Source organism: Phytophthora cinnamomi, assembly GCF_018691715.1.
Source record: "Phytophthora cinnamomi strain GKB4 chromosome Unknown Contig102, whole genome shotgun sequence".
NCBI classification, from domain to species: Eukaryota; Oomycota; class Peronosporomycetes; order Peronosporales; family Peronosporaceae; genus Phytophthora; species Phytophthora cinnamomi.
This window is the reverse complement of record NW_027151035.1, coordinates 1,074,545-1,216,490: the sequence shown is the minus strand read 5'-3', so window position 1 is coordinate 1,216,490 and position 141,946 is coordinate 1,074,545. Positions and strand designations below refer to the sequence as shown.

The window sequence follows — 141,946 nt, the reverse complement described above, 5'->3', positions numbered from 1 at the left end:
AGATACACTTCTTCAGGTTCGCGTAGAGCTTATGCTTTCGCATAAGCTCAAGTAGCTGCCGGAGATGCACCCTGTGCATCTCTACGTTGGTCTTCCCGTCCATAGCCCGGCTGTGGATGAACACATCATCGAAGTAGCTCGGTGCGAAGTCGCGCACCGAGCGCAACAAGTGCGTCACGCACCTGTTGAAGGTCGCAGGGGCGTTCGTAATCCCCTGTGGTATTGCTAGCCACTCCCACAACATGCCACTTGGCGTGCTCACTGCCGTGAGAGGGATATCGCTCTCACGCATTAGGATCTGATAGAATCCATCTCGCAAGTCGAGAGCACTGTAAACGGTGCTCCCGGCCATCGAATCGATGATAACATCTTTTCGTGGTAGTGGCGTCTGCGCCGGTACCGTCGCATCGTTCAGCTTGTTATACGCATGAACGATGCGCCATCCGCCCTGTGGCTTTTTGACACAGAACGTCGGAGCACTGTGCGGGGACTTCGACTCCCACACTTGTCCTGCTTTGCGACGACTTTCAAAGAAGTCGTCGATCGCCTCCACTTGATCTCGCGGCAGTGGCCACTGCCGCGTAACACAATACTTCGTGCCCGGCACGAGATCAATCTCGTGCTGAATGCCCTTATCCTGCGGAAGCTCCGCAGGAATCTCTTCCGGGAGTACGTCTTTGTACTCCCTCAACAATTCGTAATAGGGACTCGACTTCAGCGAGTCCCAGCCTTGTTCCTCGAAGCGCTCTCGCTTCGTCTTCGCACTGATATTGTCCTCACGCTCAGTGGAACTTCCCATGAAGAGCTGCCTCAGCTCTTCGCTCTCGTTCTTTCGCTGTCCGAAAGAACGCAGACTTGCTCGATGCGTCCATCGTGCAAGTCGTGCGTGAAGCGTTTCCAACTCATGACTGGAAGCGAAGTCAACTCCGACGCCCTCGTCGGAGGATTAGCGAGTTCCATTTCCTGATACTGGAATCCAGTATCGGTGCGCGTCAAGACGCTTAGCGTCTCAACGCCCGGCGTCACCGCCTTTGTCTGCTCAGCCGACCGCTCTTGTTGCATCTCGGTCCCGGACCGAGACTCGCGCAGCGTTCTCCGCTTGCGCCGTCTTCTTGTTGTGCGGAGCCCGGCTCCGCACGGTGGTTCTTCTGGTCCAGGCCCGGCCATGGACGGTTGTTCGCCGGCAGACCCTGTCCGCGGGCGCGCGGTATCAAGCCCGGCTTGACCGCATTTTCCTTCGTGCAGCCCGGCTGCACGGCAATGTGTCCCTTCGCCGGCAGACCCTGTCTGCGGGCGCGCGATATCAAGCCCGGCTTGATCGCATGGCGCTTCGTCGTGCAGCCCGGCTGCACGATAGTATGCAAATTGCGTCAGTACGGGACGTTTGCAACCGTCCGTACTGTTTGCAGCGTCAACTCCCGGAGTTGACACGCCTTTGTCACCTCGACGCCAGTTATTGGCGGAGCCCCTCATCACCGGGGGTGCGTCGACTCCCGGAGTCGACGTGTCGTCGTCTGTAGTGGGCCTACTTTGGCTCACTACTTTAGCTTACACGTCGCGCTTCGTGTATGAGGAAGCGTAGGAGTTTATTAATAATTTGAATTAATTATACTTGAGTCCACAAGTATAATATAAATCAAATAAAACACCAAATAGGTTGTTTAAGGTAAAATGAGAACTGTATTGTTTGTGAATTGATCTTCCTCTAAAATCTGCTAAAAACTGTTTATCATCTATGAAAGGGTTGGCAGCGGCTGGCTGTCAGAGCCCCGCTAATATGCATGTCTCTGATTGGTAGAAAGATGCTGCTTTCTACCAATAGGATCTTTGGGTATGTGTGGACCACTCACTGTGGTGGTCCACTTCAATGTATACATTGGTGTGTCTTACACCAATGTGAGGAAGTATCTAAAACCTTTAACAGATATTTATCTGTTAAACCATAAGTGACAAATGTCATGCACAAGTGACAGTTGTCACTTGTGACCGTTATCGTGCACAAGTGATTGTTGTCACTTGTGTGTGTAACCCCGTTACATCGTCGACCTCATCTCTTCGGGTCAGGGACTGTCCCATGCGTACTTGAACGCGAGTGTTGGTTCCCGGAACCAACACATCTTTTTCTTCCGACGTCGGCAGCATTGCCGACGTGGATCCCACTTGTGCGCATGCTCGCGCACTTCCTGGGTACTCCAGGACAGCGGCATTAAGCGCTGTCTCGACTGGCGAGTCACGCGCACCTGCTGGTGCGTGCGCTGCGGTAACAGGGTCATCGCTCTCTGTTCCGCAGTCGCGGCCGAAGCGCGCGAGCGTGCGCTTCTTCCAGTCTATCACCGGATCATGCCGTGTAAGCCACGGCATGCCCATTACCATGTCGAACTTATCGTCCAGGTCCAGGACGATAAAGTGTTTGACAAACACCCGTTGTTTGTACGAGAAGCGCACGTTCACGACGCGCTTCTCGGTCTTTACGATGGCACCTGTTGCCAGTCGTACCTCCAGAAGACTTTGAGGTACCTTTACGTCCTCGAAGTCAAGACTGGGTAAACTCCGCAGTCGAACAAAATTGTCCGACGCGCCCAAATCTATCAGAGCGCGAAGAGAGTCGCTCGCTCTCTTCGACGTTACCTTCAAGATGACCACGTTCGGCCTGTCATCTTGCTGCTTGCAGCGAGATCTGGTCTCACTGGGGGCGGCCGTCCTCAGTGTTGCGTGCCCGATGTCGACACGCGCGACTGCATTACCAGTAGGGCGCCCCGCGCCTACTGGATGTTCACGTTTTTTGTTTGTTCGCGGCGATGCCCAGCATCGCCACGACGGCCACTATTGTAGTGCACGGGAGCCGTGCACTCTCTGGCAAAGTGACCGATCCTTCCGCAGCGGAAGCATCGCACATTATTTCCGTGCTGCTGGTGACCAGCAGCCGTTGCATTCGAGAGGTCCATTGGTTCCGGACCTCCCGTGCTCACTACCGGGCGCGGTTGCGACCTCGGCACGCTCGCATGCAGTTTAGCCTGCCACAGGCTAAACTCTTCTTGCATTGCGAGAGTAATCGCAGCTTCGAGAGTACTCGGGTACTCTCGGAAGAGATAGGTCTTCACGGGCCCATCTCTCAGTCCCTTCATGAACGTGACGACTTTAGTCGCCTCGTCTATCGGGTTGGTCACGATGTTCGAGACCAAGTACCGTGCACGCTGCGCGTAAGCATGGACGTCATGCTTACCCTGCTGCAGGTCGAGGAATTCCGTCCTCGACCGGAATTCATTTGCGGGGGCTCAAACGCTTGTCTGGGCTCCTCTTTGAATATTCCGTACGTGCTAAAACATGGAGGATCTGAGAGTCGGCGTCCGTACGCCCAACCCCTCGCTCATCCGACAAGACATGACATGGCGAACGCAACCTTTGACAACGGGTCGACGATACGTCGAGCCGCAATGGCTGTGTCGAGTTCGACAAGCCATCGGAGGAGAGGCTCGCCCTCTCTTCCTACATAATTACTCACGCTCAATTTTAATGATTGAGCACGCGGTGTCGTCCCCGACGACGTCGTCGCTGAGGAAGCAGCATCGCGCTGCCCCTTCATGATGAACCCCAGAGTAACACCATGTTGCTTTGTCGGCGATAGCGTACGCAGCATCGTAGCTATCGCCGCCTCCCCAATGACTGTTGACAGTCGTTGGAGGGCCTCCCACTATGGATCCGACAGGTGGGGGCAGTCCGCGCGTGCAACATGAGTTGCAGGCGTATTGGAGCTCTCCATGGGCACCTCCGTGCTCATGTGGTTCTCGGCTCCGCGTTCGTACACCTCGTACGAACGTCAAGTAGTCGGTCGTTGGACGGACTACAAAGTGCTACCAGGTGTAGTGGGCCTACTTTGGCTCACTACTTTAGCTTACACGTCGCGCTACGTGTATGAGGAAGCGTAGGAGTTTATTAATAATTTGAATTAATTATACTTGAGTCCACAAGTATAATATAAATCAAATAAAACACCAAATAGGTTGTTTAAGGTAAAATGATAACTGTATTGTTTGTGAATTGATCTTCCTCTAAAATCTGCTAAAAACTGTTTATCATCTATGAAAGGGTTGGCAGCGGCTGGCTGTCAGAGCCCCGCTAATACGCATGTCTCTGATTGGTAGAAAGATGCTGCTTTCTACCAGTAGGATCTTTTGGGTATGTGTGGACCACTCACTGTGGTGGTCCACTTCAATGTATCCATTGGTGTGTCTTACACCAAGGTGAGGAAGTATCTAAAACCTTTAACAGATATTTTTCTGTTAAACAATAAGTGACAAATGTCATGCACAAGTGACAGTTGTCACTTGTGACCGTTATCGTGCACAAGTGATTGTTGTCACTTGTGTGTGTAACCCCGTTACATCGTCGACCTCATCTCTTCGGGTCAGGGACTGTCCCATGCGTACTTGAACGCGAGTGTTGGTTCCCGGAACCAACACATCTTTTTCTTCCGACGTCGGCAGCATTGCCGACGTGGATCCCACTTGTGCGCATGCTCGCGCACTTCCTGGGTACTCCAGGACAGCGGCATTAAGCGCTGTCTCGACTGGCGAGTCACGCGCACCTGCTGGTGCGTGCGCTGCGGTAACAGGGTCATCGCTCTCTGTTCCGCAGTCGCGGCCGAAGCGCGCGAGCGTGCGCTTCTTCCAGTCAATTACCGGATCATGCCGTTCAAGCCACAGCATGCTCATAACAACGTCGAACTTATCGTCCAGGTCCAGGACGATAAAGTGTTTGACAAACACACGTTGTTTGAACGAGAAGCGCACGTTCACGACGCGCTTCTCGGTCTTCCCGATGGCACCTGTTGCCAATCGAACTTCCAGAAGACTTTGAGGTACCTTTACGTCCTCGAAGTCAAGACTGGGTAAACTCCGCAGTCGAACAAAATTGTCCGACGCGCCCAAATCTACCAGAGCGCGAAGAGAGTCGCTCGCTCTCTTCGACGTTACCTTCAAGATGACCACGTTCGGCCTGTCATCTTGCTGCTTGCAGCGAGATCTGGTCTCACTGGGGGCGGCCGTCCTCAGTGTTGCGTGCCCGATGTCGACACGCGTGACTGCATTACCAGTAGGGCGCCCCGCGCCTACTGGATGTTCACGTTTTTTGTTTGTTTGCGGCGATGCCCGGTATCGCCACGACGGCCACCATTGTAGTGCACGGGAGCTGTGCACTCTCTGGCAAAGTGACCGATCCTTCCGCAACAGAAGCATCGCACATTACTTCCGTGTGTGACGAGGTCCCAGCCAATTCTTGGCCAGGACCCATCAGTCAGAGGCCCAAACCCTACCACGTACCGGCCACATGTCACTTGAAACGTGGATATTTCTTGACCCAAGTCTGGTTTTTGTACATACTTCAAGTTGTGCTGGCTACATCTGGAAACTGAGCTCTGCGAACGTCGAGTTGCGGCGACCCCAGAATCCCCAGGTCTGAGATTTGAATTCGGGATGGAGTCTGAGGTCTGAGAATTGCTCTAGAGACCACAGATCTGAGGTTCCAGGCCTTGAATCGGACTCTGGGCGAAGACCTGAGCCCTGGCCTTCTGGGTTTGTGATTTGAAGTCCCATGGTTGCTTAAGGCTCAGACCCCAGGTCTCCGATTGGTGACCTCACAGTTTGGAATGCCCGGAGTTCTGAGACCTGAGAATGATGGCAAAAGTCTGAGACTTGGTGATTTGGAGTTCGGTCTGAGGTTTGCCTGTGGACCAGACCCTGAGATGTGCAGTCTGGGGTCTGGGAAGAGAGCGTGGCGTGCGGCGTCTGATTTCATCTCGGCTCTGGGGTGCCATAGCTGAGATATGGAGTCAACATCGTAATTTTGCCCCCAGCTCAAATTCCCAGCCTCAGAGTCCCAGGATTCGAGCCAGAATTGAGACATGTCAAATCGGTTGGACAGCCGGGATATAGAATCAACATCGTATTTTTGCTCCCAGCTCAGGTTTTCAGCCAGGCAGTCCCTCAACTTGTGCCAAAACTGAGACACGGTGATTGTGGGCGCAAGCTGGTGTCTGGATGCACGATGTTCGTGAGGTTAAGTGGAAACTGGTGAAAGACAGCTGACGCTCCCAGCCTAAGACGTGATTAAAAGCCTACGGCGTGCCTGCAGGGCCTGAAGTGCGAATTCGTGGTCTCGCATATGAAGTGGGTACACAGCGATGGCTACATTGCCGGTCAGGGAGCTGCAGTAGTTGCTCTTTGAAGTTGGCGGTTGCTGCTTGGAAGGTCACTCTGAAGGGTCGCCCCGATGTAGCTTTTCGGCCACTGGTGTCAGGCACACAAGATTCGGCCTGACCAGTCGCCTATGGATCTGGGCCAACGGGGGCCACAGGATCTTGACGTCATCCGGATTACACCTGATTTGTACCCAGAGTAATCAGTGTAATCAGGTGATGACAGACCAAGTCCGCCCAATCCCGGCCACAAGATCCTGGCGTAATCAGGATATCACTGATTTGCACCCAAGCGTAATCAGTGTAATCAAGTGACGACTGACCCAGACAGGCCAATGGAAGGGCGCCAAGGCAGCGACGCGCATTCACGGGCGCCGCCAAGCCAGTATCTTAGTGGGTGTCTCACCCTTGTTCAAGGTGTGCCCAAGAGATGTTTGAACCCTTACTTGATAGGCCCTTTGTATGTACATGTGCATGATAATAATCAGAGTTTGTTTTGCCCCGAAGACCGCAAGCTGCGGCATTCGTTTTGCGCCGACGGGCGTGTTGCTTCACAGGGACCAAGGCCCTGTCCCCGGCGACGCGCGCAAGGTCAAGTGGAGTCGCTACGAGTGTTCTACGGTCAAGATCAGCTAACTCCAAATAAATTCAAGTTCAACAACCAAGCCTTTTCGTGTTTCGGCCCGGTTTGCCTTCGCTGTTGTATAATCCACACGCGGGTCATTGGTTTGCTGGTTTTGCTTGCTGGTTGGCTGGTTTCCTGGTGGTACTTCATATTTTCGGGCGGAAGGTGCTCCGCTTTGAGGTTTCTGCACGGCAACACCTGGGGTAGTGATTTCTGGGGTTGCTAGTGGTATACGTGTGGCGCGTATAATCTGGAATAGTGGTTCCCAGCTTCGCTTTGTCGCCTACATCATGGCGTGGTGCGCGGAAGTCCCAGGGTGCAGAGCGAGAACCCTGGATCAAGGCAGGCTCAGACCAAGCCAACTCTCGGGGCCACTCTGGCCTGAGGGGCGAGGGAAGACCATTGTGCGGCTCTCAGTCTGAGCCGCCGGAGGAAGTGTCGTGACTGGAAGCGACTCGAAGTCGGAGTCGCTGAGCAAGGAGGAGGCTGTTAAGGCCCAGCGTCCAAGGGCCTGAGAAGAGAAGTGGACTAAGTGTGTGTGGAGTGAACGTGTTTATATTCAAGAAAACGGGCATAGCGGACTCAGCACGTGCGTACAAGGGCCTTCCCAGCAAGGAGGAAGCTTCGTCTGGGGGCATCTGGGAACTGTCGAGTTCGGAAGCAGCTGGTGTGGCCGACGCAAGTCTGGGCCCACAGCGTAGCCTTAGGAAGAACCAAGTCAAGTGATTGCAAGAGTGAGGAACACGCGCCTCACCCAGCTTGGGATCTGAGATCTAACCTCAGATTCCGAGTTGAGTGGTCTGAGATCGAGGTCTAGCCGTGAGGCTATTCCCTGATTTTGGAGCCCGCTTCGCCACATGTGCTGCTGGTGACCAGCACTCGTTGCATTCGAGAGGTCCATTGGTTCCGGACCTCCCGTGCTCACTACCGGGCGCGGTTGCGACCTCGGCACGCTCGCATGCAGTTTAGCCTGCCACAGGCTAAACTCTTCTTGCATTGCGAGAGTAATCGCAGCTTCGAGAGTACTCGGGTACTCTCGGAAGAGATAGGTCTTCACGGGCCCATCTCTCAGTCCCTTCATGAACGTGACGACTTTAGTCGCCTCGTCTATCGGGTTGGTCACGATGTTCGAGACCAAGTACCGTGCACGCTGCGCGTAAGCATGGACGTCATGCTTACCCTGCTGCAGGTCGAGGAATTCCGTCCTCGACCGGAATTCATTTTGCGGGGGCTCAAACGCTTGTCTGGGCTCCTCTTTGAATATTCCGTACGTGCTAAAACATGGAGGATCTGAGAGTCGGCGTCCGTACGCCCAACCCCTCGCTCATCCGACAAGACATGACATGGCGAACGCAACCTTTGACAACGGGTCGACGATACGTCGAGCCGCAATGGCTGTGTCGAGTTCGACAAGCCATCGGAGGAGAGGCTCGCCCTCTCTTCCTACATAATTACTCACGCTCAATTTTAATGATTGAGCACGCGGTGTCGTCCCCGACGACGTCGTCGCTGAGGAAGCAGCATCGCGCTGCCCCTTCATGATGAACCCCAGAGTAACACCATGTTGCTTTGTCGGCGATAGCGTACGCAGCATCGTAGCTATCGCCGCCTCCCCAATGACTGTTGACAGTCGTTGGAGGGCCTCCCACTATGGATCCGACAGGTGGGGGCAGTCCGCGCGTGCAACATGAGTTGCAGGCGTATTGGAGCTCTCCATGGGCACCTCCGTGCTCATGTGGTTCTCGGCTCCGCGTTCGTACACCCTGTACGAACGTCACGTAGTCGGTCGATGGACGGACTACAAAGTGCTACCAGGTGTAGTGGGCCTACTTTGGCTCACTACTTTAGTTTACACGTCGTGCTACGTGTATGAGGAAGCGTAGGAGTTTATTAATAATTTGAATTAATTATACTTGAGTCCACAAGTATAATATAAATCAAATAAAACACCAAGTAGCTAGTTTAAGGTAAAATGATAACTGTATTGTTTGTAAATTGATCTTCCTCCTAAATCTGCTAAAATCGTTTACCATCTATGAAAGGGGTTGACTGCGGATGGCTGTCAGAGCCCCGCCAATATGCACGTCTCTAATTGGTAGAAAGATGCTGCTTTCTACCAATAGGAGCTTTGGGTAGGTGTGGACCACTCATTGTGGTGGCCCACTTCAATGTATCCATTGGTGTGACTTACACCAAGGTGAGGAAGTATCAACAACCTTTAACTGCTATTATCTGTTAAACCATAAGTGACAATTGTCATGCACAAGTGACAGTTGTCTCTTGTGACCGTTGTCATGCACAAGCGACTGTTGTCACTTGTGTGTGTAACCCCATTACAGTACGCGTAGTTTACGTTATGGTTATCTGGGTTGGGAATATCCACGCATCCATAGACTGTCTGTTAGGGATGGACTTCATGATTGCTGCCGGTGTCCAACTTTGGCCTCGCGATGGTGTCGTCGTACTCCCAGATGAAGAGGCTTTGTACTTGGTTGGTGGCCCTAAGCTCGATCACGTTGGGCTTGAGGTCGGAGTGTCTTTAGCTGAGACTGTACGACTTCGGCCAGGACGGTATGGTTATTCTGGCCAAATACCACCAAGCCGAGCCCGACAACGTTACTGAGTGGGTGGGGCGACGTGACTAATGGCTAACTCAGTTCCTCTATGGCGCTGGTAGAAGACCCAAGGCTGTTAAGGTGGTGAACATCTCAGACCAAGTGGCACGCATTACGCAACACACTGGGGTTGTATGTCTGGTTGAGAAGGGCATTTACCTCGGGGAGATCGTTTTGTTCGGCCCAAGTCTCAGACGTACCGTAATGGAGTGAATTAATTTACGAAGCCGAGCCCTCCCTGGAATATCGGAGGCTGGACGAGATGGTTGCGAGGCAGGCTGAACTTGTGGGATTTCTTGCCGTCGAAAACCCAACTTACCAAAAGCCAAAGAAACTACCCCCGAGAGAGAAGCCCTTAGATCATAGCAATGTCTGTACCGCTAGGTCTGAGCCTAATGCTGAAGTAGTGTTCATGGTCGCCAGTTCAGTCGAGGCAGGAACGTATGTTCCCAAAGCCACCACGACCGCCCTCGAGTGACCCGTCACCGGTGTCGCCCAGTCTGCCAGTAATAGCCGAGGAAGCTGAAGACTCTCAATCCGGAGTCGGTGGTGCTGAAGGTGTCTCAGTTGGAGAGGTTTCTAAACCCGATATGGAGGTGACCGGAGGTGAAAAAACGTCTCAGCTGGCTCAGCAGGAATTGGATGCGATATTTCAAGATCAACCGGTGAACTTTGCTTCAGATCCGACGTTGCGACTACATGATGTTTTGGCTCAGTGTACGCAGTTGGAGATCGATTTCTCGGATGTAGAAGGAGCGACTGTGTTTTGATGAAGATACTGAGATCTTAAGTGATTTGAGGAATCAACTGCTGCTCTTCCTGAACCCGGAGATCACAGCCCCAAGGCGGATCTGAGCACAACGAATATTGGAGAACCGAAATAACGACTGCGGGGATGGAATCCCAAGTCAGAACTATCTTGGAAAGACACTACTCAAGTTTTCTAGGGGACAGAAACGCAGTGCCGACTCCTGCCAGGGGCGTAATCTGTGACTTGGATGTGGGCTGCTCAGCGGTCCAGACCGATTCGGCCGGAACACCTTCAGAACGTGCATGACTTGCTCAAGAAGCTCTTGGAAACTAAGCTGATCGAGTATTCGGACTCAGAGTGGGCATTGCCAATTGTCATCGTGATGAAAAAGAACGGAGTCGATATCAGACTCTGTATAGATTATTGTCTGGCGAACCAGCTAATCAAGCTCATGCGTTACCCTCTACCTTTGATCGACGATCTGTTGATTGAGTTCGAGAGTGCAGTGAGGTTCCTGAGCTAGGATATGGCTAGCGGTTTCTGGGCGGTACCGATGACTTTCAGGGCGAATCACATCTCAGCTTTCATCTGTCCGCTGGGACACTTCCAGTGGACGAGGATGCCGTTTGGCCTGAAAAAAGATCCGCTGATATACCCGTAGATGCTAGACAATTGTCTGTGGGGGTTCGTACGTCTTCCAGCCTCAGAAGAGTCTCTGGTGGACACTGAAGTCTTGGTGTTTCTTGGAATTGGTGTTGAAGGTTCAGCTGAGCGTGACTTAAACGCTATGGCTGAGAATATGTCTGCGTTATATCCCAGCACCACCTCAGCTGAACCCTGCATTGGGCCGAAGTTCATATATTGACGACATCGCCTATGGAGCTCAGACCTGGGAGCAGACGTATGTTGACCTGGACCGATGGCTGTACCGGTTGAGGTATTGGGGGATCTCAGTAAGCCTACCCAAGAGCGAATTTGGCAAGAGGACGATTTTGTGTTCGCCTCATGAAAGGGGTGCCGAAGGGATTCCATCAAAGCCGAAGATCTCCAAAGGTGTGGTGGATCTCCCGTTCCCGTCGACTCTGAAAGGTGTTCAGATTTTTCTAGGAAGTCTCAATTACTACAACAAGTTTATTGAAGATCTTCCGGTTATAGCATCTGTATGTTAGGAGCTGACGGGCGAGCAGATCTAAGCTGGCCGAGACCTCAGCCGAGCCAGAGAGGCTTTCAAGGTTCTGAAACGTAAGATTGTGTCAAGACCTCTCCTCACGCATCCGGACACTCAGAAAGCTGTGCTGGGCCAAGAGTATGATGGAGTTATATATCCAGTTCGTTTCACTGAACGTGTCCTGCGTGACCAAGAGCTCAAATATCCCCCGCTGAGATGGAGGTGGTGGTACTGATCAGAGTTCTCAGTTTTCTATACCGTGTTGGCTGGGACGAATCTGGTAAAAGTCTATATTCAACATTCGGTGCTGAAATGTGTATTCACGTCACGCTCACTTGCGGGATGCTACGAGCAATGAGCGACACGCCTAGCACCTTGACTTTTGGAAATTCACAAGATCCAACGAGATGAGGACGGCTTGGCAGTGATTATGGGATGGACCAAATAGCTGATAATCTTATCCCAGCCAAGGGACGTGTCATCCGAGCTCCTCCCATTAGCCTTGAGATGGTCGAAGCAGATTATGAAGGTTGGCTGCTCAGATTTGATGGAGTGACCAAGCTATCAGATTACCGAGACTCAGCGGGGTGTATCCTCTGGAAGTTACCGTCTTGGGATGTGGTGGAAGCTTCTGGTTTTCCTTTCGAGGACGCTACGGTGAACGAAGCTGAGTTCCATGGGCGTGAAGACGGCCTTGGCAAGAGGGATTTCAGATTTAATAATTGCTGGCGACTCTCGGATTGCAATACAACAGGCTCAGGGTCTCATCCAGTGCTTGAATCCGAATCCTCAGATATTACTCAGTGATTTGAGAATCTGCGTCCGAACTTCCGATCAGTCAAGTTGGTTCATCTTAATCACGAGGTCGACGCGGCAGCCGACTACCTGACGTCGAAGACTTTAGCTGCTCAACATTCTGTAACAATTGATGCCTCGGTCGAATTGGCTCAGCTGAAACAGCTGAATCGTGTTCCTGAGAAGTTGGTCAAAGAGCGGAAGTCTGCGGATGAACAGCTTGAGCCGGAGCTCACACAAAGGTCCGGAGTCAAGTTGGATATTGTGGCCGAGCCTACGACGCTGGCTGAAGCAGCCGAACCTTTGTCGCCTGAAGCTAGGATATTTGTTGTCACAAGAAACCGTGCCCGGGCTGAGGAATCTTCAGCTGAAGCCAAAAGGGATGATCCGAACTCAAATGCCGAAGGCAATTCTTGGATGGGGGCCGAGGAATCTTCTAACCGCTTCTCGCCTGAGGCTACGACACCAACTTTAGCGATTGCCGAGAGGTGGCGGCGAATATTAGCTCGGCGGGAAGCTGAGCCGTGGGTCAACAGGCTCCGAAACTACTTGAGTGGGGATCTGACGGAACTGTCCTCCGCTGAAGCTGAAAATGTGGCCAAAATTGCCGATCAGTTTGTACTGGACTCTCGGGGAGCCTTGTATTACCTGAGCAGAACTACACCAAGACGCCCTCGAAATGCGGCCAAAAGGCTGAGACTAGTGGTGCCAAGTTCGTTCCAGACTGACCTGCTACACCTGAGTCATGAAGACTTTCAGGGCGCTCATCAGGGAATCACCCGGACGTTTGAGCGGTTGCACCAAGAGTATTACTGGCCTGGAATGTGCGCCGATGTAGAGCGCTTCGTCAAAGAATGTGTGGATTGCGTCACGGTCAAAGGAGCTCCGCCCAACCCTGGGCCGTCACCAGGAAATATCCTGGCGACTCAGCCGTTTGAGGTGGTCTCCATGGACTTTGTTCTAGATCTACCAGCGTCTGATCGCGGCAATACGTTCTTATTGCAATTCCGGTGTCTGTTCTCGGGTTATGTGGTCTGTAAGCCCATGGGCTCTACCACAGCTCAAGAAGTAGCTGAGGCCCACATGGATCGGGTGTTTCAGCGTTTTGGTGCAAGTGAGATGATAGCCATGACCGAGACCCTAGATTCATGGGCGAGGCTTTTGCGAGGTTCAGCGAAATATTGGGAAGGCGACAGAGAGCTACGCTTGCGTACAGACCTCAGGCTACGGTCCGTTCAGACTGTGATCCGAGCTGTCCGAGCTTACGTGGCTGAGCCACATCAGAGTGACTGGGACGACCAAGTTGAGAAGTTGATGTGGGCTTTGAATACATCATTTGATGCTACTCATCTGGACACTCCGTTCTATTTGGCACATGGCTGGGACCCTCGGAGTACAGTATCTGCCATGCTTGGACTTCAGCCAGTCGGACTTTACCAGAAAACTGCTTACGAGTGGCGTTGAGGTGTTCAGAGGCAGTACGAGTACGCTCAGACTTGGGCTAAGGATCTACAAGCTCAGGCTAAGGCGAAACGCTCAGAAGCTCAGACGAAAGTTTGGCGGGAATTGTCCGAGAGGCTCAAGAAAGGGTTTGAGGTCGGGGACGCGGTTTGGTTATACCTGGCCCGAGTCCAACCCGGATTGACGAAGAAATTCGCTCATCTGTGGCATGGTCCGTTCAGAATCATGGAGACCTCGGACGACTTCCGTTGCAAGCTTACGATCGAGGGCTCAGGCTACAAGCTGTACCCCTGGGTTCATATAAGCCGGTTAAAGCCTAGAGCACTGTTCCCCGATCGTCCGACCGAAGATGTGGAAGTCGCTGAAGAAGATGACTTTGACGCTGCAATCCTACCTGAAGATGTGGATGGTCCAGATGAAGCTCAGAATGAATACGAAGTTGAGAGCATCCGAGATGTTCGCTGGGTGAAACGAACCCGGACCTCTAAACGGGTCCGGGAGTACCTGGTGGAGTGGAAGGGCTACTCTGAGCTAGAATGGCTGCCCGTGTCTCAGTTGAATTGTGAGGTGCTTCTTTATGAGTTTAACAAGGGCGCTAACGCACAAGCCCGGTTCAGAGCTATGCAAGCCAGAGACGGGCTTTCTGAGCCCGAGGCTCCATAGGCTAGTCTCGGCTGAATAGTGCATGTGCGTGACGTTTTTGTATGGATACTCAAGCTTTGATTTGTTATACGATTTGACTATGGATAGTGAAGAATGATGTTTCGGAATGGTGTGAGGCCGTCGACCCGGGAAGGAATTTGGAATATGCGGTGGAGGCTTATAAGATGAAAACATAAGGCTCTGAGCAAGTGGTGAAAAAACATGGAGTTGTAAACAATTAACGACTTCGAAACTCACTAATCACATGCAAAGAAACTTGGCCACAAGCTCAGCGGATGGCCGCGAGCACATCTTCGAGCCTGTCGTGGTTGAAAGCTGGATCCGGCTTGATGGGGTTCTCGGAGCGCTCCTCGTCGCTGAGGAGTTGATTCACTAGCTCGTCCGGCGCCAGATTCATGAAGGCGTTGTCAGAACGACGCGTTGCCCACTGGGTCCGAGCGCACTCGAGGTCATCGACCGTGTCCAGCTGAGAGGAGAGCGAAAAGCCGAGCTTGGAATCTCGCGTGATCCAGTAGCAGGGGTCTCGAGGAACCACCCAGAGACCCGGCTCGTACCAGATCTTCTCGTCGTAACCGCCGATCTTCTCCAGGCTGGTCATCAACTCCTTCCGCTTGGCGTCGAACCGGAACCCCGCTCCTTGCGAACTCGGTACATCTCGGCCAGGCCAGGGATGCCACGCATATCAGCTGAAGCCTGGTAGTCGTGACTGGGATCCATCGTAACCCAGTGGGGCCGCTCCCAATATTCGCGTCTCCAACGACTCATGAAATTGGCGATGACCGTCAGCGCTTGGACCATGCCGGGCTGCATGTCGCCATACTGGAAGAAGACAAGCGAGCGAACCCGGCCCTTCCACATCTCGTCCCAGGGAGAAGTCAGCAGGAGCCGCCAGTAGTCGAGCGCCCTCCAGCGGAGGTGCAGGTGCTTTATCATGGACTTGACGGGCATGTACCGCGGAAAGCCGAAGGTTTGCTGGAGCAGCTCTTGGACCTTGATCCCGTAGTGAAACCAGCTACCGCGCCGAGGCCGCTCAATGACTCCGTCGTCCTCAGCGGGCTCGGGGATGTTTAACTTAGCTCGGCTGGTTTGCCCGGCTGAGCTCTGAGCCGAAGCCTTGGCTGCCTTGCCTGAACCGCTGCTGGACCCTGCTGAGCAGCGAGAACGCTTGCCACCAGACGAAGGCTGCTGCCCGCGAGTCTGTACTGCGCTGGGACCCCTAGCGGCCTTGCCCTGGGAAGTCTTGTCGGTCTTGGGATCGTCCTCAGAGTCCGAGGAGAGGAACTCGAAGATGGAGTCGTCTTGGCTGGGCGGAGACCCAGGACTTGGGTGCACAGGCAGGGAGCCCCAGCTTTCAGGGACGCGGTCCAGCGCGGGATCCAGGATCTGCTTCAACGCCGCCTCGTAGTAGCTGCCTGGGACGTACGAAGTCCACGGTGTCCGGTCCAGGCCCTCCCAGTAGATGGCCGAGACCAACATGCCCACCAGAGCACGCTTGCCGAACTGGTCGTGGAGCATTTGGCGCTTGCGGACCTCAGCGACGGCGTCCCAGAACGTGAGCCCGTTGAGCATCAGCTCTCGAGCGTCGGCACGCAAGTCCCCCCATTGGTACGGCTTGGGAACGCGGCTGAGGGCCTTGGCCTCAGTGACCCGCGACGGAGACTTCTTCAGCGCCCGAACCTTCTGAGGCTCGAACGTCTTCGGCCGCTGGTCCAGCTTGACCCGGTCGACGTACAGCATCACTCGAGTAGAGCTTGGAGTGCTTGGCGCTGAGTGGGTCAGGTCAATGGTTGAGCAGCCCGCTGAGCCAGCCCCTTGGCCCGCCGAAGTGTCGGCTTTCTGAGACCCCGGTGGAGATGGGGCCCCAGACAACGGCAACCTTGGTAGCTTGCGACTTGCGTTGCCGGACGAGGTCGTCGCTGGATGAGACTTGCCGAGAGGTGTCCGCTAGGATCCAGCTTTGGCTTGCGGAGGCGATGTACTGCTTGGCTGAGCCGACTTGGGCACCGCTGCCTTGCCTTCTTGAGGCACGTAGGGGCCACAGTCGTCGGAGTCTTCGTCACGAGCTGATACCTGGAGCAACGTCCGGTACTGAACTGGGACAGTGTGTCCTCGCTGGTAAATACGAAGCAACTCGAGCAACCGCTTCCAGTGGCCACTGAGGTTGGTGGTGTCAGCCAAGAAATCCATCAAGCCGTCAGCTGAGAATGGCTTCGCAGCCGCGAGCCGGGTTTCAAGCTCAGCAATCTGCTTGCCACGGAGGTCTTGCACACGTTGGAGCTCGGCCACCTCGGAAGTTGACGCCACGAGCCGATCCTGCAAGTCAGACTTCTCGGTATTGAGGCGTCCAGCGACAGCTCGGAGCGCGTCGATCTCAGCTTGGAACTTGTCCGACGTAGAAGAGCCCGTTGGCGAGTCTGGGAGGTTCAGGATTTGCTCAGCATGAGCAGCTTCCAAAGCCGCCACACTGGCAGCATGATCGGCCTTCTGCTTAGCGAGCTTCGCAGTCAAGCGGTCGCACTCAGCCCTCAGACGGGCGGTCTGAGCCGAGGCGCGCGGCGCTGAGCTCTCCTGCTCCACGGTCAGCAAGCGCTGGACCACGGCCTGCAAGTGCCGAGTCGTGTTCACTGTCCGAGCCGCAAGTTCTTCAACCCCGTAGGCCTCAGCGAGCGCGAAAGCTTCCCGCTGCAATGCCACCTGGACGCTGAAGTCCGTGAGATTCGCCGGACGTCTTGGTTCGGGGCGCAGCACTTCAGCGACCGCGTCACTGCCGAGCAGAGAACACAGCCGCACGAGCTCCGTGTCCGTAAGCCGAGGGAGCGGGACCACTCGCGAAAGACCATCGACGGTGCCCGCGAGGACACTACCGCGATTTATGTCTTGTATCGACGCGGGCACCGTCGTCGTTGTGGCTACTGGGATGGAAACTGCGGTACTGCTGGCGACGGAGGGATCTGGCCGGATGAATGACGGCCTGGTGCGCGCGTAGCCGCTTGCTGCCGCCGTCGTGAACTGCATAACGAGAGCAGACGCCGCACTCAATGCGTCGGACGGTGGGAGCGACGCTCGCGACTCTCCACCGCCCGATCCTGGCCGCGTCCCCGTCGAAGAAGCGCCTGCAGGCGCATGGGGCTCCCCAAGAGCCGCCAGTGGCGTACTGCTGGCCTCCAGCAGCTCGTGGGACGCCGCAGAGGCACCTGCAGGTGCCGCCGTCGCGCTGGTTGTCGTCGCGAGGCTTGCAGTTGTCGTCGCGGTGGTCGGGAGCGCGGTGGAGCTGCTGCCGGGCGTCCCGGAGGCGCCGTCGGGCGCGAGAATGCTTCTGCCGTGGCTGCCACCCGTTGTAATACTGCCGGATGTCGCTTGTGTGGTTGTGGAGGTTGCCGGAAGGTGCGCGGTGGTCGCAGGAGCCGCAGGAGTGCCCTGCTTCCCCCGCACAGTCTCCCCCCGTGCTTGAAGACGGTGCCAGAGGCGAGTGACCCCCTGTAATACTGCCCGGCATCTGCGGTTGTGCAAAGCGGAGGCGGCAGAGGCGTCGCGCTCGCTCGATGTTGGAATTTGCTAAATGGACTGGTAAGACAGACCACAGGTTCGGCAGGATCCGACGAGGGCGGGACGAGGCGATTGACGGCATGCTTGGTTATGAGGGCTGAGCCCAAAATCGTGATTGAGCTCTTTGGACTCGGTCCTCATAAAGGACGGTTGTGACGAGGCTCGCTCGAACCTTTCCGGCGAACCCGTCATGAACCTGTCGATAACGCAATATATGTCCCACGCACAACCATTGGTGGATGGGGGAGCAGGTGGCTTGAATGAACCGTCGCTTCAACCAGAACTGGCTCGGAAGACATGGACACACTCTCGGCTGAAGTCCCAGGTCTCAGCGGGGAGTATCAGCCAGTTCGCTGAGACTGCTGTGACTTTGAAGCCACGATGACTGACGTTGACTATGGATTGGCTTAATCCCTGCGAAGGCTGGGTTGCGGTCACCCCGCTGAGTTCAGATTTCCCGGGTAGACGTCATTGAATGTCTGGATGTGCGATAAGCTGAGCCAACCTGGTCTCGGTTGAACTCGCTGCGGCTTGGCCGAGATTTGGTCAGCTTTGGCGATGACGACGCTGAAGCCCCCGGGTCTCAGCTTGGATCACTGAGACTAGCTGGTCTCAGCCGAAGTCAACTGGGTTCAGATCTCACTATTCTGAGCTTGGGGGGTCTTAGCCGGAGCAGCTGGAATCTGCATGTCTTGGCTCAGATGTTTCAGCGGGATGTGCTTGGGGACCCAGCGGAGGCACCGAATCTCAGTTTGGCGATCTGGGTCTCAGATGATGTGGACACTGGCGCACAGATCTTAGTTGGATTCTCGCCTGAGACTATGGGGTCTCAGTATTCCCGATGGGTACACGGTGAATGAGCGCTGCTGGAGGGCCGCGTCATCAATGATGACGGCACATATATCAGTTGGGATGGGACCAGCTGCACCCAGATTACGACACACTTTTGGCCAAAGAGTAACCTCGGATCAGCCACTCATCACTGGAACTTCTTTGAAGCTTTGCTGAGCCTGCGCCTGACCGCGCTGGATTTTGCTGAGCTCGGCAATTCATTGGCTAAAACTCAGGCGAAAGCACCGATTGCCTTAGGCATCCTGACAGCTCGCAGGATGGTCTTAGCACCCTTTGTGGGTGCTCTCCGAAAGGCGCTGTGCGCCCCCACATGATAGGTCTTTGGTTGCATGTGTAATAATTGAATCAGAATCAAAGTGGTCCCGAAGGACGCAAGTGGGAGTGTTTGCTTGTGTAGAAGGGTGCCGAGGACCGGTTCCATCAAAACTCAAGTGCCATAGTCTTTTTTTGGTGTGCCTCGGTGTGAGAAGGAGCCTAATTAACTATTTCATATTTTTACGTGTTCTGGACGACATTTCCGACACGTACTTCATATTTGTGGGGAGTAAGTCACTCTCCTGGGGTTTCGGCGGACGACTGCGCGGGGCTGAGATTCGCTCGAGGCTTCGGTATGGTTGCTGGATTTCGCTCATATTTGAGCGTGGTGCGCGGGCGTCTCTGGGCGCAGAGCGAGAATCCAGACTACGGACAGGCTCAAACCGAGCCAATTTTCTCGGGGCCACTCTAGGTCTAAGGGGCGAGCGAAGACCTGTGGAAGCGGCTCTCAACCGCCGGAGGAAGTGAAGTAGATACGGAGACCAGGTCCAACGTCTCGGAAGAGGTGGACAAGTTACGTGTGGAGCGTCGTGTGTGTATTGAAGAAAACCGGGGTAGATTGGGTCAAGACACGTGTAAGCTGAGACCTGTTTGGTGGGGAGCAGGAGAGTACTGGAAACATCTGAAGTGGAGACAAGGTTGCTGTGGCTGGCTGATATCTGGACCCAAAGCGTAGCTCTAGGATGAACTGTCAAGGGGATCGGAAGGGAGGTGCGCACATCGCGCCTGACCAAGGATCGGAGCGGGAAAGTCTCAGTGGAGTCGTAATTGATTTCAGTTGCGATATTTCAGCTGAGACCCGAGACGCTGAGCCTTCTGAGATCTAGTCCGACGTTTGGCGGTCTACGTTTGCGCAAGGTTCGATCTGGAAGCTAGGTATTTGCCCGCATCTCACCACGCTTATAAATGTTTGATGAGACTCCTTGGTAAAGCAGGATAGCGTTGGGGAATATTCGGTTTGCTTAGTATCAGTCCATCCACCAAGAACATTTGCAACGTTTTGATCACTCGTGAACGTGGGGGATGTGTACTCCAGCAGTGTTGCAAACCAGTCCATCGACCAGAGGCCGCGATGCGTTAAGTCGGATAAATTCACGGTGGATTGGAGCTCGCGTACGTAACCCCTCCGCGTCGAGCTGAGTATGACTGTACATTTTTCGTGAGGCTAGCACGAGCATCACAATCATACAAAGACTTCAGTAAGCGGTTGATATATGCTGCAACATGAGCATCCGTATCGGTTTCTGTAACTTGTGACAACACTCTGAGTGAGGCATCATAGGGATCTACGATTAATTGGGCCGCTATAACAGGATCAATTCTCCAACAGATTGGAGAGCAGAAAATCGAGATGTTCTGTTGTTGTCGAACTTTACCAGGAGTTTCTGTAAGAACTGGGCTGAAACCGCTGATTTTGGGGAAAAGCCAAATCTCATTAATTCCGGGGAAAACATTATACAGGTGTCCCCGCTGAATCTGCAACTGCCATCGGCTATCTACCGCGAACACAGAGTGTGCGGGAGTCTGCCAGTGCAGAAGATTTGCCACAGCTGTCTGGTGAGACGTACTGAATTAGTAAGTTCATTGCGGGAAAATGTCTCTGCGGGAAACATCGAGTTGCTAGATCACGGTAGAAAATGAAAGGCCCACAGTGAACATTACTAGTATATCTTAGATCAGGGCATCATCGCATGCATCAAGAGTCACTTTACGCGCATTAAGGTCGAGGATAGCATTGATCGGTATATAGTAGGGCTGCCACAGGAGAAGATCTCAATCTACACAGCCTTAACTTGGGCATCACAGGCTTGGAATGCTGTAACTCCGGCCACTATCAGGAACTGCTGGATGCATTCTGGCATCGTATCTAGCGCAAACTCAGCTATGTCGATCCGTAACATTCTTCATTAAAATGCAGTACATTAGCGTCTATAAAAGCAGTACATTAGCGTCTATGCGCAACCTGTGCAGAAATTGTAACCTCGCAGGTTTTTTTGGTCCCACCTTTGCAGATTCAGCGGGGACACCTGTAGCAGTCAAATCGGTACATATGCCTTATTTGGCATTTATAATGACCTAACGTGTAGGTTGCATTCTCGCGCGACAACTAGCCTTCACGCAGCAGCAGCAGCAAAATCACTTGTCGACTCCAGATTGAGCGTCAGGGCATAATAGAGTTCGATCTAAAAATAGTTCTAGTGCGTAATAGTTAGAAAAACGTCAACAAGAAGGCAAGGACGAATAGAAGAGAGACATATTATGTAAGTGCACAGCAATGTCTGGTGTAGGATACGTTTGTGCGAGTAGCGAGCGATATACAACTGATAACAGCAACACAGTTGTTGTCCAACATGTAAGATATAAACAAAGTGCAACAATGCTCACGACCCATTCCAAATGAACAACAGTAGTGTGAATTTCAATAACTTGTAGTTGGTTCATCTAAACAGGTTGACGTAGCCAAACCACAATCAGTCATTATAATCCCATTGAGCTCCACAATGTGAGATTAGCCATGAGCGTTGTTTCTCAAACCGCATCTGCGCTTTAGAGCACTTTTCAATGCAGAAAATTTCTTGCGAATTTGCAGGTTGGTTACCTCCTCGTCAGTACCAGGAAATTCACTGCGAAAAGTTGCTACTGCAGAAGCAGGTTTTATCGTGGGATCGGCTTTCACTAGACTTGTAAGAAACCTTGAGTAGCTTGAATCCATTTGACTGCGGCGCCGCTTTCGGGTCGAAACGAAGCCTGACATGTTACTTCCAACAGCCATCTCAGTATTCACATCGTCGGCGATATTATCTGTAGATGTATCGTGCCGAGACGACTTCTGTAACTTCATTTGATCAATACTGGGCATGTTGAATCGATCAGGATACCTTATTTGAAGCTCCTCAAGCATTTTTCCAGGGCCATACTTCATTAAACTGTCGGTGACACCCCTTTGGAACAATTCATCAATATCGTGCTTGTAAGCAGAGGTATAGTTAGCCCCATACATGCTCCCTTTTGGCGGTCGTTTAGCCCAACCCGGGTTTAGTTCTAAAGGTAGCAGTGGAACATTGTTTCCTTGGCTGAATCCAAGCTCAATCATTTTCATCGGCACAGCTGAAGCTTCGATAACAGCCAGATCCCCAGCAAGCTTCATACCAAGGAGGCTACGTTTTGCATGTGCTATTAGATTCTTTTCGGATGTTGAATCATTCGTACTGCGAGACGTAGGAATCAAATTTTCTCTGCATACCGTGTTTTGCCACCGCCTAGTTCGCATTCGTATTTGTGCAGCTGTTATAAGTCTGACTTGTGACGATTCCATTTATATATGTGGGGGGAACAATCTCGTCATCTATCTCGTTTTCAGCATCAACAAAGGGTTCGTCACTATTTAGAACATCTAGGAGCTCGGTCTCATCATCATCGTCAGAATACTCACCAAAGTCATCTGAGTCACGTCTCGAAATGTCCGCACACATTTCCTCATTTTCATTCTTGTCCACAACGGAACATTCGGTTGATGCGAGTGTACACGTTTGCAACTGAGGATTAACTAAGACACTGACGCCCTCCCCGATACCAGAATATGCATACGCACGGATCCCAAAACAGGGCAAAGTATTCATTGAAAAAGTTGAATCTCCATTGGGTTGGGTACAATTGTTTGCCAAAACGACACCAGAGTGGTCACAATGGGTACTATAACCGTCGCAGCAATCGTATATCATCTCATTTACCCTTCCTGTTAGTTGACTGAAGGACTTTTCCATCTTAGTCAAATGTCTGCGCAGATTCGATGTAGAGTCTCGACCATATTCAACTAGTGCTGCTATACAGTTGAGCAGCCCATTGTCAGCAGTCAGTGCGGCGACGAGTTGACGGGGCGTGTAGCAATCATTCCCTTGTTGTACATGGGCTGTTGCTTTTCGCATACCCTGCGCAAAATGGGCATCAAGCATCGATTTTCCATCTTGGGTCTCAGTGTGCACAAATCCAGATATGTTTATACAATGAACAATCGCGATGATAGGAAGTACTAATGCCACAAAAGCATTTTGATAGCTGGATGCGTTGTCAAGTTGAACAATAATATTCGTAACGGTTGGTAGATCACGTTTCACAGCTAGAATCGCAGCTTCTACAAATGCTACCACAGCTTCCTTGTCTTGTTTGTTGTCATAAGCCGAGATATGGTCGAAATACACTTTGCTTTCAACCGGAACTTTTGTAAGACCATCTTCGCTAGACTCTAAAGTTCAAAACCGTGCCACCGCTCCATGCCAAGCCATACCCCTCTTTCCAAAAGCTGCACTGTAGTTTCTCTGTAATACATTGGCTCCACTTTCATTTTGAAATCAATTACCAGGATAATTTCTTTAACATCGCTACTATCGTCCTCGATGCAACGTGGCTTCATGCTGTCAAATAACTGGCAAAGGCGGAGTTGCTGGTTCACCACTCTAACACGATGACCTAAGAAAAGGCCAAATTTATGGTAACAATCTCTTACCACGGATAGTGTTTCTGTGCTAGCGTTGACAGCTTCTAGTCGCTGATAAATGCCATCAGTAAGGGATTGCATGCCCAAGCATGCACTGCAACATACCTTTTGCTTGCAAAGTACTCCAGAAGTAGGATCAGATAGGCCAAATGTCATTTGATGACGAGGGCAGCTGGAGTTTGGTACGTACGAATCATCCCCTAGCAAGGCATTCACGTCGTTAAAGCTGCTGTACTTCATCCATCCCTTCAGCACGAGCAAACTTTCACATAGCCTAGTGACTGACTCTGGAAGTAGACTACGGATTATCCGCGTTAGAATGTCAATCACGGCATTTACTTAGGCTGCCGTGACGTAGTCAATGGCTCTTCGAGGATTAGCTACCCCATGCGTTAAAATAGAGCAAAACCGATACAACGAAGACCTTGACAATCCCGTATCATAGCCCAATGAAACTTAGTACTGGTCAAACAGCAGTGCCACCGTCTTCTTACGCAAAATTGACGGTACTTCGTAGAAAAGACCTTCTAATTTTATTCTCTTTGAACCCCACGAGAGATAATTCACATTTTCAGCAGCAAGGATGAATTTGATTGCTCGATCAGCCTTCGTCAACGGCACATTCATCCGCGTTTTTGGTGAGAGCAGTAAGGTGCCTTCTGCTAAAATACGGCTATAATCCTTGACGGCTTGTGAATATGTTCCTCGACTTAGCCCGAATTGAGGTAAATTACAAGTTAAACTGAGTAAACATTTCGAGGAACGGCTGCGCAAAGAACCGCTCGAATTGGTCGGCGCTCAATCGAGTTCTTTTTCGTTGGGATCGTCGCACGAGCAGCCGGTTCAACTAGTTGGATTTGTGGAACTTCACCTAACGGATTGCGTCGCTCAATCCAGTGAGAAAACATTTGTATTGGTGCAACGGCAGCATCAGCGCCTCGGCAAAGCAAGTGAGTAACCGCATGTATAAATTCATAGTCACGCGCCGTTGATCTTCTTCGTATGGCGTCAACTGCGCATTTGTATTCCACAATTCCTCACTTATTCGTGCACTCTTTCGCAATATCTTTTTCCCTACGAAATTGATGGTGTCGTCTGTTTCTCCAAAGAATCGCATGACCTGTTTCCATGATGGTAGTTTCCGTTTTGTGGGTGTGGGGACAAGCGGTGGTGGACTTAGCAACGTAGCAAAAAAACCTTGATGGTACTTCAGGTGCTCGTTTGCGTGTCGTGTCATCACCTCCATGAGAATTCACAGGCAGCTCAACGCCATCATATTCATACGAGAAGCCTTCGCCACGTAAGGTTGCTGCCGGACTCAACTCGGCTCCATCGTTTTCTTCTTCATCCAAAAGGAATTCATTTCCTTCAGGTGTCTTGCTCTTAGTTTTCGTCATAACTTTGACTGGGTTAAATTGGAGTATTTTTTCGCGCTGGACGACCTCGACGAGCACTCAATTTATGTTCGATAGATTTACCATCGTGTTCGCAACCGCATCGGCTGCACGAAGTACAGAGAATACAGCGAGGTGCCTGACATTTACAAGTTATAACGTGCATCTCACCAATGGTACCCAAAACGTTTCTCCTAGATACAGCGCACACAAACACCGTAATGTTGTTACCAATATGATCACAACCAAACTATCCAACGATCTTACCGTGTATTGCAACTTCTACCACTCTACCCTTTTCCGTCGCACCGTCGAAGTTGTCGAAGGCGCCACAGCCGTCTTCGCGACCAATACCGAGGCCGGAGACGCCGGCATAGTCTCCACCGGCTTCTCATCAGCACCACCGGACGGCGCATTCGTTTCCGGCTCCCCCGTCAGCACCGTCGAGGTTAGTGGTGCATTGGGTGATACCACGACACTTGCTTTTGTTGCTGCTCGTTGCCGCCTTGTTGGGATTACTAATTCGCGAAAACTGGGATCCTTGCCGATGAATCGACGTAGCCACTTGCTATTGGGAAATGCTGCTGGAATGGATTTACCACGGCTAATTGCAGTCGATCTAATTAGCCGTGCGAGCTCGTCTACGTTGACATTTTCATGTCTGGCAGCACGCTCCATCACCAAAGCCTTATCCAACTGTTCGTCTTCTCCGCTGATATATATTTCATGAGCTGAGGAGGATCGGTTGGTCATGATGCTCGCGTCGAATTGTTCATATAAGCAACGAGGTCCCTCTTGTTACGTGTGCTGATTTCGATCTTTCGAGGGCCCAATCTTGCGTGCCACTCCAAATAAACACCAATTTGGACATTGCCATATTCTACCACACGAACGATACACCAATTTGGACATGACCTTAGGAATCGCCGCGTTTAATATGGAAAACACTATAGTTTATGTGGAAGGCGATATGACGATGAACAAAACATATTTGGGAGAACTTCTTTTGCGAAGATGCTTAAAACGTACGAAAGAGTGTGTGGTGAAGGTTTGGTATCGATTGAGCATTTTCCGGATTTTCTCATTTTGCAAAGCCCCCAAGGCGTGCCCAGTACTTAGAGAGACTCCCTGTTAATGCTGTAGATAAACAGCGTCACTCAGTACTTCGCATTACAATCAAGGAGGTAACTAAGCGCACACACTTACCGAGTTACAGCAATGAGGAAAAAGTTGCCGTGCCGGTGCAAGTCAGAAAAATGAATCATACTAACATCAGAATTCCGGCAAATTGTTAGCCATTGTTTGTTCAGCAGCGTTCGGTCCACGAGGCCTTTCTTGTCGTGTTGTAGAAAGAGTATGGTTGAAATAAAGCGCAAGTCATCCATGTCATTGATGGTGCTTGGTCTTTGAGTTTTTGTCAGTTGAAATTGCGACCATGAGATACTGTTTCTGCAGGTGTCGTCTGCATCGCCGGTGTCACTCGGGGTCTGAGCGAAATAAGCCTGTTCCTGTGATCGCTTCGAGCTATCGCTTAATGGAGCTCAGGTAGTTCATGGTTGTCTGTGGCGAGGCGGGTGAGCGCCTTTTACCACCCAGGTGTATAGCACGTAGCCACGGAGCTGCCCTTCCGGAGAAATACTCCTCCTTCCGGATTTTCCCAATGGGGTCAGACCTCGGAAGCAGCACTAGGTGCCGCAAAAGAACGAGGTTGGCGTGTGACCTTGTGAATCCCTCTAGGTGTCGTTTACCTTCGGTGGGACGGAATTCACCGGTTGAGTTGTTTTCACTATGAAAAGGCCTTGAGTGTAGAGCGCTTACGTTACTTCAAACAGTAAGTCTCCACGACTGGGGGGGGGGGGCGAAATCACTGGTAAGCCTTCCTAGATAACCAAAAATACAGAGAGTTAATATGCAAATATACAGCCGCTACTTATTCTTTTGGGTCCTTGAGCGAGGAGTCCGTACACCAGTCTACTTGGGTTTCTTTCGAACCACTGGTCAAATCCGGAAGCACCCTTCACTCACGCGCACCAGCTCCCACAAGGAGATAATTAACTCCAAGCAGAAGACTTTGAGAAAGCTCAAATCCAAAAGGAGGCCAACCTTCAGTCAAACAATATACAGTCCTATCACAATGTAGTCAATCGATTGGATCCAGGAGGTGACTAAACACAACCTCCTAAAAAAACGCAGTTAATATGAAATATGGGACCTCCAGAAGGAGAACCAACAACTTGAATATGAAATAGGACAGGTCACTTCAGGCGCGCGTCGTCCGATCACCGCCTAACTTGGTCTTAGCCTTTGGGAGAGTTCCACTGTAGAGGGTCTAACTTGACTCACTACTTTAGCTTACACGTTGCGCAACGTGTATGAGGAAGCGTAAGTACTTAGTAATTACTTAGGTTAATTATATTTGAATACACAAATATAAGTTAAGTAATAAAAGGATTCCAAGTGACTTAGATTAGGTAAAATGAGAACTGTATTGTTTGTAAATTGATCTTCCTCTAAAATCTGCTAAAAACTGTTTATCATCTATGAAAGGGTTGGCAGCGGCTGGCTGTCAGAGCCCCGCTAATATGCATGTCTCTGATTGGTAGAAAGATGTTGCTTTCTACCAATAGGATCTTTTGGGTATGTGTGGACCACTCACTGTGGTGGTCCACTTCAATGTATCCATTGGTGTGTCTTACACCAAGGTGAGGAAGTATCTAAAAACTTTTAACAGATAACCTATCTGTTAAATTCACAAGTGGCTTGCAGCCACTTGTACGTGTAACCCCGTTACACCATCCCCCCTTAAGGTTAGACGCGCGGGGTCTCCGCACGTCAATCTTCGGAATTGACCATTCGTCAATTCTCCGCGTTTGGAGAAGAAATCCGCGCTCATTCAACGATGAGCGCGCCTCCGAAGAAGTCCACAAAGTCGGTGGGGAGTCATCTCTCCATCGACGACTACTTCGAACGCCAGACGGCGAAGTACGGCGACGTCGTCGACTTCGACGACGACGATGAAGATATGGAGGGCGAGGAGGACTCGCCCTCAAAGCGTAAAGACTCAGTGTCGAGCGAATCGCTCGACCCTCACGCCAAGAACGTTCGTCCGCGTGAAGGGGACGAATCGGACGCTTCGAGTTCGAAGCGTTCGCGTACTGAGAGCGATACTCCACTCGCTTCCGCTGGGGCTCTCAGTACTCCGCGCGCTGCTGCTGCAGCGCGTGATGTCAAAGCTCAAGGCTCTCCGCGCGCTGCGCCTGCAGCGCGCGATCCGTGGATGCCGTCCGCGTCCGAGATTGCGGACCGATATGGGAACTCGGTACCTCCGAATGAGGTACCGCTGTACGTATGCAGCGCCATCAAAGATGACGCTGTGGCTGCCGAGCTGCACTTTGATGCGGAAACGCATCAAAGGCGCGATTACTACATCGGACTCTTTCATGGGCTCCGATGGTTTCAAAGCAAGAAGACGTCTTCTCGCAGCAAAGTGCCCGAATGGCAGGCACTTTGTCAAAGTTGGAACGCCTTTGTTGAGAACTTCAACAAGAGGCCGAGTGCTTACCGTGATCGGATTAAGCAAGCGCGTGATCGCTTCGAGACATACTCGAAGCGTGGAAAGCTGGAGCAACTTCATGTTGCTGCTGAGGAGGCAAATGTGCCGTGCGCTGTGCCCGAGGGCTTTCAGTGCACGAAGTGCTTCCCAGGCGCGGTCCGCTTGAGCGACCGCGACTTGAACGGGTACACGTCGTTCCGTGTGCCCGAGAGTCTCAAAGAGCTCCGTGCTAAATTCTTAGCACGTGAGGGTTCGGGCGCTAGCGATGATCGCAGCGCTCGTATTACTTCCGCTGCACCAGCGCGTACTGCTCCTCGTACGCCCTCACCATTTCCGGAACGTCCTCCAACAAGACATTCCGCGGCTCCCATGTATCTCGATGGGGAGGAAATCCTCTTCAACGAATACGAAAACGAGCCCCTTGAGGGTTCGTTTTCGGGATACTATGGTCAACAATCCGCCTCAACAATCCAGCGGGTTGAGCCGTGGGCGTCACGGATCGGCGGTGGCGGGGTGGGAACACGCCCGGGTATGATCAGCCCCGGGCTGATCAGTATGCGCCTCTCCACGACCGGGTGACCGCCGTGGAGCGTCTGCAGGGCGCTGAGTTCGCCGCCCTGAAACAGGAGCTGGCGAACCAGAAGGCTCAAGTCGCGGCGGTCTCGCAGACCGCCTCGAACATCCAGGTCGAGCTGGGGACCCAGATGAAGGGGTTGCTCCAGCGCGTCCGCGCGCTGGAGGAGAGGCTGCTCGTCGCCGAGGCCAAGCCCTCCGCTTCTGCCTCGGCTCCTGCCGAGGCTTCGGGTCAGCCGAGCTAGATGGCTCGTGCTGCAGGTATGGCTTCAGCCGTCCGACGTAGAAGGTCGGATGGAGGCGCATGCTAGATGGTATGTCTAGCGTGTATGCGTTGCCGTACCGTGCCAACACAGTGAACGGCCCGATGAAGCGCGGAGCAAGCTTGCTTGCTCCGAAATCCGAAACGGCATGTCTAGGCAGGTTTTGTGTAGCTAACAAAACTAATGAACCAACTTTAAATTCATTTGTGTTGCCTCTGCCCGCATTGTCTGCGTTCAGCTTCTGTTGATCAACAGAAGCTGCTATTGTGTCTTGGACAAACCGAATTACGGCTTGTCTTTTGGTGATGAAACTGATTGCAATCCGAGCTGAAGTCATTCAGCTCGCTCTCCGCTAGAGGCCCGGCCTCTGCGTGGTTCTTTGCGGTGTCTGCGCCCTGCGCAGACCCGTGGTCGTTGGCCTTGTTGTTGGGGGAGTCTGCGCCCTGCGCAGACTCATGTGGTTTGTCCATTGTTGCAGCTGACACTGTGCAAGTGTCAGCGGTTTTCTGCGGCTGCTGTATTGCAGTCGTAGATCCTCCCCCACTTAAAGTGGGAGCCATCACTCCGAGTAAACTCGGTAGGCGTGGATGCCGCATGGCATTCACGTAGAACGGTGTATGCCCGGTCGAGGCATGCACTGAGTTATTGATGGCAAACTCTGCCATCGATAAGCACTCGCTCCAGTATTGGAACGAGTGAGCGTAGCTCTTCAACATATCGACGAGCACGCGATTCACGCGCTCGGTTTGACCGTCCGTCTGCGGATGATCCGCAGTCGACATGGAAAGCTGGCTCCCAAGAAGTGTAAACACTTCTTGCCACAGATGCGCTGTGAAGCGCGGGTCTCTGTCCGACACGATGTCGGACGGCATACCATGGTGTTTGAACACCATGTCGACGAGCAGACGGGCCGTCTGCTTCGCGGTCACCTCTGCTGGCACCGCAGCAAGATGTACCATCTTGCTGAAGCGGTCTACAAAGACCACAATACCGGTGTTCCCTCCGCTATCCGGGGGAAGACCAAAGATGAAGTCCAAAGACATGGACCTCCAACACTCCGACGGAGTCGGTAGTGATTGCAGTGGAGCCTGCGCGAATGGCGCAGGCTTTACGCGTTGGCATACCTCGCAAGCACGGATGTACTTGCGCACCCACTTATACTGGTGGTGCCAGTAGAAGTCGCGCGTGAGAAGGACGTAAGTCTTCTCACGTCCGAGGTGTCCCGCAGTCGGGGCATCATGATACTCGTACATGATCCTGAGTCGCAGGTCATGGTCATTTGGCACGACAACGCGATCCGCGTTGTCGTCGACTGCATTGTAAAGCAGTAGTCCGTCGTGCACACGAAAGCGGTGTGCACGCGCTCGAAGGTGCTTGGGCAGCTTCTGACGGGACTTGTCAGAAGGCGCTGTGTCATAGGCCAGCAAGAGCTTCGCGTCCGCGTCGTGCGCGTACGCGGCCTTCACATCATCCAATAGAGATGATGTGGGTTTGCTCGATCGCATGGCGTCAATGGCATTGACGTCAACAGCTTCTGCATAGTCCGGCCGACGTGATAACGCGTCGGCCACTACATTCAATCTTCCGGGTTTGTATTCGACCCGGAAGTTATACTCCGCAAAGAATGAGAGCCATCTCGCCATTCTTTGTGATATGTGTGGCGACTTCACTGCGGTGCGCAGTGATGCATGGTCGGTGTAGACCACAAATGGTCTACTCCCAAGCAAATACACTCGGAACTTTGCGAGTGCATACTTCATGGCAAGGAGTTCCTTGTCATGCACCGGATAGTTGCGCTCAGCTGGCTTCAGCTGACGTGATTGGTAGTAGACGACACGATCACGGCCCTCGTGATCGTGCTGCATCAACGCGCATCCGATTGCGAAATCGGATGCGTCACACACTACGTGAAATGGGCGATCTTGGTCAGCCACTGCCAAGATCGGCGCCTCAGTCAAGCCCCGCTTGACTGCATCGAATGCCTTTTGGCAATCGGGTGTCCAATTCCACACAGCTTCTTTCTTAAGAAGTTGTGATAGCGGGCGGATCTTGCCCGCATAATCCTCCACGTACTTGCACAAGTACGTGGCCAAGCCAAGGAACTGCCTCAGTTCCTTGACACTTGAAGGCGTTGGCCATTCATTGATCACTCTGACCTTTTCCGGGTCAGGGCGAACACCATTCTTCCCTACGAGACACCCGAGGACGGGTATCTCGCTCGCCCCGAAGATACACTTCTTCAGGTTCGCGTAGAGCTTATGCTTTCGCATAAGCTCAAGTAGCTTCCGGAGATGCACCCTGTGCATCTCTACGTCGGTCTTCCCGTCCATAGCCCGGCTGTGGATGAACACATCATCGAAGTAGCTCGGCGCGAAGTCGCGCACCGAGCGCAACAAGTGCGTCACGCACCTGTTGAAGGTCGCAGGGGCGTTCGTAATCCCCTGTGGTATTACTAGCCACTCCCACAACATGCCGCTTGGCGTGCTCACCGCCGTGAGGGGGATATCGCTCTCACGCATTAGGATCTGGTAGAATCCGTCTCGCAAGTCGAGAGCACTGTAAACGGTGCTCCCGGCCATCGAATCGATGATAACATCTTTTCGCGGTATCGGCGTCTGCGCCGGTACTGTCGCATCGTTCAGCTTGTTATACGCATGAACGATGCGCCATCCGCCCTGTGGCTTTTTGACACAGAACGTCGGAGCACTGTGCGGGGACTTCGATTCCCGCACTTGTCCTGCTTTGCGACGACTTTCAAAGAAGTCGTCGATCGCTTTTACTTACGCGGCAGTGGCCACTGCCACGTGACACAGTACTTCGTGGCCGGCACGAGATCAATCTCGTGCTGAATGCCCTTATTCTGCGGAAGCTCCGCAGGAATCTCTTCCGCGAGTACGTCTTTGTACTCCCTCAGTAATTCGTAATAGGGACTCGACTTCAGCGAGTCCCAGCCTTGTTCCTCGAAGCGCTCTCGCTTCGTCTTCGCACTGAGAGTGTCTTCACTCTCAGTGGTACTTCCCATGAAGAGCTGTCTCAGCTCTTCGCTCTCGCTCTCCGTTCTTTCACTGTTCGAAAGAACGCAGACCTGCTCGATGCGTCCATCGTGCAAGTCGCGCGTGAAGCGCTTCCAGCTCATGGCTGGAAGCGAAGTCAACTCCGACGCCATCGTCGGAGGACTAGCTAGTTCCATCTCACGATACTGGAGTCCAGTATCGGTGCGCGTCAAGACGCTTAGCGTCTTGACATTCGGCGTCACCGCCGCAGTCTGCCCAGCAGACTGCCCTTGTTGCGTCTCGGTCCCGGACCGAGACTTGCGCAGCGTTTTCCGCTTGCGCCGTCTTCTTGTTGTGCGGAGCCCGGCTCCGCACGGTTGTTCTTCTTGTCCAGGCCCGGCCGTGGACAGTCGTTCGCCGGCGGACCCTGTCCGCGGGCGCGCGGTATCAAGCCCGGCTTGACCGCATTTTCCTTCGTGCAGCCCGGCTGCACGGTAATGTGTCCCCTCGCCGGCAGACCCTGTCTGCGGGCGCGCGATATCAAGCCCGGCTTGATCGCATGGCGCTTCGTCGTGCAGCCCGGCTGCACGACAGCATGCAAATTGCGTCAGTGCGGTACGTTTGCAACCGTCCGCACTGTTTGCAGCGTCAACTCCCGGAGTTGACACGCCTTCGTCACCTCGACGCCATTCATTGGCGGAGCCCCTCATGACCGAGGGTGCGTCGACTCCCGGAGTCGACGTGTCGTCGTCGACCTGACCTCTTCGGGTCAGGGACTGTCCCATGCGTACTTGAACGCGAGTGTTGGTTCCCGGAACCGACACATCTTTTCCTTCCGACGTCGGCAGCATTGCCGACGTGGATCCCACTTGTGCGCATGCTCGCGCACTTCCTGGGTACTCCAGGACAGCGGCATTAAGCGCTGTCTCGACTGGTGAGCCGCGCGCACCTGCTGGTGCGTGCGCTGCGGTAACAGGGCCATCGCTCTCTGTTCCGCTGTCGCGGCCGAAGCGCACGAGCGTGCGCTTCTTCCAGTCTATCACCGGATCATGCCGTGTAAGCCACGGCATGCCCATTACCATGTCGAACTTATCGTCCAGGTCCAGGACGATAAAGTGTTCGACAAACACTCGTTGTTTGTACGAGAAGCGCACGTTCACGACGCGCTTCTCGGTCTTTACGATGGCACCTGTTGCCAATCGTACCTCCAGAAGACTTCGAGGTACATTTACCTCCTCGAAGTCAAGTCTCGGCAGGCTTCGTAGTCGAACAAAGTTGTTCAACGCGCCTGAATCTACCAAAGCTCGAAGAGAGTCGCTCGCTCTCTTCGAGTAAACCTCCAAGATGACTAGGTTCGGCCTGTCATCTTGTTTCTTGCAGCGAGAGCTAGTCTCACTGGGGGCTGCAGTCCTCAGTATCGCGTGCCCGATGTCGGCACGCGCGACTGCATTACCAGTAGGGCGCCCCGCGCCTACTGGATGTTCGCGTTTTTTTGTTGGTCCGCGGCGATGCCTAGCATCGCCACGACGGCCACCTCCAGGGGGCATGGGAGTTGTGCACTCCCGTGCAAAGTGACCGATCCTTCCGCAGCGGAAGCATCGCACGTTGCCTCCCTGCTGCTGGTAACCAGCAGTTGTTGCGTTCGAGAGGTCCATTGGCTCCGGACCTCCCGTCCTCGCTACCGGGCGCGGTTGCGGCCTCGGTACGTTTACATGGAGTTTAGCCTGCCGCAGGCTAAACTCTTCTTGCATGGCAAGGGTGATTGCAGCTTCGAGAGTACTCGGGTACTCTCGGAAGAGATAGGTCTTCACGGGACCATCTCTAAGTCCTTTCATGAACGTGACGACCTTGGTCGCCTCGTCAATCGGGTTAGTCACGATATTTGATACCAAATATCGTGCGCGTTGCGCGTAAGCATGGACGTCATGCTTACCTTGCTGAAGGTCGAGGAACTCTGCCCTCGACCGGAACTCGTTTTGCGGGGGCTCAAACGCTTGTCTGAGCTCCTCTTTGAATACTTCGTACGTGCTGAAGCACGTAGGATCGAAGAGTCGGCGCCCATACGTCCAACTCCTTGCGCGTCCGCCAAGGCAGGACATGGCGAACGCGACCTTTGACAACGGGTCGACGATACGTCGAGCCGCAATGGCTGTGTCGAGTTCGACAAGCCATCGGAGGAGAGGCTCGCCCTCTCTTCCTACATAATTACTCACGCTCAATTTTAATGATTGAGCACGCGGTGTCGTCCCCGACGACGTCGTCGCTGAGGAAGCAGCATCGCGCTGCCCCTTCATGATGAACCCCAGAGTAACACCATGTTGCTTTGTCGGCGATAGCGTACGCAGCATCGTGGCTATCGCCGCTTCTCCAATGACTGTTGACAGTCGTTGGAGGGCCTCCCACTCTGGGTCAGACAGGTGGGGGCAGTCAGCGCGTGCAACATGCGTTGCAGGCGTGTTGGAGCTCTCCATGGGCACCTCCGTGCTCATGTGGTTCTCGGCTCCGCGTTCGTACGCCGCGTACGAACGTCAAGCAGTCGGTCGTTGGACGGACTACCAAGTGCTACCAGGTGTAGAGGGTCTAACTTGACTCACTACTTTAGCTTACACGTTGCGCAACGTGTATGAGGAAGCGTAAGTACTTAGTAATTACTTAGGTTAATTATATTTGAATACACAAATATAAGTTAAGTAATAAAAGGATTCCAAGTGACTTAGATTAGGTAAAATGAGAACTGTATTGTTTGTAAATTGATCTTCCTCTAAAATCTGCTAAAAACTGTTTATCATCTATGAAAGGGTTGGCAGCGGCTGGCTGTCAGAGCCCCGCTAATATGCATGTCTCTGATTGGTAGAAAGATGTTGCTTTCTACCAATAGGATCTTTTGGGTATGTGTGGACCACTCACTGTGGTGGTCCACTTCAATGTATCCATTGGTGTGTCTTACACCAAGGTGAGGAAGTATCCAAAACTTTTAACAGATAACCTATCTGTTAAATTCACAAGTGGCTGCAAGCCACTTGTGCGTGTAACCCCGCTACATCCACGGCGGTAATCGCGATCATGACGCGTCCAGACGCAGGCCTCGCAGCTTAGGGCCGCCGGTAGGGTTGGTTCCTCCGGGCAATGCTTGTTCCTCTCACTGCTTGACAGCACCTCTTCGTCCCTAAGGACTCCGCAGCACTTGCGCTCTTCTTGGCAAATTGAACTCTCTGATTATATAGTCTGTTAGGCGTGTGTACCTACAATCTCTCTGGAAGCAGTCATTTTATCTTGAATTCACTATGGTCGGGCGTGGCGTAATAACGTCGCGCGTCGAGCAGGTCATGAATCGGGCAGGAATATGGTCGGTGCATAACATATCATGATCGGTCGTCTTGATCGGTCGTTAACATCTTGGCTGGACTATACTTGAAACTTGGAAGGACTTTCCGGGTACATCTCCGGACTTTCTGGGTACAAATCAGGCGGCGACTGGTCGGATGTGGTCGCTCCTTCGGGGGATCGGCATCCGGAGCTTGACGTTCGGAGTTTCCTTCGTCTGGAGTCGGAAAACTGGGAATTTGGGAGATGACTTGGGTTCAGTATGCTTCACTTCCAAGCGTCCTCGGGGAGCGTCCTTCCGCACTCCACTTCCGCTGGCTTGGGCTCTCAGCTTGTGCATGTCCCTGTTCTCTGCCATGGTTGACGATCTGCAGCGTCGCATGTCTTTTTCCGCACCCATCGCAGGCAGGGTTACCGGATACGCGCTTGGGGAATTTCTGAGGAGCTGCTTCGTGTCATGTTTGCTAATAAATATCACGATCCTTAAATACGAAGGGCAAAAGCATTCCAAACATCTCCTTCGTCATGTTTGCAGCAGACACCTTCTCTAAAGTTAAACTTTTACCTACACGTCTGATTAGAAAACAATTGAATTTTAACCTGGCAGATGCGTCTTGCTTCCGTGATGATGGACCAAGCCCACTCTCCATCAGATCAACTATGGTGTCGGTGTCAGCGCCAGCAGTATTCGCCATCGTTGCTCTACTTCCCCTTCTGTTTCTCACTGGCAACTGAGGGCCGTTCTTAACGGAGCGGTAGGCTGGGAGGGCGGTGGGGCGTAGAGAGTACCACTCTGCGCGTCGTCGTTAAGAATGACGGAGTGTAGGGCGGTAGGCCGCTGTACCAGACTGTACCTGTGTCCGAGAAATTGTCTCATTCACAAAACGCCCCGAACCCCCTGTGGGCATACTACGTATGTTCCCTCAGCTAGTCGATTCGGACGACGAGGAATGGAGCAGTTCATCTAGTGATGAAGGATGTGTGGGATGCATTGATGGAAGGCTGGTACGAATTAAGTCGCCAAGTTCATCTAGTACAGCGAACATGCGCTCATATTTCTCGGGACACTACTACTCCATGGGCCTGAATATTCAAGCTATCTGTGACGCCAAGTGCAGATTCACGTACTTCGCGGTAGCTGCACCTGGAGGATCGTCGGACATCCACGCACTGCGCCAGACATCACTATCACAATACATTAATTTGCTTCCGTATGGTCGCTATGTAATTGGTGATTGCGCGTATGTTCCGTCAGAGCTCCTACTTACACCTTTCAGTGGAACCCAAAAACACATACCGAAGAACAACAGCCACAATTTCTATCTAAGCCAGCAACGGATCAAAATTGAACAAGCCGTTGGATTAATGACAACAAAATGGTGGCGACTGCGATCTCCTCTTCAAGTGGATCTGAAGCACGCTTCAAAGGTACTTGTAGCTAATTCAAATTCGTCAGAAAACAAAACGTTCAAAAGTCTAAAAGGGCATTGCTTCTGCTTCAGAGGTGGATCACTTCGAGCTTTCTTCTTCTTCTCAAACAACGCATCGTAAGAAGTCTCGTTAATCTTCCTCTGAATGATCAAGTCGACCATAGCTGCTTTGGTCTTGTTCTTGTAGCCATGGACACCTAGCTTCTTGCAAAAAAATCGTAGTTGCTTGTACTTAAACGACGACCCGGATAGATCTTTGATGTACAGGAGTATTTTTTTCTCGTTCTGCACTTGCTCCGTGTGCTGCTCCGTGTACTGATCATCACCTGCACGCTCGCTAGATGTGAGTTCCTCCATAATGACTTCAACGTCGCCGAGAGTGATAGAGTCCAGTTCAGGGTATAGAGAAGCAGCATGAGCGGAAGCCGACGCGCGAGCAAAATCATGGCCAGCGAGCAGGGCATCAGCGCGTTCACTGCTTTCGACGATATCCTCACACTTCTCCTCTGCCTGGTGATACTCGTGTCGTGCTGGTGGGGGGAGCGTGGATTCGCTGCTCGCATACTGCGCTAGGCCGGGAGAATGACTGCCGCCACTACAGCCAGACAACCCGTCTGCTTGAGCGAGAGGACGGAAGGTGCATGCGATGGTCGTGTCCTGGGTGTCGGAGGTAGACACGTCGTCAGCGCTGGGACCCGAGAGCAAGTCAGAGGAGCTCGCGCTGGGCTGGACAATGGTGCAATGGTGCGAAGCAACCCTCGAGGGCGTTCCATTTGGATGGAGAGTCTGAATCTGGGCAGCCTACCACGGACAGCCCCCCCCCCCCTCGTGTAGGGCGTAGGGAGCCTACCGATCCGTGATCGAAAATTCCCTCGAGGTAGTCCCGATTGCTGCACAGAGCCGGTGCGCAGCCTACCCCGGCCTACCGAGACTACCGCACACCCGCTCCGTTAAGAACGGCCCTGAAAGTTTGCACAACCCTTCCGGCGGCTGGTTATCACAGGATGCAGGAATGTTGCACGAATTATGCATCTTATCTTCGTAGCCGAAGAAAAAAAGGGGAAATTCAAAATTACGTCCGTAATTTTGAACTGATTCCAAAAGACGTCCGTAATGTGTATTTAACGGGAGAGCGCACTTATAAGTCGCGTTAAACTACTGTCCGCCCTTGCCAGCCAGCCAAGACCAGAGGGAAGCTTACAGTACATCCGAATGTATACCAGTGCGATGGCATTGATGTGCTGGCTCGTCACGTTGCTACGAGTATATAGCAGCGATACTTTGTATGATATTGTAACAAGGTACATGTTGCTTACATACTACCAAAACTGTACCATAAAGAAGACAGAACCTCTGTGAGACGGAGTAGTAGGGCGCTGAAGGAGCACCCTGCAACCGCGGCCTTCCCTCTCCTGCCATGGATACGTATTCACCGTTGTCGCTGGCAAAAGCGTCGGTGAACCGTTGGCAAGCGCTTTGTTAGCTTTCTGTTGTGTAGTTCTTAGAACGGTACCTTATCTCACGAAGGCTGCGAGCCATCTTACCGAAGGGATTGTAGAAGTAATATTGGTGTGCATTCGGTCTGTGTGCTTGTTATACATGCAGGGATTGACAGAACTGTAACACGAATTTTCCCGAAACTACTGTATTAATAGGGCAGCTGTGGTTACCGAATTACTGTAGTAATATTACTATCATTTCAGGGGATCTCCGTTATTGTAGTAATATTAATGTAGTAATTTCCAGTAATTCCTAGTAGCTTCAGTGGTCGACCTCCTGCATTGTCAGGCCTTTGTATCCATTGCTGTCAAGCTCCATACGACGGATTTCCGCTCGATTATGCTTGAGAAGAATCTGCATTTCCGCGTGTTCGTTGTCAGTTCTCGTCCGAAGGCTGCTCTTCGCAAATCCCCCTGTAGAGAAGACACGCTCTTGGAACGCGTTGGAAGGACTGCACCCTAGCCAAACGCGTGCTAAGGCCGCGATAGATGGAAACTTCACGCGACCGACATCGCGAACCAACGAAGAATGTCCATATACTCGCAGAGGGCCTCTACACGTCAGCAAACTACTCCATTTCGACGAACCATCAGCAAAGGAGTAAACTCGTTCTTGCTCACCCCCTCCTCCGCTGATTGCTGCAGTGTCATGGTGATCCAGTCCGCTGAGTACTCTGCCACTTTTGCAGAACGCTGTCGGCTTACTGTACTGGTGATGAACGCCACTCTTGCAGACGACACACGGATCGGTCGTCGGCAACTCGGCGAACGAACAGTCGGGATTAGCGCACTTCATGGGGATGAAGGGTGGCAGGTCGAGAGAGTTCTTGGTCGTTTCTGGCGGTTCTGGTGTTGCTGGAAACTTGCAGAATGAGGGCTGAGAAGTCTGGATCTGCAAGACTGGCATCGCCAGCACGACGACGGGCTTGCTCGTGTACGGATTCAGCTCTTGCAAACGCTGCCCGGACGCAGACACCCCACTCGTCGCCCTATCCGTCTCCAACCAAGCAGTGATCCACATGAGCTTGCGTGGGGGGGGGGGGGGGGCGAACCAGAATTTCTGCTTTGTGGAAGCGGGGGATTGCCACACGCCTCTGAATTTCTTCAAGTGCGCGATAGTAGTTTATAGTGATACACGGGGTCGATCTGAGTTACTAGTACTAGTTACTACAGTAGTATCAGATGGTACCTCGGCCCAAATTACTAGTTATTACATCATTTTAATATAGGTATCAGCGGAGTAGTAGTTAAAATCGAATTACTGTCCATCCGTGTGATAACACTTACGAGTGTTATCACAAGGTAAGGTAAAATGCCAAACCTGGCACGTTGCCAATTCGTGGCACGACTTATACTTTTTGCCAATGACATATCCCTATTTCGTCAATCTCGTTGCCTATTGGCTACTCTCTTTTTGGATCAGTTGCTGGCACGCTTTTGAGGGCTGTAATGGAATTTTAAGAGGTCTAATTAAAACATTGAGTACATTTGGATTCAGTGCCCACACGCCACACACTTCACGAGCGCCAAGATGGGGGAGGCGAAGGAGAGCTACAACCAAGAAGACGTGGATCTGGCGCTGGCACGTGTTGCCGCCGGGGAGAAGAAGGCTGCGGTGGTGAAGACATCACTGGTGCCTTTGCGCACACTCTTCCGGCTCGTCAAGAGGGCTGCTGACGGTGGCAGCACTGTACCATCGCGGCCAGGCCCAAAGCCTGATATGCCAGCGGAGCTGGAGCGCGATTTGGCTGAGTGGATCGCTGCCATGCAGCGGTGCGGCATGCCTGTCGGCCGGCGGGACATCATTGCAAAGGCGAGAGCTATTCTCGCTGTTGCCACTGGGCGGGTCATGCCCACCCGCGCTACACCTACAAGGATACTGACTGGCGATTGGTACCGCCGTTTTCTCCAGCGCCACCCCTTCCTCAGCAACCGGATTGCGCAGTGTGTTGCGCGCGTGCGCAACGCAGTGGACGAGGACGGCGTGACCACGCTGTTCTACACCTTGGCGAAGCTGTTCATCGAGCTGAAGATCGACGCCGCGCGTATCTTGGAAAGTCGTCGACAGTGCGCGGCTCAGCCAACGTCTGGCGCAAGGAGACGAAGCCAAGCTTCCACATGACTGTGGTGGGTGCGGTGTCGCTAATGGGTTACGGTACCCTCTCGTTGCTCCGCACTGTTATAAAGGTATGATTATCTGCTCATCTGTGTGCAATGGCTTCAGTAACACATTGACTCGTGGACAACAGCGATTGCTCGGGTGCGCAACCATATCAGTCGGCGAACTTTTGTGCCTTTCGAGGACGTTTTGCATTGTGCTCGTTCACGGCGTTAGCAAATCGCCGCACCAACGTCGCTGTCTTCAAGCCATACAAGGACTGTCCATGCCTTATCGCTAGAGCGGCATTGTGCCATCAGCAATCCTGTGATCAGGAAGACGACAGCTGTTGTTGGACGGCGTGCAGCCGCTCACGCCGGCGTGCCCTTCATAAAGCCTTCAAGAACCGTTAATGGCGCCAGTGCCGCTGTCTATGGTGCAGCTCAAGGCACGCTTGGCCTTATATAAGGGCGGCGGGGTCAAGGGCGATTGGCACCGCGGACTGGTTGAAGCACCGAGAAGCTGTCGCCCCATCGATAGTCCACTCACAAAGGTTTTGCTCCACCTGTCTCAGCTGTACAGGAAAGGTTGAGGAAGCTTTTCTTGCGCTTGCTAGCGGTTTAGTGCCTACGACTGAGTAGCTGCTAATGGTGTAGTCTCCGCGCCTTGGTAACAAATGGATGCTTGAGTTGAGTACGGATAGTCAAATTTTGTTGCTCAGCTAGTATAATGAACAGACGAGAAATACGCATCGTAGTATGAAGCCGGGGTTAGCTTTTGCGGTATACTGCGCGAGTGATTTCGGTTTCAAACGATTCATACCAGTAATATACCACAGTCTTCTATTATGGTGATTACGGTCGTTTCTATTAGTGCACTAATATGCTTCTAGTGCACTAAAGGATGTAATTTGGAATTTCCCCAAAATAAATACTCCACTGTATCCATTTTAAATTTCCACCAATCACACGTCTGCATATGACTGGCAATCGCCGTTCGGAAGGCGCAAGACACACTGCACCTGCTCGAGCCACTGCATCTCCTCGTCTCCTCTCTCCGGGCGCTGTCTCTCTTTCCGTCCACTATGGCTCGTCAGCAGCGGAAGAAGGCGCGCGCGCACGGCGTGGCAGCGCGCTCCAAGGCCGCGGCCAGCCAGCAGCAGACGCAGACGACGGAGCCGCCCACGGACTCGCTGAGCGCCGCCGCCGTGGCCGCCACCTTCGGCGAGGAAGACGCCGCCGCCAATGAAGAGCAGGAGGACGGTGACGACGACGACGTGGCTGGCGACGCGCAGAGTCTGAGCCGCGGCCAGCGCAAGCGTCTGAAGCGCCGCGCCGCCTTCATGCGCAAGATGGGCCTGGTGGCCAAGGCGGCGCAGGAGCAGCAGGCACAGCAGAGCAAGGACGAGAGCGGCGTGTTCGCCGACCTGGAGGAGCTGCAGAGCTCGCTGTTCCAGGCCGACGACGCGCACAGGACGCAGCAGAAGGCCAAGGACAGCAAGAGGAAGAAGGCGCTGAGTGGCCGCCAGCGCCAGAAGCTGGCGGTGCGCGAGCTGGGCCAGCTCAAGGCCGTGCAGACCCACTCGGGCTTCAAGAGCGACCCGTTCGCCGCCATCCAGGCCCACCTGCAGAACACGGTGGTGCAGGCCAACCAGGAGCTGCTGGACAAGACCAACGCCGCCGCGGCCAAGAGGACCGCGGCCAACAGCAAGATGGACGTCGAGACTTAAGGGTCGCGGCGGATAGATAGACATTTTTCCTTCCTCGACCGGATGGGAAAATACGAGTGATCGGAGTCGCCTTTAGCTGAAGCTATTATTGCCGCCTGTATGCATTTTTTGTTTGCTTCCTACAGTATTATGGTTTATTGTTGAGATCAAGTTCTGACTGCCCAGTCCCAAGGAGCTGATGGACCGTCGTCCATGCCAACACTGCCACGAGAGTCGAGTCATAGACCTTGAGATCACCACTTAAAGGAAGCGAAAACCGCTCAGTAAATTTCAATGATCATCCGCGCGATTCGAGTGCCAAGAAACCATCCAGGGACGATAAATACTCCTACTATATAGTACTGAAAATTTCCGGCTACACTGATGCCGTTACAACGGCATTTAAGACGGAGACTCGCTTAACAAAATAACCTTGGCAGAGCTTTTTGGAAGAACATCGGCGCTCGAGCTGCACTTCGCAAATTCGAATTACTTTGTTATATCGGCTAGGATAGGATGATCCAGCAGTCCTTGCTTCCTTCATGCCACAGCCAGAATGCTCCGCAGTTCTTCCGATCACTGTTCTTTTGCGCAAATAACTGCTGCTTACGCATGGTTCTCGCGGCGAAAACCTTCTTCATGAGGCCTTGGAATATCTCACAAAACATAGTGCATGCAGTTTCGCCTTCACGATAATCTTGATATCGGACACTACACGTATGGAACGCCATAACTTCTCCCTTCGATATCACGCCATGTACACACAAACTCGAGAAAACACCGTAACATTTGTGCTTTGATCCATCGTCGCATTGTTTCGGACGTATCTGACAACGACTTCAGTGTTCCTAGAGCCACATCTTTGAGCGGAAGCACATGACGCATCGATAAGTCTGCAGGTTCAACTGCGTCTCCCCCAGCTTCTGAACAACAGTCACATCAGCCTTCAAGATAATCAAACTGAACTCCCTCTTAGTAGATATCGCTGCTAGTTGGATTTCAGTGTTGGACTACCGCCAGTAACTTCATCAGAATTGTACTCTACAATGATGCTAGCATTGTCATTAGAGGCTGCATCCAACTCCTGTTACGGTCGGTCAGTCGTCGATCATCAACTTTAGATCTGTATACGACACCCATTCATGCAGTTTTTCTGGCGTCTTTTTAGGTTGAAAGGAGAATGCGGCCACCTTTTCTATCCTCAATCGGGATTTGTGTCCCTGCGTCGATCGTGCTCAGAACGTCGGTATATAAGCCAAATAATTCATCCTGAAGCTACACACATCCACTCAAGCATGCAAGAAGCTGGCGACTGAAATCAATGACTTCATTGAGAATCGACGCGCATCATCTCGAAACCATGTTGATGAATTCATGACTATTCAAGACTTGAATACCAAATGTGCTGGGGTATTGCTGCAAGACAAGAATGACAAGATCGAGACTTCAACCAAACATCATTATGCAGCACGTACAATTAAGACAATTCCACTATTCTTCGAGTTCGATGTCCAGCTTAGCGTGCCGATCGTTCAGCTTCACCCTCGTTAGTTTAAATCTAGCTTGCCATTAAAACAATGTTGTGCAAATCATTCTCGGTTCCTCTGAGCGATTTATCCTTCGTTACTAGCTGCAGTGTCTCCGTTGGTAGTAGCATCTGCGAACGCACAACATACGCTTTGGTGCTCGGCGGGTGCTGGAAATTCGTTCACTTCGACTTGTGCCCATGTTCGGCTTGAACGTACACACGATGCGATTGATTCGGCAAGGCCAAGTTGCGCCTTGGAGTTCCACCATTGAGAAGGAAAGTACAGTAACCTCGAGCATGTGGCAATATGTACGCGCTCCATTGACCTTGGGCTTCGAGGATGCATTATACTGGGAACACCCGAAGAATGAGGGAAAACAAGCGCGAGCGTGCTAAAACTGAGCAAGCAGCTCATGTAGAGCTGCTTAAATGGCAACAGAAGCGAGCCTTTTACATGCGCTGTTACCGCGCCAGCCACTGGCGGAGAGTGTCTATCGCGAAACATGAGAAAGCAGTCTTCGATCAGAAAATCCATGATCGAAAGTTGTTGAGAACAGCCATGACTAGTTCGTTGCAGGGAGCATTACATGTTCTTGGCAAAACCATTTATTGATGTTCAAGCGGGTTATATTATGGTGCTGCCAGTAAACCCAAAATAAGCCGCGTGTCTGAGAGCACTTCACGAACGAGTAGTTTTCACCTTCCGTGGGAAGTGCTTGCAAGCCAGGCGTTGTACTTCTCGAGCAGAGTGTTGCGGACATTGCCCAGCGTGTTTTCAAGCTCCTCACGGACATTGTACCCTTGATTTCTCCACGCCCTGAACAAATGCACACGGTAGACGGGGTCCTCTCTCGCCCTCAAGAGCATACTCTCTTTAAACAAGTTGTCCCCGACCACAAATTTTTCGCTCGGGACATGGAGGTTGAGCCAAGAGATGTAATTCTTGTACAGCATATTGTACTCGGGTTCCTTGAGACCGACGGCCTTGAGTTTTGCTAGCATACCATCCGATTTGTATTCGTGCGTTGTGTCGGCGGATTATGATCAAGCTCAGGCTGCTGCGAAGCGTCAACATCCCGATCCGTCGAATAGCAGCTCACTGAGTGTGCCTCGCTGCCTATGAAGGAAGCACGGACGGTCTTTCTTAGATTTACTGGATCAGGGCACGCGGCAAGAGTTTATAGTGGTGGATGGCACGCGTCCACCACGCTGCATGAACGAAAGCATATTAGGGGTACACCTGCGAAGGGGTTGTAGTCAGTCGTAGTTTGCTTTCTCTACCTGAATATCTCTGCTAATTAATCAACTTTCCTCTTTGGAACAAGACCCCGGGTATTCGCGACAAAGCTAGCTTTGCGCTCTTCGAAGCGTTAGTTTTTTTATCCCGGACACCACTGTCCGTTTTTTTCGTCTCTTCCGTGCGCGTGTCGACCGAAGGTTACCCAAGACTACCGATCTTCGCCGACTAAGTACGAACATTCTCGGTTCGTCTTAAGCGCGATTGATGTGGACTTCAACTATGCCCGGCTTCGCAGTGGACTCCGACGGTGATGTGGAGATGACGATTCCGCAGCCGATCTTCGAATTGATCCGGGCCCCGGAGCTGCGCAGCTGGGAGCATGCTGCGCTCATTGAGTGGCACCGTGAGTGGGAGCGCTACGTGGAGAAGATCCGCCACCGCTGTGGTGTCACCAATGAGACGTTTGAAAGCGTCGTGGCCACCGTCAAGAGCTCGGTGAGGCCCAAGGCGCTGAGGAACATGGCTACCTACGTGCTGAAGAAGCCACTGTCCGCAGTCACCGACGCTGACATCATGGAGGCCGTGCAAGCACGTTGCTGTACGCTCAAGAACGAATTTGTGCCTGATGTCACGTCTCTGTTCCGTCAACAGCTGAAGATGGATCTGTCTATTGACGACTGTGACGCCCGAATTTTCCGATACTACGAGGACTTCAACGGAATCGTGGAAGACAATGGTCTACAAGGCCTGATTGGCACTGGGAATGAGTCTGATGCTGGCTACAAAAGTCGATTGAAGGTTTGTTGCCGTCTGCTGGTCGACGGTCTGCAACCTCCTGTTCTCAAGGCTCAGATCACTCGATTGATCGATTTAGAGAAGAGAGACTGCAAATCTGATGATGTTGCCCTCTTTGATCTGATACTGGAACACGCGAAAGTGCAGCAGCGATTTCATCGCATGTCGCAGGATTATGCTAAGAAGGGGGATCCCAAGTCAGAACAGAAGCCACCACGAACTGGAGCCACCAAGCCAGCGCCGACCCGAGGCTCGTCGCCGGCTGCCTCGCCGCCTCCAGCACCTGGCCGGGCTCCACGCCCCTCGCGCCCTCCGCCGCAGGACGGATGTCTCGTGTGCAAAGGCCCGCACTGGCTGAAGGATTGCCCCACCGCTACCGAGGCCCAGAAAGCCGACGCACGGGAGCGCTTCCGTGAGGCTAAGGAGAGGCGGTCCAACACTATCCGATCCAAAGCTGCCAGGTATGAGTCACCGGCAGGCTCTGTCCGGATCAACGGTATCGTGGAGGTGCCATACATCCCGGACACTGGGGCTGACAAGAGCATAATTCCCCAAGGTATAGTGGATTCGCTATTGGCTGTACTCCCCACACTGACACCTACCCCACTGAGCACGCGGGTCGACGTGGAAATGGCTGATGGACGACGTCTGGTGTGTGAACACGAAGTGCTACTGAACCTCGAGTTGGTCACTATTGCGGGACCAGTCTCAATCCGCTCTGTGCCATGTCTAATTTTGGCTGGTGAAGGCAAAGAATTCCTGTTGGGGCGGGATGCCCTAAAGGAATTGGGCATTGACATCGATCACCAACTGGCCCAGCTAGCTGGTCAGCCTCTTCTGGGTGCAGAGGAGGACGAGTTTCCTGTTGGTGATGGCCTACCTAACGAACAAGATGTGCACGATCCAAGGGAGGTTATTGATCGACTGGTCTTTCAAGCAGTCTCGGAGGGTCTCCCGGCCAACCACGTCGAGGCGGTTCGAAGTGTCTTGACCAAGTATCCTGACATTTGGAGTGAAGCCATCGGACCTGACCCGCCAGCGCATGTTGAACCGCTGCGAGTAACTCTTCAAGACGATGCAGTCCCGTACCGCAGTCCACCTCGCAAATACGCACCGCTCCAGGCTGATTTCGTACGTGAGTACGTGCGGAGCCTGGTTGCTAATGGTTTGGTCGTGAAGAACAATGCGTCCCGGTGGGCATCTGCTGTAGTTCCTGTACGCAAGCCTGGGTCTCGAGACAAGTTTCGTATGACCATTGACTATAGGCCAGTGAACCAAGTCACTATTCCCATCGCCGGATCGATGCCGACCAATGCGACCACGACCGATGCCTTCGCAGGCAAAAACGTCTTTGGGTCATTCGACTTCACCCAAGGATTTTGGCAGCTGCCGTTGCACGAAGCGAGCAGGGAGATATTTTCGTTCATTACTGAGGATGGCGTGTTCACGCCATGCAGAGTCCCACAAGGGGCAACCGACTCAGCTCTGCACTTCCAAGGTGAGATGCAGCGCTTACTGGCTCCGCTGATACCTCACTCAGCCCTAGTATGGGTCGATGATGTTATTCTTTTTGCGCCGACTGTGAGCGAGTTCGTCGAGGTGCTGGGACACTTCTTTTCCCTGGTGGCTGCGGCCAAAATGAAGCTGAACGTGTCGAAGTGTTCACTGTTCAAGATGGAAGTACTCTGGTGCGGACGGCTAATCTCAGGAGCAGGCATTCGCCATGACCCCGATCGCGTGGATGCGCTATCGACACTTCCACTCCCTGCAACGATAGCCGTCCTGCAGTATTTCATTTGCGCCACCAATTGGCTCCAAGACTCACTGCCGGATTATGCACGCATGATCGCCCCGCTCCAAGAGAAGTTAGCGGCAGAGAAGAAGCGCGTTGGTGGACGCAGTCGAAATGTGTTAAACGTCGCTACTGTGTGGGCAGCGCCTGAACAAGCTGCCTACGAGGCGATGCTCTGGCTTGCCCGAGACTCGGCCCTCATGGCGTCGCCTGATCCGGATGCCAAACTGTTAGTCTTTACGGATGCAAGTCTCTCCGAATACTCGATCGTTGTAACCCAAGTTGTCAACTGGGATCCCGAGCTTCCTGTCGCCAAACAGCAGCATCAGATGATAATCTGCAAAGGTGGAATGTTCAAACACAATGAGCTCAATTGGACTATTGTGGAAAAGGAGGCTTACCCGATCGTGAAGGCGTGCCAGGACCTGGAGTACCTACTGCTGCGACCCAGAGGATTCCGACTGTACTGCGACCATGCCAACCTGGTCTATATTTTCGCGCCCCACGATGCTCTCAAGAAGCACGTTAGAGATCGTCTCCAACGCTGGGCTATGCGGCTTTGTGGGCTACACTACACGATCGAGCACATTGCTGGCGAAGATAACATTTGGGCAGATATCATATCCCGCTGGCACACGCGTGAGGTGGTTCGTGTGGCTGCTGTACAGACGCGCATCAACGCGCTGCTCCACTGGCAGCAATTTCCCCCCCCTCGCCCAATGTCTGATGCCGAGTTTGTATTTCCCACTCTGGATGACATTCGCGAGGCGCAACATGCAGCTGATCAAGAAAAATCGCGTCTGCGAGTCACTCTAAAGGAGGAGGACGGTATCGTGACCGTGGAAGACCGGACCTGGATCCCGAATAGGGCTAGAGAGCTCCTCACACGGATTTTTGTGGTGGCTCACACCGGTGCACAAGGCCATCGAGGCCAGGAGCCGATGGTTACCTTGCTACAGCGTCACTTCTGGATTGCCCGTATCACTGAGAAAGTATCTGCGTTTATTCGTGGATGCTTGCTTTGCAAGCACGTCAAAGGCCCACGCATCATCCCCCGGCCATACGGACCTAGTCACATGGCGACGATGCGAAACGAGGTGCTGCATTGAGACTTTCTCTCTCTTGGTAATGGCTATGGTGACACGAACTACCTATTGGTCGCCAAAGACGAGCTGACCCATTACTGCGAGTTGTTCCTGTAACGGGGTTACACGTACAAGTGGCTGCAAGCCACTTGTGAATTTAACAGATAGGTTATCTGTTAAAAGTTTTAGATACTTCCTCACCTTGGTGTAAGTCACACCAATGGATACATTGAAGTGGGCCACCACAGTGAGTGGTCCACACCTACCCAAAGATCCTATTGGTAGAAAGCAGCATCTTTCTACCAATCAGAGACATGCATATTAGCGGGGCTCTGACAGCCAGCCGCTGCCAACCCCTTTCATAGATGATAAACAGTTTTAGCAGTTTTAGGAGGAAGATCAATTTACAAACAAATACAGTTCTCATTTTACTCACTTGGAGTCTTATCTGATTTAAATTATATTTGTGTATTCAAATATAATTAACCTAAGTAATTACTAAGTACTTACGCTTCCTCATACACGTTGCGCAACGTGTACGCTAAAGTAATGAGTCAAGTTAGACACACTACACCTGGTAGCACTTTGTAGTCCATCCAACGACCGACTGCTTGACGTTCGTACGAGGTGTACGAACGCGGAGCCGAGAACCACATGAGCACGGAGGTGCCCATGGAGAGCTCCAATACGCCTGCAACGCATGTTGCACGCGCTGACTGCCCCCACCTGTCTGACCACGAGTGGGAAGCCCTCCAACGACTGTCAACAGTCATTGGGGAGGCGGCGATAGCTACGATGCTGCGTACGCTATCGCCGACAGAGCAACATGGTGTTGCTCTGGGGTTCATCATGAAGGAGCAGCGTGACGCTGCTTCCTCAGTGACGGCGTCGTCAGGGACGACACCGCGTGCTCAACCATTAAAGTTGAGCGTAAGCAATTACGTGGGAAGAGAGGGCGAGCCTCTCCTCCGATGGCTTGTCGAACTCGACACAGCCATAGCGGCTCGACGCATCGTCGACCCGCTGTCGAAGGTCGCGTTCGCCATGTCCTGCCTTGGCGGACGCGCAAGGAGTTGGGCGTATGGACGCCGACTCTCCGATCCTACGTGCTTCAGCACGTACGAAGTGTTCAAAGAGGAGCTCAAACAAGCGTTTGAGCCCCCGCAAAACGAGTTCCGGTCGAGGGCGGAGTTCCTCGACCTTCAGCAGGGTAAGCATGACGTTCATGCTTACGCGCAGCGCGCACGATATTTGGTATCAAATATCGTGACCAATCCAATTGACGAGGCGACTAAGGTCGTCACGTTCTTGATGGGACTTAGAGATGGGCCCGTGAAGACCTATCTCTTCCGAGAGTACCCGAGTACTCTCGAAGCTGCAATCACCCTTGCCATGCAAGAAGAGTTTAGCCTGCGGCAGGCTAAACTCCATGCAAATGTACCGAGGCCGCAACCGCGCCCGGTAGTGAGGACGGGAGGTCCAGAACCAATGGACCTCTCGAACGCAACAACTGCTGGTTACCAGCAGCAGGGAGGCAACGTGCGATGCTTCCGCTGCGGAAGGATCGGTCACTTTGCACGGGAGTGCACAACTCCCATGCCCCCTGGAGGTGGCCGTCGTGGCGATGCTAGGCATCGCCGCGGACCAACAAAAAACGCGAACATCCAGTAGGCGCGGGGCGCCCTACTGGTAATGCAGTCGCGCGTGCCGACATCGGGCACGCGATACTGAGGACTGCAGCCCCCAGTGAGACTAGCTCTCGCTGCAAGAAACAAGATGACAGGCCGAACCTAGTCATCTTGGAGGTTTACTCGAAGAGAGCGAGCGACTCTCTTCGAGCTTTGGTAGATTCAGGCGCGTTGAACAACTTTGTTCGACTACGAAGCCTGCCGAGACTTGACTTCGAGGAGGTAAATGTACCTCGAAGTCTTCTGGAGGTACGATTGGCAACAGGTGCCATCGTAAAGACCGAGAAGCGCGTCGTGAACGTGCGCTTCTCGTACAAACAACGAGTGTTTGTCGAACACTTTATCGTCCTGGACCTGGACGATAAGTTCGACATGGTAATGGGCATGCCGTGGCTTACACGGCATGATCCGGTGATAGACTGGAAGAAGCGCACGCTCGTGCGCTTCGGCCGCGACAGCGGAACAGAGAGCGATGGCCCTGTTACCGCAGCGCACGCACCAGCAGGTGCGCGCGGCTCACCAGTCGAGACAGCGCTTAATGCCGCTGTCCCGGAGTGCCCAAGGGGTGCGCGAGGATGCTCACAAGTGGGATCCACGTCGGCGGTGCTGCCGACGTCGGAAGATGACGATGTGTTGGTTCCGGGAACCAACACTCGCGTTCAAGTACGCATGGGACAGTCCCTGACCCGAAGAGGCCAGGTCGACGACGACGCGTCGACTCCGGGAGTCGACGCACCCTCGGTAATGAGAAGCTCCGCCAATGAATGGCGTCGAGCTGACGAAGGTGTGTCAACTCCGGGAGTTGACGCTGCAAACAGTGCAGACGGTTGCAAACGTACCGCACTGACGCAATTTGCATGCTGTCGTGCAGCCGGGCTGCCCGACGAAGCGCCATGCGATCAAGCCGGGCTTGATATCGCGCGCCCGCAGACAGGGTCCGCCGGCGAACAACTGTCCACGGCCGGGCCTGGACCAGAAGAACAACCGTGCGGAGCCGGGCTCCGCACAACAAGAAGACGGCGCAAGCGGAGAACGCTGCGCAAGTCTCGGTCCGGGACCGAGACGCATCAAGGGCAGTCTGCTGGGCAGACTGCGGCGGTGACGCCGGGTGTCGAGACGCTAAGCGTCTTGACGCGCACCGATACTGGATTCCAGTATCGTGAGATGGAACTCGCTAGTCCTCCGACGACGGCGTCGGAGTTGACTTCGCTTCCAGCCATGAGCTGGAAGCGCTTCACACGCGACTTGCACGATGGACGCATCGAGCAGGTCTGCGTTCTTTCGCTGTTCGAAAGAACGGAGAACGAGAGCGAAGAGCTGAGGTAGCTCTTCATGGGAAGTACCACTGAGAGCGAAGACACTCTCAGTGCGAAGACGAAGCGAGAGCGCTTCGAGGAACAAGGTTGGGACTCGCTAAAATCGAGTCCCTATTACGAATTGTTGAGGGAGTACAAATACGTACTCCCGGAAGAGATTCCTGCGGAGCTTCCGCAGGATAAGGTCATTCAGCACGAGATTGATCTCGTGCCGGGCACGAAGTACTGTGTCACGCGGCAGTGGCCACTGCCGCGAGAGCAAGTAAAAGCGATCGACGACTTCTTTGAAAGTCGTCGTAAAGCAGGACAAGTGCGGGAATCAAAGTCCCCGCACAGTGCTCCGACGTTCTGTGTAAAAAAAAAAACACAGGGCGGATGGCGCATCGTTCATGCGTATAACAAGCTGAACGATGCGACAGTACCGGCGCAGACGCCGATACCGCGAAAAGATGTTATCATCGATTCGATGGCCGGGAGCACCGTTTACAGTGCTCTCGACTTGCGAGACGGATTCTACCAGATCCTAATGCGTGAGAGCGATATCCCCCTCACGGCGGTGAGCACGCCAAGCGGCATGTTGTGGGAGTGGCTAGTGATGCCGCAGGGACTCACGAACGCCCCTGCGACCTTCAACAGGTGCGTGACGCACTTGTTGCGCTCGGTGCGCGACTTCGCACCGAGATACTTCGATGATGTATTCATCCACAGCCGGGCTGTGGACGGGAAGACCGACGTAGAGATGCACAGGGTGCATCTCCGGAAGCTACTTGAGCTTATACGAAAGCATAAGCTCTACGCGAACCTGAAGAAGTGCATCTTCGGGGCGAGCGAGATACCCGTCCTCGGGTGTCTCGTAGGGAAGAATGGTGTTCGCCCTGACCCGGAAAAGGTTAGAGTGATCAATGAATGGCCAACGCCTTCAAGTGTCAAGGAACTGAGGCAGTTCCTTGGCTTGGCCACGTACTTGTGCAAGTACGTGGAGGATTATGCCGGCAAGATCCGCCCGCTGTCACAGCTTCTTAAGAAGGAAGCTGTGTGGAATTGGACAACCGATTGCCAAAAGGCATTCGATGCAGTCAAGCGGGGCTTGACTGAGGCGCCGATCTTGGCAGTGGCTGACCAAGATCGCCCATTTCACGTAGTGTGTGACGCATCCGATTTCGCAATCGGATGCGCGTTGATGCAGCACGATCACGAGGGCCGTGATCGTGTCGTCTACTACCAATCGCGTCAGCTGAAGCCAGCTGAGCGCAACTATCCGGTGCATGACAAGGAACTCCTTGCCATGAAGTACGCACTCGCAAAGTTCCGAGTGTATTTGCTTGGAAGTAGACCATTCGTGGTCTACACCGACCATGCTTCACTGCGCACCGCAGTGAAGTCGCCACACATATCACAAAGAATGGTGAGATGGCTCTCATTCTTTGCGGAGTATAACTTCCGGGTCGAATACAAACCCGGAAGATTGAATGTAGTGGCCGACGCGTTATCACGTCGGCCGGACTATGCAGAAGCTGTTGACGTCAATGCCATTGACGCCATGCGATCGAGCAAACCCACATCATCTCTGCTGGATGATGTGAAGGCCGCGTACGCGCACGACGCGGACGCGAAGCTCTTGCTGGCCTATGGCACAGCGCCTTCTGACAAGTCCCGTCAGAAGCTGCCCAAGCACCTTCGAGCGCGTGCACACCGCTTTCGTGTGCACGAAGGACTACTGCTTTACAATGCAGTCGACGACAACGCTGATCGCGTTGTCGTGCCGAATGACCATGACCTGCGACTCAGGATCATGTACGAGTATCATGATGCCCCGACCGCGGGACATCTCGGACGTGAGAAGACATACGTCCTTCTCACGCGCGACTTCTACTGGCACCACCAGTATAAGTGGGTGCGCAAGTACATCCGTGCTTGCGAGGTATGCCAACGCGTAAAGCCTGCGCCATTCGCGCAGGCTCCTTTACAATCACTACCGACTCCGTCGGAGTGTTGGAAGTCCATGTCTTTGGACTTCATCTTTGGTCTTCCCCCGGATAGCGGAGGGAACACCGGCGTTGTGGTCTTCGTAGACCGCTTCAGCAAGATGGTACATCTTGCTGCGGTGCCGGCAGAGGTGACCGCGAAGCAGACGGCTTGTCTGCTCGTCGACATGGTGTTCAAACACCATGGCATGCCGTCCGACATCGTGTCGGACAGAGACCCGCGCTTCACAGCGCACCTGTGGCAAGAAGTGTTTACACTTCTTGGGAGCCAGCTTTCAATGTCGACTGCGGATCATCCGCAGACGGACGGCCAAACCGAGCGCGGGAATCGCGTGCTCGTCGACATTTTGAAGAGCTACGCCCACTCGTTCCGGTACTGGAGCGAGTGTTTGTCGATGGCGGAGTGCGCCATCAACAACTCGGTGCATGCCTCGGCCGGGTATACACCGTTCTACGTGAATGCCATGCGGCATCCACGTCTACCGAGTTTACTCGGAGTGATGGCTCCCACTTTAAGTGGGGGAGGATCTACGACTGCAATACAGCAGCCGCAGAAAACCGCTGACACTTGCACAGTGTCAGCTGCAACAATGGACAAACCACATGAGTCTGCGCAGGGCGCAGACTCCCCCAACAACATGGCCAACGATCACGGGTCTGCGCAGGGCGCAGACACCGCAAAGAACCACGCAGAGGCCGGGCCTCTAGCGGAGAGCGAGCTGAATGACTTCAGCTCGGATGCAATCAGTTTCATCACCAAAAGACAAGCCGTGATTCGGTTTGTCCAAGACACAATAGCAGCTTCTGTTGATCAACAGAAGCTGAACGCAGACAATGCGGGCAGAGGCAACACAAATGAATTTAAAGTTGGTTCATTAGTTTTGTTAGCTACACAAAACCTGCCTAGACATGCAGTTTCGGATTTCGGAGCAAGCAAGCTTGCTCCGCGCTTCATCGGGCCGTTCACTGTGTTGGCACGGCACGGCAACGCATACACGCTAGACATACCGTCTAGCATGCGCCTCCATCCGACCTTTTACGTCGGACGGCTGAAGCCATACCGGCAGCACGAGCCATCTAGCTCGGCTGACCCGAAGCCTCGGCAGGAGCCGAGGCAGAAGCGGAGGACTTGGCCTCGGCGACGAGCAGCCTCTCCTCCAGCGCGCGGACGCTCTGGAGCAACCCCTTCATCTGGGTCCCCAGCTCGACCTGGATGTTCGAGGCGGTCTGCGAGACCGCCGCGACTTGAGCCTTCTGGTTCGCCAGCTCCTGTTTCAGGGCGGCGAACTCAGCGCCCTGCAGACGCTCCACGGCGGTCACCCGGTCGTGGAGAGGCGCATACTGATCAGCCCGGGGCTGATCATACCCGGGGCGTGTTCCCACCCCCGCCACCGCCGATCCGTGACGCCCGCGGCTCAACCCGCTGGATTGTTGAGCGGATTGTTGACCATAGTATCCCGAAAACGAACCCTCAAGGGGCTCGTTTTCGTATTCGTTGGAGAGGATTTCCTCCCCATCGAGATACATGGGAGCCGCGGAATGTCTTGTTGGAGGACGTTCCGGAAATGGTGAGGGCGTACGAGGAGCAGTACGCGCTGGTGCAGCGGAAGTAATACGAGCGCTGCGATCATCGCTAGCGCCCGAACCCTCACGTGCTAAGAACTTAGCACGGAGCTCTTTGAGACTCTCGGGCACACGAAACGACGTGTACCCGTTCAGGTCGCGGTCGCTCAAGCGGACCGCGCCTGGGAAGCACTTCGTGCACTGAAAGCCCTCGGGCACAGCGCACGGCACATTTGCCTCCTCAGCAGCAACATGAAGTTGCTCCAGCTTTCCACGCTTCGAGTATGTCTCGAAGCGATCACGCGCTTGCTTAACCCGATCACGGTAAGCACTCGGCCTCTTGTTGAAGTTTTCAACAAAGGAGTTCCAACTTTGACAAAGTGCCTGCCATTCGGGCACTTTGCTGCGAGAAGATGTCTTCTTGCTTTGAAACCATCGGAGCTCATGAAAGAGTCCGATGTAGTAATCGCGCCTTTGATGCGTTTCCGCATCAAAGTGCAGCTCGGCAGCCACAGCGTCATCTTTGATGGCGCTGCATACGTATAGCGGCACCTCATTCGGAGGTACCGAGTTCCCATACCGGTCCGCAATCTCGGACGCGGACGGCATCCACGGATCGCGCGCTGCAGGCGCAGCGCGCGGGGAGCCTTGAGCTTTGATATCACGCGCTGCAGCAGCAGCGCGCGGAGTACTGAGAGCCCCAGCGGAAGCGAGTGGGGTATCGCTCTCAGTTCGCGAACGCTTCGAGCTCGAAGCGTCCGATTCGTCCCCTTCACGCGGGCGAATGTTCTTGGCGTGAGGGTTGAGCGATTCGCTCGACACTGAGTCTTTGCGCTTTGAGGGCGAGTCCTCCTCGCCCTCCATATCTTCATCGTCGTCGTCGAAGTCGACGACGTCGCCGTACATCGCCTTCTGGCGTTCGAAGTAGTCGTCGATGGAGAGATGACTCCCCACCGACTTAGAAGACTTCTTCTGAGGCGCGCTCATCGTTGAATGAGCGCGGATTTCTTCTCCAAACGCGGAGAATTGACGAATGGTCAATTCCGAAGATTGACGTGCGGAGACCCCGCGCGTCTAACCTTAAGGGGGGATGGTGTAACGGGGTTACACGTACAAGTGGCTGCAAGCCACTTGTGAATTTAACAGATAGGTTATCTGTTAAAAGTTTTTAGATACTTCCTCACCTTGGTGTAAGACACACCAATGGATACATTGAAGTGGGCCACCACAGTGAGTGGTCCACACCTACCCAAAGATCCTATTGGTAGAAAGCAGCATCTTTCTACCAATCAGAGACATGCATATTAGCGGGGCTCTGACAGCCAGCCGCTGCCAACCCCTTTCATAGATGATAAACAGTTTTAGCAGTTTTAGGAGGAAGATCAATTTACAAACAAATACAGTTCTCATTTTACTCACTTGGAGTCTTATCTGATTTAAATTATATTTGTGTATTCAAATATAATTACCGTAAGTAATTACTAAGTACTTACGCTTCCTCATACACGTTGCGCAACGTGTACGCTAAAGTAGTGAGTCAAGTTAGACCCACTACAGTTCCCGTGCAGCACACCCACGGCTTTCGTCGCTGCAGAATTGCTCTCGATGTGGTGTGCGAGATTTGGAGTTCCCGAGTCCCTTGTGTCCGATCAAGGAAGCCACTTTCGGAACGAAACAGTCAAGCATCTTTGCGCACGGATGAAAATCGAGCAAGAATTCTCGCTGGTCTACTCCCCGTGGCTCAATGGAACGGTGGAGAGACTCAACAAAGACGTTCTACAAGTGCTGCGAGCCCTCCTGCTGGAGTATGACCTCGACTTTCATGAATGGCCTTATCTACTGCCGGTGCTACAGGGGAACTTGAACCACACGCCTCTACAATCCCTTGGAGGTCACTCCCCCGTTGAATTATTCACAGGACTTCCAACTTCGTCTCAGCTGGATGCAGTTGTCGGTCGTCGCAACGACGCTGACTTTGTTCGAGAGATTAACCTTGAAGTCGTCGACGAGCAGCTGGATGCATTGCGTCGATCTCTACACGGCATGTACAAAGACGTTGTGAACGAGAAGGAGCGCAGACGTCTACAAGATATGGCAGCACACAAGGGCTCAGTGGTCAACTTCGATGTCGGGGACTACGTACTTTGGTCACGTATTGACCAGCGTCTACCGGATAACAAGCTTCTGGGACAGTGGGTTGGGCCGTTCAAGATAATTGAGGCGAAGCCGCACTCCTTCATGATCCAGCACCTCATTTCAGGGCGAGAGTACGACGTCCATGCATCCCGCCTGAAATTCTACGCGGATTCGGAGCTGAACCAGACTGAAGAGCTGCTGGAATTAGTGTCGCGCCAAGGAATGGTGTTTGGCGTCGAAGACATCCGCGATCACCGCTTTAACGCAGCTCTGGACCGCTGGGAATTGTTTGTGTCATGGATGGGTCTACAAACTATCGAAGACTCATGGGAGCCACTTGCGGTTCTGGCTCAGGATGTCCCCACCAAGGTTCGGGAATACATCAATGCCAGCGATGACGACGATCTGCGCGAGCAGATTGAATAACGCACCTCGCATCACAGAGCTTTGGGGGCACTGTCGGCGGATTATGATCAAGCTCAGGCTGCTGCGGAGCGTCAACATCCCGATCCGTCGAATAGCAGCTCACTGAGTGTGCCTCGTTGTCTATGAAGGAAGCACGGACGGTCTTTCTTAGATTTACTGGATCAGGGCACGCGGCAAGAGTTTATAGTGATGGATGGCACGCGTCCACCACGCTGCGTGAACGAAAGCATACTAGGGGTACACCTGCGAAGGGGTTGTAGTCAGTCGTAGTTTGCTTTCTCTACCTGAATATCTCTGCTAATTAATCAACTTTCCTCTTTGGAACAAGACCCCGGGTATTCGCGACACGTTGCCCATTTCGTGAACAAGCTCTTCGCGTACTTGTCGTCCTTCAGTGCCTTCTAAAGATTGGCTGGGTGGAACAGGTTATTACCGCCCGAAGCAGGTCCCACGCGTGAGAAGTGCTCATCGAGCCACTCAGCGTACTTGCGGTACACGAGGTTGAGCTTTGAGTCGTTCGAGAATTTAGTCCTGTTCAATATTTTCTTTGCTCGTTCAATCTCGATTCCGTTGCGCTTCCACCGTCTCATTAGCCTCTTCGCGTATTTGGTGTCCTCCATCGCTTTGGTGAGTTTCTCGATGCTGAACATGTTGTCACCGGCCAGCCTCTCCTCGTCCTCTTCACCCACGGCTTTGAGGCCGCGCAGGGATCTCTTTTCGTCACCGGCGTTGAGGCTTACATCCAGCACACTGAGGTCCGGAGACGCCATAGCGGAGACCTTTGTCCCTTGGTTGGCATCCGCAGAGAGTGCGCTGCCGCTCGCGAGGAGGGTGGCCACCGACGCTGCCAGGAGGATGGATGTCAGACGCATGGACGTGTCTTCGAATTATTTTATCTCAGAGATCGATCTAAGCCCTAAATCCGAGCGACAAAATATCTGCAAACCACAATACTACATGCAATACACTATACTGTAGTACACCATTTCACAATCAAGTTGACAAGTTCAGTCAGGCTGCCGTCCATGGGAAAGCTAATTCAAGGCTGTGTTACAACACACAAATTTGTAGTTCTTGGCTATAGAACGTGATGATTTTCAAGAAAACAGCGCTTTTCCCAGACTTGCAAAAATCGCCTGATCGTCATCCCACCAATTTGCAAAACTCACCAGATGCATGACCGCCCTGTAGTATTGCATACATTGGTGGAAGGGAACTTGCCCAACGCGAAATCAGCATAATGTCCCCGAGTCGTGTAAAAAGTGGTTAACCCACATGGACATTACCGTACTATGGCATATTAGCTGTTTTGAGAATATATACCAATCGTTTGGCCGGCTACATGTTAGTGCAGTATGTATGCAATACCACAGGGCGGTCATGCATCTGGTGAGTTTTGCAAATTGGTGGGATGACGATCAGGCGATTTTTGCAAATCTGGGAAAAGCGCTGTTTTCTTGAAAATCGTCACTTCCGGTACTAATTTGTGTGGTGTACACAGGCTATTCCAAGGACGGGCCATTTTGGGGGAATGGTGTACAGTGTTTTGCCTCAATAGCGCAGTCGTACTTTGTATACAATTTCTCAAGTAAATGGGGTGACAGAGGTTTTACTAGTCGACTACGAGTGGGAGTAGGTCGCAATGATGCCGCGCAAGCGCTCAACTTCAGGCGCTGCAGCCGTGAGGCGTTGGCGCTTCTGGAAAGGCTTCGGAAGAGACGGCATTGCAGACTCGATGCTTGTAGACTTGGTTAGGCTTGGCTAATGAAAGAATGAGGAGCGAGTCGCTCCGGTCGCTCCGACCGACCAAGGTGATCTTGGCGCGCAATGACATGAGTGTGACGCTTTTTGTTTTGACGTTTTCCCCTATGTCCTCGGTTGTGGTAATTTGATTGGCGGAACCATACTGTCGATGGCGTGATTGGCTGAATCTTGCTGTTCGTGAAAAACAGGGTGATTATATATAGTCTGCGAGGTTATTAGATGTGATGGCTGCGCTATTGAGGCAAAACACTGTATTGCCGCTTTCACTATTTTGCCACCCTATCAGGGCTTCTTAATCGGACTTTGAGTATAATCACCATGGCGCTAAAATCAGATTATGAAACTGTAAAACGGACGTCGGGCCGAATAACTTTAGCCCTCAGAACTAACGTTACTTTAGATAGCAAAAATGCAAGAGACCCTCTCTGGAGCAGAAGAAGGCACGATGCCTAGTACGGTTCGTTGCTGCTTGACGATAAAGAAAGGTGAAGCACTGAGTAGATACCGTGAAAAGGGACGTATGGCGAGGTTTGATTTCACGGTCGGTGATGGGCTTGATGTTTTGCGGGCGAAGGTAGCAATCAAGTTCTAGTCAGCTATACGGAAGCCGCTTGACTCAACTACGATAGGGTGGCGTACTATTAAAGGAATGGGGGCACTATTATAGAAAATACAGTAGGTGTCGCCTGGATTTCAAAGATGTCTGGTGGGGGCGGTTGAGATGTCGTGTAGCCCAGCAAACACGCGCGCGTGCCCACGGAGGTGGGCCCCGCGCCGAGCTTCTAGCGAAGGGACACCTTGCTCCAGCAAATCCAAGTACTGTAAAAACCTGTAATAGTGCCCCCATCCCTTTAATAGTGCCCCTTTCAATAATACCCCACCCCAGCAGGGGGGTACTAACGGAATGCCCCATGGGGCACTATTATAATACAGTATTAGGGCTGGAGGAGAGCCGGTGTCATGACTAAGTGGTGCAGTAGAGTCTTGATCAGGCCTTCCGATAATAATACTGCAATAGTACTGGTACCGCTTGGAAAAATAAACTAGTGTCGCTAAGGATGAATACCAAGAAGTAAGTTATTGGGGTGAAAAGTATTGTATTGACAATTGCCTGACCTTCACCACGGCATCGTAAGTAGACCTACTGGCCGTTTACCAACTTGGTGACAGTGCTCGCATTCCAAAAGCGTTTGACACTGGCAGTAAATTTAGAGATTGCGAACTACCGACTAGGCTTGGGCCAGCCTGTGCGAGCTACATACAGACACCGCGCCCACTTCCGACACATGGGTACACGGATAATCTTCCAGAGCGAAATGAAATGTTGCAGGTAATTTGATTTAAGGAATCTATACCTGCAAGGTTGAGAGTCGAAGAATTACATCGCCTACCTCTACGTCGTCTTCGTAGCTGCACCCATCAGTGTCAACTGGGGTGTCCTTGGGGCCCAAGTAGCAAATGCCAGTGTAGCGGAAGCAGTTCTTGATCGTCTTCTTCCCCGTTATTTCACGCCAGACCTCTTCGCTCCACCGCATAGCTTGGAGCTGATCGATTGCGTACGGATCGTGCTTGATGGCGTCGGGGTCGCGCAGCTTGTTGTAGACCCAGTGGAGTTGCTTTTTGAACGACGCTATTATACCCGCGTCATTTTCCCGCGCAAAATGGTCTCTATAATTTAATTTTTGTTTCTGTATAAATACAGCACGGGTTATTGCCGTACCCCCGTGTCGGAAGTGACCGCGCAGACTGTATCTGGTGGCTGTGGTGAACAGAACCTTTTATAGCACTTTTTACAGCTGGTCATCGTAAAAAGTTCTCTCCGTAAAAAAAAGAAACATTGATATTTACCAGTACCAACAATACCTTACTGGAAGAAAAGCGGTTTTTAACATAAATAAGTTATTTACTGTGAAAAATTGTATTGGAGAGGCAATACAATGATTTTTTCGGAGGGACTGGTCTCGATGTGGCGCTTAGTGTCAGATAGCTCTTATACAACCTAATGACCTCGGCAGTGCGAACTTGTATGGAATTCCCACCACTCCTCGTAACGGGGTGCCAGAGTTAGTTCCCATTTTGGACTTAGAAAATCACAGACACCCAAGGATATTAGACACGCATGTACAATATTCTATTGCTGCTTGTGCTACAGTCCACGCGCCAGAATAGCGCCATCCAGTGTGATGTTTGCCCCATCTAGCACGAAGGACGCATCATTCAGATTGCCAAATTCTCGACAGAGAGGCACCAAGAAGTCCGTGGACGCCTGCAGCCGTACGATCTGCCTTGTCGCGCTGTCCCATTCAAAATGAAGCGTCGACGGGAGAAGCAGCTGCGCTCCTATGAGCTTTTTGCCAAGAAGCATGGCCTTGACATCTCGGTTCTCGCTGGGACAAGGTGAAAGGTGCGGGAAGACATGCTTTATCGTTTCCGTGGTGACCGTCACTCGTAAAGATGCCGAGACGATAACGAGGCCCTTTGACATCTCGTTCATGTGCTCCAACCGGAACTCCAAGTCTTGGAAGTACGCCGAATACTGACACCAATGGTCCATTAACGCTGCCACGCCTCGACTCTCCCCTAGCTCAATGTTCGGTGCCATCCCATATTCCAGGAAAACTTGTTGCCGCTGCGCCGCATCACACGCGTTACTGCCGATTCTAGTATTGTGTGCCCCAGATAACACGTCAACGCCGTGGCGGAAGAAATGAAAGTACTCCACGATAACACTGTGGACGCTCCTCTTCCCTTCCCATAAGGTCTGGTCTCGCTGAACCGTCAACTGCGATATTTCTCGTTGCAGAATGGAGATGGCATCCCCAAGGAGTTTAATCTTCGTACGCTGCTTAAATCGGTATCTGGCTTGGCTGAGACGGCATTGCTCCCGACGATCCGTTGTGTTCGCTCGGACTGTTTTACGCCGTTGCGTATGGATAGCTGTGCCAGTCTGCCCACTTGGTGTTGGATAATAAAGCTCTGGCCCAGGACTGATAGAGGCGTTGGTGGGGGCACAGATTGCCGTATCAGCGTGTGTCGACGACGACGTGGTCGGGCTAGGAACTGTCTCGAGTGGGTAGATCTCGTCCTCAGTGCGCGCGGACATTCGATCACTCCTATTACATGTAGTGTCATATACCCGCTTGGCTCGAGTAAAAAGGGGTCCGACGGTAGTGAATTGGGTGGTTGCATCAGTCGTACGAACGGCGAACGTCTGCATCAGGACCCGGGTGGTGACTTGGTCCTAGTTGACAATTTGTGAAATGATGCGATCATCCAACCAACTACTCGCTCATGTAACTTCGCCACAACCGACATCAACGAACCATTCGCCATACTGTTAGTAAAGTCAAGAGCGAACCTTGCCGTTGCATCATCATCCCGTAATCCCGATCTTACGTGGACGGGAGTAAGCACTCGTGGTGCATTACCAGTCGGATGCCGTTTACAATACTATGTGGTTAGGCAAATTATACCATCCCGTCATCGCCCCATAATCTCACGAGACGAATCCTGCCATTCCAGTAGAAATCTATGGCTTACGAAATACTTAGTCCGATTTGTCCATTTGTGAAATCATGCACTCCTTCTTGCTCATGCTAACTTCGCCACAATGAACAACAACGAGCCATTCTCAATACTGTTTGTAAAAGTCATGAGCGAACCTTGCCGTTCCATCATCATCCCGTAATCCCACGATTTTATGTGGACGGGAGTAAGCAGTAGTAGTGGTATGGCCTATACCGGTATGACCAAAATACAAGTCGGACGCTGTTTACAATATGATCAGGCAAATTCTGCCATCCCGTCACCGTCCCATCATCCAGCGAGATAAGCCCTGCCATTGCAGTAGAAATCTGTGGCTTACAAAATACCTGGTCCGATTTGAACTTCGCCGCCGACAACGGACCATTCGCAATACTGTTAATAATAACTAAGCCGTGCTTTGCATGGGGAAGTTCTGGGTTACAAGTCACCGTGGGGCTGCTCGTCATGATGTACCCGCCTCTCATCAAGGTGCGCTGGAACCTGGTGCTGCTCACGATGGTGCAGAACTGGGTGCTCGGGCCCTTCGTCCTGTTCTTCCTCTCGTCGGCCTTCTGCAGCGGCGACGTTGGCTACATGACGGGGCTCAGCCTCGTGGGCTGCGCGTGCTGCATTGCCATGGACGTGGTCTGGAACAGCCTCGCGGGCGGAGACGCTGCGTACTGCGCCGCTATGGTGGCCATGAACGGTAAATTGTTCAGCAGATCGGTTGCCGATTTGAACTGGGTCAGGGATCAGATTATATTCGGTTATATAACCTATATATTCTTACCAGATGAACAGATCAAGAAAATACATCATAATGGTCCGGAAATATGCACATTCAAAAGGAATTTAGGTCAACTAAATTTAGCTTATAGCTGGACTATTTCGTAATTTGTAACAACTAAAACTGGTAACTTTGACTTTGTACTGACGGTTAGCATTATAGTTTGAGATTATAAATTAAAGATGAAATGTTGTGGTAGTGCATCTACATCACGCCTGGCTTGTTGCTTTTGTAGCTCGGGGGACCGAATTGTACCTATACAGGCTGTTGCGGACTTAAATCTAGGTGATTTTCGGCGTCATGTAGAGACAAGGAACACAGGATGGGCGACATCGTTCGAAGAGGCCTCAGAGAGACCGTTTGCAACCGGAGCGAAGCGGAGGTCTGCAATGGTCGGCGCGTGGGCCGGAGTAGTTGCACTACGAAGTAGGTATTATATATTAACCGACGCCTTGCCCGCCATGAGCGAAGCGAAATTGGCGGTGCAAACGAGGAACTCACTTGTCGAGGGCTTCCCATTGTACGTCAATCCTCCCGAAAATCCTGACCTAAAGTCCGATCCGTATACGACCCGGAAAATAGGTAACCGCGCCGTAAAGACGCATCGTAGCCCGAACTGGAGTATGATTTCCCTTGACGGGATTTGTCGCTTGAGCACGAAGCTGTTCAACAGTCGTACAGTCAAGTGCTTAGCCCTCCTGCGCGCGAAGCTCTCGAATGTGTTGAAGCATCAGCCACAGCGGTGATGAAAGGTGAAAGTGAGCTAGTTCCCGTTGGATGGGAGAGAAAGCATGTGCCCGTTAACTCCGCGTGCTATCGTTGCGCCCGTTGCACCAAACTATCTTCAGGACTGTGAGCTTGAGCTAAGTAATGTGTAATATTCTAGTATGCAATATTGTAGGTATTACTGGTTGTTGCTCGTGTGAGTGTGCTTCGTGACCATCATTGTGTTGGATGTGTATTGAGTTAGGCCCTGGTTTCTCCGTCCGTGTCTGGGTCTCGGAATAAATTGAACGATTCTGATTGGTTGGCTGTTTATCCCCATACAAGCCATTAATTCCCACCTCCAAGGGGGTGGGAATTGTTTGAGGATTTTATTCCGAGATAGGCATCAATTCGGAGAGGCAGACAATCGCGTGGTTGCCATGGAAGACAAAGGCAACGACGCTGCAGCGCTTGTGGCACGTACTCGGGGGACGCGGGAGGTGCGCGCTTCGTCTCAACCGGAGCTTCTTCGCGGGCAGAATCTCCTCCGTCGCCAGAGGCACTCACAGTGGTGGGCTGCGCAGGGGGTGGGGAAGTCATCAGGCGGAGCGTCGCATCCGGCGCGGGCAACTACATCATCTCCATGACACTTGTTTGCATGCCGATATAGTGGAAATTTCCAATTGAGAGGCGTCCTCTCTCGAGGCTAGAAACGGTTTTGACAGGGTATGTGTAGCAGCAACACAATCCCCAGCTCCAGCAATCTGGGGACAGCGTTGGGGAATTGCAATTTCGTTTATTCCGAGACCCAGACCCAGACGGAGAAACCAGGGCCTTAGAAGCAACATTCAGTTCTGGTGTGAAATGATTGCAACGGTATAATGCAGATATAAATCTGTTGTGGTGCTATCATTTCAAAATTGGGAGGGTTTTGGGATCGCCCCAACAACTCTGGATTAAAATCCAGAGAATAAGCGAACCTTGCCGTTGCATCATCATCATCCCGTGATCCCGATCTTACGTGAATGGGAGTAAGCAGTCGTAGTGGGCTACAGACACCGCGCCCACTTCCGACACATGGGTACACGGATAATCTTCCAGAGCGAAATTCTACCATCCCGTCACCGTCCCGTAATCTAGCGAGATGAATCCTGCCAGTGCAGTAGAAATCTGTGGCTTACGAAATACTACGGTAGGTCCGATTTGTCAATTTGTGAAATGATGCGCTCGTCCAACCGACTACTAGCTCATGCTAACTTCGCCACAACGAGCAACAACGAACGATTCTCAATACTGTTAGTAAAAGTCATGAGCGAACCTTGCCGTTGCATCATCATCCCGTAATACCAAGATCTTACGTGGACGGGAGTAAGCAGTCGTGGTACAATACAAGTCGGATGCTGTTACACAGTTCTATGTCGTCGTCGTCCCATAATCTAGTGAGGTGAACCCTGCCATTGCAGTAGAAATCTGTGGCTCACGAAATACTGCGAAGATGAACTTCTTTGCTGTTTCTATTTTGGTGAGTTAGCGTTGTCCGATCCAGCGTACTTGGACTTGTTCATGCGTTGCCCTTCATCTGTCGCACACCATCGCTAAATCTGCGATGCAAAGCGATTTTTGTCTTCACTAAGGACGACGAACTACAATTTAATTAACTACTGTACCGTAAGTTTAGTGGCGACCACGGTAGATCATTTTAACGTCTCTTGTTTGACCTGCTGCAGCTCTCGCATTAGTTAGGATACTACATGTATCTCCATTTGCTGTTGCTATTGGTACAGCTCTATGGAAGTTCGACTCGCGTGCTCAACTTCAATGTAGCCATCTCCACTGCCCCCACTATCCGATATCACTAATCACAAAGCCGTGTTTCACCCGGAACAGCTCTGGGTTTTAAATTGCGGGCCGCACTCCCAGATTGAAACTCATGTTGCGCACCTTAACTTACCTATGTTGGACATCGTTACTCCCAAATTCACCAAATAAAACATCTACAGCCTCAACGATAAAATTGTCGCTTCCCGTGGCTGTCGAATGTGAGCGTCGTACCACGTGTTTTCTGTTAGAGTAATCGACCTCACAGAGGAATTAGGACAGAGGAGGACAGTATGTCATCGACATGTAGGAATGTAGGAGCTTGAACGTAGAGAAAACGATAGAAAAGAAGATCTGCTTTATCAAAGCAGAAGTGTGACTGTGACAAGCCTAACTTCAACACTCCACTCGAGAAGAAAGAAATCCGACGGATGTCGCTTGAGTAGACAGATAAATCATTTGTCACAGGTACTATCGTTTCTTAAAGTCTATGCAAAAGAGTAGGTATTCTATTTCAATCTCAACTGAATGGGTCAACATACCAGCACAGTTTGTCAGACAAACAGTCTAGGGGAATTTGCAATTTGGTCAGGTGTTTGATTGGGAATTTGCAATTCGGTCAGGCGCTTGCTAATCAGTCAGAGCGCGAAACTTAGAACTATGGCACTCCTAAACTTAGAATGACTAGACTGCAGACATGCAACCGACGCCCCACCACCACTCCACAAAATACTTTCGCTTCCAGACAAGAAGTCCTAGCCATGGAGGACGCAGACGATGATGTGGAGCTTGCGGTTGGCATGGAATTCCCCAGCATCAAGGAGCTGAAGGCCAGAATTGCGCGATAATGTGTAGTTCACGCTTTTGCTCAATAAGCCCTCAAATCGACGCGACTTCTTAAAAGTAGTCTGCTCCTCACACGCCAAGTGTTCCTTTCAGCTGCGCGGATCTCGATCATCGAAAACAGGAGTCGTGCGTATAACCTTTCTGGACAAAACTCATTCTGCCACCCATGTTGCGCACACGGATCTACGTCAGCGGCTACCATCCCAAGTAAGCCAGGCATTCTTGGTTGAAGTTGCTCGAGATTGCATGGCGTGTAACCGAGACGGGAAGAGTCCGAAGCTGGTTGTCAACTGGGCACGCAGTGCTTATGGGCTAACGATTTCGTACCATGCGGCTTGGCGCGCGTTGAAACAGTTACAGGAGGGATCGGTTCTCAGCCAACAACACAGCTATCAGTTCCTTCAAAGTTACTTGGATATGTTCGTCGTAAATAATCCCGGAACGATTGCAGATTTCGAGCGAACCAATCATTGCACCTTGGCCTTTAGGAGGAGTATCAGTACCCATGCGTGCATGGCTGTGCTGCGCGCCAAAGTATGCATTTGTCGGTGTTCACTTCAGTTGCACCCTATTATCGCTACGATGCCTACAAACCATCTTCGTCAACTCGATGGTCCCTATAGATATCGAGTCGGCAATCGGTGATGGCACGACAAAAGGTCCAGAACCATACCGTAGAGTAGGTCGCCCAAAAAAACCAAAACGGATACGCAGCCGAGGAGAGTGTATACACGATGACTCGCCGGTCGTCTGCTCACGCTGTCGCGAAAGGGGTCACAACGTTCGGGCCTGCGAAAGAAGGCAACAACTGAAGTTACAACGTCACCAGGCCAAAGTAGTCTTAGCTTCGCATTTACTTCTACTTGAATTCCATCAGTTTAAACTGCTCTACTTAACCCTTTAACTGTTGCTGGAGTTGATCGATCGAATGGAGTATGCTTTTGATGTGTAAGGGGTAGATGATGAAGAAGTGACCGCCACAGTCCCCTCGAGACCCTTGGCGAGTAAATTGATGAGCAATGTCAGCAGCACGCGGATCTCGTTAGCTCCATGACTGCTATTTTGTGGAGTGGTGGGAGAACATCGCTTGCATGTCTGCAGTCTAGTCATTCTAATGTTAGGAGTGCCATAGTTCTAAGTTTCGAGCCCTGACTGATTAGCAAGCGCCTGACCGAATTGCAAATTCCCCAACAGTCTATTCAAAATAACAGGCATTAACCACGGACATATCTTCATCAACACATATCAAATTCAACAGGGTATGAGATAAATCAGTAATGGCACCTGAAAGGCCTAAACAATCAACCACTCCATGCAGCTGCGCCGTCCGGAGCGCTCGGGCGCGGCGGCGTCTCTCTCGGCCCCCAGGGCTCCGCTATGGACGCAACTGGATGCGTCTGCTCCGCAGGACGAGCGCGCAGCGTCACACACCACCGCGTCCTCTCCGGCGGCGCGCTCGGGCCACGCAATGACGCTGTTGCCCACGGCCAGCGTGCTGCTCTTCGGGGGCGCCGACGGCCAGGTCTTCTTCGAGGACGTGTTTCTCCTGGAGCCCGCGGGGTACGCGGCGTCAATCAGCAGCAGGTCCTCGCCCGCGGCTCCGCGCGGACGCGGCAGGGCCGAGGACGCGCAGCTGCAAGCCTCCGACGTGCAGTGGAAGCGGCTCGTGGTGTCGCGCGGCTCGTCCCAATCGCCGCGCTCGCCCCTGTTCCGCAGCGGAGACGTCCTTTGCTCGGGCGTGGTGCGGCGCGCGCCCTGCTTATCGCACCCCGGGGGAGGGCGCGACTACCATTCCATGCACTACGTGCAGTCGTCGGCGGAGGACGAGCGCGCCCAGGGGCTGCGCGTGCTGGTGGTGGGCAACGTGGTGGTGGCCAGTGACGACGCTGTTGTTAGTGACACGCAGGCAGAGGCGGGCGCGGGCGCGTTCAACGCGCCGACGCTCCGAGTGAAGGAGCTGAGGGTGCGGCACGTGGACGCCGCCAGCATGTGGAAGCCCCGGGCCAGACACGCCCACAGCAGCGTCGTGGTGGGAGGAGACCAGGTCTTCGTGTTCGGCGGGAAGGACGCGTCCAGCTCGACGTTCTTCAACGACATTTTCTACTTCGACGCGCCGCTCAACCAGTGGGTCAAGCCGGCCGTGAACCCGACGGGCCAGCTGCCGCAGCCGCGCGCGCTCGCCGGTCTGACGGCGAGCGACGACGGGAACATGCTGTTCCTGTTTGGCGGCACGGACGGGAAGCAGGAGTTCGGGTCGCTGTTTCTGTATGATGTGGCCAACGCGCGCTGGGACTCGCTGGCGGGCGCGACGCTGGGGGACCGACCGTCGTGCCGGATCAACCACTCGCTGACGTTCGCGGCGCCGAACCATCTCGTGTTGTTTGGCGGGAGACGGCGAGCGCTGCGCCAGAATGAACTCTACGTTTACAATGTGGACATCGGCTGGTTCACGGCGGACACGCTGAAGGGCAGAGAAGCAGTCGCCGCAGGAGTAGCCAAACGGCTCGGGATGATCAACCTCCTGTCGGGCGAACAGCACACGCTACGGTAATGTTTCGGCCAGAACCAGAGGGACCTGATGCTGTGCAAAAGTTGCTCGTTTTCGGCGGCTACGCAGGGTCGCATCAGTGGCTCGACGACTTGCACTTACTTTCGTTACCCCAAGCCGTGTTGATGCAGCCGCCGTCTACAAACAGAAACTCATCTCGATCGATGGCAGCCACGCGTACGTTGTGAACACCTGTGCTTGCTCGTTGACATTCGTTTGTGTTATCTAACGCTGCCATTGTTTTTTTTTATTGCAGAACGTACCCGACCAACACGAGCCTCTTTTAACAAAATTGGTGCTGTGGCTCGAGTAGCGTTATCAGCTCCTCAGCAACCCGTTCAGACGCGCCTATCTTCACAGTCGGCTCGCTTGCCGCAGGACTCTACCCAGTCGGAGGGACGACTCGAGCAGTCTGCACCACCCCGCCAAGAACCGCCACCTGCTTCTCAGTCAACGCAACCGCTACAGGAACCACCTCCAGAAACAGTTGGCCCAGACAACAAACCGGACGAGTTAAATGCTGAACAGCCCTCGTCATTGCCGCAGAGCTCTTTGGCATCGGTAGCACCTGCAAGCTCTCCGTCTCGACAGTTACCGCCACGGGAAATATCTCGGTCTGATACACTACAGCGATCTACCACTACTACCACCGGAAGCTGCGTTTTGACCGACATCACAAACCAACCAAGTTCCAACCCACAGAAACAACAACAGCAGCTAATAGTGGTACGCACCTCAGGCACTGCCGCTACGGACGTGGATGCGGCCTCTCCAAGTGCATTGAAAAAACACAAACGCCGTCGACTTGTAGAGGATAGCCAAGACAGCAGCAATAGCAATATTATCAGCAGCAACGGAAGTGGGGAGCTGACAACAGCGCAGGTGGGGGTCCAGACCACGCTACTGCAGCTTCTGCAGCATCAACCTCGAGTGGAAGACACGCTTGCTCGTATATTGTCAATGATCACTAGGGAGCAAACTCCACGACAACAGCAAAGCATGAACCAAGAGACCTTGATGCGGGTTCATAGTGAGGAGCAGAGCAAACGTCTTGAAGCTGTGACTCGGAGAAATGAAGCATTGGAAGGACGCCTTGCTCGTTCCGAAGCCGAAAGGGCCTCGATCCACGAAAAACTGATGGCACGCGAGACGGAGCTATACATGCACAAGCACAGCCTCGAAGCCGCAATACCGCCTCTGAATGAACGTGTCCGAGCAATTGAAGCTTCGCACATGCAGCAGTTGAACGTGTCGAGGGTCATCGAATCCAAGATATCTGCCGTTCATGACTTCATGGATGAACTCCGTAATGCTGGTGGCGAAGGTACAGAGGCCAACGATTCTCCTCAGCGACGACTAGGGTACGTTGCGTTTTGTGTGCTGCATATTGCATGTGCTTTTGGGGGTCTGCTCGATGTGGCGCGGTATGGGTTGAAGAATTCTTCGTATCGCGTCTGGAGCTCATACTTTGCACGGCCCCTCACATTAAACTTGGAACCTCACGGCTTTCATCATGATCTCCTGATGACTTTAGAGGGCTAGAATTCCCTTTAAGGACAGATACGGATCGTACATTTTCGCTTCCATTCCCGTACGCGCACTGACGCTACTGTGTGCTGGTCCATGCTAGACGCCTTGACGATAGTGTGGCAACTCAGCCAACTCCGTCACCACCAAAACCGCTGTTATATCCGCAGCGTGTGGTGCTAGCGCAGGAAGAGAAGATTCGAGTGATGCATAAAGCAGCTCGAGACCGCACGTCAATTTGACACCAATGTCTGCCGCCTGCGTGTCGCGTTGGGCCGAAGAGTGTTTGTCGTTGAAGTGGGTGCGAGTGTTGGTCCTGTCGAGAAGCGCGGTAGTTGTGATCGATGTGCGGGGTAGACGGTTTATTTAATACTGAATTGCGACTGCTAGCCCATCATGCATGCCTCGCTGTGCTCCTACGCGAGCACAGGGCTCTCTTTGCGTATTTCTGTTTTTTTTTTTTACTATGTGCTACCCTGCGTCTTTTTGTTTTCTTTTCATTTCTTTTCTACTAAATCCTTGTTCCATGCTTTTTTTATGTTTTCCCTACAAAATGCATGTTCACTGTGACGGCTGACCCTCTCGGGTAGCTGTCACAGGAACTTCAAGCCTCTGGCCGCGAGCAAGCAAGCCAGAGCCTTTGCGCCGCATCGCTCTGGCTTGCTCAGCAGGCCAGAGGTGGGCCTGGCATCTCCCCCCGGTTGATTTCGCGTTGGCTGAGTCAATATTCATCCAGGAATTGACGTTAATGCGAAAAGTGCTTGATTTGCGCTTCGCTTTCCCATATTGCCTTATGCTCTCCACGTTGAATGTCGGATTGAGACGTTTCATCGTGCGTGGAAGTATTAACTTAGCCACGTTGTCGTTCACCATACGTTCAATCACGAACGGTCCAACCTTCTTAGCCGCTAATTCGCTTTTTTCAATTCCGTGTTCTTGTTATCGGTTTTCAGTGGTAGGTTGTTCGTGTCGATCAGCACTAAGTCACCTCTTTTAAAGACAACTTGTCTGCGCTTGCGATCGTAGTACTCTTTTTGTCTTGCTTGAGCTTCTTCCAAATCTTCTGAGCACGTTCTACGATCTGCTGCCGTTACTTCGCAAAGTTCTTCGCGAACTCCGCGAGTGGCACATCATTCTCCGATTGCAGCAGGTCTTTCATCTCCTCTGCCACAATGTTTGACACCTTACGTCCTGTGTCAAGTCCGAATGGCGCGAACTTCGTAGATGCGTTGACGAGGGTCGAATGCGCATATTCGATAGTCCCTAGGTGTTTAACCCAATCGTCACCGTGATACGAGATCATACATCTCAATGCATCTTCGAGCACGTGGTTCTGGCGCTCTGTCTGGCCATCTGCCTGAGCTCGGTGCGCAGTTGTCATACTGAGTTTGATACCCATCAACTTCATTAATGACTTCCAAAAGTCCGAGATGAACTTCGAGTCGCGATCACTGATGATGACCTTCGGCGATCCGTGATACCGAACAACTGCATCAAAGAACACTTTAGCCGTGTCCTTCGCGACAGCTGTCGAACACGTTGGTGCATACTTCGCTCGCTTGGACAACTTGTCCACTGCAACTAGTATTGCATCAAACCCTTCCGACACTGGCAAACACGTGATGAAATCCATTGACACCACTTCCCAGCATTCTTTTGACACTGGTATTTGTATCAGCGATCCCTTTTCTTCTGGCTGCTGGACTTCCATCGTGCACAAGTCTCACATGTGCGAACGTATTCCCTTACGTCGCGGTCCTTAGTCAGCCAGTAATACCATTGCGCTACTTTCAGGTACGTACGTCGACTTCCAGGATGCGCTGACGTCTTTTCATCATGAAATTCGATCATGACATTTGTGCGAAGTTCTTTTATCTTCTGCACACACAGTCGGTAGCCAATTTCGCCTTTCGTCTGTTTGAAAAACAGAAGATCGTTGTGCTTGACGAACTTCTCCATTCCTGCTCCATTAAACCACTGTTGCTTGAGAGCAGGGTCTGATTCGTATCCTTCCTGAAACGCTCTTTTCGTCTCAGGGGCCAAGTGCGGACTTACGAAATGATAGTCGACGCTGTTGACTTGCTGCTGTGCTACGCCAATCGGACGACCCCCCCCCGTAAGTCGACATCGTCGAGTAACAGGTGAGTATCATCCGTTGACAAGTTGCGCAACACTGCAGACTTAATACGGTGGTCATGAACTGGTGCGGCATTCTTCGCGCATTCGTCGTCGCAGTCATGAACCGTATACGTCACATCCGGAAGAGGTGCTTCTTTCTCCTCTTCGTCTTCCAGTCCATCCGGTGGGGCCGTGAGAGCGCATCCGCTACAACGTTCATCTTACCTCGCACATGATGCAAAGTAAACGTGTATTGCGAAAAGTGCGTCAAAAAGCGAGCCATCTTTGGTGACACTCGTGGGTGATGCAACATCCACGAACACGCTGCGTTATCCATGTAGACGTCGAATGGGCGTCCATACAGATAGTGTCTCCACTTCTCCGTAGCCACTTTGATAGCTAGTAGCTCCTTCTCATGCGTAGGCCATCCACGCTCATGTTTATCCAACTTCTTCGAATAGAAGGCAATCGGATGATCTGCTCCGTCATACTTCTGTGACAGAACTCCACCAATACAATGTCCTGACGCGTCCGTCGTCACGATAAACGGTCGCTCAAAGTCCGGCAACTTCAGCGTAGGCGCTTGCTGAAGTGCGAGCTTGAGATGCAAATACGCGTCCTCCACAGGCTTCGTCCAATTCCATGGGGCATCTCCCTTCATCAAATCCCTCAACGGACGAGCAATGTCGGCAAAATCACAGATAAATCTGCGATAATATCCTGCCAAACCCAAGAAACTCAACAACTCCATTCGATTCGTTGGAGTCGGATACTTGGCTATCGCTTCCGTTTTACGCGGATCAACCTTACTCCTGCCTGAGAGACAACATGTCCTAGGAAAGCCACTTCAGACAGACGAAACGAATACTTTGCCATGTGCGCAAAAAGCTTCTCACGACGCAGTACCATACAAACTGCACGCAGATGCTCCACATGCTCCTCCATACTCTTCGAGAAGACGCAGATGTCATCGAGATACACGACGACAAATTCGTACTTGTCGAACAGCTTGTGCATGAGCCTGGGCAATGTCCCTGGCATTCCAGCCACTCCCATGGGCGCTACACACAACTGCTACGTTTCCTTGTGTGTTCGAAACGCAGTGTACGGACGACTTGACTTCACCACCCGCATTTGATGATATCCCTGCGCAAGGTCGATCAACGTGTAGATGACACAACCTACCATCTTATCGAACAACTCCTCGATTATTGGCAACGGGATCTTGGTAATGACAGTCACGCTGTTGAGATAGCGGTAGTCGAACACCCAACGCAACGGAATCTTCAAATTGCCGCTACGCAACCATTCAGCCCTTTTCGGCATTTGACCTGTGACTGGGTCCTTCTTCGGGATAGCGAAGATGTTCGAAACCCACGGTGAGTTCGACGCTTCAATCTATCCTTTCTTCAACTTGTCTTTGACAAATTCTTCGAAAGCATCCTGTTCCATCTTTGACATGGAGGACGGTGCACGAGAGCTTGGTTGTGCTCCCTTCTTCAACGTCACTTCAAAGTTGACTTCACGCATCGGAGGCAATCCGTCTGGTAATTGCTCCGGGAACACATCCTTGAACTCCTTACCGACTACGTTGAAGATCGGTTCTGGAATTCCTTCCACTTTGGGCACAAGTTGTATCTTTACCCGAAACACCTGCTCATACTCGCCTTCCTTCAAGTTGTGCGAGAACGACGGTGCATCGACGTCGATGAATTGCATCCGGTCAGGTATGACAACCTCCTCCTTTTGTCAATTCACTTGAGGGTTGTAGTCCTTAAACCACGGTTTCACCAAAATGACGTCGTGCGACTCCGGCAATTTCCATTCCACGAACTCGATCGCTGGAAAGAAGTATCCATCCATGGTCACTGGCGCTTCCACGTGTTTGGCATCCGTCGCCGGTGTCAACGTGCCATCAAAGCACTGAGCTTGAAGTCGTCTTGACAGAAGCACATTACTGGCCAAACCTGGCATAATCATGTTCGTGCTTGCACCCGTGTCCAACAGAATCCGGACATCTCTGCCATTGATGCGACCCTTCCTGATGAAAAGGTTACTCGTACGATCGGACTTCACTGCGTTCACCTTCAAGGTCTCCGTTGTACTTGTTGGTTGCGATCCTTGCTGAACCAACTCCACCCGCTGCTTCTCATGCAACTCAGTCTCCTGGTCTGGCGGCGATCCGCACACACCAGACTCCAATTCCGGTTGCATCGCATGCAAACTCGGTTCTTCCACTGGCTGTAGTCCACACGAGCCAGCATCTTCCGTCATTTCTGACGCTGCAGTGACAGTCTCTTCCACTTGCACACGTGCCTTCTCCATGAGTGCCTGTAACTCATCCGCTTGAGCTTGAGCGTCATCCGTAGCTGGGCATTTTTATCCCATCCAGCTTTAGTTGCGACAGCTGCTTTGACATGCGCAGATCGGTGATCAATTCTGTCTGCTTCTCCATGGCCGCCAACATATTATGCATTAGTTGGGCCGGATTTGCCATCTTGAACACGCGAAAACTTCGTACTTTGTGTGTTCACCCTTGAAACTTGATATCTATGGGAGCAATCTACTTTTAGGGGCACTGACTAAAAGAAAGTAAAAGAGAAAACCTGTTAAAGAAAATAGCCAACGCTACTTCCTAAAATTGGCCGAGTTATGCGCTGTGGGAGGGTTTGGCCTTCTTCGATGCGTTTGAAGAGGTCGATGACACGTGAGAGGTCGATGACGCGTGAGAGGTCGAGCGGTGACGGTTGTCGTCCTGGTCTTCGCTTCGCCAAATTTTGTTGTGCCGGGCTACCAAGAACAAAAACTGATTAACCGACTTCGAGACTTATAGTGCTCGACTTAGGTGCGGTGCAATCTTTTGAGAACAGTAGCTACTTTGGCAAATGGGCTGTCACCGGGGCCAGATGCTAAACAAATTTGCACCACGGCTGCCCTCCAGTTATTTCCCACGGTCAGCGTACTATAATAGGTTGCCCTATTAATGTACCAAAGTCTCCCCAACAGCTGGGTTGGTCACGCTAACGTTACACTTACACCTCAAGCTGAAAAGGCCTCCAGTTGCGTGCCGTGCAGCAGCGAGCCTTCCCCCTCCAAGTGATACCAGATGTCGCGTTGGGCCGAAGAGTGTTTGTCGTTGAAGTGGGTGCGAGTGTTGGTCCTGTCGAGAAGCGCGGTAGTTGTGATCGATGTGCGGGGTAGACGGTTTATTTAATACTGAATTGCTACTGCTAGCCTAACATGCATGCCTCGCTGCGCTCCTACGCGAGCACAGGGCTCTCTTTGCGTATTTCTGTTTTTTTTTTTTTACTATGTGCTACCCTGCGTCTTTTTGTTTTCTTTTCATTTCTTTTCTACTAAATGCATGTTCCATTTTTTTTTCATGTTTTCCCTACAAAATGCATGTTCACTGTGACGGCTGACCCTCTCGGGTAGCTGTCACAGGAACTTCAAGCCTCTGGCCGCGAGCAAGCAAGCCAGAGCCTTTGCGCCGCATCGCTCTGGCTTGCTTGCTCAGCAGGCCAGAGGTGGGCCTGACACTGCGCCTCCGGGTGCGTGTTCTCATCTCTCTTCAACCTTTCCAGTACTCGATAGCGCGCATCTCGCCGGAAAAACGACTTGGGCGGGAAGAATTCCTGCTGCTTCAGCTGAGCAAACATCGCCCTCGAAAACGAGACCATGTGCTCCACAATCACCTCTCCTTCAGGCAAAAAACCGGTCATTTTGCTACACACCAACCCAGCCTGCTTCGGCTCACGATAGTATAGCGCCTCAACCGCCGGCCCTACCAGCTCCCCATTCGCCGCAAACACTCTCGCAGCTCTCTCCGGCAGCAAGCACCTCACTCGATGGTGATTATTACGCAGGTAGGCCGGCACCTCCTTCAACTTATGCTGAATCAGCCGCTGCACCGCCGCACTCGCTTCCGTCTTGACACCTGCATCCAGCACCTGCCGCAACGCGTCTTCATCGAATAGATCTCAGTCGTTGCCCCTCTTGCAGGCGCTTGCAGGCGACGTAATGTGCAGCTTCCCGTCCACCACGAACACCCGCCGATCACTGTCTTCGGGCGTGATCCAATCGGGCAGCGCCTCGGCGCTCTCAATGAGCAGAAACTCCCCGTCTGAGTCTGCGATACGTCCCACGATTCCTGAGAACTGCTTGGTGATGTCGAACACGAGCTTGGCTACGACCCACTCGTCTTGTATGGCATCACCGACTCTGGTTCGTCCGGACATAACATAACACCCACTCTTGGTCCTGTTCACTTTGAGGTGGAACCGATGCTTGTGCCACAGGAAACCTCGCGTCTGCTGCGCCGCGGAGTCCAGGAACGCGCTGCACTGCTGCACAGCTGCAAGGAGAAGGTCCTGTTCGGTCTGCTTGGTGGGAGGCACCGGCAGGAAGAAGCAGTAGCGCGCCTCGTTCTCTTCTACGGTTGGCGGCGGGAAGAGCTCCATAGCGACTCGATCAATAGTGATATAAATAGGCTGATCTTTGTGTCGAAGGCTTTATGCTGTGTCATTACTTCAACTTGGAGGTGCTGGTGCTGGAATCGTGCAACGAACAAGCTGATTCAGTGAGCGGGCAATACGCTTGCAACGATAGTTGAGCGGCGTATGGATCAACTATACGTCTGAGAACTACGGCTTGCGCGTGGATTGCAGCCGCCCACGCCACGATACTTCGGAGTTGATATTGATTTCGAGTAGTGCGTGTTTAGTTTTCGCCGGTAGTTTTCGCCGGTAGTTTTCGCCGGTAGTTTTAAACCTAGATATAAGCGGCTGTATTTATTTTGTGCCGGCGAAAACTCGACAACCCGTCTTAAGTACGAAATTCGACTACTAAGTACGATTCGGGACATTCACTCCTCAACCCGCGCGCACTTCAACTTCAACTCTCCGAGCACAAGCAGCTACAAGTTCAAGGGCGTGGAGTGCGCGCTACAGGTACTGAAGACCGGAAGGTGAGCCAGCGGCGGTGGGATTGCTGGCGACGGGGTGCTCTAATGCATAATTTCAATGGAGCAGCAATGCCACACCCCGGAGGCCATCCTCGTAGCGAAGTCTGGGATCTTTTTAATGGCAGGGATAATGGTGATGTGGCGTGTAAGCGATGTGGCACCGTCATAGCGAACCCCAAGTGCCCGAAACTTGAGCGCCACTTGGAAAAGTGTAGTGGGTACACGTTGGTGGAAAAGAACAAGAGACGGTGCTTGATGATAGATCAAGCCGAGGAAGCAGCACTGAGAAAACAACGACAAAGTGAAGTTTTCTGATCCACCTCCACGCGACGTTGAGCAGCAACAGCAGCAGCACCAGTCGTGTACAGTTTCGCAGGATCAGCTCGACAAATTGGTGGTTGATTGCATTTACGAGTCTGCTTCGCCATTCCGTCACGCTGCTTTGCCAAGCTTCATACGGATTTTCTCGGCTCTATGCCCGAATTTGCGCGTTCCTACGCCGAAGGATATTGGTGGTCATCTTCTCGACTTCGCGCATGATAAAATGATGCAGGAGAAGAATTCCATGATGGCGGGCCAGGCGCACGTTGGGGTCTCGTACGACGGTTGGGCGAATCCCAAACGCGAAAAACTCGTCAATGTGGTGGTGCCAGCTCCGAACATGGCGCCAGTACATGTGTGCACGATTGCAACTGGGGCTGAATCTCAAACCGGTCCCTACATGGCCATGCTTATGGTTCGCGTTGTAGACTGGCTGGGAGATATTATTGGGGCGGGGAAAATTGCAACTATTACGACCGATAATGCTCCAAATATGAAAAAGGCTTGGGAGATCATCGAAGCAGAGTGTGGGATATCATGCAATGGCTGTGCGGCACACACCATCAATCTACTTCTCAAGATGTGTCAAAGTTGGAGGACGTACAGCAAGTAGCGGCTGGTGCTGAGGTGATTACCACGTACTTCACGAAAAGGCCGCAGCTTCTTGCTCGATATAAGGAAGAGAAGCGGGCCATTGCTCTCGATGATAGTGCCAAAGCGTATAGTCGCTCTTTTTCAGTGTTCGTTGCTACGCGTTGGTTTTCCTCGTATCAATGCCTGGTGAACGTGATTCGGAATAGGGAGGCGGTCACCCGTGTTTTCGATAACGACGAATTCATGGAAGCTTACAAAGGAACTAAAACGCGGCGAAGGCAGCCGGTCCCAACAATTTCAAGTGCGATCTCGACAAAGAGGAGCACACGCACCAAGAAGAAGAGCAGAAGAGCAAGGGAAGCGGCAGAAATTCAGCCGAAAACATCTGTTAAAGCAATTGCCTTGAACGCGTAAATGAGTTCGTGGAGGATGAAGAATTATGAGCAAAAGGTGAACAAGTAATCAAGCTGCTGAGCCCGATTATTAAGAAGCTTGGTTTGATGGAGTCAGATCGATGCTGTATATCTCTGGTCTTCTGGGCATTTCGTGATCTGATGGAGAACACATTATATTGTGAACCAAAGTCTCTGGTTACCGCTGCAGCAGCTATCCGTAGCTTGGTTAAGAAGAGATGGGAGTTTGTTCACACAGATTCCATGGGGCTTGGGTACTTCTTGGATCCTGCCCAGAACCCCAATGGATTCATCGATGACGACCGGGAGCAGACAAAGAACCTGATCGAAAAAGTGGCAAGACGACTTGGATACTCAGAAGATGAAATACAGCATGCATTTCATGAAGCGGGAGTATTTTGGAACATTAAAGCCGACTGGACTCCTAAACGGCGAAAGAATGAAGATCGCACTGCTCCATTGGAATGGTGGGGCGAGCGTCGCAAAACCTACCCTGTTTTGTTCCGTATAGCGCGCAGGGTTTCCCGGTGCCGACCTCCTCGGCTGCTACAGAGAAAAGCTGGAGTGCACACAAGTTTATTTACTCCGATCGGCGACACCATCTTGGCCTTGAGAATGTTAACAAGTTGGTCGGCTTATATTGGAATCAGCGCAGCGTGAAGCCATTGCAGAAGGTGATCTCGGACCCGTCGGAGTTGGAGGACGTCATAGAGGATGACGCGGAGGACGGTAACGGGGCAAGTGGAATTTGCTACGAAGTAGAAGACGACTCATGCTCGGACGACGACGAGGATGATGAGGATCAGCTGTCAAGGGACAACACCGTGGCAGACGAGCAAGTGAGTCACGTGCAACAAATGGATCACGTCCTGGACTACTCTTACGAGTTTTTAGGAACCGAGTTTAGTGCGTAGATTTCTTTAACTCCATAATACACTATCACACACCTTTCATTTTCATTCGCGGTGTCCTAGAAAGCCCTCTCCTGTCCTACTCTACTCTACTCCCAAAGCTAGCTGCATAAGGTTTCCTGCGTCTAGAATGCGTCTGTAGTCCTAAACGCAGGTCTCTGCAATCCGGTGAGTTTTCGCCGCAGATAAAACCGGCTCGAACTAGTTTTCGCCGCTTTAAACTAGTTTATTCTGCGGCGAAACTCACACAAATTTCGAGCCTTACGTCGACGAGGAACAGCTCATTCTCCATTTTGCTGCATCCCAGCAACGATGAACCTCACTGGACTTGTGCGCCTGACTGCTATCGCGGCCACCCTCGCGGCCAACGCCGATGGACAGATCAAGTTCGACGGCGACAACCTCTCCAAGCTCGACTACCAGCAGTACGTCTCGCAGTTCCTGACCAGCAACGACTCGACGGCTCCCATCGACATCGAGCCGCTAATCCTCGGGGGAGGTATCGTACCTCCCGGGACCAAGACGTACACCACTGGTGTTAGACCGACGACGAATGGCACGGACTTCTGCGGCGGCTCCCTCATCACGCCGACGCACGTGCTCACCGCCGCGCATTGCATAGCTGGAGACATCCAGTACGTCTCCGTTGGCACTCACTTTCTAAGTGGCACCGAGGACGGTGAGCAAATCAAGGTCGTGAGCACGACCCGCCACCCCACGTATGCGAGTGAGACCAACTCGTACGACTTCCTAGTGCTGGAACTGGAGGAGGCCAGCTCCTTCCCTCCCGTTGCGCTCGCCAAGGCCGACGACTCAGACGTCGCTGGCGGCGGCAACGCGACGGTCATGGGGTGGGGTACCACGGCACAGGGAAGCGCTCAATCCAACGAGCTGCTGCGCATCGACGTTCGGTAACCTCCAGTTGGGGTCATATACGGTACAGATCAGGTATAGGATCAGACAAATTACCCTATCAGTGATCAGGAAGTGATCAGACGGCTCATCCAGGTTAACAAACGTGTATTACTCTCCTCGATTAGGTCTACCTGTTTGCTATAGCACCTCCTCATTCAGCCCGCCATGACCCTCATCGGGCTCGGAAGCGCTGTCAGTTGGCAGCTCGACTGCTGCAGGCTCCTCATCCTCGGAGTCATCAGCAATGTAATTTGGTATCTCAACCGGCATAGGTAGGTCGATTCGTTCGCGTGGTAGGCGGCGGGCACGCCCACGAGGAACGTCAGCAAGACGCTGTACATACTGTGGAGATAGCGTCTTAATGACACCCACAAAGCTCGCCATACTTGGGCGAGGCTTAGGAAACTGACTATTGAGCTCCCTATTAAACCTCTCAAGAGGATTATTCGTCCGCGCAATGAGCTCGTTGTTTAGGCCGGCAACATTCCAGACACTCACATCGTAATACTCCAGCCACGTTCGCTGAAAATATCCCCAGAACCCTCGCCACTTAGCTTTCGAATAGGATATCCCAGCCTCACCGCAACGCTGGCGAATTTGACGCTTCACCCACTTGATAGCTTGCTCTATCAAACAATGCTCAACGACAGTCAGCATGTCAACGACACCACGTGTCATAGCGATGCAGCACTCCTCGCGAATCAGAAACCTCTTCATAGCGCGTCTGAGCGCCTGCTTAAGGTGAAATAGACACCCCAGCACAATTGTGTTGGGAAATTGCGTCTGAATCGCTTCAATTAAGGCGCTCTCAAAGTCGCACACGACTTCGGCAGGCTCTAGTTGCTGATCTGTACCTTGCACTACAAAATGCACCATGTCCCAAAACGAATCGCCACTACGAGAAGTACTCAAAACGTAGTAAACAGGTACAAAAAGTCCTGAAGCTCTGCCGTGTACCATGAAAACTACGCACTGTTTGTACGCTGACGGTACACAGCGAAATGTACCGTCTACAAAAAGCGTAGTTCCATTGTAGCGTAGGAGGTTGATAAGGGTAGGGTGCGCCCAGCCGATCAGTCGTGTAGGTTTGCTGAGATTCTCGCGGTTCATCGTGATATAATGAAACTGAAAGAACGAGACAGCTTCGTTCAACGCCAATGAAAGTGGTCGAATTTCAATCGCTCCATGTACATCTCCACTGAAGTGCCTGCTTCTTGCTTGATAAACACGCCGAAGCACTTGGGTCTCAGACAACCCACGCACCACATGCTCATTATTCGCACCGTAAAACACGTTGCGGAGATCTTCCCAAATACGTCGCGCAGGTAGCGCAACCTGATCAATTGCTAGCATGTCCGCTCTATCCTTCATCAGAGTGACAGCCTGTATACTATCGGAGGCGCGATTTTCAAGCGCGGTTACTATGCAGCGCGAATTAATTGGAGCTCCGATACAACATATTAGTTAGCTAGGCAACTTGCGAATCTAAAGTGTAATGTAATTTGATTCTCTATCCTTCATCGGACCGGTGACATCCACAAGGCTACTACCAGCAGCATCAACCTGGCGACAGGTGTGAGGGCGTCATGCCGTGTAGCCCATGGTAGCGATGAAGAAAGCCATCGTGCCACGGCAACCTTGGCGCCAATGAGAACAGCGGTAGGATATCTTCCTGGACGACGCCCACGCGCGAGTGTACTTGAAGCCGCGAAAGTAGCACGTGGTCTTCTCTTGCCGCACTTGGCCCCTCGAGCGGCTTGATATGACGCTGGACAGCGTCCCCACGTCACCAGGAGGTTCAGCGTTGCCCGCGATAGACTGAGTAGGTGCCTGCATGTTACCGAATGAGCGCTACTTCATAGCGGTCCCGCAGGGACCACCGTTCCACGTGGTCGCCTTAGGACCGTGCATTTTCAGATCTCACACCTGATCATTTCAAAACCTACATCTGTTCACAAAGCAGATCTGTACCGTATATGACCCCAACGAGGTTTTACCCGACGTTCCTATCGTCAATAATACTGCGTGCGCCAAGGTACTCGATGTGGACGCTACTGTGCTGAGCGCCGGCGGTGAGCCCGACATGGACTCGTGTCAGGGCGACTCCGGTGATCCACTCATCCTCGAGCAACCAACCGGAGATGTCCTAGTTGGTGTAGTGAGTTGGGGCAATGGCTGCGGACGTGCTGGATACCCCGGCGTCTACACGCGTGTGTCTGTTGCTCGAGAGTGGCTGGACACCATCGCCCCCGGCACCACATTCCGCTAAAAGGTTGTTTTCTTCAACTGCAGCACGCGGAGTAGCACCAAGCGTAACCATATCATGACGTGACGGGCCAAATACTACCGAAGTTGTATTTTGCCGGCACGGGGGCAGCGGCGGTGTCAGCGTGGGGTATTGACCGCAATCGATCCTGATACCATTGCATTCGATGCCGCACTATCGAAGCGACCCAAATATCATTACGAGCTGTGGCACGAGTTTGAGTTCGGACTCGGTGGATCAAAAGCCGCGAAAAATTTCACTTCTACGGAGCGAGGCGCTAACAAGTTTGCATACTCGCGCAGGAAAGCATTCTGGGATGTCGTCACCTACCTCGTGCGAGCAGGCTTCAACAGTGATCTTGCTATTGACAAAGTGTATGCTGCGTACGGTCGACAGCGCTCCGTGACCAGCGTTCTCCTTTAGATGCGCAACGACCGCGAGCACGGCGGTCATCAGAACTTCGCCAGTAGCTTGAGCACGTTGCCCAATCAAATGCATAATATCCATTTTCGTCCAATCACAGCGTAGTTGTACGCCGAGTCGCATACCATGCCGATATTTATACGGTGCCCGCATCACCAACAGTGCCTACGCGGTCGCGCGCAAATTGATTTGAGGAGGATATAAGATGTCAGGATTTGCCGTGCTGGTCATTTATCTGCTTTAACGTGGTAGATATTGCAGCGGATGCAATAAAAAGGTCTCACAAGGCCGTTAAGTCAACCACCACCTTTTTGGAGGAGAGCAATCTGCTATCTGTGCGTTGTGAAATATCTGGCTGGACATTGTCTAGCGCGATTAGCTACCCCTACAGCAAGTCTGGGCACGCGGCCGAATGCTGGCTCCACCGCTGTAGATTGTGTCAATCGACCTCCATCGACTCGGATATTGCTTGTTTGAGTTTGTTGTGCATTCTCGCTCTGGTTCACTTAGCTTTTCCCGGTCCAAAACCTGAGCACAACCGCTCAATACAATCCTGAAGCGTGGGTGGTCCATGCTGTGCCAGGTGCTGGCGAATCGTGTTCACGTAGTGGAAAAAGTTACACCGCAGTCGTAAATATTAGGTATACGAGGTCGTATCTTGGTGATTGCTCTGGTTAACGTTACGCAGCACTCGTCGAAATCTGAATCTAGACTGAGAATAACCCGACCACGACCAACAATAACTCGACCATGACCAAGAATAAATCGACCGGTCAAATTATTCTAAATCTGGACCAAGTATAACTCAACCGAGACCAACAATAACGTGCCTGGTGATAACCATCTTAAGCTGTATAGGGACATTACATTAACTCGACAGGTCAAGTTATTTTGAATATGGACCAAGTATAACTCGACAGATGGAGTTATTATCGATCTCAGCGTTATGCTTCCACCTCGGCTAACAACACGGTGAGGTTGAAACGCAGTTGTTCGAGTTATATGCAGTACTCTGGGAATCAGAAGTACCAACGACCGGTTTCTTGGTCAACACTACCACACATTTACCTACACCTCTGCCTGAAAAAATCCTTCGTACGGCTTGAAGCTGAATCGCGAACGCTACCAATGTTACCACGAGCAACGTAATCGTCGATAAGTTTGTTCAGTTTGCCATCACGATGGAGTTTTCGGAGCAGCTTCAAGACTGAAGAGCCGTTCCTGCTTTTGATACCATGAACGCAGAAGAAGTTGTACACGCCGCTTCCGGCTTCCTTGTTGGCAGCCATCACTTGGTCGAAATAGGACGCCGAAGATAGATCCAGCACGAACCCGTTATGCGAGAACAAATTTATGTAGTTCGTGATCTGCTTGTATGCGGATTTCTTGTGTCGAATAGAGCACTTAGCATACCAAAACACGGCCGGTGCCTTAAGGAGAGCTTTTAACCCACACGGCGCCTTTTCGGATACGGCATCGATGCCCGTTTCAACGTTCTCGCGGGGATCAGTCTCCTCTGCACACCCTGCAACAGGACAAGCGTCTTTCCAGCTCGCCCACGCGCATTAGCAAGTCCTGGTTCAACGCGACCAGCTCAGCAATCACGCAGCTCTGGTTTATAAGTTTTTCTTCTCTAGTGATTTTGTCACAGCATAATATTTCAATATCTGCTCTCTCTTAGAAACTTGGCGTTACACCTCTGAACTTCGGGCCAAGACCCGTGACTTCGGAATTCCAAGTGGCAATGGATACACCCTTGCCCGCACAGCATAAATACACATCGGGTATCGATACAGCACATCTGGCAGAAGCATCACAGTATAGACATCCACTAAATCCTGCTTTGGACATGCTGAGGCCTACTTAAGAAGTCCTCCTTCCTGTCGTGAAATGCAGTGGCGCTCTAATGTTTGGGATATTGAGTAACTTCTTTTCTATTGAGGCTCGGTGCTTTGGGTAGCTATCTAGCAGTCAGGGTTTTACTTGCCTGAAGTAAGACATGATCGAGTTCCTTGTGAGTAGTTTGTCTCCTCGGCCCTCTATGAAAGCCGGATGAACGGCAAAGCGATCTATCAGCTTTGTGATGACAGTCCCGGTTTCATCTCCAAGCAGCGACGAAGCGATGAAGCCCATAGTGACACCTTCGTAGGCTAGATAGCGATGAAATGCGTCGATCACGGTCTCTTTCACGCGTTTCGAGTTGACCAGAGCAAGGTCCTGAGCGCTCATGGCTTGCCCCTTGTTCTATGGCGGACTGAAATTTGACTTCTGCCATGACAACGCCTGCACAGCTCACTCTTTCTCGAAGATATTCGTCGGCAAATGACTAAATATGCTCGAGCTACCAGATTTTGTATACATCTCCAGCATATTTTACCACACTTGCCGACATTATGCGTCGGCGGACTGTCGGCAGCGGCTTACCTAACCTTAATTAGTCCTACTGGGCGGAAAGGTGTGTCTACGATTACCATTGGTAGAAATATAGAAACACCTGTTTTGGACTGCGCGTACAGCATACGTTTTACGAGTCACTTCTAGGGTGTCGGCACTGTCACAATATTCATGATATCCTATCGTTGGTGCAACCATTTCAAAACATCTCACGAGCCATTTCTACTCGGTGCCCCCCTCCCCCTCAATTTGTGTTACTTTGAAAAACGTTAGCGAAACCTGCATGCGTATCGGTGACCCTGGTCCTGGTTGTCTCGAATAGTAATACAGATCACCCAGAAACGAAAGCCGCCTCGACTGACTATGCCCGCAAATGCGCCAACAAGCCCGAACGCAACGGCCACAAAAGTCATTCTGTTAAAAATTAAAGAAGTGCTTCGTGCTACAAGTTGTATCCAGGAAGCGGGTAAACGATATGAGGGTGTCCGAAGGAACATTTGAGAAAGATGAAGTCAAGTTCCTTGCCAAGGACCAATCCGTCAATCGGACAAGTTGTTATGTTGACTATCCGATGTATGGTAACCGGCCAAAGTTAGAGCGTGTAACTAGTAATGCATTTCTTTGAAACCGTAATATATTATCTCTCAAGTGTATTCTCTATTATTCAGTAGTTTATACTGTTCCTGCTGCTTGGAGACCAAGGAAACAGGGTACACTGCTGCAACAGGATGACTCTTTACACTCTGCAAATTCCCCCGGAGAGAGAAGATGGATTTGCTACCCCCAGGAACGCGACCAGACAACCGAGCAACGATGAGTGGAGCGGGTGGCCCTCCTCCGGCTAGCCGTCCCCCTTGCCCCCCCCCCCCCCCCCCCGATCCCCCTGTCGACGGAGACACCCCCGACGCAGAATGAGTGACGCCGATACCTTCGCCTCACCCGTCTCAACCTGCCGACACCAGCATTTCACCGCCTGCGGCATCGCCACTGGCATGGTCCACAACCGGCGCTGCCCAGCAAAAGGAGACTCTTGCGACTGAGGATGCTACGTCGGCTACCTGGACACCAGAACTACGCAGATTGTACCAAACCTCTACTGCAGCCTATGCACTCCACGCGGACTCCGCCCTGCGCCCGATGGCAGCGGATGAGATCAAAGCCATGGACGAGTATGTGAGCAGGCGCTTGGAACGGCCCCCCCCCCACGTTCTTCTCGTGCACGGCGGCTGGGTTCAAACGCGCTGCACTTCTGGCGCATCATCAAGACCATATTGAAGCCACCCTAATTGCGGACGTCCTTGCTAGTGCACGCTTGGGTAAACACATCAAGCGACTCTCGATCCTGAGGGAACTGATCGCAGCTAATGCGGACGATGAAGAAGGTTGACGCCGCATGCGCCGTTTTATCAAGGCTGTCCAGCGCATTTCATTTGACGGAGATCACACGCTTTCGGTTGTGTTCATGTCTAAGCGTGACGCTGCTCTCTGGGATGGAGCGGACTTCAAACTACGCGGAAGTGTGCTGAAGCTAAATGCGGTCGACGACCACGCGCCACGTGTGTGTGCGCCGCCCATCCTGGCCCAGCACTACGCACTGCGAGTGCTGGGTACGGAAAGGCTCAATGCTCTGCTCCTCATGCAAGTGTTTGGGGATATTGCCCAAGCGCCGATCCTGGACGTGCAGCATCCTGGTCTGGCTGGGCTCAGTGTGGCCGATAATGACTACTGGGTGGTAATCTGTCATCTCGAGCCTGTCCCACGGCACTTCAAGGCATAACATCAATCACGCTGGCAGGTAACATGGTGCGTCTACACCACTTTCAGCACGCGCAAACCCTCCCCTGTCGACGTTGCCTCAACCCAGCCCACGTTCAGGCACGGTGCAGAGACGCGACGGGCCGACTTGCGGCGGTGCAAGCCAAGCGACACCGGGAATACGTCGGGACTTACACGGCCACCGCTGTTTCTCGGCTGCCGGACTGTCGTGACCTGGCGGCACTAGATGCATGCCTTAGTACCTTGGACACAATCCATGAACGGTTTGAGAACGTGACCACCCAGCTCCCTCTAGCTCCCGTGCTTCTCTCTCCAGAAACCCCTCTACTGAACCGCTTCACGAGACCCGGCAGGAGTAGGAGCCCGATGCAACTGGAATGACGGTGATTCGCCGGCGGCGGGGAGGCCCGATGCGGGACCGCCAACCGCAGCGAATTGGTGGTGAACCCACTGGTGTGGCCAATCCAGCTGCGCCAGCGGCGCCGGCTAGAATGGGCACGGGCCCCACCATCCGTGTGGCAGTCAACGGTCACCGGCAACCTCGTGGTGAGACAAGTAGCGGCCGGCCAACCCCCGCTTCCCGCTGCCACACTGCCAAACGCACCGGACAGACTTCAACAGCCGATCGCTACCGGCAAACGCTTGCGGTATATAAGGAGCATGCTGCGGACTCGGATAGCGCTGACGACGCAGCCCACGAATCAGCAGACACTCCAGGCGCACGGGTGCAGCAGGAGCGGGAGGGCGTCGCAGCCACACGAATGGACCCGGTTCTGGTGCCACGAGGGACGACGCCAGATGAACACCCCCTCGCAGGATCCCGTCCGGTGGATTCGACCTCAGATGTGGATATGGACGGAGAGGGCTCCATCCTGGCTCCAAGAGGGACGCCCAATGATGGGGGAGGAGAGATGAACCCGGCCTCGGCCTCAACAAGCCCTGTAGGGATGGCGGATATCCACGTTTCATCGTCTGAAACCCAGCTCTCCCAAGATCCCTTCTGGCACACCTCCTCACTGGCCACTCCAACACCCAAGGACACGGATGAGGTCTTGGCGGAGACGGCTCCTGAACAAGCAAGTGATCAAGACAGTGATGGTTTTGAGATCGGCCTGGTGATAGCCCCTCCCAGCGGTCAGTCGCACATCATCCAGGAGTGGATCGGCAGTCTGCACGGCACGGAGGTCAATGTGCCTGCCAATGGGCAATGCCTCTTTCCGCTCTCCACGCCTCCATGGAGAACACCCAAGTTAAAGCGCTGCATTTCTCATCCAGCACGACCTCGGCTATCAATACGATCAAGAATCGCGTTCTAGACATTGTGCTCGCGATCCTCCGCTACGACGTGAAACTCAACCTCATTGACCCCAAAAAGAATTGCGACGGCTGTACCCCGACGTAGTTCCGCCGACATCGGTTGAAGCAGCAGCTGCGGCGCTATATGACCATTACGCCAAAGCCTGAGCAGTGTCCGTCGCAACGACGGTGCCGAAAGCCTTCTGGGAAGGTCCTCACTGAGAGCGATGGCAGTGTATATCAGGGAGCCCATCTACGTATGGGATGTGGCCGCCGACAACACAGCACACGTCCAGCAGTACCTGTACAAGACTTTTGACATGCCCAACGGAGATCGTCACGAGTCAGGTGTGGTTGAGGCCCTACCTGACGCACGTACGAGGGACATCCTGGAAGAGTGCTTCAACCAGCACGTCATACGAGTGATACTGCTGCTCAAACACAGAAGGTCATTTCTATGGAGTACAACACGGACCTACGGTTCTCGAGTGACATGCCCAACGGGACCAAGCGATGCGTGAACGCCTGGATCTCGTCCACGCTAAGTTGGGAATGCCGATCCTCAAATCGAAAGGGTACGTCCCAGCTTCCATTGCGGACGAGACTGCGCTTTAAGAGCAGGCCCTACTTGAGGAAATGGGGGTGGATTTCTATGCGAGTGGATCGCAGGAGAGTGCGGCCCCATGCGCACCGCCGCTAGAGGACGTCCACAGGGCGGAGCCACCACCATCGGTGCGAGTTCATCCAGTCATTTATGAGCGGATTCTGCGCACGGCCGATACATCTTAGATGGACACGATGGATAGTCGACTTGCTGCTCGACTACACCAGGCCAATGACGAAGCATTTAGCCGCTAGAACAAGAAGGATGGTGTGGTGTTGCAGAACACACAAATATCGTCAGATATGGATCTCCAGCACAAACCACAACAATCGCCGAGTTAGGTCGGCGGTTGTTGGCCTGCGCAGGGGGTGTCCCCTCGCGGTTCGGCCCAACCGGGACAGCGGGTGTCTCGCCTCTCGCCGACACCTGCCAACCAAGGTCCACTCTTCCGGAGATCCGCCGAGCTAGCGGACTCCGTTCACAAACTCCTGTGCCCTCCACCAAAGGATGGACGGCGGCGCGCTAGCGCTTTTACAGGCCGCCGGGGCAGAAGCAACCCGACTTGAAGAGTAACGGCACCCGGGCTGTCCGGCGTACCGGCTCGCTGAGTTAGCGAGACTTTTCCTTCGCACTTGGCGAGCACCCAACGCCCAATCCCGGGCCGACCTAGTCTCTTGGCGCTGCCAGTCGAGTACCCTACAAGCTATGCCTCTCGGGTACCGACGGCAGGCATAATCCGACCCCGTGCAGGGACTTACCGGAAAGTGTGCACGTGTTGTGGGCCTAGAAAATTCTGCTCTGTTTGTTCTTAAGTCTCCTGGGCGCCCTGAAAGGGCGCCTCCACTATTCCTAAGGTCCTATACAAATATCAAGTGAAATGGAGTGGTTTCGGATCTCGGCCGACCCTTCACCCTCTCAGCGACGCTTCGAACTCGGCGGAGCCGGATAAGTTGTCCGAATAACCCGGCGAGCTCGACGGGGAGGTCTCGCCGACTCGGCTGAGTGCTGCTGAGCTCGCCGGGCTCACGCTTGGTCCTCTTGTGCGCCTTCTTGCCATGCACCGTGTCGTTTGGGTGGCCGGCGGCTCTGTTTAGCCGAGCTCAAGGCCTGGAAACTGCCTTGAACTCGGCTGAGCGTCTCCTAGCGTCCCCGCACTCGGCCCGCTGTACTTGCGTCTTCTCCTTGCGTAGCGCCACCCGTCCTTGGTCTCCGGTGCTCTTGATTCCCACTCAGTCGGCCGCGGTGCGCTCGTGAAGCCTGCGAGCTCGGCGAGCTCGGTGGACTGGCACAGTGTACCATCCAGCCGAGTAGTACCGTCGGCGCCGTTTTCCTGGCCGTCCTGGGACCCTGTTCCGCCTTAACTTCGAGTGCTCCACGAAATCTGGTGTTCCCTACACCACAACTGCCCCGGTCACGTTCCGAGCCGAGGTGGTGAGGGACTTGATCATCACTCTGGGTCAACCTTTCTCTTCCGCTCCAAACCCAACGGTCTCGTCATTTTTCCATCGTCATGCCGAGTCGCGACGAGCCCACTGCCTCCTCGGTAAGTTGCTTCCTCGTTTAGTACTTGGCGGTTCTCAGGTACTGACCAGCTTGCTCCCTCTTTCTCCAGGCTTCATCACCAAGTGTTCCAAATCCACAACCGCCTCTAGGTGTGGTGAGGTCCGCCGAGTCGCTTGGTCGGCCGTCCCGGGCTTCAGGGGTCAGCGGTGAGCGAGATGGCTCGCTCATCGATCTGACCAACACCCTGGAGTTCGACCGGGAGTCTGGTCCGGCTTCTCGCACCTCTCCCCCTCGTCCGCCGAGTTCGCATGGCGACACCACTTCGGGCGCCGCCGGTGTTGGCCGGTCGAACTCGGCGGAGCAAGCGAGCCTAAGCTCGCTTGAGGCGCTGGTACGGGCCGAGTCGGCTAACCGTCAGGAGGAGAACGCTGCTCTCGCCCGACTCCTGGCGTTCATCTCGACTCGGCCTTCTCCTGCCATAGACCCGACGGGGCGACGTGCTCTCCTCTCCGCTTCTTCTCTTGCCGAGGTCACGGACGTTCTTCAGGGCCAGCAACCTACGTCGAGTTCCGCGAACGACGTGGCCGCTCTCCGGGTCGAGCTGAGCACCGCCGAGTCCGTCAACACCCATTTATCTCGGCGTTTAGACTCACTGGCTGTGGAGAACGCCGAGCTCCGCGACAACCTGGAGGTCGCCGAGAGCGAACGTGCTCTTTGGGAGCGGGAGGCTAAGAAGCTGGCTCCATTTATGACTTCCCTCCGTAAGTCTCTGGCTGCGACCGAGGCCTCCCTCAAGACTGCCCGCGAGGGCCAGTCAAAGAAGGTGACTGCTGCTTTTGCCCACGCCGAGGCTTTCCGGGCACAAGTCAGGGAACGCGACGCCGAGATCGCGCGTCTCATTAACGCCATCTCGGCGCGGGACGCTGAGTACGCTACCTTGCGAGGGGTGGCGGCAAAACACTTCGAGCAGCTCACCGAGTCGGCTCGGCTCCTCTCGTCTGGGGACTCTCAGCCTCTCCGTCACGCTCAGGCCACCATCGCCGACCAGCGCCGGGTCATCCTGAACCAGAAGTGAATCATCGCCCGCCAGGGTTTTCTGCCCATGCACGACCCTCACATGGCTGCAGCTGCTGGTGCCGGTCTGGATGTACCAGGGCTCGACCCCGCCGAGCTGCAGCTGAATGCGCGCTTGTGTAGGGTGTTAGCGGCGAGGTTCCCGGAGGTGATGGACATCCCCGCCGGATAGACTCGATCGGTCGAGTTGATCATTCATCCTCGCCAAGATGGGTCGTCAGCGACTCCGCCGACTTCGGTGGTTTCGTCGAGCTCGTCGTTTCTTGGCGTCTCGACTCGCCCATCTTCTCCAGTGTGTCCGCCGAGTTCCTCCGTGGCGCCTGCATCTGCATCGGCCGCAGGGTCGGCTCAGTCGACCCGCTCGTCGAGGCTCCGGCGGAGTAAGTCGGTGGATCAGCTTCATCGAGCTCGGCTGGACACTTTGACGCCAGCTGAGCGGCTTCGCCGACTCGCGAATCCCAAGTCGCTGACTGCTACGGGGCCCCGGCGGAAAGAGCACGTACCGCCTCCTCAGCCTTACACCTGTCCCCTCCTGGCGAGCCTGGGCACGAGGAGGCTGTTGCCTTGCTCGACGAAGTTACCCAAGAGCTTGGTCTGCCGAGTGTCTCTATCTCGAGCTCGGCGGACGTCCGAGCCGGCGACCTTGGTGAAGCTGGTTCAGCCAACGACTCCGCTATCGACTTCGACGAGCCGGATCTCACCGAGCCAGTGGTTCCTCTCGTTTCATACTCGGGGCCCCTCGGCTCCGGTGGTCTCTATGACCGCTTCCAGCTCGGCGAGCCCTTCCGTGGGTGGGAGCGCGGGTCGCTCGGCTGCTGCTTCGGCTTTGGCTTCGGCGACACGCCGGCTATTATCTTGTTCGATTCCCCGGTCATCGCCGCGGCTTCGTGTGCGTGGGACCGACCGATCCAGTTCGATTTCGTCGACCGTACTGACTCAAGCTCCAAGTACTCCGTCGAGTTCCACTCGGCCTGCCGTGCCTTCTGGCTCCGCCGCGCTGACTTCGCCCTCCGGTCGGCCAGCCCGAGCTAAGGCGGCCACTGCTCGGGTCCTCAGTGCGCACCTCCTGCATGAACTGGACACTCCCGACGATGTCGTCCTCGGTCGACTGCACTCCCAGGACACGTCCAGCGGTAACTCCGTTGACCCCACTGGGACGTCGGCTCACCCGCTGAGTATCTCGGACGGGTCTTCGGATTCAGATGATGGTGGAGGTGGGAGCGATGGACTCGGCGGAGTCGTTCCTAGGTCGAGCTAGGCTGCTAGCGACGAGTGGGAGGAGAAAGCGGATGCAGAGGAGAAGGAAGCGCGGAGTCAGGATTCACCGGACTCCGACGACATCCCGCTCCGTTCCCTTGTATCCTAGACCCTGCCTCCTCCTACCGGCAAAGCTCAGTCGTATCGCTGCGGCCCGTCGGACCTTACTGGGCTCCTCCGCCGAGTCGGATGACTCGGACTCGGCCCATCCCAAGAAAACAAACACACGGTCTAAGAAGAAGCGCGTTCACAAGCACAAGCACCGGCACCGGCACAAGCACGAACGCAAGTCCAAGCACGAGTCGAAGCATCGATCCAAGTCGACGAAATCAAAACGTCGAGCTTCTCTCGACTCGGCGGATGACTCTCGGTCAGCTAAGCGGAGCAAAAAATCGGCTCCGCCGAGTTCCCCTGGGTCGGCTAGCTCGGCTAGTCATTCCCGTCCAGCTCCGCCGAGTTCTCCTGGGTCTGCTAGCTCGGCTGGTCGTCTCCGGCTGGCTCCAGCTCGCTCAGCAGGGACCCGGATCACAGCGGGGGACACTGGTGTGCACCCCAACCTGGTGTTGCCCCTGGCTCTGCGGATTTCGTATACTGTGTTGCAGACTCGTGCCGCGCAGGCGGTCTCGCGGGACTCCCAGATCTCTCCGCAGTTGGCTCAACTGAAAGAGCTGCGGTTCCTGCACTTTGGATCTGCCCGGTGTTGAAACGCGATCCTCGGTCACCAAACTGGGCAGATTGCTGTGGATACTTCGACCGGCAAACCCCGGGTGCCTCCCACCAAGTGTTCTCCAGCAGGCATCCGAGCTTTCGCGGACGTCTTCGATCCTGGCCACCCGGCGCAATGCATCCGCCGCCTCCTTCCTGACACCCCTTTTCTCTTCTCTCCGCGGGTGTTCGAGGAGGCGCGATCTCGACTCGCTAGCTCGGCTAGGCCGAGTAACTTGATGGAGCGACTGGGTGATCTTTGGGTGAAGATTCGCGGTGAGATTCCGGCTCCGATTGGCAGCAAGCGTTCGGCCGTCGACAGTCCAACCCGGTACTTCGTGGCGCTGTATGAGCGGAATCACTGGCTCGTCGAGTCGAGTATCCTGATGGGTCTTTACCCGTCTCAGAATGTCGGCTCGACCTACGAGGAGATCGCCGAGTCGTACGGGCTCTGGCTCTTGTACAAGGCTGCTCGGAAGCGCCGCAGCGACGCCCTTCGGAGCTTGATGACTATCCTGCCCGACGAGCTACATTCGGCGGTGATGAAGGAACTCGGCGGATTGGCAGCTCCAGAGGTGGAAGCCGAGCTTTTCTTCGAGCCTCCGTTCCGTTATACCCACTGGTGAATCTCTCCTGGGTGCCCTCGGACAAGGATTGGTGTCAGGCAGCGGAATCAGTTGATTGCAGCGAGCCTTGGCGAGCTTGGTGGTTGACGGATCCGGCGGCCCACCCTTTCAACACGTGCTTCAGATCCCGGAACGTCGAGTTCTTGGTGTTCACGTCGAAGGGGGTTGACCCTCGTCTGGTGGAGGACTCGGTCGGCGAAGACGTGGACTTGGATGAGGCGGACCCGCCCCAGATGTCGTCGAGTGCCCCGGTCCCATCCAACCGGTCAGGCATTCACATCTTCCAAGGGTGTGAAACCGGAGAACTCGGCTGGTCGGCGGAGGACCTCGATCCGCCTGCTGGGTCCCTGCTCAGCTCACCCAACATGTGTGGGCCGTCGCCGGTGTATTCCATCTTCGGGCCAGCGTCGCCCGAAGGGCCTCTCGACTCGACGAGTCAGTCGGTGCTGCCTCCCGGCTCGGATGGTGTCTCCGCGTCGGCCGCTCCCGGTTCTGGCGGCCCAGTGAGCTCGACTACAGCGGCAAGCTCGGCTGCGGCAGCAAGTCCAGTGATGGCGGCGAGCTCGGCGAAGGTGGCGAGCTCGGCGGTGGCTGCCAGCTCGGCTGCTCCTGCTAGCTCGGCTACCATAGCGGGCTCGGCGAGTGGTTCCATGAATTTATTGGCCGCGGCTGCTTCGCTTGCGTGCTCGACTACATCGTCAGCACACCGTGATGTTCAGCTTTGATGTGCCAGCTCGGCTCCTTGTGATTTCCTTTCTCCATAACTTCCAATTCGTAATTCATGTAATACATGCAGTTTGACGCAGTAACCTTCTTCAACTCGTCTCGGCCTGCTGGTCTTCGCCAAGTCGGTGGATCATCATTTTTCCGGTGCAATAGCTTTTAAGCCTCATCTGCAACTTGCACCATTTGCAGACGGTTTTCACGTTTCTTTTGCTGCAGATAGTCAAAGAGAAGTCCTCCGCACGAGAGGTTTGACAGTGGTTCCCACGTTGGCTCATCGTAGCCGACCCACTTCACTCTGAACATCCTCTGCGTCCTGGCCGTGCTTGTAGATAGCGGTAACTCGTCTTCTAAAACGGCCTCGACTTCGTACTTGTCAGCGTCCTCGTCCGGTTCCCAGCTGTCTTCCGGGAGCAGTTCTTCATCGAAGTCGAGTCGGTCCGACCCGGCGAGCTCGGCTACCAGCCGAGTTGACGGTCTCTCGCCGGGTCCAGTAACGGCTTTCAGCCTGGAGACGTGGACGACAGGGTGGAACCGGTATCCGCTCTTGTCAGGAAGTTCTAGCTCGTAAGCGAACGCTTCAACCCGCTTCTTTACTCTGAACGGCCCATGCCATCGGTGGGCGAGCTTCTTGGTCAGACCCGGCTTGACTCTTTCCATGAACAACCACACTTGGTCACCTTCCTTGAACAACGACTTCCTGGGTTCAGCGAGCTCGGCGGACTCGGCGGATTCAATGCCTCCGTCTATTCTTGTCCGCCCGGCTGAGTTGTCTTCTCCGCCGAGTTGTTCTGACTCGGTTTCTGGATCGCACCGCTGGGTTTCACCTCGAACACTAGCAGGGACAGCTCTCCTTTCGACTCGGCTGGGTGCTTCGTTGTGTTCCCTCGCTCGCCGGGCTTTCTCCCTTAGTTGGAACTCGGCGGCCAGTCGTAATGCTACTTCTCTCTGTCGGTTGGCTTCTCGGCGCCACTCCACAGCTCCCGCCGAGTCCGCCGAGTTGCCTCCACCCTGGCGGACGGACTCCGCCATAGCCTTGAGTGTAGACCTAGCGTCCCAGCCGTGTACCAAGTAGAACGGTGTTTCCCGCCGAGTCGAATCTCTTGAGTTGTTGATAGCATGGACCAGCTTCTCGGCTACGTCGTCCCAGTCGGCTTGGAGTGGATCTTCCACGTAGACGCGGACCGTCTGTATCATGGTCTTCACTGACCTCTCTTGCTTGCTGTTCGCCTGTGGCCTGTAACTCAGTGTTGCTCTTGATCTCGACTGCATCATATCTGAGAACTTCTGGAAGACTTCACTCATGAACCTTGGGTCTCGGTCGTGTCGAATCAGTGATGGGGCTCCGAACCTCCGGAACACGCACTCCTCGAACGCCTTGGCGACCTCAAGTGCCCCTGTCTCGCTCATAGCCTTCGCGATCATGAATCCAGTGAAATGGTCTTGGAATAGCAGTAAAGCCGTGTTTCTCCGCCGAGTCTTCGGCAGTGGGATCACGAAATCCATGGACACGACGTGGAACGGTCTATCTGACACCACGTTGCCCGGCGAGTATCCTTTCAAGTGAGGCTTGCTCTTGCTGGTGCTACAGTCTTCACAGGCTCGGACATGCTTGACCACATCAGCATATAAACCGATCCAGTAATAATCCACTCGCACTCTATGGTAAGTCCTGACGATTCCTTGATGCCCTCCTTCGACGGAGTTGTGGCAATTTTGCAAGATCTCGTCAATCATGGTCGTCGGAACCACCAACCTTAGCGACAAGCCCAGTTCGCCGAGTTCGTTCGGTCTTCTTGCCTTGTCTTGGCGATACAGAAGGCTGTCTTCACTGAGTACGAACTCTTCGGCGACCTTTCCGGCATTGTGAGCTCGGCGGAGTGTTAACTGGGGTAGTCGCCCCGCAGATAAGCCTTGAGGTCCGACCACCGCAGTTCTTCATCTTGCGCTTTGGCGATTCTTTGGCGGCGTTCTGCTTGTACGAGCACTGGGTCGATATCCATAGCGCTTGGTTCCCGGGCTTCGCCGAGTTCCGCAGGGAGCTCGGCTGGGCTTACCGGAGTTCCTCGTCTTCCTCCGAACTCGGCTTCGCCTTCCACCGCCCGTCTCTCTTTTGGAGGCCTGCTGTCTTGCTCGAATTCGTCTGGTGGACCCCTTTCTTGTACCACTGGTGCCGGGCCGTCCTCGAATCGGATTCGGCGAGCTTGGCTCCGCGTCACCGCTGCGACTTTGGGTTCTAACTCGGCTTCCTCCGTCGAGTCTTCAGCTCGATACAGCATCTCTTGGATTCGATTCAACGTTTTCAATTGGGCCTTCCGCTCGGCGTTCAACACCACCTTCCCAGCTTTGGCTTCTAACGCTTCTGTCGCGAGGGAGTCGGCCGCCGAGTTGTAGAGGCGCACTACGTGGAGATATCGAACTGAATCCAGCTGTTCGACTAGCTTCTTGTGACGTGCCAACTCGACTTGGAGTGCTTCCTTCTTACACGCGATCACCCCCATGGATTGCTGGATTGCAAGCCGACAGTCGCCTACGATTATCAGATCAGTGACCCCGCGTTCTAAAGCGGCGGTCACCCCATTGTTCATGCCAGTGTACTCGGCTATATTCACCGTGGTCGACTGGAGGTGCGCACTCGCAGCGATCTCAATGTGCCATTCAGGCAACCGCCACAAGATCCACGAGCAGCTGCCGTAGCCACCGTTTTTTTCGGTCTTCGCCGAGCCGTCAAATGACAGTACGTGTTCCTTGAAGGCTACTGGTACACGCGCATAGAGGAGTTCTGGGTCCATCCGGACGGTCGTCGAGCTCTTAGACGGTGGGGCTACATGTGCAAGTAGTTCGTCGAGTCCTACTACCGGGGTTATCGACGCCTGCAGCAGCTGAACGAAAGCTACGTCTTGTTCTCGGACTCGCTTGACCTTGAGGTGATACGGCGACAGGAGCACTGCAAAGCTGACCGCTCGGCCATAGAGAGACTTCGAGTTAAAAACCCATTCGAGCGTCGAGAACCGCGTGTAAACATTAATCGTCTTCCCAGCGAGGAGTGTATGGCACATTTTGATGAGCTGGAGGAGGGCTAGTACTTCCTTCTCGGCGGGGTGATAGCCGAGTTCGTTATCTTTGAGCACTCGGCCACAGAACCGGACTGGGTGGAGTTTACCATCGTGCATCTGCATCAGTGTGCTACTCAGTGCCCAGTCATTCGCGAATAGCATAACGTGGACGTCTTCCGCCGAGTCGAAATGCCGCAGTATTGGGGCGTCTGCTACCTCCTTCCTCAACTCGGCGAACGCTGTCTTGGCTGCGGATAGGTCACCCCCTGGCTCGAAGTCGGTGTCCTTAAGTTGGTACAGTACGGCCCCATACACTGCCAAGTTCTGGATGAACCGGGCGTAATAGTTCAACGCTCCCAGGAACGCCTGCATTCCTTTCTTCGTCTTTGGGAACGGGAGCTCGGCGATGGCCAACACCTTCTTCGGATCGGCTTGAATCCCTTCCGAGGTCACCCCATGGGACAGGAAGTCGACTCTGGGCTGGACGAAAATACTCTTCGGGAAACTCACACTGATTCGACACTCGGCGAACCGGGTCAACAGCCTGTCCAAAGTGTTCAGGCAGTCGTCGAAACATCTTCCACCAAAGCAAATATCGTCCACAAACGACCTGCGCTCAAAAACGGGGGCCACCTGCGACTCATCCGGTTCTCCAGTCGAGAACATATCTGCATCCGGGTTGTTGATAAAGTCTTCAAGCGGATCGGGCTCGACCTGAGCTCGGCGATTTGCTTCGAACTTCGACATCGGACTCGACTCGGGTCCGAACTCGACTAAGTGGGTCTTCCGCTGAGCCTCCGACTCGGCTTCAGCTCGGCGGATGCGCTCGGCGAAGGCGGACCATCCACCCTTCGGCTGCACGTACCCCCACATTGCGTTGTCGATCAATCGTTGATATATCATGGGTGCGTTCGTAAGGCCAAATGACATTCGTAACCACTCAAAATGACCCAGTGCGCAGACGAACGCCGAGATCCACCGAGCGCGCCGAGTCATCATCACCGCCCAGAAGCCACTCGCTGCGTCGAGCGAGCAGAACCACAGGTAACTCTCAAGCTCGGTGAGCAAATCATCCACCAGTGGCATGGCGTATTCCATAAGCAGCGTGACGGCATTGACCATCTTATAGTCGATGCACAGGCGTATGTCGACCCCATTCTTCTTCAGGACGATCACTATTGGGGAGGCCCACGGGCGGTTGTAGAACGCTATGAGTCGTGACTTCAACAGCGCCTTGAGCAGCTCATATAACTTGCCCAGATGTTTCAACGGAACTCGGCGGGCGCGTTGCCGGATGGGCTCATGCCCCTGGACGTCGATGTCGCACACCACTCCATACGCCGGTGGGGGCAACGCGTTCCCACTAGAAATCATAATGTGTTCGTGTGCCTTCAATACGTCCACCAACCGCTTGGACTGCTCCGCCGAGTGGGCCTCGCACGTCACGTTACTCGCTGAGTAGTCGAGCTGCGTCGGGACGACCTCTGCCAGATCAGGCAGGTAGGCCAACTCGTGAGCGTAGTCCTCTAACGCCAGATCTACTGCGGAATGCTCGAACTCGGCGGACTGTTGGTCTTCTATGGTTTCCCGCTCTTCGCCGAGTCGTGCAGCGAGGAGGTAGCGTAGTCGGAGGTTCTCTTCCGGGTCCTCATCCAGGAATTCATCACTGACATCGACTTCTTCGCTGTTGGAACGTCCGGAGGGCGGGCCAGGTCCGACCTCCCCCGGGATCAACTCGACTGACTTCGAAAGATGTGTCGACTGTTGTCCTTGCACCCTTGACTCAGCTGAGTTGCTCGGCGAGGAGGGGCCGCTCTGACCGGTTGGGCACGTGGCCATATCCTGGTCGTGTGTCAAGGTGAGGCGGTTGTTTCCGTCTACAACGTCGCTCTCATCACCTCCCGACTCGGCGGCGTCATCCTGTGGGCTCCATTCGCTGTTAGCCGAGTTGATAACGTGGCCGTCGTTCGCGTCTGATAGATTGGACGGGTTAGTCCGTCCAGCGAACTCGGCTAGCTCTTCTCCTCGCCGGGCCAGCAGTTCCCATTGGTGGGCGCACGTGAGTCCCGGTTCGCTTCCTGCTTCGGGGGGTCGAGCGACCACCGCCTCAGGCTCCTTGTACGGTCTACGTTCCACAGCTGGCGGCTGTCGTGCCAGCCACCCTTCATACAGCTGCTGTTCTTTGTTCAATAGCACTTTGTCGATAGCTGCTTCATAGGCCAGGACCTGCCAGTCCCTGTACTTCGCTGAGCTCAGCCGGACATATCCCTCGGGAGGAAGTACCCCATGCGTGGCCCACGCAACCACCGAGAAGTGGGCTGGGCACCAGACAGCCACCGCCCTCACATTTGTGAGCACTACGCGCACGGCTATGCCACTCCGGTTGACGATCACGGTGGGAACCCAGTCTCGTGTGCGCCGTATCCACAAGTCGTGCGTCGAGCCGTCGGGTTGTTGCTTACGCAATTTGAACTCGGCGGGGGCCTACTCGGCAAGCTCATAGGCTCCGCAGGCCCGTCTGTGATGTACAGGCTGTCCCGTGGCATTTCCGCTGCATTCTTCGACCGAAGCAGCGGAACGATCACCTCGTCGGGCAGTTTGGCCGTCGAGTTAAACAAGTCGAGTCGGATCCCCGCAGGGATCATGAAATCCGTACCTAGGATTATGTCGACTCCTGCATGGTGGTTCATAATCCACACATCGAACTCGTAAGCTACTTCCCAGCCGAGTGTCACTTTCACTGTCGCCTTGGTTTGGGTTGGGATTTTGTATTCCCCAATGCCTTGTACATCGATCTGCATGTCGTGGCTCACGACTCGCTGCTTCAATCGCAGCTTCTTGGCGAATGCTTCCGTGATGGCTGTCACATTCGCCCCCGTATCCAGTAGGATCTTCGTCCGCTGGTCGTTCACCGCTCCCATCACAAGCGCTCTCATCCGAACTCGGCGGTCGAACTTCTGGGACGACCACCACCCCAATTTTTCTCCAGGGAGCAACTTCATCACCTTCGGGGTCGTCACCGGCTCTCTCGTCCGCCGAGTCACCACTGCATTATTCACTATCGCTTGGCGTTCTTCATCCGATCCGTCGAGCTCACTGCCATTACCGTCGTTTTCACTTGCACCATCACTATCCTCACTCCGTTCTTCGGGCCATTTTGCTTCGCCAACGAAAGCAAACACAAAGTTCGCTTCTACTGCCGACTCGGCGGACTGTGGCAGCCCGGTAGTGTCCAACCCAGTCAGTGTTGGCGGGCCGCCGAGTTTAAATCACTCGGCGTATAGAGGTCTTGTAGATCATCTGGCACCTTGGACTTGTCAACATTTGCCTTGACAAACGAGGCCAGCTTCTCATAGCGTTGGAACAGTTCACATTGCCCTGCATCATGGACTTGCGTGCAGAACTTGCATCGCCGACAGCAGAAGTGGACGGAGTGGTTGGCTCCACCACAGGCGGCACAGGGACCGTACGGTGGGCGTTCACGGGAGTCACGACGTCCATCATAGTCTCGGCGCTCGGCGGGCCGCCCAGTTCGCCCAGTTGCCCCGGGCGGAACTCGGCGAACATCACCCGTTGGTGTCTTCCCCGAGTTGTTGCGATCGCCAGACCAACGATCGCGATCGCTCACGTTCCCACCGTCTAGGAAATCTTCTTCCGAGTCGTCCGCCGAGTCCGAACAGCTGTGATAGCTGTCATCACTGCGGTCGCTCTCGAAATCGTACCGAGCCATGCGTCGCCGGTCTGCCACCTCGTACGGATCATCCTCCAGCACTGCAGCTGCTGCAAGTCGGCGGTCCCGGCCTTCATCTCGGCGCAGTCGCCGGTCGTCTCGGCGATAATCTCGTCGATCATCTCGGCGGTCTCCACGTCGGTCGTCTCGGCGATCTCCGCGTCGATCATCTCGGCGTTCGTCTCGTCGGTCATCTCGGCGGAGGTCACTCCGCCGAGTCGACTCAGATCGTTTCCATCTCGACTGTACGCTCCTACGAGCCGGTCCCGCTGCTTCTTCCGCTTTTCCCCCAGGATCTTCTGGTTGATAATCTTCTCCACTTTCTTGATGTCGTCGAGTTGCTGCGGATAGAGAAGGTCCATGATGTCGTCGTCTCCACAATTCAGCAAGAAGTGCTCGACGTGATCAGTGGCGTCCGGCCTCTTAGACTCATACTGGATCTTGGCCGACTTCGCGTATCCGTTCAAGCGTATCAGGAAGTCGCACACAGGTTCGTTCTCCTTGCGGCGAGCTAAGTAGTAGCGCGTACGCGTTGACTGGTCGAACTGCGAACAGTAGTAGTCCAGGAATGCCTCGCTGAGAAGGCTCCACTTCCGCTGAGTCTTCTTCGGCAGCTGGCGGTACCATCCTTTAGCTGCGCGCCCTAACCTCAGCGAGAACGGCTCGCACCAAGCATCTTGTGCCATTCTCATGCCTTTCATCTCGTAGATAAATCGCTTCAACCACTGGAGCAAGTCGTCAGAACGGTAACGCTTTCCCTCGAACTCGGCGATCTTGTCCAGCGAAGCGTGGGTATGTCCTTGCAAGTACTGGGCCCTGTCGCTGTCGGTGTCGTCGAAGCTCAGTCGCTTGATTACCGCCTTCGTCGAGTCTTCCGCCAAGTCTTGATAGTCCCTTTCTTCGTCGTCGTCGTCTCCGCCGAGTTCTGCTTCGTCCGCCGCGTCGTAGAACTCGGCGTACCGACCCCCACTCGACCTCTCTCTCAGAGGAGTCTTCATGTGGGAATCTTCAAAGTACGGGGTCCCTTCCGTCGCCCGGAACACCTCACGCCGGCCTTTCTACGTCTCCGGCGTCTTCCGCAACGGAATCCTGCTGGGGTCTTCGCCGAGTTGCTGGGGCTCGGCGGTTCGATTTGCGATCGATTGTCGAGGTCCCGCCGGTTGTTCGAGTCCGAACGCCCATCTCAGTCGGCGTTTCCACCGCATCAACTCCAGCGAGGCTCGCCTTGGGGTCCATCCGTCCAGCATCAAGCTGCTGGGCCGACTCGTGCACCGATACCCCATTGCCTTCAGAAGCAGCATGGTATCCTCCGCCAACTGGTTGACATCGGTGCTATTCACTGGCTGGGCCAGCTCCGGCCCCAGCATAGGCCACTTCGCTTGGGCCATCGCCACCGGCCCAAACATCACCATCCAATTACTCTGCGTCTTCATCTCTTCGCCGAGTCGAGCCAAAACCTTGTTCGCACTCGGCGTATCCGCATTCTTCGTCGCTCGCGGTATTAAGGGCGGACGGTCCCCTGGAGCAACGTCGTCATCATCATCGTCCGCATCATCGCCGAGCTCGGCGGTTAAGTTTCGCTGAACTGGGCGCGGATTTCCCACGCGCCCAACTTGTAGCGACAACTCCTCGACTTCGTCGAGTAGTTCCGCCGTCGACTTCACCGCGTCATACTCGGCCTTCATCTCCAACTCTTCCTCATCATCACTTCCATGGCCTCGGGCTTCCTCATCGTCGAACGAGACGGAGCGCGTCACTTCGCCGTCGCGTCCATAACCATCGCCGCCGTCGAGTCCGTCGAGTTGGTTAGCGCCGCCGAGTTAGCTCTGGCCGTCGCCAGGCTCGGCGTTACAAATCCCTTGACCATCTTCTCTCTCCTTGCTCTTCTCAAACCTTGGTTAGCTGGTACCTACGAAACACAAGCACACCCCTGTTCCCGAGTCGCGGCACCAGTTGTGGTGTTGCAGAACACACAAATATCGTCAGATGTGGATCTCCAGCACAAACCACAACAATCGCCGAGTTAGGTCGGCGCTTGTTGGCCTGCGCAGGGGGTGTCCCCTCGCGGTTCGGCCCAACCGGGACAGCGGGTGTCTCGCCTCTCGCCGACACCTGCCAACCAAGGTCCACTCTTCCGGAGATCCACCGAGCTAGCGGACTCCGTTCACAAACTCCTGTGCCCTCCACCAAAGGATGGACGGCGGCGCGCTAGCGCTTTTACAGGCCGCCGGGGCAGAAGCAACCCGACTTGAAGAGTAACGGCACCCGGGCTGTCCGGCGTACCGGCTCGCTGAGTTAGCGAGACTTTTCCTTCGCACTTGGCGAGCACCCAACGCCCAATCCCGGGCCGACCTAGTCTCTTGGCGCTGCCAGTCGAGTACCCTACAAGCTATGCCTCTCGAGTACCGACGGCAGGCATAATCCGACCCCGTGCAGGGACTTACCGGAAAGTGTGCACGTGTTGTGGGCCTAGAAAATTCTGCTCTGTTTGTTCTTAAGTCTCCTGGGCGCCCTGAAAGGGCGCCTGCACTATTCCTAAGGTCCTATACAAATATCAAGTGAAATGGAGTGGTTTCGGATCTCGGCCGACCCTTCACCCTCTCAGCGACGCTTCGAACTCGGCGGAGCCGGATAAGTTGTCCGGATAACCCGGCGAGCTCGACGGGGAGGTCTCGCCGACTCGGCTGAGTGCTGCTGAGCTCGCCGGGCTCACGCTTGGTCCTCTTGTGCGCCTTCTGGCCATGCACCGTGTCGTTTGGGCGGCCGGCGGCTCTGTTTAGTCGAGCTCAAGGCCTGGAAACTGCCTTGAACTCGGCTGAGCGTCTCCTAGCGTCCCCGCACTCGGCCCGCTGTACTTGCGTCTTCTCCTTGCGTAGCGCCACCCGTCCTTGGTCTCCGGTGCTCTTGATTCCCACTCAGTCGGCCGCGGTGCGCTCGTGAAGCCTGCGAGCTCGGCGAGCTCGGTGGACTGGCACAGTGTACCATCCAGCCGAGTAGTACCGTCGGCGCCGCTTTCCTGGCCGTCTTGGTACTGCGAGCCGGCGAGCTCGGCGGACTGGCACAGTGTACCATCCAGCCGAGTAGTACCGTCGGCGCCGTTTTCCTGGCCGTCCTGGGACCCTGTTCCGCCTTAACTTCGAGTGCTCCACGAAATCTGGTGTTCCCTACACCACAATGGTCCTACCTACGGCGCACCCCGCATTGGAACGGATCAGAGGCGGTGGATTGCAATGCTAGACTGGTTGTGCGATTCTCCGGAGGCAATGCGACACGTCCTCGCTTACCTACCTTTTCCAGAGCTAGCCATTCAGTGCTGCTCCTCTGCACAGACAGTTCGATGGGGTGAGCAAGAAGCCCCCCAACAAAAACTTCGGACGCTTGAACGAATCCCGGCTGACGAGGACTGTGACGACCAAGTTAGAACATTCCGTGGTGCCTGGATGGAGCGCTGCAAGCGCGCAACCGGACAAGACGCACTCGACCTGGCGCGGGATCGCCAACAATGGGGAGACCTCAGCACCACGATTGATGCATCCTTGTTGCGGCTGCGCCCCCTCGATATCCCGCTGGAGCATTGGTACATCCTACACGCACTTCCATATACTGTTGCGATTTGGACAGACACAGCGATGGGCCGGACCCCTTCCAGTGCCATGTCGATCTGGTACAATGAGTATCAACAGCTACGGTCACTCCGCGAGGGTATTACCAACAATCACGACTGGAGCAAGTCCGATCATGCTCCCCCTCTGCACCGAACGAGCGGAGCCCGCTCTGTATGCAGCACAGGCTGCTCATAGGGTGGGATCTGCCGTGAGCGATCACTAAGGGCGGCCCGGCCGCCAAACCCCGCCGTGGTCCAGGGCAGACCACGCTCGGGGATTTCTTCCCGGTTCAACGATAGTCTCGCCGCTCCCTTACCGGACCCATGTGACCGACAGGGCTTAGAGCGGTTCCATGTTACCCACCACACGCACGCGTATGCTGTTCCTGACCAGGGACTGGCGTCGAGCAGATTGGACAGATGGTATGCCAACGACAAGGCCCGGCCTTGGATGACAAACACACAAGTGGACACATTCGGGGTGGAGTCGGCCACCGTGGAGTGCTGGTCCACCTGCGCTCTCCTTCCGACCCAGTTCGTGTCCGCAAAGACACTCGTGTTTTTCCACTTCCCGAGTACGCTCGTGAGCGTGGCCGCCAGGTCGTCCTGGAATTACTGTCCGAGCTGGCCACTCGGCTCGACACCAATCCGGTTAGCGCACAGGACACGGCCAATCTATGTGACGCCACCAAGTCCAGGATCGTTGCGGGTCTGATGACGGCCAAGCGTGACGCGCGGCGTAGCAAGACAAACACATATCGCAAAAAACTCAAACGCATGCACCGTAGACTGGACAGAGCATTAAACCTGGCGCGACACGACACGGCTGTCGGGATACAATCGGCCCAGAGTCTATCCAACCGCGAACGGGTGGCTCAACTCACTCAACGCATCGCCGAAACAAAGCGAGAATGGGTGAGATCTCAATCGCGGTACCTCTTCCAATCGCATGCATGGAGAGAAGGTAAGACGACCAAAAAGTTCTTTCGAAGAATTTCTAACAAGTTCGGCGACAACATCATCCCGACGCTTCAACAGGAGTCTGGTCAGCCAGCGAAGACCCCACAAGCCAAGGCGGACACCATGGCGAATGCGTGGAGATCGGTAATGCAAGGCGCGGCCGCCCCAGCGTCAGCGATCAGCACAACGACACCATGGATGATGCAAGGTGGCTCCAACGACACCGGGACCTCCGCTAGTTCTGACTTGATCACGGAGGAGACAGTCAGGGAGGCACTTCTGACATGCAAACCCGGCAAGGCTTGTGGTCCGGATCGGATCGGAAATGACTGGTATCGTGAACATGCTGCTTTGCTCATACCGCTGCTTACTAAACTCTATAGGCTGTGGTTTTATACTCAAGTTTTCCCGTCTTCCTTTCTCGACGCGGACATTTTCAACGTCAAGAAAAGCGGGGACAGCAGCAATCCGCTGAACTATCGACCGTTAGCACTGCTCAACACAGACTACAAAATTCTGACGTGTCTCTTTACGACGGCAATCCGCAAGACACTCCATCACCGAATCAGCTGCTTTCAAAACGCTTTTGTCCCTGGCCGCCAGATACACTGTACATTGCACTATCTCGCGGCTGCTCAAGCCACGGCTCGGAGCACTGCCGACGCGAGGAACAGCCTGGCTATCTTCTTGGATTTCGCGAAGGCCTACGACTCGCTCGACCGGCAGTACCTGTACGCAGTGCTGAGGAGACATGGATATCCTGCTAACTTTGTTAGCGTCATCGAGAAACTACATACTGGAACGTCCGTTGGTTTTCTCGCCAACGGTTCACGATCCCATCGGATCGCAGTAATGCGAGGAATTCGGCAGCACTGCCCGCTAGTTCCCATTCTATTCACCCTGGCTCTGGAGTCCCTGTATCAACGACTGGTGCGTGGGGGAGTTCATCGAGGCATAATGCTGACGACCCAACAGGCCACGGCGGAGCTCCATGTCGCCGGATATGCAGACGATACGGTCATCTACATTCACGAGCCTGCAGACCTCGCACCAGTATTGCAAGTGGTCCAAGACTTCGGGCTCGCGTCAGGACTGCGGCTCAATCACTCCAAGACCGTGGCTATAGATCTCCATCCCGATGGGCTCCGGCATGGTGCGGGGTGGACGGCAAACATCAAGCTACTTGCGACTGATGAGCTATGTCACTACCTAGGTATCCAAGTCGGGAGCCGCCCGTGCGAGGAGAAAGCGTGGGCTCTAGCGAGGAACCAACTGGAGACGCGAATTCGACTGGCGAGCCAAAAGATTCACCGTTGATCAACGGGCGAGAGTTGCTGCGGCAGTAATCATCCCGAAATTCCTGTTGGTCGGACGCCACTGCTGGCCACGCTCCGATACTACGAGTGAATTGACTAAGTTCATTTGGAACTATGTGTGGTATGGTCGCTTCGTGAGCCAAGTAGCGCACTCGAATCCTTGGCTCGCCGCTGACATTACGATGCTCCGGTGAGACAAAGGTGGCCTCGGCCTTCCCGACCTGAGAGCTGAACTTAAGGCCATGGCGTTCATGATGGTAACTGGTTGGGCGCTCACCGGCACTCGTATGTGGCACCTCGTCGGGGATATACTTTTTCACGATAGGTCCACTGGTCCAGCCCCAACGTTGTTCGTCACACCGTACCAACGTTGAGGCCGCACCCTGGGCCCTCGAACCGGCAACAACGTGTTGGGAGCTGCGGGGCTGCCTCCGCCGTCTGAAGCTCATGAACGCGGGATACATGAGCTGTATGACGTCGCACATGAGGTACTTCAGACGCCGATGGATTGGGCCAAGAACAAGAGTTCCCTCAACGTCATGGGTTTACGGCGGGGAGACGATGGCCCAACGCGCCGTTTTGCGGCGGAGCTTTGCCCCCCCCCCTGTATCGAATGGTTGCCCTTTGCTGAGATTCGCTACCTATTTCAGTGGACGGTGCCGCCCGGACACCCAGGAAGACCACTTGGCAGCAGCATGACTGCCCCCGGTCGTCTCATCCGCGATGTGTTCACGTGGGAATCTGTTCGTAGTGGTCGGATGATCCTACGCAAAACTCCGCGGATTCACGAGGACGAAGTCCGGACACTCCATTTGCACCTACTAGCCCATTACCCCGAAATGGCTTTTACCACCACTAATGCTAGGGAATTACGTCTTCACGCGGTGCCGAATGACCACCCACTGATAGTGTCCACCGCGCTCGAATCGACTCGCGCTGGTGTAGTGGAGCTCTCCATCCACGCCTCCCTCTCCGCCCCAGCGATTTTTCGCCCGGTGACATCGCTCCCTGCAGCGGTATCAGCGGTGAACAACTACGCCAAGGTGGAGGTGCACATTTGCAGCCTTCATCCGCACCCGGCCCTCAGCAGGATGGCTCGTCTCTGGTCTGACCGAACAAGGTGGAAGCAAACTCGCCGCCACTATAAAAAAGCTACCATGGCTACATCGCCCCGACATGGGAAGCAGCTCGTGGATGGCAGGTCGCAAGACTGGCAGGATGAACACCTGTTAATCGCTACATCGCTAGAAACGGTCTCATGGAAGGCCATTTGACGGATTACATGAGCAACTGCGTGGGGGAAGCAAGTGCTCCATCGCCTTAAACTGCGAGCGTTCTCACGGTGGGACTCGACAAGAGGCAGAGAAGGTTGTCCAATCGTTGAATGCCAAGGAGATATTGGTTCTCCGACTCATACAGGTTGGTTTTGTCCAGGAGCCAAACACTTGTGGGCGATATTCTACGCCCCTTGGCTGGAGCTGGGTCTGCTTCAGTCGCAGGACAGAGACAATGCCACATTTCGTCTATCACTCCCATCCGTTCCCCATACAGTTTGGACCGTGTTGGACAAACTCCACCATCAGGACGCCGATGCATATCAGGCGTCTGTTCTACGACATCCTCAATCAGTGCTGGCGACTGGGTGTCGTCGTAACGCTTCAAGCGATTCGTAAACGACGGTGCAAATTTCAAGACCCACGGGAAGATACGTCCGCAGCTAGGGCCGCTGCATTATTGGATAGCCGCCTCAGGGCCGCTTATATGACGATAAGGTGGTTTGTGGTAACCTCTGCTTTGCCACCTCATTGTGCAGCAGCGGCGAAGGTTTGCCACCTTGCACTGACACTACCCAGTTCAGAAACCACAGAACTGCTGCCGCCGACACCGACTCAAACGCATCTCGTCCTGTACTTTGACAACGGCTACCGCGGCAATCCAGGACCAGGTGGATCCGGCTCGCTGATCGTTCGAGTCGATGGAGGGGACATAGCACCTGCCATTGTGTGGGTGGTCAGTATCTCCTATGCTCATCGCACGACCAACAGCATTGCAGAATATCAGGGCCTCCTCGTCGGGCTGCGATACGCTGCCCGTCATCAGCTGCACGGTCTTCATGTTGTCGGCGATAGCGCTGATCCTGAACCAGCTTCGCCTACGGCGGGCCCCGATAGCCAGATGCGACGAGGCTCGCTCGGATCTTTCCGGCGAACCCGTCATCGGCCTGTCGCCAACGCACTATGTCCCACGCACGACCCTTAGTGGATGGGAGAGGTCTGCTGGCTTCAAGGAACCGTCGCTTCAACAAGAACTGGCTCGGAGAACATGGACACACTCTCGGCCGAAGCCCCAGGTCTCAGCTGGGAACCTCAGCCACTTCGCTGAGCCTATTGCGACTCTGAAGTCACGATGACTGAAGTTGACTATGGATTGGCTTGACTCCTGTGAAGTTTGTATTGCGGTCACCCCGCTGAGCTACACTGAGCTCAGATGTCCCGGATAGACACTTGTTGATGGCTGGATGCGCGATCAGGTCTCAGCTGAACTCGTTGCGGCTTGGCGGAGAATCGGTCAGCTTCGGTGATGAAGGCGTTGAAGTCCTTACTTCTCAGCTGGAAGAACTGAAGTCCCCGGGTCTCAGCTAGGATCACTGAGACTAACTGGTCTCAGCCGAAGCCAGTTGGTTTCAGATCTCACTACTCTGAGCTTGGGTGGTCTCAGCCGGGACAGCTGGAATCTGTATGGCTTGGCTCAGATGTTTCAGCGGGATGTGCTTGGGCTTAGCGGACGCTCCGGAGTCTCAGTTTGGCGATCCAGTTCTCAGATGATGCGGACACTGGTGGACACTTATGCCGGGGGTCTCAGTTGGAATCTCACCTGAGACTATGGGGTCTCAGAGTGGCCGATGGGTACACGGTGAATGCGCGCTGCTGGAGTGTCGCGTCATCAATGATGACGGACTCATATATCAGCCGGGATGGGACCAGCTGTACCCAGATTACGACACACTTTCGGCCAATGATTCACCGGGGATCAGCTACTCATCATTGAAGATTCGTTGAAGCTGTGCTGAACCCATGCCTGACCACGCTGGATTTTGCTGAGCTCGGTCCATTATTGGCTAAAACTCATGTTGAAGCGCCGAATGCCTTAGGCACACTGGCAGCTCTCAGGATGATCTTAGCACCCTTTGTGGGTGCTCTCCGAACGGCACTGTGCGCCCCCACTCTTTGTTTGCATGTGTAGTAATTGAATCAGAATCGAATTTGCTCCGAAGGACGCAAGTGGGAGTGTTTCCTTGTGTAAAAGGGTGCCGAGGACCGGTTCCATCAAAAACCCAAGTCCCGTATAGTCGTTTTGGGTGTGCGTCAGTGTGATGAGGAGCTTAATTAGCTATTTATATTATTACGTGTTCTGGACGGCATTACCGACACGTATTTCATATTTTCGGGGAGTAAGTGACTCTCCTGCTGATTCGGCGGAGCGACTACGCGGGGTTTGAGATAGGCTCAAGTCTTCGGTGCGGTTGCTGAATTTCGCTCATATTTGAGCGTGGTGCGCGGGCGTCCCTGGGTGCAGAGCGAGAGCCCAGACTACGGACAGGCTCAAACTGAGTCAATTTTCCCGGGGCCACTCTAGGTCTGAGGGGCGAGTGAAGACCTGTGGAGGTGTCGCGTTGGGCCCGAAGAGTGTTTGTCGTTGAAGTGGGTGCGAGTGTTGGTCCTGTCGAGAAGCGCGGTAGTTGTGGTCGATGTGCGGGGTAGACGGTTTATTTAATACTGAATTGCTACTGCTAGCCTAACATGCATGCCTCGCTGCGCTCCTACGCGAGCACAGGGCTCTCTTTGCGTATTTCTGGGGTTTTCCTTGACTATGTGCTACCCTGCGTCTTTTTGTTTTCTTTTCATTTCTTTTCTACTAAATGCATGTTCCATGTTTCTTTTTCATGTTTTTCCTACAAAATGCATGTTCACTGTGACGGCTGACCCTCTCGGGTAGCTGCCACAGGAACTTCAAGCCTCTGGCCGCGAGCAAGCAAACCAGAGCCTTTGCGCCGCATCGCTCTGGCTTGCTTGCTCAGCAGGCCAGAGGTGGGCCTGACATCTCCCCCTGGTTGACTTCGCGTTGGCGGAGTCGATACTCATCCAAGAGTTGACGCCAATGCGAAACGTGTTTGATCTGCGCTTCGCTTTCCCAGGTTGCCTCATGCTCCGGCAACCCATGCCACTTCACGAGCCATTGACGTTTGCGACGTCTAGTTCGTTTCTTGAGCAGCTTCTCCACAATGTAGAGTTCTTCTCCAGTGTCCTCGTCCAAGATTAGAGGTACAGCCTTCGGAATCGGTTGATTCGGAAAATCCTCACGATTCGTTTGGTAATGGGTCAGCAACTCCACATTGAATGTCGGATTAAGACGTTTCATCGTGCGCGGAAGTATTAACTTCGCCACGTTGTCGTTCACCATACGTTCAATCACGAACGGTCCAACCTTCTTAGCCGCTAATTTCGCTTTTTTCAATTCCGTGTTCTTGTTTACGGTTTTCAGCGATAAGTTCTTCGTGTCGAGCAGCACTAAGGCACCTCTTTTAAAGACAACGTGTCTGCGCTTGCGATCGTAGTACTCCTTTTGTCTTGCTTGAGCTTCTTCCAAATTCTTCTGAGCACGTTCTACGATCTCCTGTCGCTCCTTCCCAAAGTTCTTCGCGAACTCCGCGAGTGGCACATCATTCTCCGATTGCAGCAGGTCTTTCATCTCCTCTGCCACAATGTTTGACACCTTACGTCCTGTGTCAAGTTCGAATGGCGCGAACTTCGTAGATGCGTTGACGAGGGTCGAATGCGCATATTCGATAGTCCCTAGGTGCTTAACCCAATCGTCACCGTGATACGAGATCATGCATATCAATGAATCTTCGAGCACGAGGTTCTGGCGCTCTGTCTGGCCATCTGCCTGAGCTCGGTGCGCAGTTGTCATGCTGAGTTTGATACCCATCAACTTCATCAATGACTTCCAAAAGTCCGAGATGAACTTCGAGTCGCGATCACTGATGATGACCTTCGGCAATCCGTGATGCCGAACAACTGCATCAAAGAACACTTTAGCCGTGTCCTTCGCGTCAGCTGTCGAATACGTTGGTGCATACTTCGCTCGCTTGGACAACTTGTCCACTGCAACTAGTATTGCATCAAACCCTTCCGACACTGGCAAACCCGTGATGAAATCTATTGACACCACTTCCCAGCATTCCTTTGGCACTGGTATCGGCATCAGTAGTCCTTTTTTCTTCTGGCTGCTGGACTTCCATCGTGCACAAGTCTCATATGTGCGAACGTATTCCCTTACGTCGCGGTCCATAGTCGGCCAGTAGTACCATTGCGCTACTTTCAGGTACGTACGTCGACTTCCAGGATGCGCGGACGTCTTTCCATCATGAAATTCGATCATGACATTTGTGCGAAGTTCTTTTATCTTCTGCACACATAGTCGGTAGACAATTTCGCCTTTCGTCTGTTTGAAAAACAGAAGATCGTTGTGCTTGACGAACTTCTCCATCCCTGCTCCATTAAACCACTGTTGCTTGAGAGCAGGGTCTGATTCGTATCCTTCCTGAAACGCTCTTTTCGTCTCAGGGGCCAAGTGCGGACTTACAAAATGATAGTCGGCGCTGTTGACTTGCTGCTGTGCTACGCCAATCGGGCGACCCTCCCCCCGTAAGTCGACATCGTCGAGTAACAGGTGAGTATCATCCGTTGACAAGTTGCGCAACACTGCAGACTTAATACGGTGGTCATGAACTGGTGCGGCATTCTTCGCGCATTCGTCGTCGCAGTCATGAACCGTATACGTCACATCCGGAAGAGGTGCTTCTTTCTCCTCTTCGTCTTCCAGTCCATCCGGTGGAGGCCGTGAGAGCGCATCCGCTACAACGTTCATCTTACCTCGCACATGATGCAAAGTAAACGTGTATTTCGAAAAGTGCGTCAAAAAGCGAGCCATCTTTGGTGACACTCGTGGGTGATGCAACATCCACGAACACGCTGCGTTATCCGTGTAGACGTCGAATGGGCGTCCATGCAGATAGTGTCTCCACTTTTCCGTAGCCACTTTGATAGCTAGTAGCTCCTTCTCATGCGTAGGCCATCCACGCTCATGTTTATCCAACTTCTTCGAATAGAAGGCAATCGGATGATCTGCTCCGTCATACTTCTGTGACAGAACTCCACCAATACAATGTCCTGACGCGTCCGTCGTCACGATAAACGGTCGCTCAAAGTCCGGCAACTTCAGCGTAGGTGCTTGCTGAAGTGCGAGCTTGAGATGCAAATACGCGTCCTCCACAGGCTTCGTCCAATTCCATGGGGCATCTCCCTTCGTCAAATCCCTCAACGGACGAGCAATCTCGGCAAAATCACAGATAAATCTGCGATAATATCCTGCCAAACCCAAGAAACGCAACAACTCCATTCGATTCGTCGGAGTCGGATACTTGGCTATCGCTTCCGTTTTACGCGGATCAACGCTTACTCCTGCCTGCGAGACAACATGTCCTAGGAAAGCCACTTCAGACTGACCAAACGAACACTTTGCCATGTGCGGAAAAAGCTTCTCGCGACGCAGTACCATACAAACCGCACGCAGATGTTCCACATGCTCCTCCATACTCTTCGAAAAGACGCAGATGTCATCGAGATACACGACGACAAATTCGTACTTGTCGAACAGCTTGTGCATGAGCCTGGACCATGTCCCTGGCATTCCAGCCACACCCATGGGCGCTACACACCACTGATACGTTTCCTTGTGTGTTCGAAACGCAGTGTACGGACGACTTGACTTCACCACCCGCATTTGATGATATCCCTGTGCAAGGTCGATCAACGTGTAGATGACACAACCTACCATCTTATCGAACAGCTCCTCGATTAATGACAACGGGATCTTGGCAATGACAGTCACGCTGTTGAGATAGCGGTAGTCGAACACCCAACGCAGCGGAATCTTCAAATTGCCGCTACGCAACCATTCAGCCCTTTTCGGCATTTGACCTGTGACTGGGTCCTTCTTCAGGATAGCGAAGATGTTCGAAACCCACGGCGAGTTCGACACTTCAATCCATCCTTTCTTCAACTTGTCTTTGACAAATTCTTCGAAAGCATCCTGTTCCATCTTCAACATGCGGAACGGTGCACGAGAGCTTGGTTGAGCCCCCTTCTTCAACGTCACTTCAAAGTTGACTTCACGCATCGGAGGCAATCCGTCTGGTAATTGCTCCGGGAACACATCCTTGAACTCCTTACCGACTACGTTGAAGATCGGTTCTGGAATTCCTTCCATTTCGGGCACAAGTTGTATCTTTACCCGAAACACCTGCTCATACTCGCCTTCCTTCAAGTTGTGCGAGAACGACGGTGCATCGACGTCGATGAATTGCATCCGGTCAGGTATGACAACCTCCTCCTTTTACCAATCCACTTGAGGGTTGTAGTCCTTAAACCACGGTTTCCCCAAAATGACGTCGTGCGACTCCGGCAACTTCCATTCCACGAACTCGATTGCTGGAAAGAAGTACCCATCCATGCTCACTGGTGCTTCCACGTGTTTGACATCCGTCGCCGGTGTCAACGTGCCATCAAAGCGCTGAGCTTGAAGTCGTCTTGACAGAAGCACATTACTAGCCAAACCTGGCATAATCATGTTCGTGCCTGCACCCGTGTCCAACAGAATTCGGACATCTCTGCCATTGATGCGACCCTTCCTGATGAAAAGGTTACTCGTACGTTCGGACTTCACTGCGTTCACCTTTAAGGTCTCCGTTGTACTTGTTGGTTACGATCCTTGCTGAATCAACTTCACTGGCTGCTTCTCATGCAACTCAGCTTCCTGCTCTGGCGGCGATCCGCACACACCAGACTCCAATTCCGGTTGCATCGCATGCAAACTCGGTTCTTCAACTGGCTGTAGTCCACACGAACCAGCATCTTCCGTCATTTCTGACGCTGCAGTGACAGTCTCTTCCACTTGTACACGTGCCTTGTCCATGAATGCCTGTAACTCATCCGCTTGTTCCTGGATGTCAGCCACATTCATAGTCACGCGATCCATGACGACAGTATCCACCTGTTCGTCATCCTCGAGGACCATGTTCATCCTCGGCTTACGCCCTTGATTACTGCCCGAGTTGTTTACTTCGGCGCATGCCGCTTAGCCATTTGCGTCTGCTGCGGCTATCGGACATTGACGAGCCCGATGGGCGCTACTCCCGCACCGGAAACACAGGTTTCGGCGCATACATTCCTCCTTCGACGGTACCCTTACGTTGTCGATCTCCATCGGCACTGGTCCATCGTTGTAGCTCTTCGATCGTCTGTTGTCGTACGATCGGTACCTCGGTCTGTCGCGTGCTCCTTCCGAGCGTCCACGATGCGCGTGAGACCGGTCATAGTCGAGCGCTACGGTAATAGCGTCGGTCAACGTTGCACTCCTGCGATACTGGACTTCCTCCCGAATACTTGACGGCAGACCACGCAAGAAATACATGATCTTGTCCAGTTCGCTCATCTCCTTGACTTGAGTAATCAAGTGCCTGAACTTGCTGATATAATCGGGCAAGTCTCGACACTGACGCTCCTTCAAGTCATTCATCTGGTCCCGAAGACGTTCTTGCAGATCCGGAGGCACGAACTCTTCCTCCAGCTTCAAAAAGAAGTCTTCCACACTCTTCACATCGTCCTTCTTGACGATGTACCACTGCGCGGCTCCATACTTCAGCGATCCCGCTAACACAGCCAAAATGCGTCCACTCAAGTTACTATCCTTCCAGTCTATGCCCTTAGCTAAAAAGTACTGCTCCACCTGCTCCCGGTATAGTTGGAACGATTCCTTGAGCGTCCCCCCGTAGCTGGGCATTTTTATCCCATCCAGCTTTCGTTGCGACAGCTGCCTTGACTTGCGCAGCTCGTCGATCAATTTTGTCTGCTTCTCCATGGCCGCCAACATACTATGCATTAGTTGGGCCGGATCCGCCATCTTGAACACGCGAAAACTTCGTACTTTGTGTGTTCACCCTTGAAACTTGATACCGGTGGGAGCAATCTACTTTTAGGGGCACTGACTAAAAGAAAGTAAAAGAGAAAACCTGTTAAAGAAAATAGCCTACGCTACTTCCTAAAATTGGCCGAGTTATGCGCTGTGGGAGGGTTTAGCCTTCTTCGATGCCTTTGAAGAGGTCGATGACACGTGAGAGGTCGATGACGCGTGAGAGGTCGAGCGGTGACGGTTGTCGTCCTGGTCTTCGCTTCGCCAAATTTTGTTGTGCCGGGCTACCAAGAACAAAAACTGATTAACCGACTTCGAGACTTATAGTGCTCGACTTAGGTGCGGTGCAATCTTTTGAGAACAGTAGCTACTTTGGCAAATGGGCTGTCACCGGGGCCAGATGCTAAACAAATTTGCACCACGGCTGCCCTCCAGTTATTTCCCACGGTCAGCGTACTATAATAGGTTGCCCTATTAATGTACCAAAGTCTCCCCAACAGCTGGGTTGGTCACGCTGACGTGACACTTACACCTCAAGCTGAAAAGGCCTCCAGTTGAGTGCCGTGCAGCAGCGAGCCTTCCCCCCGCAAGTGCTACCAGATGTCGCGTTGGGCCCGAAGAGTGTTTGTCGTTGAAGTGGGTGCGAGTGTTGGTCCTGTCGAGAAGCGCGGTAGTTGTGGTCGATGTGCGGGGTAGACGGTTTATTTAATACTGAATTGCTACTGCTAGCCTAACATGCATGCCTCGCTGCGCTCCTACGCGAGCACAGGGCTCTCTTTGCGTATTTCTGGGGTTTTCCTTGACTATGTGCTACCCTGCGTCTTTTTGTTTTCTTTTCATTTCTTTTCTACTAAATGCATGTTCCATGTTTCTTTTTCATGTTTTTCCTACAAAATGCATGTTCACTGTGACGGCTGACCCTCTCGGGTAGCTGCCACAGGAACTTCAAGCCTCTGGCCGCGAGCAAGCAAACCAGAGCCTTTGCGCCGCATCGCTCTGGCTTGCTTGCTCAGCAGGCCAGAGGTGGGCCTGACAGGAAGCGACTCTCAGCTGGAGCCGCCGGAGGAAGTGAAGAAGCTACGGAGACCAGGTCCAAGGTCTCGGAAGAGGTGGACAAGTTACGTGTGGAGTGTCGTGTTTTGTATTGGAGAAAACTCGGGCCAGATTGGGTTGGACACGTGCGAGCTGAGACGTGTTGAGTGGGGAGCGGGTTTCGTTTGGAGAGTACTGGAGACATCTGAAGTGGGAACAAGGTTGCTGTGGCTGGCTGACATCTGGGCCCAAAGCGTAGCCCTAGGAAGAACAATCAAGGGGATCGCAAGGAGGTGCACACGCCGCGCCCGATCAAAGACCGGAGCTGGGAAGTTTCATCCGAGTCGTTGTTGGGCTCAGCTGAGGTATTTCAGCTGAGACCCCAAGACTCTGAGCCATCTGTGCTCTAGTCCGACGTTCGGCGGTCTACGTTTATTCAAGGTTCGATCTGGAAGCCGGGAATTTGCCCGCACCTCGCCACACAGACACCTACAAAGCCTCTACGCACAGTGCAGACTCATGGCTGACAGAGTTTTCGTGTCCACCTCGACCCACCCTCTCCGTCAGTTTAACAAGGCCGCCGATCACTTGGCCAACATCGCAATGGACACAAAATCGAGCAAACAGGTTTTTGGAGCTGATATCTCTCGTCTGCCAACACGCTGGACGCCAGTGCCCGAGCTCCTCCTAGGAGACGTCGACGTCAACCACTGGATCGATCTATACCCGTGTGCGGAGGACGACGGCCGGTCCTCTGCCCAACGAGGCCCCGTGTAGCTGCGGAGCATTCGCTGGTGTCAACTATGATAGCCAGCACTCCACTCGATGATATGTAAGCATCGGGTGGCAGGACATTCTCTAGGTCGTTAAGAACTAATGACTATAATGCACCTCACATGAAAACGAAGGATGACTCCTTACTAAGGAGTCCTTAGCCACGTACGCCCTAAAGCAAAGAATTCCACCTTCGCAGTATTTCGTAAGCTACTGATTTCTACTGTAATGGCAGGGTTCGTCTCGCTAGATTATGGGGCGATGACGGGATGGTATCATTTGCCTAACCACATAGTACTGTGTAACAGCATCCTACTTGTATTGTACCACGGCTGCTTACTCCCGTCCACGTAAGGTCGGGGTTATGGAATGATGATTCAACGGCAAGGTTCGCTCTTGACTTTACTAACAGTATTGCGAATGGTTCGTTGTCGTTCATTGTGGCGAAGTTAGCATGAGCGAGTAGTCGGTTGGATGAGTGTATCATTCACAAATTGACAAATCGGACCAAGTCACCCTGAGCCTGATGCAGACGTTCGCCGTTCATACGACTGATGCGGCCACCCAATTCACTATCGTCGGACCTCGTTTTACTCGAGCCAAGCGGATATATGACACTACATGTAATAGGAGTGATCGAATGCCTGCGCGTACTGAGGACGAGATCTACCCACTCGAAACAGTTCCTAGCCCGGCCACGTCGACGTCGACACACGCTGATACGGCAATCTGTGCCCCCACCAACGCAGAAATACTGCCCTTTATCAGTCCTGGACCAGAGCTTTATTATCCGACACCAAGTGGGCAGACTGACACAGCTATCCATACGCAACGGCGTAAAGCAGTCCGAGCGAACACAACGGATCGTCGGGAGCAATGCCGTCTGAGCCAAGCCAGATACCGATTTAAGCAGCGTACGAAGATTAAACTCCTTGGGGACGCCATTTCCATTCTTCGACGAGAAATATCGCAGTTGACGGTTCAGCGAGACCAGACCTTATGGGAAGGGAAGCGGAGCGTCCACAGTGTTATCGTGGAGTACTTTCATTTCTTCCGCCACGGCGTTGACGTGTTATCTGGGGCACACAATACTAGAATCGGCAGTAACACTTGTGATGCGGCGCAGCGGCAACAAGTTTTTCTGGAATATGGGATGGCACCGAACATTGAGCTAGGGGAGAGTCGAGGCGTGGCAGCGTTGATGGATCATTGGTGCCAGTATTCGGCGTATTTCCAAGACTTGGAGTTCCGGTTGGAGCACATGAACGAGATGCCAAAGGGCCTCGTTATCGTCTCGGCATCTTTACGAGTGACGGTCACCACGGAAACGATAAAGCATGTCTTCCCGCACCTTTCACCTTGTCCCAGCGAGAACCGAGATGTCAAGGGCATGCTTCTTGGCAAAAAGCTCATCGGAGCGCAGCTGCTTCTCCCGTCGACACTTCATTTTGAATGGGACAGCGCGACAAGGCAGATCGTACGGCTGCAGACATCCACGGACTTCTTGGTGCCTCTCTGTCGAGAATTTGGCAATCTGAACGATGCGTCCTTCGTGCTAGATGGGGCAAACATCACACTGGATGGCGCTATTCTGGCGCGTGGACTGTAGCACAAGCAGCAATAGAATATTGCACATGCGTGTCTAATACTCTTGGTATTTGTGATTTTTTAAGTCCAAAATGGGAACTAACTCTGGACCCCGTTACGAGGAGTGGTGGGAATTCCATGCAGGTTCGCACCGCCGAGGTCATTAGGTTGGATAAGAGCTATCTGACACACTAAGCGCCGCAGCAAGACTCTACTGCACCACTTAGTCATGACACCGGCTCTCCTTGAGCCCTAGGTGAAGCCCCGATTTCAAAGATGCCTGGTGGGGGCGGTTGCGAGGTCGTGTAGCCCGGTAAACACGCGCGGGTGCCCACGGAGGCGGGCCCTTGGACGGCATGGCAAATCCCTTGCAACACACTGAAGGTGGCAATGATCAAAGCCAGCAAAAAACTATGACGCATTGACTCGGGGTGACGCTGTTTGATGCGATGAGTTCTGGTTTTGAAATGAGAATCCACAGCCGAGTTCAGCATTTTGTGAAGTACATGGCGTGGCGATGCTATTTCGACTAATGTTGTACCCGGCATCTACCAGCATGCGTTAGCATTTTGTTGTGCCTGCTTCAAATTTCCTTTGCGAACCGATGCCAGCATGCATGTCCACCTCCTTCGTTCTTCCTCACAGTACAATTTATCAGCACCACAGTTTGCCGAAAAACCATCATCCCTTCATCGTGACAAGACCACCAAGCTCTTCACTGGCGATGGCGCTTCCGCATTTGCTCAGACCATCTTGCCCCCAGCGTGCGGACCGCACCGCTTAATCCTCGGTTACTGTAGCCAATCCGACACCACTTGACACTAATTCGCGTTAAACGAGGCGCGGAAACAAGACCAGCTTTGTGTAGCGACTCACCTTCGGTCCTGGGATATCGCAGCCGAAAGGGAATGAATCAATTGATTAATTCTTGCACATTACCTTTCATCAGGATTATTGCTTTGACAAAAGTGAACGACGCATTGATGGCGAGGAAGACGACCTGCATATCTGTTTTCTTTCCTTATTTCCTACTAGCGTTCGTCTTCGATGAATTTGAGGTACTTCTCAAACGTGAAGATGCCGTCAGGAGTGAACTCCTTGCGACGCGCAAGAATCTCATCCCCAGTCATTGTCAGCACTTCGTCCACTTCTTCATCTTGCAGCACCAACGGGCCATCAAACGTGCAGTCGAAGAGTCCGCCCCACACGCGGCTGCGGTCGTCTCCGTAGCAAAACGTGGTCAGGTAGCGCACCGGCGTGTTCTTGACACCCATCTCCTCCTCAGCCTCGCGCTCGGCGTTCACGTCCATGTGCTCACCGAACTGCACGACTCCACCGGTCATGGGGTCCAGCATCCCGGGGCAGTAGTCCTTGATCATTGTGCGACGCTGCACGTACTATACACACATAGCAGCACTGAAAAGACAGTTTATGGTAAGTGTACGCAGACCGCGAATTCTTTTGTTCAGGACATTTACAATAGAACCTGTTCGTATTCAACTAAACTGCCCTGTGTCCATAAGTTCAAGCAACTTAACCGCGACAAGAAGTACAAAAGCAAATGCTCCGGTCGCATATCCACAGTAGTACAACACTTCTAAGCACAGGTATTCCCAGCTTCGTCGCAGACGACCTAGTTCATTGCAGAGAGCATTACATGTTCTTGGCAAAACCATTTATTGGCGTTCAAGCGGGTTATATTATGGTGCTGCTAGTAAACCCAAAATAAGCCGCTTGTGCGAGAGCACTTCACGAACGAGTAGTTTTCACCTTCCGTGGGAAGTGCGTCTGCAGCCACGTGTTGTACTTCTCGAGCAGAGTGTTGTCGACATTGCCCAGCGTGCTTTTAAGGTTCTCGGGGACGTCGAGCCCTTTAGTTTTCCACGCCCTAAACAAACTCTCCGCGTATAAATCGTCACCCCTCGCCCTCTGAAGCATACTCTCTTTAAACAAGTCGTCCCCGACCGCCAACTTGATTGTTTCGTTGTCCGGGTGGTGAACATTGAGCCAAGATAGGTAATTCCTGTACATCTTATCCAAAGTGCCATCGCCGATCTTGAGACCCATGGTCTTAAGCTTCGTGAACACGTCGTCCGATTCGTACCCATGGCTTTTCCATCTCCCGAACAACGTTTTCGCGTATTTGCTGTCCTCGAGTGCCTGATCGATTTTGGCTTTGGAGAACAGATTCTTACCACCCGTAGTTTCTGCACCCAGTGGGAAGTGCTTATCGAGCCAAGCAGCGTAGTTGCGGTACACGACGTTGAGCCTTGGGTCCTCCAAGAGTTTACTCTCCTCCAGTAATTTCTTTGCGTCTTTAATCTCGATTCCATGGCGCTTCCACCGTCGCATTAGCGTCTTCGCGTAATTGGCGTCGCCCATCGCTTTCGTGAGCTTCTCGATGCTGAACATGTTGGCACCGGCCAGCCTCTCCTCGTCCTCTTCATCCACGACTTTGAGGCCGCGCAGGGATCTCTTCTCGTCACCAGCGTTGAGGCTTACATCCAGCACACCGAGGTCCGGAGACGCCATAACGGAGACCTTTGTCCCTTGGTTGGCATCCGCAGAGAGTGCGCTACCGCTCGCGAGGAGGGTGGCCGCCGACACTGCCAGGAGGACGGATGGCAAACGCATGGACGACACCTGAATCGGAGAAAACACGCTGCGGGACTGGAGGGCGACTTGAAGAATGAGGCGAGAGGGGCTGCTCGTAGAATAACGATACATTACAGTACACGAACAGCACTGTACCATACATGTACAAGTCATATGTATTCTGATAAGAATACAATCAAGCATCCCACGAGCTGAGCTGGAGCACTGCTCGCGGGAATGAGCACGATCAGCACAAAGCCTGCGAGCGCTCGTCGGGATTTGAGCGCTCCCTATGAATTCGATTCGACAGGGGAGCCGCTCATTATATACCATAATTTATTGTATAAAAATACATTGCTAGACCGGAAATAGAGCAGAGCGCGCAAAGAGCGGTGCTCCCCTTGCTCGTTTCGTGCGTATTTAGTAGAGGGAGCTCTAAAGCCTTAATCTATGCTCTCGCTTGATCGGCGAGAGCTCACAAGTTGAGTTTTTATTTTAGCTCGCTTGGGCCTCTGCTCGTGGAATGCTTGATTTGAACGAAAATGAGAGCAAAACCGAACGAGCAAAGCTCAAGAAAGACGGATTCCGATTTTCGGGGGCGGCATACAGTAACGAATTACTAGTACTGACTGATTGGTACACGGCAAAAAAGGAACAATACAGTAATACTGACAAAACCAAGTGTTATTGCTGCAACAGTGTCGTTGTAGAGGGGACGGTTTTCCTTGCTGCGCGCTTCCGGATTCAATCCCAGGGATTCACATGGTTGTTCCGTCGACAAAATAAAGACAGGCGCACTGTATCATGAGCTTTGTTTACCAAAGAAGGTTGACTCCGGAGTCCGGAGACGCGGACGACATGTAAACACAAGTGGATTGCTCGGAAATAATGAATACTATGTATCAACCCTCGATGCGCGCACGTGCCTCCGGCACTATGCTCGTGGGGTGCTTTGAATGTCACACTTTGTTGGAGGGCTGCATCACTTGCAGGTATCCGTAGTCTCAGACTACACCAGTGTGCCCGAACTCGGACTGGTACTTAGCGCCAGTTCTGAGAACTGAGCTTTCCACCAGATGGGATAAATATAGCGATTAGCTGGCAACGGTTTTGAATTAGTAGATTCTGCTAGTACTATGTACATCATTTCTCAATCAAGTTGACAAGTTTCCCAACCAGGCTGCAAAAAGGCGCGTCCATGGGATAGCAAATTCAAGGCTGTCGGGCGACACACAAATTTTAATCCTAGGCTACAGAAAGCTGCGATTTGCAATAAAACGGCGCTTTTCCCAAATCGCCCGATCGTCACCCACCAATTTGGAAAACTCACCAGATGCATGACCGCCCTGTGGTATTGCATACATTGGTGGAGGGCACTTGCCCCACGCGAAAGCAGCATAGTGTCCCCGAATCGTGTAAAAAGTGGTTAATCCACATGTACATTATCGTACTACGGCACATTAGCTGTTTTGAGCATACACCAGTCGTTCAGCGCAGTACATGTATACCACAGGTCTAACGAGATTCATCTTTAACGCAACCCTACAACACCAGAAACCACCATGGAGAATGAAACCTGTGTTAGGTTTCATCACGAGACATCTTTGAAATCGGGGCTTCACCTAGGGCTCAAGGAGAGCCGGTGTCATGACTAAGTGGTGCAGTAGAGTCTTGCTGCGGCGCTTAGTGTGTCACATTGCTCTTATCCAACCTAATGACCTCGGCGGTGCGAACCTGCATGGAATTCCCACCACTCCTCGTAACGGGGTCCAGAGTTAGTTCCCATTTTGGACTTAAAAAATCACAAATACCAAGAGTATTAGACACGCATGTGCAATATTCTATTGCTGCTTGTGCTACAGTCCACGCGCCAGAATAGCGCCATCCAGTGTGATGTTTGCCCCATCTAGCACGAAGGACGCATCGTTCAGATTGCCAAATTCTCGACAGAGAGGCACCAAGAAGTCCGTAGATGTCTGCAGCCGTACGATCTGCCTTGTCGCGCTGTCCCATTCAAAATGAAGTGTCGACGGGAGAAGCAGCTGCGCTCCGATGAGCTTTTTGCCAAGAAGCATGCCCTTGACATCTCGGTTCTCGCTGGGACAAGGTGAAAGGTGCGGGAAGACATGCTTTATCGTTTCCGTGGTGACCGTCACTCGTAAAGATGCCGAGACGATAACGAGGCCCTTTGGCATCTCGTTCATGTGCTCCAACCGGAACTCCAAGTCTTGGAAATACGCCGAATACTGGCACCAATGATCCATCAACGCTGCCACGCCTCGACTCTCCCCTAGCTCAATGTTCGGTGCCATCCCATATTCCAGAAAAACTTGTTGCCGCTGCGCCGCATCACACGCGTTACTGCCGATTCTAGTATTGTGTGCCCCAGAGAACACGTCAACGCCGTGGCGGAAGAAATGAAAGTACTCCACGATAACACTGTGGACGCTCCGCTTCCCTTCCCATAAGGTCTGATCTCGCTGAACTGTCAACTGCGATATTTCTCGTCGAAGAATGGAAATGGCGTCCCCAAGGAGTTTTATCTTCGTACGCTGCTTAAATCGGTATCTGGCTTGGCTCAGACGGCATTGCTCCCGACGATCCGTTGTGTTCGCTCGGACTGCTTTACGCCGTTGCGTATGGATAGCTGTATCAGTATGCCCACTTGGTGTCGGATAATAAAGCTCTGGTCCGGCAGTCTTTCTGCGTTGGTGGGGGCACAGATTGCCGTATCAGCGTGTGTCGACGTCGACGTCGACGTGGCCGGGCTAGGAACTGTTTCGAGTGGGTAGCTCTCGTCCTCAGTACGCGCAGGCATTCGATCACTCCTATTACATGTAGTGTCATGTACCCGCTTGGCTCGAGTAAAACGGGGTCCGACGATAGTGAATTGGGTGGTCGCATCTGTCGTATGAACGGCGAACGTCTGCATCAGGCTTCGGGTGGTGACTTGGTCCGAGTTGATAATTTGTGAAATGATGCGATCATCCAACCAACTACTTGCTCATGCAACTTCGCTACAATGAACGACAACGAACCATTCGCAATACTGTTAGTAAAGTCAAGAGCGAACCTTGCAGTTGCATCATCCCATAACCCCGATATTACGTGGACGGGAGTAAGCAGTCGTGATACAATACAAGTCGGATGCTGTTACACAGTACTATGTGGCCAGGCAAATGATACCATCCCGTCATCGCCGTAGATTATTTTGGGGGTCGTATTTGGGTCGGGTCGGGATTTATGGTCGGGTGTTTTTCCCGACCTAAACCACCGACCCCGACCGAACAAGCTTTTCAGCTAAATCTATTCCTGCTGAACATGCAAACGCTGGCGGCAGCTCAATAGAGTGCTCTAGCAAGCAGTGCACTTATGCACTTACACTGTTCCAATTAGTGTAGCATAGTGGTTTCCTTCGTAGCGCCCCTCGCCCTCGTAGTCGAAGGAAAAGTCGGGCTCGTCATCTTCACCTTCGTCACCGCTGTTGTCGGTACCGCGATCGCTGTCTCCATCGCTTTCACTATTGCTATCGCTACTGCTGCTACCGTAGCTGCTACTGTCACTGCTGCTGCTTTCGTCGGCTTCTTCAGCCACGACAGCCTCATCTTCACTTTCAGATTCTGAGAGGCCTTCAACATGGAGTAGATCGATCGGCAGCGGAAGTCCTGACTCATCCACAGGTACTGATGGTGCTTGGTCGTTGCTGCCTTTACACTTCTTCTTGCCCTTCTTCTTACTCTTACGTTTCTTTGAGTTCTTTGCGGCACCTTTCTTTCGGCGACCAGCAGCAACATTGGAGAGCTTTGCGACGTAGTCCTGTGAAATGCGTCGGGTGGTGGCTACAAAGGTGACTATGTTGCTCTAGCGGGTTATTTGTTCGTGCCACAAGGTCGCGCTCGAAACCGTGCACATTCCATTCCTCAATATCGTAGAGTTCTAGTATGTACCTCTGAAGTAGCCCCAAAGTGCACGCCACTTGATGTGAGAGTATTCAATTCCCTTTGCAGAACAACGCGCTCGAATCTGTTTCTTTATCCACTTTATGCCTTTGGCAGGAACCAACTCCGGGTCGACGATTGTAAGCATATCAAGGACACCCCGGGTCATAGCTATCTCAATCTCTTCTTCTGGTATGTGAAGGATCTGCTTCATTCGACGACGAATTGCCTGCTTCCAAAGGAAAAGGCACCCGATTATCAATGCGTTTTCGAACTGCTTCTGGCAAGCTTTAATCAATTGTTTCTCGAAGTCGCAGATGATTTCACTTGGAGACAACTTTTCGCCAGTATTTCGGTAAATGAGTTCAAGTATGTCAAAGTACATATATTCCGTCTTGCCAGTGCACAAAATATACGGGTACGTAGGGTTCTGAGGCTCGATCGTGGACCATTACAATGACGCATTGCTTGAACCCTCTTGGTACGCAGCGGAAGGTGCCATCTACGAAAATGGTAACATTGTGGTACAGCAAGAGTTGACGAAGCTCAGGATGGGCCCACCCAACGATTCTTTGGGGCTTATCTGTGGGGTCTGGACGAGGGCGAGAAACGTGAATTTGGAAGAAACTTAGCTTCTTCCCTTCAACCATTGATAGCATTGGAAGTTCTACCATGCCTAGAAGATGTGAGCCATAATGCTTTCGGCGAGTACGATATACTCGGCTGGTTACCTGCTCTTCTGACAAGCCTGTGCGAGAGATTTCATCATTTGGGTAGTACCTTTCACTAACCGCTTTCCAAATGTCGTGCACAGGCATGCTGTGCGGGAGCGCATGTATGCTCATTGATGACAACTTTTCCACCAGCAGGATACACGTCCAATCGAGCCTTGCATGCGCTTCTGCGGTAAACACGGCACCGCAACGTAATTTTCTTCATTGAGGACTGTAACGGGGTTACACACACAAGTGACAACAGTCACTTGTGCATGACAACGGTCACAAGTGACAACTGTCACTTGTGCATGGCAATTGCCGCTTATGGTTTAACAGATAAATATCTGTTAAAGGTTTTAGATACTTCCTCACATTGGTGTAAGACACACCAATGGATACATTGAAGTGGGCCACCACAATGAGTGGTCCACACATACCCAAAAGATCCTATTGGTAGAAAGCAGCATCTTTCTACCAATCAGAGACATGCATATTAGCGGGGCTCTGACAGCCAGCCGCTGCCAACCCTTTCATAGATGATAAACAGTTTTTAGCAGATTTTAGAGGAAGATCAATTTACAAACAATACAGTTCTCATTTTACCTAATCTAAGTCACTTGGAATCCTTTTGTTACTTAACTTATATTTGTGTATTCAAATATAATTAACCTAAGTAATTACTAAGTACTTACGCTTCCTCATACACGTTGCGCAACGTGTAAGCTAAAGTAGTGAGTCAAGTTAGACCCACTACACCTGGTTGCACTTTGTAGTCCGTCCAACGACCGACTACTTGACGTTCGTACGAGGAGTACGAACGCGGAGCCGAGAACCACATGAGCACGGAGGTGCCCATGGAGAGCTCCAATACGCCTGCAACTCATGTTGCACGTGCGGACTGCCCCCACCTGTCGGATCCAGAGTGGGAGGCCCTCCAACGACTGTCAACAGTCATTGGGGAGGCGGCGATAGCTACAATATTGCGTACGCTATCGCCGACGGAGCAACATGGTGTTGCTCTGGGCTTCATCGTGAAGGAGCAGCGCGATGGTGCTTCCTCAACAACGGCGTCGTCGGGGACGACACCGCGTGCTCAATCATTAAAATTGAGCGTGAGCAATTATATAGGAAGAGAGGGCGAGCCTCTCCTCCGATGGCTTGTCGAGCTCGACACAGCCATTGCGGCTCGACGTATCGTCGACCCGTTGTCAAAGGTTGCGTTCGCCATGTCCTGCCTTGGCGGACGAGCGAGGAGTTGGGCGTACGGACGCCGACTCTCAGATCCTACGTGCTTTAGCACGTACGAGATATTCAAAGAGGAACTCAAACAAGCGTTTGAGCCCCCGCAAAATGAATTCCGGTCGAGGGCGGAATTCCTCGACCTGCAGCAGGGTAAGCATGACGTTCATGCTTACGCGCAGCGCGCACGATACTTGGTCTCAAATATCGTGACCAATCCAATTGACGAGGCGACTAAGGTCGTCACGTTCATGAAGGGACTGAGAGATGGGCCTGTGAAGACCTATCTCTTCCGAGAGTACCCGAGTACTCTCGAAGCTGCGATTACTCTCGCAATGCAAGAAGAGTTTAGCCTGCGGCAGGCTAAACTGCATGCGAGCGTGCCGAGGTCGCAACCGCGCCCGGTAGTGAGCACGGGAGGTCCGGAACCAATGGACTTCTCGAATGCAACGGCTGCTGGTCACCAGCAGCACGGAAATAATGTGCGATGCTTCCGTTGCGGAAGGATCGGTCACTTTGCCAGAGAGTGCACACTACAATAGTGGCCGTCGTGGCGATGCTGGGCATCGCCGCGAACAAACAAAAACCGCGAACATCCAGTAGGCGCGGGGCGCCCTACTGGTAATGCAGTCGCGCGTGCCGATATCGGACACGCGACACTGAGGACTGCAGCCCCCAGTGAGACTAGCTCTCACTGCAAGAAACAAGATGACAGGCCAAACCTAGTCATCTTGAAGGTTTACTCGAAGAGAGCGAGTGACTCTCTTCGAGCATTGGTAGACTCAGGCGCGTCGAACAACTTTGTTCGACTACGAAGCCTGTCGAGACTTGACTTCGAGGAGGTAAATGTACCTCGAAGTCTTCTGGAGGTACGACTGGCCACAGGTGCCATCGTAAAGACCGAGAAGCGCGTCGTGAACGTGCGCTTCTCGTACAAACAACGAGTGTTTGTCGAACAGTTTATCGTCCTGGACCTGGACGATAAGTTCGACGTAGTAATGGGCATGCCGTGGCTTGCACGGCATGATCCGGTGATAGACTGGAAGAAGCGCACGCTCGTGCGCTTCGGACGCGACAGCGGAACAGAGGGCGATGGCCCTGTTACCGCAGCGCGCGCACCAGCAGGTGCGCGCGGCTCACCAGTCGAGACAGCGCTTTATGCTGCTGTCCCGGAGTGCCCAGGAAGTGCGCGAGGGCGCGCACAAGTGAGACCCACGTCGGCAATGCTGCCGACGTCGGAAGAAAAGGCTGTGTTGGTTCCGGGAACCAACACCCACGTTCAAGTGTGTACGGGACAGTCCCTGACCCGAAGCGGTCAGGTCGACAACGACGCGTCGGCTCCGGGAGCCGACGCACCCTCGGTCATGAGGGGCTCCGCCAATGATTGGCGTCGAGGTGACGAAGGCGTGTCAACTCCGGGAGATGACGCTGCAAACAGTGCGGGCGGTTGCAAACGTACCGCACTGACGCAATTTGCATGCTGTCGTGCAGCCGGGCTGCACGACGAAGCGCCATGCGATCAAGCCGGGCTTGATATCGCGCGCCCGCAGACAGGGTCTGCCGGCGAAGGGACACATTACCGTGCAGCCGGGCTGCACGAAGGAAAAAGCGGTCAAGCCGGGCTTGATACCGCGCGCCCGCGGACAGGGTCCGCCGGCGAACGACTGTCCACGGCCGGGCCTGGACCAGAAGAACAACTGTGCGGAGCCGGGCTCCGCACAACAAGAAGATGGCGCATGCGGAGAACGCTGCGCAAGTCTCGGTCCGGGACCGAGACGCCACGAGAACCGCTGCTGGGCAGACTGAGGCGATAACGCCGGACGTCAAGACGCTTAGCGTCTTGACGCGCACCGATACTGGATTCCAGTATCGTGAAATGGGACTCGCTAATCCTCCGACGACGGCGTCGGAGTTGACGTCGCTTCCAGCCATGAGCTGGAAGCGCTTCACGCGCGACTTGCACGATGGACGCATCGAGCAAGTCTGTGTTCTTTCGAACAGCGAAAGAACGGAGAGCGAGAGCGAAGAGCTGAGGCAGCTCTTCATGGGAAGTACCACTGAGAGTGAAGACAATCTCAGTGCGAAGACGAAGCGAGAGCGCTTCGAGGAACAAGGTTGGGACTCGCTGAAGTCGAGTCCCTATTACGAATTATTGAGAGAGTACAAAGATGTACTCCCGGAAGACATTCCTGCGGAGCTTCCGCAGGATAAGGGCATTCAGCACGAGATTGATCTCGTGCCGGGCACGAAGTACTGTGTCACGCGGTAGTGGCCACTGCCGCGAGAGCAAGTAAAAGCAATCGACGACTTCTTTGGAAGTCGTCGCAAAGCAGGACAAGTGCGGGAATCAAAGTCCCCGCACAGTGATCCGACGTTCTGTGTCAAAAAGCCACAGGGCGGATGGCGCATCGTTCATGCGTATAACAAGCTGAACGATGCGACGGTACCGGCGCAGACGCCGATACCGCGAAAAGATGTTATCATCGATTCGATGGCCGGGAGCACCGTTTACAGTGCTCTCGACTTGCGAGATGGATTTTATCAAATACTAATGCGTGAGAGCGATATCCCTCTCACGGTAGTGAGCACGCCAAGCGGTATGCTCTGGGGATGGCTAGTAATGCCACAGGGACTTCAGAACGCCCCTGCGACTTTCAACAGGTGCGTGACGCACTTGTTGCGCTCGGTGCGCGACTTCGCGCCGAGCTACTTCGATGATGTATTCATCCACAGCCGGGCTGTGGACGGGAAGACCGACGTAGAGATGCACAGGGTGCATCTCCGGAAGCTACTAGAGCTTATGCGAAAGCATAAGCTCTCCGCGAACCTGAAGAAGTGTATCTTCGGGGCGAGCGAGATACCCGTTCTCGGGTGTCTCGTAGGGAAGAATGGTGTTCGCCCTGACCCGGAAAAGGTCAGAGTGATCAATGAATGGCCAACGCCTTCAAGTGTCAAGGAACTGAGGCAGTTCCTTGGCTTGGCCACGTACTTGTGCAAGTACGTGGAGGATTATGCGGGCAAGATCCGCCCGCTATCACAACTTCTTAAGAAAGAAGCTGTGTGGAATTGGACACCCGATTGCCAAAAGGCATTCGATGCAGTCAAGCGGGGCTTGACTGAGGCGCCGATCTTGGCAGTAGCTGACCAAGATCGCCCATTTCACGTAGTGTGTGACGCATCCGATTTCGCGATCGGATGCGCGTTGATGCAGCACGATCACGAGGGCCGTGATCGTGTCGTCTACTACCAATCGCGTCAGCTGAAGCCAGCTGAGCGCAACTATCCGGTGCATGACAAGGAACTCCTTGCCATGAAGTATGCACTCGCAAAGTTCGGAGTGTATTTGCTTGGGAGTAGACCATTTGTGGTCTACACCGACCATGCATCACTGCGCACCGCAGTGAAGTCGCCACACATATCACAAAGAATGGCGAGATGGCTCTCATTCTTTGCGGAGTATAACTTCCGGGTCGAATACAAACCCGGAAGATTGAATGTAGTGGCCGACGCGTTATCACGTCGGCCGGACTACGCAGAAGCTGCTGACGTCAATACCATTGACGCCATGCGAACGAGCACACCCACGTCGTCTCTGTTGGACGACGTGAAGGCCGCGTACACGCACGACGCGGACGCGAAGCTCTTGCTGGCCTATGGCACAGCACCTTCAGATAAGTCCCGTCAGAAGTTGCCCAAGCACCTTCGAGCGCGTGCACACCGCTTTCGTGTGCACGAAGGACTACTGCTTTACAATGCAGTCGACGACAACGCGGATCGCGTTGTCGTGCCAAATGACCATGACCTGCGACTCAGGATCATGTACGAGTATCATGATGCCCCGACATCTCGGACGTGAGAAGACATGCGTCCTTCTCACGCGCGACTTCTACTGGCACCACCAGTATAAGTGGGTGCGCAAGTACATCCGTGCTTGCGAGGTATGCCAACGCGTAAAGCCTGCGCCGTTTGCGCAGGCTCCATTACAATCACTACCGACTCCGTCGGAGTGTTGGAAGTCCATGTCATTGGACTTCATCTTTGGTCTTCCCCCGGATAGCGGAGGGAATACCGGTGTTGTGGTCTTTGTAGACCGCTTCAGCAAGATGGTACATCTTGCTGCGGTGCCAGCAGAGGTGACCGCGAAGCAGACGGCCCGTCTGCTCGTCGACATGGTGTTCAAACACCATGGCATGCCGTCCGACATCGTGTCGGACAGAGACCCGCGCTTCACAGCGCATCTGTGGCAAGAAGTGTTTACACTTCTTGGGAGCCAGCTTTCCATGTCGACTGCGGATCACCCGCAGACGGACGGTCAAACCGAGCGCGTGAATCGCGTGCTCGTCGATATGTTAAAGAGCTACGCTCGCTCGTTCCAATACTGGAGCGAGTGTTTATCGATGGCAGAGTTTGCCATCAATAACTCAGTGCATGCCTCGACGGGGCATACACCGTTCTACGTGAATGCCATGCGGCATCCACGTCTACCGAGCTTACTCGGAGTGATGGCTCCCACCTTAAGTGGGGGAGGATCTACGACTGCAATACAACAGCCGCAAAAAGCCGCTGACACCTGCACAGTGTCAGCCGCGACAACAAGGAACAAGACAACCAGGTCTGCGCCCCGCGCAGACCTTGGCAGAAACAACCAAGGGTCAGCGCAGTGCGCTGACCCCCAGAACAAGGAAAACGAGTCTGTGCAGAACACAGACTCCACAAGGAACAAGGACCACGGGTCTGCGCAGGGCGCAGACACCGCGAAGAACCACGCAGAGGCCGGGCCTCTAGCGGAGAGCGAGCTGAACGAGTTCAGCTCGGATGCGATTGACTTTATCAATAAAAGACAAGCCGTAATTCGGTTTGTCCAGGACACGATTGCAGCTTCTGTGGATAAACAGAAGCTGAACGCCGATAATATTGGCAGGGGCAACACAAATGAATTCAACGTGGATTCATTGGTTTTGTTATCTACTCAAACCTGCCTAAACATGCGGTTTCGGATTTCGGAGCAAGCAAGCTTGCTCCGCGTTTCATCGGGCCATTCACGGTGATGGCACGCCACGGTAACGCGTACACGCTAGACATACCGTCTAGCATGCGGCTCCACCCGACATTTTATGTCGGGCGGTTAAAGCCATACCTCCAGCACGAGCCAAGTGGCTCGTCTGACCCGAAGAGACAGACTCGACAGGGGAAACCCTCCTCTCCAGCGCGTAGTCGCGCTGGAGCAGTTAATACAGTCGGGCCTACAGCCCGACCGGCACGTTCAAGGCGGTCTGGGAGACCGCCAGAGCCGGGACACGAAGGAACAGAGCGGCAACCGCCGCGCTCTGAAAGTACTCCACGACCGTCACTTGGTCGTGGAGCAACACGAGATGAAGGTCAACACGGCGTTGACCATCGGAGCGTGTTTCCACCACCTCCGCCGCCGCTGCGAGAAGCACGCGGAGAAATTCGCTGGATCGTCCAGCGAATTGTTGATCATAGGAAAACAATCCGAGGTCCGGATTGTTTTCGCATTCGTTGGAGAGGTTTCCCTCCCCAACACGACACGTGGGAACCACGGAACGTCCTGATGGAAGACGTTCCGGACATGGTGAAGGAGTACGAAACCCAACACGCACTACCAGCAAGAAGGTAGTGCGAGCGCTGTAGTAATCTACAACGCCTGACGCCTCGCGTGCTAGATAATTAGCACGGAGATCATTGAAGCTCTCAGGTATACATATAGTATACCTGTTGTGGTCGCGGTTGCGAATATGCACCGCCACCTGGACGGACAGTGCGCACGGCGCACGGACATCAGCCTCCACCGCAACAGCGTGGAGTTGCTAATACTTGCCACTTCGAGAAGGACTCGAAGTGCTTTGGCGCTTGCTTACCCGATCACGGTAAGCAACAGAAATTCGCTTAGAGATGTCGACGCATAGACGTGGTCGACATCGAAGAATCATACACAGACACTGTGTTGTCTGTCCCCGTGGTAGCGGCGCACCTCGCGCTACCGCGCATTGTACTCAGCAACAGAGAGTTTACACTCTGTTGCAATGGTGGTCTTCAACTTGATCGTGCTCATCTGCAATGAGCACGGAAATCCCCAGCACAAACGATTGACAAGCAGTCAATATTAATTGACGTGTCGATACCGACACGTCTAAGCTTAACGGGGGGATGGTGTAACGGGGTTACATACACAAGTGACAACAGTCACTTGTGCATGGCAATTGCCGCTTATGGTTTAACAGATAAATATCTGTTAAAGGTTTTAGATACTTCCTCACATTGGTGTAAGACACACCAATGGATACATTGAAGTGGGCCACCACAATGAGTGGTCCACACATACCCAAAAGATCCTATTGGTAGAAAGCAGCATCTTTCTACCAATCAGAGACATGCATATTAGCGGGGCTCTGACAGCCAGCCGCTGCCAACCCTTTCATAGATGATAAACAGTTTTTAGCAGATTTTAGAGGAAGATCAATTTACAAACAATACAGTTCTCATTTTACCTAATCTAAGTCACTTGGAATCCTTTCTTACTTAACTTATATTTGTGTATTCAAATATAATTAACCTAAGTAATTACTAAGTACTTACGCTTCCTCATACACGTTGCGCAACGTGTAAGCTAAAGTAGTGAGTCAAGTTAGACCCACTACAAGGACCAACACTTTGTGTATCGAAAGCCTTTATACTGCATACACGTTTTACCTTTCCCACGGCCCTTTGGTTTCCTCGAACTCCGAGAAGATGATGCAGCATGGTGTGAAGAACTCGGTGCAGAATCGCCCACACTTTGACGAGTCACGGGCACTAGGTACTTGATGTAGCTTACTCAGCACCGATCCACGGCTAGACAGGTGGATCACACAGTGATGTCGCTCGTGAAGTCAATTTCAATGTGCAGCTCGATAGGAATAGTCGTAACGGACGATGCACGTCCGGTAAGTGGAGCTCTCAGCACAGCTGGACAACGATCTACATGTTGTGGGGTTTGTTGCATGCGAAGGAGCTTGCATCGCGTTCACTGTGCTGGTAGCTATCTTCGCCCCGACCTAAAGTCCCGGCCCGACCCAAACTACACAATTTGAACTACCGACCATAAATCCCGACCCGACCCAAATACGACCCCCAAAAAAGTCTATCGTCATCGCCCCATAATCTAGCGAGACGAACCCTGCCATTGCAGTAGAAATCTGTAGCTTACGAAATACTGCGAAGGTGGAATTCTTTGCTATAGGGCGTACGAGGCTAAGGACTCCTGTCACGGTTGTAATGCACCAGCGGGGAACTGCGAGCGAGAAGGCGTCCCTTTTGGAAGTTGAACAGTCACACGCAGTGAGAAGCCCCGCTAACCTCAAAAATATATCCCTTCGTTAGTTTCCTCCAAGCCGCAAGAACCTCTCCAGTCTCCTATCCCCGAGCAGCGCTACTTAAATACCCGCTGTTCTCCAACACTTCGCTTCCTCGCCTAAAAGTGACCGTGAATATCAACATCTACGAGGTATCGTCCTATCCGGAGTAGGTGCTACCATATTTGCAACAACTCCTTACTAAGGTGTGATCCTGTTGCAGCTTTAGCAGCGTATCCAGGTTCTTTGGTCGTCAAACAGCAGCAGGAACAGCATAAGCTACTTAGTAATAGAAAAGACACTTGAAAGATAACCGGATTTCAAAGTGATTTATAGTTGCTACTTAAAATTGAGGAACTTTAACGCCGCGACACCGCCAGGGGTCGAATGAGCGACAACGAACGAGAGCTGTCACCAAGGCACGCTGATAACCCAGCCACCACGCAAGCGGCACAGCTACGTGGTTGGTTGGCTATTTCCGACTGGTACTGAAGCGATCATTGCAATGCAAGGCAATTCGACCAACGAGTTCAAACCCCTCTACAATTACGAAAAAAAGGCAATGTAGAAAGCAGTTTTGGGTGCATCACACACCGGAAATGCGAAAAAAAAATCGAGTAGCTTTCACCAAAGACGAAGAGGGGGAGGTGGTGTTGCTCGAAGAAACTGGCGTTCATACTGCGGAGGCATCTGGCGAGACGAAGACGGGAATAGCCCCTCAACTCAAACGAGAATCTGATGACTTACTGTCCGGTGGTGCGGGAGGACAAAAGTGCCGGGAAATACTGACAAGAAGGGCGTCGTCACGGGGCGATGTGGCGGTTCCAACGGAGAGACGGCTTAGCAATCGCAAGGCGTATCTGAAGAAGAAGAGTGCAGGTGCTGCTAGTTTTCTTTTTATGCAGGGTATTTTTTTTACAAACAGCAACGTATATGACTGTTGCAGGGGGGGGGGAGATTGGCAACAATGCTACTTTGCTGCAGTGGGTATCTGGAAAATATGTCAGTCATCGGGCGTATTGTTTTGCGCTGGACTCTCATTCTGTACCCAAAATGATGCAGAAATATTTGCAGCCAAATCGAGCGAATTCCGACATGAGCTTGTCGTACTAGAGTCATTTGAATACGTTACCAACGAAGAAACGGGGTGAAAACACCCACCTTTGGTGTCATTGAAATCTCGAGTGTAGTGGGCCTACTTAGCTCACTAATGCAGCTTACACGTGCGCCACGAGTATGAGGAAGCGTTAGGTTATTAATAATTTGAATTAATTATACTTGAATCCACAAGTATAATATAAATCAAATAATGACACCAAGTGACTTAGATTAGGTAAAAATGAGAACTGTATTGTTTGTAAATTGATCTTCCTCCTAAATCTGCTAAAACTGTTTATCATCTATGAAAGGGGTTGACAGCGGCTGGCTGTCAGAGCCCCGCTAATATGCACGTCTCTACTTGGTAGAAACATGCTGCTTTCTACCAATAGGATCTTTGGGTAGGTGTGGACCACTCATTGTGGTGGCCCACTTCAATGTATCTATTGGTGTGACTTACACCAATGTGAGGAAGTATCTAAAACTTTTAACAGATATCTTATCTGTTAGAACAACAAGTGACTATTGTCACCAGGGTTCGGTAGTAGACCCCAGAATAGTAGCGTTAGTAGTGCTATGCTAGGCCAGATGTCGACCTCTCAAAACGGTAATAATGCTGTGGTGACATCTTCGCGTATGATTTATTTCCCCTAACACTTTCTGAATGTAGGTTCTGCAGTCGCTTGTGTGTGAGCAGATTCTTCGATACTGGTAGTGATCCTAAGAGCTCAAACCAAAACACATCGTTCACAAGCCGCCTAAGAAAAGGACTGAATCGGGATGGAGTGTGATACACCGTTTACCTTGGGAGGCAAGACGTTCACGCACATTCGCCTGCTGTGTGCGAAGACGAAGACATGGCAAAATTCGCTATGCCGTGCTAGGAACGTATCTGATCTCAAGACTCAGGTTTATATCCAAGCACAAACAGCACGAGTTGGCGATCCAAGGTCAGCAGCATCGCCTGAGTCTCGCCAATCGCTTCGTGGTACAAGTGCCTCCCAAGCAGAAGAGAAGCACCAAGCCCCTCCCAAGTTTAGTGAACCGGCGGTGCAACCTACCAAGCGGCAGAAAACGTGGTGGAAAGCTCTGGTGACTCAAGAACAGATTTCGGGTCATGATGCGCGATAGCTGATCCGCGACGGTGCGTGTGCGAATAATTAATATGCTAAGGGATTGTAAATCTCACCAAAATGCTTTGTCTATCAAGGGCTGGCGCACAACATGGTAAGGACTCCAGCCTTTCATGATACCCTAGTGCCCGAACATCGCCATCCCGTCCAGCAAGACCTACAACAGGATTTTTCGTTATAAGCCCGCTAAGGACAAGGACTGACAATGAGCGAGCGCAACGGCAGCTAATATTGCGCCACAATCGTCCGGAACTGAGGCGGATGGAGGAAGTCATGCGAAAGCTGTGGTTGACGTCAAAATGGGTACACAATGCTAATTAGTAGTGCTAATTAGTAGTGATACTACTAACGCCAATGCCTTTCTACTATAGTAGTAGTAGTGATATGGGATCAGAGTCAGTTAGTAGTACTAGTATCACTACTAACCCAAAATTCTCACTGCTACCGAACCCTGATTGCCACGCACAAGTGACAGTTGTCACTTGTGACCGTTGTCATGTACAAGTGGCTATTGGCACTTGTGCGTGTAACCCCGTTACATCGAGGACATGTTTTAGAAATATCGTTTACGCACACCGCGGTCAGACCGCTGACGGGCTGCTAGGAGTGACCGATTGGACGTACAAACTTCACTTCGGTACGTTATGTAATGAATTCTATACCGCTTACACTTTGATTTTAGGCGTTCGCATTTTCTTGATGTTGTCTCAAAATGCAGGGGGATGGACGGTTATCGACTTTGGTGCATATACGACCCACTTTGCATGAAATACGTACTCAAAAACCTTTTGTGCCGTGGCTGGACCTGTTTGTCCATACTGAGAACGACGTGGCGTACACAACCATGTTCACAACAGCCAAGAAACTTGCCCAGATCTTCTTCAATATAAACCTGCAACACAGCTTTCGGAGCCTCGACAGAACGTCGTACATCGCGAAAGCATACCGCAATGCGTGGCCTGGAATTCGGCTGGTGAACTGCTACGCGCACCTTGCGCGAAAGGCAAGAGGCAGGGGAAAGCTCCTTTGGGTAAGTCAATTTGTCGTTTCGGTAACCTTGAAAATTTATTTTAACTTGAAAACAGAATGACAAGTTCTTCGAGACCAATATTTGGCCCGACATCAAGTACCTGCACGAAGCAAGATCGCGCGAACAGTTCGCGGCTTTGTTTGAGCTATTTACCCAGCTTGGAGAGAGAAACGCGAAGGGGTCTATGCGGATTGGTTGAACGACTATTATCTTGCAGGAAACTGGGGTAACTGGTTTGGTACGTGTGCCATTCCTGGTATAACCTTATCCCAGTATGCGCTGGAGTCCCATCACAGGGTGATCAAGCTGGCGTGCGTCTAAGGTCTGCGAGGGAGCACTGCAACGGCCCTCAATGAGTCGCTGCCGAACCTTTTATTCCACCAGTCAACAGTCCCAACGCGGCTACAGACAACGACTTACAAAGCCGGCACAATTGTAGGGCAATCTCTAATGTAAACTGCCCCTGTTACCTCCCGTAATACCACTAAACTTCGACCGAAGTTTTGCTTTTAGGGGACCCATCACGCCAACGTCGAGCGGTTGACAAACCGCCGTCGTATTAGGCGGGAAAGGGACCACCTTAGCGTTGGTTGCTTCGGCAACGATCTACTGACCCTCCTCGGAAACATGAGAATGGAAATCGTCGACGACGAGGACAGCGGGTCCATCGACCTCTTGTTTTAGTAAGTTACTTACGTAGAAGTTCCATCCTACTGCGTCCATCCACGCATTTTCTTGGGCAGTGTAATAGTGCCCGGGGGGGATAGTGTGGCAGCTCGTTGCAGTCGATGTCGCCGCCGAGTATACCTCGGATGATGAAGAGAATAGGAAGTTTGTAGCCTAAAACAACATACAATATTAATAACAATAAAGCGTGATTCAATTGAATAATCCGTTTAAACGTACCTTCGCCGCGAATGGTAAGAACAGCTGTCATTCTGCCGGTGTGCTTCGTCATTTTGACAATACGAGCAGGGTCCTTCCGGCCTTTACCAGCTCAAAAGGGCGCTGGCGGCATGTCAAAATTAATAGCCGTTTCATCTACATTAAAAACCTTTGAATGGCACAATGCACAATTCTTGCTCCAGAGTTTAATACTGAACTCAGCGCGTTTTTGGAGCAGCTCTATAGTCGGCATCTTGGCTTCTTGGGGTTCTGAGATGTAAAATTGTAGCTAAATAATCAATACACCCATTTAAACAATTATTAAACCATTAAAACCGACATAACCACAAAATAACACTTTTACCGTTTGCAAATACGCTGGTTGTAGTGGGCCTAACTTGACTCACTACTTTAACTTACACGTTGCGCTACGTGTATGAGGAAGCGTAGGAGTTTATTAATAATTTGAATTAATTATACTTGAATCCACAAGTATAATATAAATCAAATAAAACACCAAGTGACTTAGATTAGGTAAAACAAGAACTGTATTGTTTGTAAATTGATCTTCCTCCTAGAACTGATAAAACTGTTTATC

At 53.0% G+C, this 141,946-nt stretch overlaps 16 protein-coding genes across 16 annotated transcripts; 10 read left to right on the top strand and 6 right to left on the bottom strand.

Moving 5' to 3' along the window:
• Positions 1–25,026: 25,026 nt before the first annotated feature.
• Positions 25,027–37,366, bottom strand: IUM83_08072 (uncharacterized protein; the record flags this gene model as incomplete). The annotated part of the gene is made up of 3 exons (XM_067932423.1): positions 25,027–25,067; positions 25,141–25,260; positions 37,012–37,366. The coding sequence occupies 3 exons, from the start codon at positions 37,364–37,366 to the stop codon at positions 25,027–25,029; spliced, it is 516 nt and encodes a 171-aa protein (XP_067782900.1).
• Positions 37,367–40,039: 2,673 nt separating this feature from the next.
• IUM83_08071 (uncharacterized protein) lies at positions 40,040–40,630 on the top strand (the record flags this gene model as incomplete). The annotated part of the gene is made up of 1 exon (XM_067932422.1): positions 40,040–40,630. One exon carries the CDS (start codon positions 40,040–40,042, stop codon positions 40,628–40,630), a length of 591 nt encoding a protein of 196 aa, XP_067783093.1.
• Positions 40,631–41,690: 1,060 nt separating this feature from the next.
• On the top strand, positions 41,691–42,335 carry IUM83_08070 (cystathionine gamma-synthase; the record flags this gene model as incomplete). Its single annotated transcript, XM_067932421.1, has 1 exon — positions 41,691–42,335. The coding sequence occupies one exon, from the start codon at positions 41,691–41,693 to the stop codon at positions 42,333–42,335; it is 645 nt and encodes a 214-aa protein (XP_067783014.1).
• A 15,014-nt stretch (positions 42,336–57,349) lies between these two features.
• Positions 57,350–57,868, top strand: IUM83_08069 (uncharacterized protein; the record flags this gene model as incomplete). Its single annotated transcript, XM_067932420.1, has 1 exon — positions 57,350–57,868. The coding sequence occupies one exon, from the start codon at positions 57,350–57,352 to the stop codon at positions 57,866–57,868; it is 519 nt and encodes a 172-aa protein (XP_067782949.1).
• A 401-nt stretch (positions 57,869–58,269) lies between these two features.
• Positions 58,270–58,740, bottom strand: IUM83_08068 (putative secreted RxLR effector protein; the record flags this gene model as incomplete). Its single annotated transcript, XM_067932419.1, has 1 exon — positions 58,270–58,740. The coding sequence occupies one exon, from the start codon at positions 58,738–58,740 to the stop codon at positions 58,270–58,272; it is 471 nt and encodes a 156-aa protein (XP_067782948.1).
• Positions 58,741–61,778: 3,038 nt separating this feature from the next.
• On the bottom strand, positions 61,779–62,234 carry IUM83_08067 (bZIP transcription factor 1; the record flags this gene model as incomplete). The annotated part of the gene is made up of 1 exon (XM_067932418.1): positions 61,779–62,234. One exon carries the CDS (start codon positions 62,232–62,234, stop codon positions 61,779–61,781), a length of 456 nt encoding a protein of 151 aa, XP_067782967.1.
• Positions 62,235–63,622: 1,388 nt separating this feature from the next.
• Positions 63,623–64,106, top strand: IUM83_08066 (arsenical-resistance protein; the record flags this gene model as incomplete). Its single annotated transcript, XM_067932417.1, has 2 exons — positions 63,623–63,863; positions 64,099–64,106. 2 exons carry the CDS (start codon positions 63,623–63,625, stop codon positions 64,104–64,106), a joined length of 249 nt encoding a protein of 82 aa, XP_067783040.1.
• Positions 64,107–68,625: 4,519 nt separating this feature from the next.
• On the top strand, positions 68,626–70,148 carry IUM83_08065 (Kelch repeat-containing protein; the record flags this gene model as incomplete). Its single annotated transcript, XM_067932416.1, has 3 exons — positions 68,626–69,860; positions 69,979–70,038; positions 70,118–70,148. 3 exons carry the CDS (start codon positions 68,626–68,628, stop codon positions 70,146–70,148), a joined length of 1,326 nt encoding a protein of 441 aa, XP_067782950.1.
• Positions 70,149–71,094: 946 nt separating this feature from the next.
• IUM83_08064 (Kelch repeat-containing protein) lies at positions 71,095–71,630 on the top strand (the record flags this gene model as incomplete). The annotated part of the gene is made up of 2 exons (XM_067932415.1): positions 71,095–71,222; positions 71,492–71,630. The coding sequence occupies 2 exons, from the start codon at positions 71,095–71,097 to the stop codon at positions 71,628–71,630; spliced, it is 267 nt and encodes an 88-aa protein (XP_067783038.1).
• A 3,625-nt stretch (positions 71,631–75,255) lies between these two features.
• Positions 75,256–75,831, bottom strand: IUM83_08063 (Retroelement pol Polyprotein; the record flags this gene model as incomplete). The annotated part of the gene is made up of 1 exon (XM_067932414.1): positions 75,256–75,831. One exon carries the CDS (start codon positions 75,829–75,831, stop codon positions 75,256–75,258), a length of 576 nt encoding a protein of 191 aa, XP_067782953.1.
• Positions 75,832–77,486: 1,655 nt separating this feature from the next.
• Positions 77,487–77,966, bottom strand: IUM83_08062 (MADS box transcription factor; the record flags this gene model as incomplete). Its single annotated transcript, XM_067932413.1, has 1 exon — positions 77,487–77,966. The coding sequence occupies one exon, from the start codon at positions 77,964–77,966 to the stop codon at positions 77,487–77,489; it is 480 nt and encodes a 159-aa protein (XP_067782968.1).
• Positions 77,967–80,261: 2,295 nt separating this feature from the next.
• On the top strand, positions 80,262–80,711 carry IUM83_08061 (zinc finger bed domain-containing protein 1-like; the record flags this gene model as incomplete). Its single annotated transcript, XM_067932412.1, has 1 exon — positions 80,262–80,711. The coding sequence occupies one exon, from the start codon at positions 80,262–80,264 to the stop codon at positions 80,709–80,711; it is 450 nt and encodes a 149-aa protein (XP_067782952.1).
• A 309-nt stretch (positions 80,712–81,020) lies between these two features.
• IUM83_08060 (serine protease trypsin-like protein) lies at positions 81,021–81,623 on the top strand (the record flags this gene model as incomplete). The annotated part of the gene is made up of 1 exon (XM_067932411.1): positions 81,021–81,623. The coding sequence occupies one exon, from the start codon at positions 81,021–81,023 to the stop codon at positions 81,621–81,623; it is 603 nt and encodes a 200-aa protein (XP_067782951.1).
• A 6,476-nt stretch (positions 81,624–88,099) lies between these two features.
• On the top strand, positions 88,100–88,483 carry IUM83_08059 (uncharacterized protein; the record flags this gene model as incomplete). The annotated part of the gene is made up of 1 exon (XM_067932410.1): positions 88,100–88,483. One exon carries the CDS (start codon positions 88,100–88,102, stop codon positions 88,481–88,483), a length of 384 nt encoding a protein of 127 aa, XP_067783103.1.
• Positions 88,484–107,609: 19,126 nt separating this feature from the next.
• IUM83_08058 (WD repeat-containing protein 43) lies at positions 107,610–121,384 on the top strand (the record flags this gene model as incomplete). Its single annotated transcript, XM_067932409.1, has 3 exons — positions 107,610–107,624; positions 107,699–107,764; positions 120,995–121,384. The coding sequence occupies 3 exons, from the start codon at positions 107,610–107,612 to the stop codon at positions 121,382–121,384; spliced, it is 471 nt and encodes a 156-aa protein (XP_067783104.1).
• Positions 121,385–122,393: 1,009 nt separating this feature from the next.
• Positions 122,394–123,894, bottom strand: IUM83_08057 (avirulence protein 1b; the record flags this gene model as incomplete). The annotated part of the gene is made up of 2 exons (XM_067932408.1): positions 122,394–122,759; positions 123,133–123,894. 2 exons carry the CDS (start codon positions 123,892–123,894, stop codon positions 122,394–122,396), a joined length of 1,128 nt encoding a protein of 375 aa, XP_067782989.1.
• Between the last annotated feature and the right edge of the window lie 18,052 nt (positions 123,895–141,946).